The sequence below is a fragment of the Squalius cephalus genome, assembly GCF_949319135.1.
Source record: "Squalius cephalus genome assembly, chromosome: 21".
Classification (NCBI taxonomy): Eukaryota; Metazoa; Chordata; class Actinopteri; order Cypriniformes; family Leuciscidae; genus Squalius; species Squalius cephalus.
In genome coordinates this window covers 26,849,450-26,993,628 of record NC_137142.1, presented here as the reverse complement: position 1 = coordinate 26,993,628, position 144,179 = coordinate 26,849,450, and the positions used below count along the sequence as shown (strand labels likewise).

The window sequence follows — 144,179 nt, the reverse complement described above, 5'->3', positions numbered from 1 at the left end:
GTTTGGGAGGCCTGAGCATAATTAATACCTTCGATGTGGTTACAGAAAGGGCAGAGTCACTGACTATTTTTTGCTAAATTTAATAAAGTAAAAACATGTTTTCATGTGCATGTGTGTGCCCGACTGGCACTGCGCTCTGACCAGACAAGATGTTTACCGTTAGTCTGTGGCGTTGGACGGCGGAGCGGCAACATTTTTCAGCCCCTATTAAAAAGCCACTGCAGACACCAACGCTTATGACGCACAGAGCGAAAACGGGAGAATGGGGAGAGCAGCAAGACGGAAGGTAAAAATGACAAGAAAGTGAGAAGGAGAGGTTGAGAGAGGAGAGACGTCTCAAGCGTCGCGTCGGTTTGGAGACTCCTCTGACAAGGTCAGACTGAAGCTGGCTGAGGTGAGAAGTTACTGACAGAAGTTTACACAGAGCTTCAGGAAATTTGAACGAGTCTTAACGCCAGCACAGTAGAATGTGAACCTTGTTTTCTGAAAGGTAAAAGATGAGTAAGACACCCATGAGGACTGTTCCACAAGCTCATTACCTTTGGCTGATGAGAGAGATGGCAGAAGCATCATGCCCATTTACTTCGGATTTCTGAGTGGATGTAAATGCGACTGCCAATAAATTAAATTAAATGATGTAAAAAGTGAACAACAATTCACTGATTAGACCCAAGGTAGCCTATAATACCTGAAAATTAAAATTCAGCATTTTGCAACTCGGCCTCATTATATTCCAAACCTGTATAACTTTCCAATCAATAATATTAAAGACCATTCATTTTCATTGGACCAAAAACTCACAGAGACATTTCTCAAATACCTTCTTTTGGAACAACATGAGGGTGAGTAAATGATGACAGAATGATTATGACTTTCATTTTAGGTGAACTATTGCTTAAATAACTAATTAAAATAGTAGTTCCATTGATCAAGTTTTATCTCTCCTACAGCACCAAGTGAACATTGACTGCATGATAAGCTCCATGATGTTTCTGTTTGACGGTATGAGGTAATGAATACAGGAGTAAAAGTCAGATTCATAATTATAATTCTTATTTCTGCTCTCTGGCTATGGAGGTTTTGTGGCAGCATATTTGGCACCCTTAATTCCTTCAAATTCCAGATGTTTCCACAGAGAGACGCATTCTGTGTGAAAGCTTTTGGCTCTGCAACACAACGGCAGAATGTTTCAGGAAAGCATGCACTGCGGACACACTCAAAAGAGCTGCTCAAATGTACCTCTTTATGCTTGTCGTCAGAAGAATGTTCTGGCTTAAATACAGCTCAAGCTGTAACGCCAGCATCTGTGGCATGCGGCTGATTACTCCTGAAAATTATTCTGACTCGTCCCTCAGTCTTTTAAAAACCCATGTACAGTAATCCACTTACGATGGAAATCTAAGGGTTTAAAAGCAGAGATGTGAAAACGTTTTTTTCTCTTTAATCACTTACACAAATTATTTAGTCAAAAAAAAGTTTCTTATTTCATCTTGATAGGTGGGATTACTTTTTAAGTGGATGTACTTCTATGAGTGAAGTTTGGTTTCTTTAAAAATGCCTTATGCAGTTTATTTACATGATTATAACATGAGTTGAATGACTGGATTAGCCTAAATCTTTGCACTTAAACGCACCATTCTCATGCTTAAAACAATGTTTAAATGCTTCAATACAATAAAAAGGACAAGAACTGTATATAGTTCCATATTTGTGGTGCTGTACATTTTCTCTATAGATTTCCACTTTAAATGCAGTAAGAACACACATCCTGATGAATGTCAAAATGATTTTCTGGAGTCATGAAGTTGTATTTAAATAGTTTTTAACCCAGCATCTTGTAATTAGTAGCCTATATCAAAATGCTCTTTTTAAGGTTAAAACCTTATTTTCCTTTCTTGCGCACTTGCAAACAGTTTGAACTTTGAAAAGTTCTTTACAAATTAAGTGGATTACAATATTCCCATGTTGTGAAACATGATATTAAATAAAATCAGTTGCTTGAGTCCAAGAGATCAATTATGGACTATTGCATTATCAGTATCTTGGCTTTCATTTGTCAGATCCCCCTGTAAGATATGAGAACTTTTCTTAAAATATTAAGTAAGTATTACGTATAAACATCATTTCGCAAGTGAGTTCACAGCTGTAACACAACGATAAAAGTTCAAAACAGAGACCATGTTCAGAAAAAGGGACATAAAGCCCCCGTAATGACGTGTGAGTGTACGTTCGTGTGTAATTGTGTGTAAGCTGGTGTGTGAGAGCTCTTCTCCTGAAACTGGACCTTGGAATGTTGTCAGAGTAACGCTGCCAAATCAGCGATTAGTGAGGATGTGTGAGAGACAGCCGTAGAGAGGAGTGAGCTTTGGGGACAGGTGTCCTCAAACACACACACATTTCTTGCTCTTCATCTGTTGCGTATTGTGGGACAGTGCAGTTTGCCTTTTGGTGGGTATTTGAGTTATGTGCAGTAGCAGAGAGTCCTGTCACATGCTAGTCTAAAAACGCTCTAAAGCTATTATTTCACCATGATTTTAATGTCAGTCTCCAACTGTGTCAGAAATGTACTTTTTCATTAAGGGAAAATATGTGCCTTCTGTAACTGATTTTTCTGGGGCATTTTGTGGGCATATTTCTTTCTAACCACATAAAAACACTGCGTGCAATCTCTGCCAAAGGTTCAAATATAAATTATTAATAATAATATAAATAAATAAATAGATTCTCTATCATGGCTGTTACTAGAAACCACTAAATCACTCAATATGCTGGATTTTGTATTAAATGCTTTTATCTCACAATTCGGACTTTTTTTCTCGCAATTATCTCAGAACTGCATGGTATAAAGTCGCAATTGTGAGTTATAAAGTCAGAATTGTGTGATATAAAGTCGCAGTTTGAGAAAAGATGTCAGAATTGCGAGATATAAACTCACAATTGCGTGTTATAAAGTAAGAATTGCAAGATATAAACTCGCAGTTGCGTTATAAAGTCAGAATTGTGAGATATAAAGATATAAAGAGAAAAATGTAAATTGCAAGTTTATATCTCACAATTCTGACTTTATAACACACAATTGTGAGTTTATATCATGCAATTCTGACTTTATAACACACAATTGTGAGTTTATATCATGCAATTCTGACTTTATAAAATCCAATTCCGACTTTATATCACACAATTCTGACTTTATAACACGCAATGCTTAGAAATCAAGACGTGATTATCTTTTAAAATGTTTTATTCTGTGGTGCAAACAAGGACATTTCTGCAAAATTATATTATATATAATATTATAATTATATATATAATAATTGCAGTAGATAGAACTAATATATGGTTTCTTTACTGGTACACAACCTGTCAATCCAGCCTCTTATAGCTGTTAGATTACAGTTCGAGATGAAATTGGAGGTTGGAGGTCTCATCCAGGTCTTTAGAAGCCGTTCTGAGGTGGACCCACATTCAGATGATTTTCATCCTCCTGTCAAAACGGCTTACTAGTTTTCTTTGGCCAGCATATCCAGCACATGAGCAATATCCAAAACTGATTGACCAGATTTAGCCATTTTAACAATACCTTCCTTGGTTGCAGATGACAGCTCCTTCCATCTGGCCATTTTCACTAAAACCCACAATATAATATCTAATATAGCTAATACTTGCCACATAGTGATTTTTCTTTTTTTTTAATTATAAGCTGGGAATAATGAGTGCAAGCTTGGTATTGTCACCTTGATGTAATGTATTGTCTGCACCTGTTCTCGTTAGTCCCTGATTAGTTTACCTTCCTCCACCTGTGCCTGTTTAGCTCCCCGTTTTGTTCATCCTTTGTCAGTTATTGTATGTGGTCACACTGTATGTGTTACTCACCAGTAAACTTGAATGTTATTTGGATCCTGCATCATTCGCCTTCCTTCCACAGCAAGTTTGTGACAGAATAACTGACCCTCTAAACGAGTATTTAATTATAAGAAGATGGACTCACCCGCACTACACCTCCTTCTTTGCTCGGAGAACTGACGTGGCTGGGGTATCTAGCCATGATGCTCCAGAATGGTGAACTCTCTCTCGCCACTCAAGAGCCCGGGGCATCCACGGAGAAGATCGAAGCGCCGGAGCTTTGGCTGGCGGATCAGTCCATCGCAGAGCCAGGAGCGGACATTGAACAAATAGACCTCTGGTTGGTGGATCCTATTCCCACCCAAGTCCCCACCCTTGGTCTCTTCACTGGTTCCGTCCAGAGACCTTCTTCTGCCCTCTTCCTACCCCAACATCCTGAGCCCATCTCCATCGCTGGTTTCAGCCAGTCCCTTGGATCTGTTGGCACCACTGATGTCATCAAGCTCCTCGGCTCTGCCACCGCCGCTAGCTCCGTGTGGCTCACCTGCTTGACTCGTGCCTCTCCAACACCAGTGTGGCATAAAGGTCCGGGCCCACATCTCCACCTCAGCCCGTCGACCCATCACCTGCACCTTGCCTCACCACTCCCTTGTCACCGCCACGGGCTGTCTGCCCGGTGACTCCGCTGGGTTCCATCGGGACTCCAGGTCGGCCTTCAGTGGTTGACGCCCAGTTGCTGACACGGACTTCCGGGGTTCCGGCGACACCTACACCCTGCACCCCTACGTCATCATCGCACGTCACTCCTCCCTTCCTCTGGCTTCCCCGTTGCCCTCTCTCACCGCATCATTGCCCCGGTCAGCCGTCAACATCTCAGTCCCGTGAGTCAGCGGCTGGGTTCCAGGCTTCCAGAGCTTCGGAGTCGCCCCGATCCGTCAACCTCTACCACGCCAGTTCCTACCTTCACCACGGTTCCGTCTCCATTGTCCGTACCCTGGATTCTGCCTAAACCGTCACTCAGGTCTCCACCCTGGCTCCTGACACCTTCAGCTCCACCATGGTCCACCATTCCACCGACTCCTCAATGTCAACACCATTGTATGTGGTCACACTGTATGTGTTACTCACCAGAAAACTTTAATGTTATTTGGATCCTGCATCATTCGTCTTTCTTCCACGGCAAGTTTGTGACAGGTATGACCACTTGGCAAAAATGGTTTCATTGCGTTCATTGACAACTGATACAACTGAAACGTGGAATGCATACATTAGTTTTACACTCCAGGCACAACTTCATAACATGCATACAAAATTTTTACAAAGTCGGACATGACTTTTGGCCACAACTTTATGAGACAGCAACAGGTCAGTGTCTGCAACAGGTCAGTGTCTGCAGAGCCGCTAAACCCTAGATAGGCCTACAGTAGAATATTAAAAAACATATACCAAATGCTAGAAAATGAGGAATGAAATATAAGGACATGTTTGCCCCAGCTGAGCACATTTTCACTGTAACGCCTTATAAGAAGAAGGGAGAAAGAGAAATTAAGAGAAAAGGAGCTTCAACCTTTGCTATCTCTCGAGTTGATCGGTGAGAAGCATTATCCAGAATCACGTCCCCACAGTTTGGACATATCCATAACTCAAAGCACAAAAAATGTAGGATAACCGTCAATATGCAGGGGGTTCCAATCAGCCATTTCAAGTGTTTCATCACTGCTTCTAAAATTCATTGCTATATTCCAAACTGACATTTAACACGCTCTCCAAGATAATGCTGATCTAGCGACTATGTTCTTTATTCAGCAGCCAAACGCATGCGAGCGTGAAGGAATGATCTATCTGTTTAGGCCTGCGACTATCTAATGGGGAATGTGTGCAGCAGTGTGTCTGTGATCCATTTCACTTCCAGACGAGAGCAAGTGATAAACTATCACATCCACAGAGCCGCAGAGCCCCTTGCAGAGGTCAGAGATGAAAGGGAGGAAATGTACGAGTGTGATAGGTGAGAAGCACTACCACAGATTTATTATTTATATCTGTAATTTGAATTGCATCGGGCTCATTCTAAGGAAACGGTGCCATTTATTTCTCATTTTTGTCCCTATGATTTGCCACTTACACAATTAACGGGACACTGAACAGACATTATTTAATAGATTATTTAACTCTGTTTGTTTGATGTGCAATGCAAAAGAAGTGTTAAGCGAAAGCTTTTTTTTTTTAATTTTTAAATGTTTTTGGTTCTATAATAAAAAATCGAATTAATCTAGACAGAATTAATATTTCTCATTTTACATTTATTGAAATTAAAATATCATGAGGCTGAGTAACACTGCATCAGTTTTTTTCTCAAAAAATATTTGGCATTTCCCCTATTTAAAAATAATGGTTTGAGCTTTCTGAAATCATATCTGAAGGAATGACATCATAAAAATGTTGGTATTATGTTCATAGCGTTAAAGCACAATATATTTATTTCTGTTTTGTACAAAAAAAACAAAAAAAAACACGATGAGCAGCTTTCTACAGAAAAAAGTCGTTATTTTACAAATCTGTAATCACATATTTAGGATTGGTTTAATAGCTTAACAATTTGTATTGACTATTAGTGTGAATACTGCAGTAATTTAAAATTTTCAGTAAATGCAAGGACAACAGTTGTGCACACCGTGATGTCCATTTTATAACTGAGAAAACGTTAAAGGTCGAATAAAGTTTAGACCTGCTGTTATTCTACGTGTAGGAGTGTTTATGTGCACTCAGAGAGGACCGGTAAGTCTCATTAGTTGAGAATAAAGTAAGGCAGTGTTACATGTGTGTGAGATACAGAAACACACTGTTCAGTTTAGAGGTAAAGACTTTGACTCTACAGTTCAGTGGCAGTTCAATAGATAAGAGGACAGTTCCAGCTTTAGCTCCACTCAGAGGAATGCTCTCTGTGAAATGATGTGTGATTCAAAGGAATCTCTGTTGACTTATTTACTGTGAAATTAGAAGTCATTATGCTGAGCAGAACGCTTCCACATGCTAAACCTTCCTCTCCGTCCTGTGGAAGTAAACACTCGCAAAGAAGAGTGAGTTTACAGAGAGAGCTGTGTGCATCAAGGAGAAAAGATGCCTGTGTATGTAGTTATGTGCGTGGATAGTGAATGATAGATTTCTTGAAAATCTGAAAATGTTTGTGTGAAGGTTAGTTTGGGGTTATGGAATAAAAAATAACATTAGCTCAGTATAAAAATAATAGAGGTCAAATGGAAAGTCCCCACCACGATAGAAAAATAAATGTGTGTGAGCAAATTTTCTCATGCATCAGAGGAAAACATGCTGATGTGCAAACAGGATGAACTCTGAAGATGGAATTCATCTTCAAAAAATGGCACTGTGCTGTTAACTTGCACACATAACATATAAATACTTGACTGATATTTGACTGCTTTCACACATGCAGAAGCCTACAGAGGACATGCATTATTAGTGATGTTGAAAATAATCAGTAATATCGTAGAGAATAAGTTTTCAAACCACAGGGGGAAAAATGCAAAAGGGTTCAAGGGAGCCCGTGAAAAAATGTAGAGACTTTTTTTTTTTAATAAAATTTTATGGATGTCAAAGTTAAACTGTAAAACTGCTCTGCAACAAGATTTATTGCGAAAAGAGCTAAACAAATAAATTTGTATCGATTTTTAATTTTAATTTTTCAGTTTCATATTTAACATTACCCGAGTGGGCAGAAAAAAACACTACAAAGTCAATATTTCCACGGATAATTTAATTGACGGATTTAAATCCAGTCACACAAACCACTTAAGGAAGTGGTCTGAAGCGCATTACAGATGAAACTGGACAAGTGTAAATGCATCTTGTTAAAACCACATAGGCTAAGTAAATGTAAATGTGTGTGTGTATATATATATATATATATATATATATATATATATATATATATATATATATATATATATGGGGATCATCATATCTGTGGGTCCTTGGAATCAAAAAGTTGCAGTCATAGACACTTGGCTGGGCTCATTTGACTTGGGTCAGCAAGTATCCACCTAGCAACCACCCAGAACACCCAAGCATATAACTCAACTCAACTTTTATGTCGAGATCAAGTGCAAAAAATATATAATTTCATGACAAAAAATAAAAAATACTATATTTCAGAATCCTCTTGATGTGTCACATCAAGTTACATTCTACCATCTTCATCAAGTATATCCAATACAGTCACAATCCTCTCAGTGTCACTGAGATCGTATGATCACATGAAATCTTCAGCAATTCCTGAAGTTTGATCAGGCACTTCCTAGATGCCCATCAGCTTCAAAAACAAAGTAAACTTGTGCAGCTGGCCCGTTTGATTGCACACCCATTCGTCCACACCACACAGCTCTGGTCTGGGTTTATTTTGGAGTCGTTTTCCGTTTACACATGATTTGTTCTGGATTGTGTTTAAAACACTTTGGATCACAGCAGGGGTGTCCTAGAGCCCCTCACCCTGACAACTGTTGCCGAGGCAGTGGAGACCAGACCAGTGGCAGTCAATGGATTTCATTCAGTCCGTACTTCCTGAACAACAGAACGAGGGAGGGAGAGAAGAGAGGGAAAAAGAATGAGAGAGAGAGGAAACAGTAAAGTTTTGCGCTGGCATCTTCTTTCTGCGCTGTCGTTGCCAGCTGTCCTTAAAAATCCACCGCACCACACAATGCACTAGCCTCTCTCTTTTTATCCATTTCCCTTCTGCCAAGCAGGCCCAACCGTGATCAATCGGCACATCTGGAACACACACACCACCTGCAGACAAAGAAATCTGGACACCCAACATGCTCATTGTGAATGCATGTAATTTGCACTACTGAGCCTTCCTGTCTGTTTCTGCAGCTCAAGCCAAGTGTTCATACCCAACCGAGGAGACAAGGGCAGGATACAGCAAAAAGGATGCAGAAAAAAAAACATATCCTATAGTATAAGCCCATTCCCTCGCTCCAAACTATCAAATTAGATCCAAGCAGGTGTGTGTGAGCGTGTGTAAGCGTCTGAGGCTGCAGCACAGCCAATATCACACAATGCTGGACAGAGCTGCTGTTCTCCGGAGCTTCAAAACGGCTTTCTCACAGTTTCAAATACCTTACATGCATCCCACACTCACTGAGGAGGTAATAACGAAGAGAATATAAGAAAGATTTACAATATCAAACCTAATCTCGCTCATATGAAATCTCATTGCTGGATGTTTTCAACAGATATTTCTCTGAGAACAATATCTAATTGAAATCATTTGAAGACGAGTAAAAGAGAATATATGTGTGGACTAGGGCTAGACGATATACTGAATATTAAAAATATATTTACGATGGTTTTGCTAATGATGTGAATTATTTTATGTTACTTTTTTTTAATTAAGCATTTAAAAATATTCACACATTTCATGTATTTTAAAATGTTTTCGTAAAAATAGCCTAAATGTTGATAAATATTGCTTGCATTTGTTGTAAAATATTTGCAATATTTGTTGTAAAATCATCATCTATGCTTTAACTATTTATTATATCCCTCCCTGTTCTAGCTCTGAACAATGTTAGAAACTAGAGTAATTGCCTCCTTAAGATAAATTGCTTGTTGTATTCCTCATTTGTAAGTCGCTTTGGATAAAGGCGTCTACTAAATGAATGAATGTAAATGTAAAATGTCTTTTTTTTAATATATATTATTAAAAAATACTGTATAATAAATATACTATGCAGTATTATATTAGTTACATAATAAATGAATCTCCCTTATGTTCATTTATTGGAAAAATTTGAAAAACTTGTTTTTATTCTTTTTAACTGTAGACTTTAGTGTTCTTGGCTATAGTGGTTGTTGAAGTGATTGTTTTTCTAATTGAGATCAAAATACATAAATATTGAGTGTGCGATTTGTATCGTCAACCATAATTTTTATTTTAACAATGTGCCGCTCGCAACACATTGTCGACACAACATTGTCGAGTATGTCTCTCACTTTGCTAAATTTTTTTAACAAAAACAGGCCTTGAGAGTGCACACTTTTACTGCATTGTGTAGCCTGTTAGAATGCAGTTAGAAAATAGTTACAAATAATCATCAGTAGTCATCTTGCTTGAACCTCTGCTTTTGGCACATTTAACCACCAGATCCTCCTGTCAATCCTCATGACGAAGGGCATCTCAGGAACCGCACTCCAATGGTTCAAGTCTTACCTCTCAAGTAGGTCCTTCAGGGTGTTGTGGAGGGGTGAGGTGTCTGAGTCACAACATCTAGCAACTGGGGTGCCTCAGATCTCAGTGCTTGGACCACTTCTCTTCTCCATCTTCATGTCTGTCACACAACTCTACCTCTCATTCCATACAGAAGATCTGACGGTAGCTTCTCGCATCTCAGCCTGACAGACATTTGGAACCTCTGGAAGTAACTTTTGGAGGTAACCTCTGGAAGTAACCTCTGGAAGTAACCTCTGAAACCTCTGGAAGTAGTACCACCACTTTCAACTCAACCTTGCAAAGAAAGAACTGCTTGTGGTCTTAGCCAATACTTCATCACAACTTCTCCTTTCAGTTAGGTTCGTCAACCATAACTCCATCTAGGACAGCCATGAACCTTGAAGTTGTGATTGATGATCAGTTGAACCTCATAGACCACATTGCTAGAACTACCCTGTCCTGGAGGTTTGCCTTATTCAACATTGGGAAGATCAGGCCCTTCCTATATCGGAGCATGCTACACAACTCCTTGTCCAAGCTCTTGTTCTATCCAGACTGGACTATTGTTATGCTCTCTTGGCAGGCCTTCCTGTCAAACCTCTGCAACTGATCCAGAATTCTGCAGCAAGAGTGGTCTTTAACACTCAGAAGAAAGCACACTGGTTGCCAATTGTCGCTCGCATCAAATTCAAGGCATTAAAAACCACTAGCTCTGCACCCCTATACCTAAACTCACTACTTCAGACATATGTGCCCTCCAGAAGCTTGTGTTCTGCAAGTGAATGGCACCTTGTGGTGCCATTCCAAAGAGGCACAAAATTACTTTCACGGACCTTTACCTTGACTGTTCCAGGCTGGTGGAATGACCTGCCTAACTCAACCCGAGCTGCTGAGTCTAGCCATTTTCAAGATTTCTTACAAAACTGAAGAAACAAGAAACAATATATCTTGATATATTAGTTGATATAGGCTATATATCAATATTAGGGGTGTGCAATATGACTTTGTCAGTAACGTTAATTACACAATATTTTCAATTGCAGCTTAGAGGTGGCATGAATGCACTTATACTAATTACAATTGCATAAATAATGTTATGAGATAAATACATATTGGAATATTGGAAGATGAAATGATAGTTTAAATATGAAACTAAACAAGTCAGTCTTAATGAGCCATTGAATCATTCATTCAAAAGGCTGATTCATTCAGAAATGAAGCAAGTGACTTGCTGCATCCCAATTCGCATACTATCCATCCTAAATAGTCTTTCGAAATTAGAATGAGTGTGTCCCAAATCGTAGTATGCTGAAATTTACATTTACATTTAATCATTTAGCAGACACTTTTATCCAAAGCAACTGACAAATGAGGAGAACAATAGCAAAACAATATGTAAGTGTTGTGACCAGACCCAGTAACAGTCTAGCACAGTACACATAGCAAGGTGTTTTTTTATAACGCATTTATAGAATTGTAAGTGTTAGTATTAATGGGTCAAGTGTTGATGAAAAAGATGCACTAGATGTATTGTTTCCAGTTCTAGTATGGATTTGTTACACAAAAGTAGTGCTGCTGTGCCTTATTTAAAGCAGCACAACTCATCCTCCACTGCACCGGCTCTGAAATGACCTTTGAATAATTTCAGGCCTGATCTGCAACGGCTTTTAGTTTTATCCACACTGACTGAACCTGGACCACAACCACCCTGCTAACACAGCATGTCTATGACAACTCATCCACCCAATCAGGTCTGAACAATACAAACACACGAGTGGTGATGCACACATACTTTACACAAACACACTTGGAATCTAAAAGCCTGTGCTAAGCATTATCTCTAGGTTTGCAGTGGAAAGTGTGTAGAGCATCATCAGAGGGATAACAAAAGAGAGAAAAAAAGCTGTTGCCAGGCAACCAGACTTGCTTGGCAGGTTCTCGGATGCATGTTTTTGGGTCTGAACTGAAAGCCTCTAGTTAGCTTTTTGTTTATTGTTTACTCTAGTATTTGCCCTTGTAAAGTAACGTCACTTCAAAAATAGCTGAGAGTACTGTACTCTTACTGATAACTGAAAACATAATCAAATTAGCCAAAATATATAAAAAGGGCTGTGAGATGTTAAGACACTTATGATTGATGTGTTTTCCAGTTTTTCCAGTGTGTTAGGGACCATTTTTCGACAGTTCAACTAAGAACTGAAAACATTGGTTGGTTATTTACATGACAACAGCATTTTGGGGGTCTAAGAAAATGCAAACTTTTGAAAACGGGTTTCAAAGTGCACGTTTTTCAAAACTATACCATTATCGTCAACAACCAAAACAAAAATTTGTGAAAACGGTCTTTCTTTACATAGTGACATCGCCAACTACTGGCCCGGCATGCATAATACAGCGTTTTTAGTCATTTTACAGATTACTGGAAAAGGGGATCGTTTTGATAATGTTGTCGTCAGTACACAAAAAACTCAAAGGAAAATCTTTTCTGTTTTTAGTACATCGTTGGCGTGTAAACATACCCTAAATCTGTTGAGTTTTGTACACACAGATGCCATGTGGTCCTGCTAATGAGCTACTAATTACTCTAATATTCCTGAAAAACATTAAAGTTAAGGTTTTTTTTTTTAAACCTCTACAATGAATTCAGCCCAAACCACTTAACATAGACTACATTCAAACTTTGTTTGGTAGATAATTAAAAGTTTAGCCTTAGGTGTGCTATTTTTTTTCTTTTGGAAACTTGATTAAACCATTCTATGCTTTGACTTACATTATTCATAGCTTAAAATTAGGGCTGCACGATACTGAGAAAACGTCTTCTCTATTGAAGTCAAAATATTGCCATATATTTCACTTTGATCCATTTGATTTTGGTTAAGTAATGACAGAATGGCACAAGGTAGGCCACTGAAAAGACAACTTAGAGTTGTCCACTACACTAGCCTACTAATCTGATAACAGTAATGCGTGACATTTAACACTATCTGAACACTTGTGAGTGTGTTGCAAATTTAGGCCTGATAAATATGTAAGTACAAACAAATCTTTCCACACTGCAATACTAAGATCACTACGCACCATAAAATTTCCATACAGAGGATCGTGATTTCAAAAGCACTGCTTGTGTGTCTGCACGCAGCGTGTACGTGTCACATGGCTAGATTGTCAGCGTGAAATCGTGATGAGTCTCAGCGGTGGAGACAGGTGAGAGGAGTGTTATTGCATCTGCCCACTCAGCCCATACCATCCTCAGTCTAAAAGACCTCTGGGAGAGTCTGCACTAAAAATACAGGCCTAATAGGGGGGTGCAATTACTGTGTGTATGCGTGCATAAGACTTTAAAGGATCGGAGCTATCATCAGTGAAATAAACTACAGTGACCTTGTCTGGAAGTAACTAGACGTACAATGAGGTGATAATTTCATAATAACAAGGTATAAGTGAGTTTTTTGTACGTTGGGTTTTCAGGTAAACGTGATGAAGACCCTGTGGAAGAAGACAAACACAACAAAGAATCCTCGAGAGATGAGTGCCTGCTATAGACTCACCCTTTCATCTAGCGCTCACCTCAGGCCCTCGGTTCGGTGTGTGTGAGGGGGGTTACATTATGAGCATTGAACTCTTTTACAGCTCTTGCCCTGAAACAATAACCTGCTCAGCGAAGAGAAAGGATGTAAAAAGATCAGAAGACCGTGGAGAAATCAAAGAGAATCAGAGTGAACAGAGCCTGACAACTCACAAACACACACACACACACACGGCCATAGAAGACAAACAAAGCAATCGTTCAAAATCATGACGTTCTTTAAAAAACAGTGTCTGTGCCCTCTCTTATGAAACATTTCAGGCCCATGTTTTTTTGTCTTAAAACCATTTCCTGTTAGCCGCTGTGCTCTGCTCTGGGTTTGTGTAAGTGACTGATGTGTTTTGTGGGTCTCTGTGGTGCTGGCTGACCTACTGATCTGATCTCATTATACCAGCCAACCCAGAATATTTCCATACGCAGTAACACAAGCCAAACACATAGAGTGCTGCTATACAAAAGAACACTAGCTAAACACACAAGCGCTGCTCCAAAACCTGATGCAACGCCTCTCAAACGCAAATTCAAAGGCAAAATCGCAGATATCCTTCATGGAGTAAGTAATCATATTTTATTCAAAAAAGGTAAGCATTATTAAGAAATTAGCAGAAATAATAGACCTGAAGACTGTTTTAGCCAGTATTTCGCTGTGCATTGTTTATCCTTAGAGTTTCATGTTGTTAGCTTAGCAACATGCTAACATCAAACTCTGAATCAAGTGGGCAAGCAAATTACATCCACAATGATTAAAATGTTTTAGGTTAGTAAGATTTTTGTTAATAACTACTTTTATTAAGCAAGGATGCATTAAATTCAAAGGTTACAGTAAAGATATTTGTTATGTGTTACAAAAGATTTAGATTTCCAATTAAATGCTGTTCTTTTAAACTTTCTATTCATCAAAGAATCCTGAAAAAAATTATCTAATATAGCAAATCAGCAAATTAGAATGATTTCTGAAGGATCATGTGACTGAAGACTGGAGTAATGATGCTGAAAAATTCAGTTTTCTTTGCATCATATGAATAAATTACATTTTAAAATATATTAAAATTGAAAGCAGTTTTTTTTAATTGCAATAATATTTCATAAGTGTTTACTGTATTTTTTATTACATAAATGCAGCCATGGTGAGAATAAGAGATTTCTTTCAAAAACATTACGGAATAATTGCAATTTTACAATGCCCAAACTTTTCAGTGGTAATGTATATACTGTATACATTTAATAAACAATAGTAACTCAAAGTGCTTTACAAAGGAAAAACGAAAAGTCGCAAATAGTGCTAAAGATACAACTATTAACAACATTTATAGTTTTTCTTTACAGAGAAAAAAAGCATAACGGTCTTTATGAAGGACAGATGAGTTGAGGAATTGTGAGGAAATAAAGACAAGAGCAAAGAAAATGAGATTTTGCCAGTGAAGGGTGTCCATTACGTAACACAATATGAGCACATTAAACCTATAGCAGGACAGCAGAAGTTCTGGGCAGCTGTCGTTCAGATCACGCATGCAGAGCAATCGTCTAATCTGACATAACACTGTTCCAGAAAGACTTCCTCCAAAAAAAGACTTGTACAGATGCACTAAAATGTGTATTACTAACACTCACATGCACACATGCAGATCTGAACAAACAGAGAGTGCTGAATGAGGTACTGAAGCTGGTAAATAGGACAGCCCTGTCAAAACTCTTGCAGGGACAAATATTTACACTTCCTGTGAGTTTATCGGCGGAGGTTCAGAGGGCGGTTTCAGACCTCCATTACACCTCTGCCCATCCCTAGTCTCTCTTCTTAATGAAAGAAGCTTTCACAAAAACTCCTACTGTCCAAACACGCCAAGATGCCTTGCTGTAAATTCCCTATACAGGCAGCTTCCTATCTAGACAGCATCCTAACCACAATGAAACTTAAGTGACTAATTTGAAACGCTGTCCTTTGGAAGCAACTCAACACACACATTGGGGGGACCAATAATGGGGGGGGGGGGGGGGGGCAACTCTATATTAATTTCTATGCATTTAGAATGCGATGACATTACAGTCCCTGTTGGTGTAATGGTCAGGTGTCCCAATGGGTAGCCACTGAAACCGGCTTTGGGCAACAGGCCTCTAGTGAGTGTTTGTGAGAGGCAGTAAGAGTGAGACCATATCCAGCCTGTCTATCACAACAGTCCAGCGATGTGCACATATGACCAGGGCATCCCCTTACCATATCACTGACACTGTCATGCCAACAATTAGACAAGCCCCAGAACAGCTGGATGTGAGAGTCACCATTACAAACTCACAGGGCACAGTATGTGGAGTATATGGAAAGGGCACGGTGGATATGAGATGAGTCTGAAACCGTAGAACATGATGAAAGGGTTGAACGGTTTGGCCTTTGTTTACATTTCATATAAGGCATATCTGAATATGGTAGGAGGTAGATGGAAATGGGGCACTGCTCCAAGTATTTCCCATGAGAAACACAGAGTAGAAAGACAAATAGGAGGGAAAGGAGTGAGAAAGAGAAAAGAGAGCCTCTGTACTCAGCTGTTAGCCTAATGATAAAACTAATGAGACAGCTGACCAGTATCAGCTGTCGCTGCTCTAAATACACATACACACACACAAACACATGCTCGTTCCCATAACCCATGGATCAACACGGTTCAGTTTGTGACTGTTGGTACTAATTGCATATATGTATCAGTGGCAGCATGGAGTGGTATTTCCTGGCATATCATGGGACCTCCACAACAGCAACGCAGAGAGTGAAGACCCTCCAATAAATCCATCAGCCCATCCGCACTGCACTCGACTCAAAACACATCGCTCATTGCATGGTCAAATTACACAATATACTCTTATATACTTAGATACTCTATATAATGCATTAAGGTACTTCGACTCGTGCTGATTAAGCCATTTATTTAGACAAACATTAAGATGTGCACAAAATAAGTATTTTGTGTTTGTGAGTTTCCAACATGCATTACAGCAATACTATGACAGTTAGGCTACTGTTATGCTGGTCTGTGTCTTAAATTTTATTTAAAACAACTCAAATTAAACATCTTTATAAGTTATCTGTCATTTAAAACATGAATGATAAACAAAAGAATGAATAAAAGTTTCATGTATTGCTAACTGAGCATTAGTGTTGAGAGAACTCAAAAACGAAATGTAGCCTTTCTTTTTTTTCTTTTTTCTTTTTTGCTAAGTGCAAAGCTAAATCACTGCAAAAAAAAAAAAACATGTTCAGAGAACATAATGTTGAATTATGTTTTTTATTATGTTTTTTTCCCCACTAGCCTACTAATTTGGATAAAGAACAATAAACTTGAACATAAATTCCCCTGAAGTCTTAAAGTCCCACTGTAGTCAATAATGTGTTTCCTTAAAACTCATCTTTGATCACCAAGATGACATATTTAAACGTTTTTTCCTGTGAAAAAAATTCTTCATAGCCTACCTGTAAATAGCGCGAATGTAACCCACACAAGCTTGCTTCCGTGGAACCATGAATATGCTAGCTAGCCCCGCCTCCACACGATCATGGCAGCTGAGAGATTCACTCGGCCAACTTACTGAGGTAAACGCTGCACAATGATATCGCTCTTTACAACGTAGGACAAATAACTGTAATTAATATGATTAGCCTTTTGCTTGACTATGTTATAAAACAGCTAATGTTGCTATTGGTACACACACCATGTTTTCATTCGCCATGTCAGAGTCAGACAGCTGCCTTTAACAATCATCAGAAATGCTTTGAACTCAGAATGTCAGAGGAGAAAGGTAGGTTGATCATAACATCGAAATATTCATCATACACCCCCTATATTGCTAAATCTACCCGATTTTTCATATCAACAGAAAAATGTACCAGGATAACCTGTCTTCTCTTGATTGACTTCACTGCTTCAGAACGATCATAGTTAATGATATGCTAAAGCCGCATATGTAAGTGATTGGTTACAAGGTAGTTTGTGACGTCAGAAACACCAGCGATTTCAAACCGCGTTTTTGAGACTGTCTTTAGATCACTGCAGTTTTAAAGAGAAAATACTTTGCAATTGTGTCGACCTATGAATTTGCACATGTCTTAAAGCATATTAAAAACACCACATAGACATATAAACAACAAAATATATAGGCCTACATTTGATTCTCCATGATGTTTAGATATGCTTTACTGGGGGGAGGAAAAAAAGTCAAAAACGTTGGCTACGAAAAATATATGTTTGAGAATTTAGTTACTACAGTTCATAAGATTTAAGTCTCTCATGCTCACTGAGACTGCAATAATTTGAATAAAAATACAGTAAAAAGTGATAGTGAAATGTTATTACAATTCAACTGTTTTATATTTTATTATATTTTTTTAAATAAGTAATTTATTCCTGTGGTGGCAAGCTGAATTTTCAGCAGACAGTCTTCAGAGTCACTTGATCCTTCAGAAATCATTCTAATATGCTGATTTGATAATCAAGAAACTTTCTTATTGTTGTTGTGCTGCTTAATAATTTTTGTGGAAACCGTGATACAGCATTTGTTTAAAATAGAGCATCTTTTGTAAAATTATAAATGTATCGATTTTCGCTTTTGATAATTTCATCGCATCCTTTATTAATAATTAATTTCTTTCAAAAACGGTAATGCATGTACTTAGAGAGTTGAGCAAAGTAATAAATTATTTCCATCACATTGTCATGATATTTTTAGAGAGTTGAGCAAAGTAATAAATTATTTCCATCACATCGTCATGATATTTTTCAGTATTCCTGAACTTGTGGTACAGAAACCATTTCCATGGATTTAGATGCCTACTCTAGACTGGGATCTGTCTGTCATAGAAACAAGAGCTGGATGTCAAAACGAAGTTAAATCTATCATTTAATTGACAATCTGATGGCTAACGGTTGTTTTTTCTTTAGTGGCTCCTGTTTAATCTGATGATTGCGATGGAACTGCTGAGGCATCAGCGGGATGCAGGAGCTTTAGAACTGGACGCAGATGCCGGACCCTAACGATGAGCAGGAAGTACCCCCGTCCCGTCCCGTCTCACTGCAGCCAGCAGCTCTTAAACTCCCCCAGGAGTCTCCGCTTCAGATCTCCAGCTCCCCTCCACCCCTCTCTCCCTCTCTATGAAGCTGTCAGTCGCTCTAAGATGGTTTAGAGGATCCCCTGCGATAATTCCACATTCACAAAAGCAGCCTGCAGACAATAGGCCTCTTTATACCAGTGTGTGTGTGGGTAGATTTTATTTAGCTTGCAGTCAAGCGTTTGATGAAGGGTCTGGATATGCGGGTGCAGCCCATGAGGAGGGGCATAACGGTGCTCTTCACGCGTTCAACACTGAAGGCTAGAACATATGCAACACAATAGAGATACTTATGAAAGCGGTGTGAAGAATGGAAGGATGGACAGAAGAGAGGGGTGAGGGAAAGGGGAAGAGGGTCATTTGTACGGCCGGTCTGAAGTACATGGCACATGGTGACCTGTCATTCAAGACTCTGACAGAAGGGACACGCCCCTTCAGGAAGGTGATGGAGACGTCGACAAGAGCTGTCACTCCAAATGACACACATTCTCACACACATAAACACAAGCGAGCACACACATATTGTGGTCCCCCTGCCGCAGACCCCCTGCAAGTGAACCCAAGTAAAAGAAGCTGTTGGCCTTAATATTCATTTAACGTCAGGATGTGTTTTCTGCTCGGTGAAAGGTGACAGGCATGGAGGCCATGGCTGTGTTAGTCTATCTCTCTCTCACGCACACGTTCTCATCACGCTGACACCTCAAAAGCTTAAAGTCACAGCTTGAGAGAGACATTGTGACCTCTAAACACATGAGAATACAAAATCATAATTCTTTAGTGCACTCTCAATATCTCAATATCTTGGTTTGGTTACCTCCTGCAAACTCGCCTTCACACTCAAAGGGATAGTTCACCCAAAAATTCTGTCATCATTTATTAACATTCATGTCATTCCATACCTTTATTAGTTTCTTCTGTGGAACACAACAGGAGATGTTAAGCAGAATGTGCAAGTTTCTCTTTTCCATTTATTTAAAGTGAACGGTGACCAGCTACAAAAAGGACAAAAGAACTTCAATAAAGTATCAGAAAAAAGTTAATATGACTTACGGCTTTAGAAAACTGAATATAGCTCACGTGAGGAATATTCAAATGAGGAACAGACTGAAAATGTTGTTTACTGTACTTCAGAGCCATGGTCACAATTCACTATCACTGCACGTGAAAAAAATGGATCATGGCACAGTTTATTATTAGATTTTTCTTTCATTTTTATTTTATTTAAATAATGTTTTGAAAATTCATTTATTGAAACTGCTTATAAATCTGTTAATTGTATAAAAACAATTAAATATAATCAGAAAAACTATGAACAAGTATTAATAAAATAGTTAAAATAGTTGAGATTGAAACAAATTAAATTTACTTAATAATAAATATAAATATCAATGTGAATAAATAACCCTGTATATATTATAAATATATAAACATGGTATTTAAAATTCAGTTTATTAGTACTGTTACAAAACTATCATACTTGTTTTATTTACATATGGCTGACAAATATCCATCCTATTTTTTACTTGATGTTAAAAGTGGATGTACATTTTACACAGTTAAAATACATTAATCTTAAATTTAGGCCTAAATAAGTTTTGAGTATGTAGGCCTATATAAAAAAGAACAGAATGTACATGAGGGTGAGTAAATGATTAATTTTGGGGTAAACAAACCCTTTAATGAAAATCTGTGTGGCTTTGTGCACCTGAAGACAACCATGTCCTATAGGGCTCTTTTCAAATAAATGAGTGGCTAGACTGCACTGGGTTTTAAAAAAAAAAATCAGACTCATGACTAATGAGAATAAATGGACATGCAGTCTGGTCTCTCTACTCCAGCATGCCCATCTGTCCCAATCAGGGAGTGATTGGACCGGGGACTAGCTAGGAGCACTGACGGCAGCTGGTAAACTACACCAGGTACACAGGGACTTTGGTGGGGCCCACAGTTTTAAAGGGCAGCTATTGATTTTTCAGCTCATCTGGTCTGCGATGGACATCTGCACATTAGAGTGGCACTCTGGGGCACCATGAACTGGTGTGAGCTGCTGCTCTCTCCTGGTCTGCACTGGCAAAAAAAAACAGTTACTCCAGGTGTCCACAGAACCTTAAACAGCGTTAAAATTTAATTTAAAAATAAAAATGGCATAAATAGCATAGAAAAAACGCCTTACATTTTGCTTACGGAGGCCTTGAATTTATTGATGTAAATACACCATTTTATGGTATATACAATAAAGTTCAATATTTGGGGTAAGTAAAGTCACGTGTCATCTTCACGGTCATTATCAGTTCAGCTGTATCTGTGTTTCGTTAATCATTGTGATCTGTGTTTGCATTTAAGTCAGTCTTTGTCTGATCCCTGTTGTATTTAGTGTGTGTTGCTGCTTGTTTTGCTGTCCTGTATATTACTCCCATTAAACCTTTGTGTTGGAAAAGATACCTTCATCTTCTTCTGTTTTCCTGCAACCACCCATGACAGAAGATTGGACCAAAAGCTTAAAGAGTGGAAGAGGAGAACATGGGCGTTCTCCGCACCCTTGTAAATCCTGCAAATCGACTGGTGACCTGTTTCCAGGATGGCCACTAGATCGAAGAATGTCAAAGTTCCTGGAGATTTCTCATGAGGTAAAATGGGCAGTCTTAAAGACTGCGTTCTGGTACGGACTGGACGATCATCTGCACCAGCAAGCTCCAGCAGCTGTGATCCCAGGCACTTTCGCCCAATACCTGGATCATGTGGTGTGGTTGAGTGGCTTAACCTTCACCGTGGGTGAGGCTGATTGATGACATCGCCGCTCAACCACAAACACCAGCCAGCTTCGTCGCCACATTGACTAGACCCGTTCCTGTGCCTTCATCAGTTCCAGTCCGCTCTTCAGAGCCTGCTCCACTCTGTTCTTCAGAGTCCGCTCCACTATGCTCTCTGGAGTCTGCTCCAGGACTTCCCACTGAGCCTAGTTCGGAGCTCGCTCGCACAGAGCCTAGTTCAGAGCCTGAGCATCTTCACGTCATGCCTGCCGAGCCTGAGCTTCACGTCATGCCTGCCGTGCCTGTCTTCAGACAAGATGGCCCCCGCCGTTCCAGAGCCTCGTCCTAAGATGGCCGCCGCCGTTCCAGAGCCTCGTCCCATCATGGCCGCCGCCATTTTAGAGTCTCGTCCCGCCGAGACCACCCTTCCTGAGTCTCATCCTGTCATGGCCAGGCCCGTCGCGACAAGGCAGGCAAACCAAGCAATTGCTTGGGGCCCCGAGCTGGCCTGGGGCCCCAAGACAACGACTGGTTAAGAATAAAATGCAATGACAAACTGTGTGAGCGCCCCTTTGATAGTCAATGCAGTAAAGTGCAATGACACTGTTATCGGGATCCCCCTCAAGGGGGCCCCTCTCAGTAGTCGCTGACAGCAGCCAGCCAACCACGCGATCTCTGCTGCCGGCAAAATACAAAAACTCCTCGGCAGTCATCATGAAGCGGAATTATGCTTCAGGAAGCCAGAAAAGAATGAAGAGAAAGGAAGAGGAGGATAAGAAAAAACAAAATAGTGGTAAGTAGGGGTGTAACGATACACGTATTCGTATTGAACCGTTCGGTACGAGGCTTTCGGTTCGGTGTTCGGTACGCATTTTCAAACCGAACGGTTCGTTGGATCATTTTTCCTGCCGACCAAAATTTCGTCATTTCAAATGTAGGCGCGTTTCGCGTGGCAAGCGCGCTCATAATGTAGAGACGCCGGCGCGACCACAACATTGCATGCCCAACATCAAATGTGCAAACGTAATGCAAGCGGAACGAAACTGGGCTACTCGTTATTGTATGGTTGACGGACCGTTGTTTACCAGTTTGGACCAGTGCAGCGCGAGCCGATCGTGATCATGCGACACTGTTACTACACAGCTCTAATAAGAGATCCAGTAAAGAAAGCATTTGAATTCGCCACAGAAGTAATAACATCGCTGCGAGATCTAGTGAGAAACATTCACATAGTTTGGCAGGAAAGTAACATTACGTCGGTTTTATTTTGACATTATGAATACAATGCCCTCAAATGTTAATCTTAACTAAAATAAACATTTGTTTATAACTACTACAATATTACATTTAATTTTTTCCAAGGAGCTGTTTTGTTTTATATGCTCCTAAGAAGAGTCAATTATAACTCCAGAATTGCTCAAAGTAAAAAGAAATCATATTTTATGATGCTAGTTTTAATTAAAAAAAGAAGAAAAATAAATAAATCAAGGAAATTGGCATTTCTTTATTTTTGCTGTATCGAAAACATACCAAACCGTGTGTATCGTATTGAACCGAACCGTGAATTTTTTTGCACCCCTAGTGGTAAGTGATAAATTACACTGGATAAAATAGCTCCACTTGTCTTGTACAAATGGTGTAATTTTGCAGCAGGTAGGCTAGAAAAAATATGTTTATGTTAGCTACCTGCCTGACGGCAAATGCTGCTTGTAACAAACAGTTAGTGCAACTTTTTTTTCGAACGGACGGAATTATAATTTGTTTTTTATTGGGGGGGCCTCCATGTCCATTTTGCTTGGGGCCCCCAAATTCCTTCAAACGGCCCTGGTCATGGCCACTTGTCCCAAGATGGCCGCCCGAGCCCTCAGCGGAGATGGCCGCTGCTACTCCTGAGTCTGTTCGTGAATTCCCACCCAACCTCCCTCTCCCACCTCCAGCCGGCATCCTCATCTCCTCTGCCTCCTTCAGCCCCGTCACTCACCCTCAAGACGCCAGTGGAATGGTGGGCTCGCTGAGGGGCTTCCAGTCATCATGGACTGTGGATGCCCTGGATCCGACTCCACATCCAGGATTCCTCATCGGCCCATCAGTCCACTGGCTCCTACCTCCTTCATCTCCGCCGTGGCCCATCAGTTCACCAGTTCCGCCAGGCTCCCTCGTCCCCCTGGATCCGCCTGGGTCGCTCCTCGACCTACCCTCACCTCTGGACTGCACTCCTCTGGCCATGCCCCATCCCTTTGTCCCCCCGGCTCCATTGGACTCCTCACTCCCTTCTGCTCCTCCTTGGTCCTCAGTCCCTCTGTCTCCACCGCGCCCTTCTGTGTCCCCGTGTCCCTCTGAACCCTCTGCTCCACCTTGGCCCGTCATCGCCCTAAAACCTCCTGCCCTTCCACCTCCATGGCTCCTCCCTTCATCGGCTCCACCATGGATCATCCTTCCCTTTGGACTTATCACCCCTCTGCCAAGCCCTTCTCCTGATATTCTGCCTGCGTTCTCCAGCCCTTTGCCCACTCCTGTTGCCAGCCCTCCGCCTGTTCCTCTTCCTCCCAAACCCCCACCTTCATCTCTCTCGTTACGGCGCGAGGACGTGCCTTGCGCGGAGGGGCGTTCTGTCACAGTGGTGTTTGGGTTAGTTTTGAAAACAGTTGTGCTGCTTAATATTTTTGTGGAAACTGACAAGTGTTTTTCAGGATTCTTTGAAGAATAGAAAGCTTGAAATGGCATATATTTGAAATAGAAATCTTGTGTAACATTATAAATGCCTGTCACTTTTGATTATTTGAGTGCATTGTTTAATAAGTATTAACTTATTTTAAATAAGCCTCACTGACCCCCAAAATTTTTGAACAGTAGTACACACCCTAGTGAAAAAAAATTACCAAAATGTATTTGAAATACACTTATTTTATGCTAAGTATACAACAAACAGTTTATAAATACCCTGCAATTCTACTTTTGGTATACTAAATTGGTATACTTAAAGTCTGCTAAATTGGAACAACTAATTTTGTACTTAATGCACTTTAGTTATCCGGAAATGGTGCTGAGGTAGAACTAAAGATACTTAAGTATATTTGAATGTGCTAAAGTGGAACTTTATACTTTAGGTAGGCCAACACTTTAAATATCTTGAATTTAAAGATGGATATAATACAGAGATCATACTATCTTTACTAATAGTGATATTAGAACACATTTTAGGCTAAATATTAAGAAATGTGTATTATGAAATAAAGTAGTACCAAATAAAGTTTAATTATAATATCAGTAAGTCTCAAGCAATATGCCAGTAAATGTTAATGGATTTGTAGTATACTTAGTATATTTTAAATATATATATATATTTTTTTTACTTGGTCAGATTCTGCACTGCCTTTTACTGTAAAAACAGCTATAGACTATTTTTCCTAATGGTTTATATGCTAATCGACAAAACACCCTCTGTAAACCATATTGAATATCATCAAAAGGCTTAAACAGAATCAGGATTTTTTTATTTTTTTTTTACTAGTCTTAATCACTATTCATACTGAATGTCAAGTCACCATTATTTATGTGGCACTTTATACAATACAGAATTGTTTCAAATCAGCTTTACTGGGATAAACAGGAAAATATTCAATGATTCAAAAAGAGCTCCATTGAAATAAAGAAAAGACCTTTGGAGAAACCAGGAGACTGTATACATTGGGAGAATGTATTGGTGTAGTTTACATTTTTTATTACTTAAATTATTATATTTTGCATCAAAATGTCAAAAAATGCCTTAAATTGTATTCCCATAAAATGTACAGATGCCTGGAGTATGGGGCTGTGTTGCAGGAGGTTATGAGCCAATTAAATTCTGGTTAGATTTACCACTGTACACTGCAAAGTAAGCCACATCTGAAGCAGCATGTACATTAAGACAAAAGTAAAAGAAAAAATAAAGAAAAAAGAGAAGAGAGAGCTAAATTAGCTCAGATTAACACTGTTTCCATCAGTGGAACTATCCTGAATTGTATTAAACAAACACATATTCTCAGATAAAAAATCGAAATATTATTAATTAGAAAAATGGAGAAAAAGGAGGGAGGCTTGAAAATCACCGCTGGCTTTTCTATGATTTATCCCTCCAACAAGGTTCTGTCTCACACAAAGAAATTACTGCATAAAAAAAAAGCATGCAATGCATCACTGTATCAAAGCTCTAAAAATATCCCGTCCCTATGCTCACGACCAAACTATAGGTACAAAGCAGCCTCCCTCTCACATAACATGCAAGACAGCACGTGTTTGAGTGTGCCTTTGAGCTGTTGACAACAGAAATGGATGAGATGTCTCAGCTGGGCTCTGAACTTATATCGCTTATTACAATGTGATCTCTGAAGATGGCAAAATCTTCTCACACTGATAACGTCAGTTCAGTCTATCACAGTTCCCTAAATAACGACTGTGAGAGTGAGCCGTGTGACTGTCTGGAGATCTATGCATCGTTGCCGTATTATAGTTTTTAACTGTATCATTACCATTTTCACTATGTATCAGAATGTCACATCTGGTCATTAAAGTACCAAATAAGACAGATGACAATAACAGGTCAAAGTCTGCATGAAACAGTATATTGTAACGTATATCCGAGTGAAACAGCTTCTCAAACAAGAAAAATTTTAGGGCGGGACTAGATTTTGTCCATCGGGAATTGATTGGATCGTTAACATTATTGTTTGCTATTGCTGTGATCTCATGTGAGTGACAGGTTGTCCCGCTCTCACGCCAAGAAGATATTTTAAAGGATATTTAAACTGTTTTTGTCAATAAAATGAAAGTCAATGGGGTCCAAAACAACACTGGACCCAAATGACTTTCATTGCATGTACAAAAATATGTATTTTTGTGTTCCACAGAAGAAAGGAAGTCATACAAGCCTGAGGATCAGTAAACAATGACAGCATTTTAATTGTGGGGTGAATTATCCTTTCAAACACAGAAAAATGGAGGTATGTAGAAAGGAAGGGAGCTGTTGGCCAGAAAATTTATTAGCATGGCTTTACATTCATGGCAATCAGAGACCTAGTTTTGCATGTATATGTGGCTGTGTGCGTAACACTGGATTGTCAGAGCTGTAATGAGTCCCATGGGAATGACCAGCTGTCTTCCAGCCAGGAAATCCACTTTACACCAGTTACTTTCCTCTTCCTTAACTCCTCTCTTCCCTCCTTTTCGTTTTCTCTCTCTTTTTCACATCCCTCTGAGCTGTGCCAATGGTTCAGCCTTCTTAAAGAGCTGCTTCACTAACACCTGCTCAACAGTGCCCTGACACACAAACACACTCAATCACACACACGCTGTTTATCAGCACTACACACTGAAGGACAGCACACTCACCATGAACTGACCCAGTCACTCCAGAACCAAATACAGTCTATTCACTTTTAGGCTTTGGTTTATTGGACTTTATTACCACTGTATTTTATCAAGTATGTAGTACAATATGACCAAATGTATGTGGACACCCAAACACTGTAGCCATAAGTAACACAATTTTTACTAATGTGAATTAAAATTTCACCCTGTCTATTTTCTAAATGCATGTATTTTCTGTTTTAATTTTATATATTAATTTGCCCTCATAATCTTTAATTAAAATAACTCCCTCTCTCATGCAGCGACATCTCCTTTCTTCTCTGATGATGAGTTTACTGGCGCAAGGGCGGGACAACCTGTCACTCACATGACAGCAGCAATACCATTCAACAACAATCCAATCAGTTCCCGATGGACAAAATCAAGTCCCGCCCTACATTTTTTCTTGTTTGAGAAAACATTTTGATTGGACAGAGGCCTACTTGACAATAGGCAAGAAAAGTCTATCTCAACTTTTGTTTCATGTCAACTTCAAGCCTGTATCACATGGAAACTAGCCTGAAATAATTACTCATGACTCATTTAGTTAGCTAAAGCTGACAGTTGTTTTGTACGGGCAGTATTTCCTCACTTTCACTTCCACAAACCCAAACTGAACGCTCAAGCTGCACATTAGACCAAACAATCACAATGAAGCAGAGAAGGGATCAGGGCGAGGGAACAGAAAAGGTCAATATTTACTATTCCAGCCATATAGCGATACAGGCCTGATGTTTTTGTGCTTTAGTCAGGCCGGACTGGGCACTGTGGCAGTTTACAGTAGGCTAGAAGTGACGCTGCATGCCAGCAGTTAGAGAATTATACACGGCTGTCAACGGTTCCTCATCAACTCACACATGATACGGGATGTGTTTGCGAGCAGTATGTTTAACCCGCATGAGTTTGCATCACACACACCTGATGGATTGCATGTGTAAAGCAGATCCGGCAGAGGCCCCTGGGCTGGCATATACACAGTAGATCCCACAGACATTTCGCAGTGAGTAAGCGATTTCAAACTCGCGCCAGGGCAAACCTCAGAATATCGAAACTACTGCATGTGGTCTTTTTCCTACGCAGACCATCGCTATTTGTTTTTCTTCAATTCTTCTGGCTTCTCATGACTATTGTGGAGATCATCTTGACTGGCCTATAACTGACCACAATCTTTGGCATGGTAACCACGTTTCCCGGCCTCGTGCCAGGGTTCTGGTGACTGCTGGCGCCATGGCGACGCAGGCTAACTGAGGGGAACGGGGAGTAAAGAGGTGATGTGTTTGTAGAGGAGTTTGAGGAACAATATTATTACAGGCAGACTGGGAACTCATGGAGAGAGAGGAGTTTGCTTGAGTGCAGTGTGTAGTTCACTGTGCCATCCAATAATATCCTGGCTACAGTTGAAAAACATTCATCAGTCGCAACAAGGACATGAGACGAAGAGACTTAGGCGAGAGAGAACAAGAAATTAATCTATTGCAACACACTTCTGGTGACATTTACCCCATCATGAACTGGTTCACACACTGTGTGATGAGACCGTCCCCTGCCATACCAGTTTGATTTCTGCAGGTTTCACCTTACAGATTTAACTGCATGCTTTGCATGAGCCCAGCAAAATGACAAATATGAACGAGACAAATATATAAAAGAACAAAAATTACCCAGTGGAGCAATAAAGAGCTTTAAATGTAGTAGAGCTTGTCATACACTGCTCCCTAGTGGTCAAACACTTATAAGCATTCATATTTAGATATAAGTTTAGCATGTGCAGGATGATGATGCATCAGCTAATGTGTTATTAAGGGAGATAAGAAACATTTGCTGATTTAGTTGTCATCATAGCACAAAATTATTCAAAGATGCCATCATACCACACTAACGGGGCAAGAAACCCCCAGGGAAGTTTTTACAAAATGTATAAATGATGTTTGAAATCATCCTTTGATATCATTCTATTTATATCAACTACTGTATATCAACAATATATATATTTAAAATTTCATTTTGGCAATTTGGTTGAATAACCGGGCAATAATGATGACAGACAAAGCAGAATCCAAGTAAAAGAGATTAATTTGAAAGCTAAATTTATTGACTTACACTTTACACTTTATTTTATGGTGTCTTTGTCACAGTATAATTATATATTTAAGTACTGAATTATATTAATTGACAACATGTACTTACTATATAGGGTTAAATTTAGGAATATGGTTTGGTTTAGTTTAGGGTTAGGTATAGGTTGCATGTAATTAAGCATAATTTACTGTTATTACTGCAGTAATGTAACATATAGACACTGTAAAATAAAGTGCTACCAAAAATAATTAATAGTAATAACATGCCACTCAGGGCATTTTAATTCTGTCTGTTCACTTGAAAATAAAAACAATATTTTTTTTACTCCCCATATCTAAAAAAAAAAAAAACCTCTTTATCCAATAGACACCAATTCTAGATCACCTAACCTCAAAACTTTGTTTCGACTGACTAAATTTCACAAATGTTGATATTTAGATTAACTCCAATGACAAAATTAAGACGAGCAAAGCCAAATAGACCCCATCTTACCTAACACATTGGTCTATAATACCAAAACGATATGTTTTAGTTTATCTACTCACAAAATATGGCTATTTCTAAAAGGCGATCAATGATTATCATTTTTATTTTTAAGTTAAGGTATTTATCAGCAGGTGCCAACAGGGCCATGTTAACCAGTCAAACCTTGAGCCTTTGATACACACCCACCACCCTCAAACCCAAACTGACACGAAAGCTTCTTAAGCGTCTCCTCTAGCATGTCAAATTCTAATTAAACAGAAGTGCAACACAACACGGCTCCACTCGTCATACCCAGCTGAAGTCTCATTGCCCCCATAGTATAGTGTGAGCCAAGCGAGCTGGAGAGAATGAAGTGGAGTGTTCTTTCCTGACGTCAGCAACATCTCAGTGTCGTAAGTCTAGTGTAAATGTTTGCTCCGTGAGCATTCCCCAGCCTCCATGCACTCTTTCCACTGCGTTCTCGAAAAGACAGAACTTTTCCCCACCAAAACACGTCTCTCCAAAGACAAAATTTCAATGTGTATTTATTCAATGTGTAATTCCATCTCAAGTCGACACAAGTGCACACTAAACTTACACACACTGGTATTTTGCATGTCTTTTTGCACAATTCTAAAGCAGTTGACAAACATGAAAAAAAATAAAGCAGTACAATCTACTGAATATGGAAGCCATTTCTACCTCAGAGTTATAAAAAAGGTAACTGTGAATAAGTCACATTTCGAGCCACAATTACACTTTATTTTTTTACTCTGATGTGGAAACAGGCTTCCAATAATGGAAGCATGTACATTTATGTATATGCACAATACAAATTCATTATCTATCAATTTATTAGCAAAAAACTTCTCATCTGTACCCCATCCCAAGAACTTTTCAACAAAATTTCATTGCACCAAAGTACATTCAACATTCATCAATCAGGAAAGTGCTATACTGCCATTCAATACACTGCAAAATGAGTAATAGAGTACAGTGATACAGCATGATGAGAGACCTCTGACTGATGTAAACTCTTCATACATACTCTCAAACATTCTGTGGTCTAAATATATAAACAAAAGAAAAGCAATCAAGCTACATTTTTCTGGAGAAATTTTAGGAGACAAGTCCAATTTAAAGAAATCCCTGCATCAATATGGCATCTAATAGACCGTAACCAGGGTAGCACCATATTTCATTTTTGACAAGCCGCGAAAATGAGGAAATGAGGCTGCGTGGGATAGAAGTACAGTACGTTCAATGAATTATACTGTTGTTTAACAACATGCCAATTGTTCAGCTGACGAAACATCTTTCCAGAAAAAAAAAATTTTTGAATAGACAAAAACTCCATAAAACAGTTTTGAAAGTTATGCAATCTATGACCTTTATACAGTGCTTGCTATTGTAAAGACTGTAAGTCTATCCCTCAAAGCCTTATTTTTATACAGGTTAAATTCAATATAGTGTCTCACCTGGCGAAGGTTTATGGAATTGACAAAATTAATGACTAAGCCCAAACAGGTTTTCCTAAATACTGCCGTCTTTTCCAAGGGTCTCAAATGGTAACCCCGCCTCCTAACGGTTCTGATTTTTTTGTTTATAAGACCTTATTTAAAAATGTGATTTCTGTCAGGTAGTAGACATTGGGTTTAAAAAAAAACAAAAAAAAAAAACATCACTTACAGCAGTTTTAAATTAAGTGCATTACTGTTATAATTTTTTGCGAAAGGTGATCAACAAAAAGCTACAAGTGCTACAATATAAGAATCTGCTTAACACAGAGATTATTATACAGAGAATACATAATTACATAAGCTAATAGTGTGTTGTAGATGAGGGTCTTTAGAGAATTTAAGCATGTTCTCCATGTCTTCTCACATGTTTTAAGTGTACAAAAATAGGGAGATAGAGTCCCTTGCCTATTGAACTTGACATAAAGCATGCACCATTCAATGTTTTTAAATTGTTCTCAGCACTTATGTCTATTAAGTGACTTAAGCAACATACAATATGTATTATTTCACCACGCAACACCTAAAATATAAACTTGGCCGGCCAGAGAAGAGCTGTTGAACTTTAGGTGTCATTACAACCAAGAAGCCCTCTTATATACAGAGCAATGTCCTCTTACCAGCCCACATGATTTACTGTGACTCTCCCTCCAGTTATTCAGCCCACTTCAAGTCCTCACAGGTTATTATTGTAGACGGCATAATTTCACGTCATTTTTTAGTCTGGATGTCAGACTGTTTGAGTTAAAGACACTTATAATATGCTGACTGTTAGTCTCTTTTCTGCAGTGCTTGTTATATCAACCAACACTAATTGTTACACTTGTGATCGTCTCTTGTCAGTTGTCCTATGATCTACTACTCATACGAATGCACATAATAACTGGTGCATAACATCTGCATTCATTTGGGGTTGACTTTATGAATAATATGTCATACATTGCAAACAGCAACATGTTCACATGGCTGTGATTACCTTCATTGTCTAAGACTATAGCACCACCATGTGGTCTGGTAAATATTGCTATTCTTCAAACATAAAATAAATATGAATGGGAAAGGCCTTCACATACTTTAATAACCTCAATACTTTATCATACCCCAATATATGTATCTATAAATTTGGAATTAAAACCTTAGACCAGGTTCATCTTATAAATAACAGTCCAGTTATGAAGTAAACTCTAAAAGTACTGTTGCATTATAAGAGAAGGTCAAGAGTGAGCATTCAAAAAAATAATTATAATCATAAAAAAATCATAATTTCTATTGTAGACCAAAATGACGCTTTGATTTCAAGGCTAAATAAATCAGGATAAAGTCATGCTTTAAATTGTAATCAGGATCTAATTAAAATTTGTAAAGTGCTCCAAATAATTTTCTGCAGCCTCAAATGGAAAAAGGCATCTCAATTTCTTTATCAGAAAGACAGGGAATGTGCAGAATTATTAGAATTCAATTCAATTCAGTTCTTTAAACATATCCTTACTTATAAAAATTTATCCTGGAAAATAGTTATTAACAAAGCACAGGGCAGTCTAACTGGACTTCTATGCCATTTCACCTCAGATATTATTCTAGCTCAATTTACGTGTGACTCTCCTACAGTCTTGTATCGTCTGATGTTCTCATCGGACTAGATGTTTCTGACAGGTTTTTAAATATATATATATATATATATATATATATATATATATATATATATATATATATATATATATATATACACATGTATGCAAATACTTGAATTTACAAGTCAAATGAAATATTTTATTACTGCAGAGATGCTGCCAGTGATAACGGGTGAATAATGCAGCAGGGGAGTGAAAAGGCATCAGACATCAAAGCATATCAAAGCAAAGCATTAAATAATAATAAAAAGACAAAAAAATATATGAAACATGAAATGCATGAGTCAAAAATAAAAAGGGAAAATAGCATTCAATTTAGAGATCAGTTTGATTTTATTTGACTTTGGAACCACTTGTATGTAAATAGTATGTTTACATCGGCAGTATGAACAATAAAATAAAATGTATTATTTTGCGTCATACTGATTTTCAAAAACCTTTTTGCATATATCACTCATTTCCACCCATTGTTCAGTCTACAAATTAACTAGCGTAACAGTATTTAGGTTTTGAACCTTCTAACAAATACAGAATAGTCAAAAAAATAAAATAAAAAAATACTAAGACACAAAGTACAGGTCTTATAATGGGAAAATAAATAATATTTTCAATCCATTTAAATAAGCTTAAGCAGTAAATTAGTTTCCAGGGATAATTACATCATATCTTTAATCCGTTCAGTCTGTGGTCACTTATATGCACATGCACCATCTTCTATAAATTAAATTTAAAAATCGCAAAAAAAAAAAAAAAAAACACAATCTGTAAGGTATCTTTATACCTTTCTAAAAAATTCATCATATATCTACCACTTTAAAAATTCAAGTGTGCAAGTTTCCCCAAAATATCTCTCAATGTGCAAACAGACATTACATGCATCTTCCTGAGTCTAGATCAACACGCCAAATAGGAAAATTAAAGCTCTGAATATAGTGCAATTACACATTAGCATAAAATACTCGCTCAATAAAAACAAAAAACACTTTTTCTATCGTACGGTATGATAATACTAATTCATGAATATAGTTAAAGGCCTAAATGCCGTTACTATAATTAAGGGTCCCCCAGGTAAGTTAGGGATAGTTCACCCAAAAATGAAAATTGTCATCATTTATTCCCTCTCATGTTGTTTTTTTTGTCTTATGGAAAAGAGCAGCGAGAATTTTGTTTTAATATCCTCATAAAGGTTAGGAACGACCAAATTTTCATTTCTGGGTGAACTATCCCTTTAAGGGACACAATGTGAAATAGGCACCTAGACACTCCGTCTGAGACACAGCACAGGAACTGTGCTTTGAGGTTGGACATGCTGGTCCCTCGCCATGACATGTTTAGGGTTAAGATGATGTATTCCCGGCCTTATGTGCCCTGTGAAACTATGCTTCCAGACTCACGCCACCAGTAAGCGTGTGAGGCTCATGCTGATCGACACATTCCAGTTAGTGTAGGTGCTCTGCAATGAGAACATACTGCTGCCGCTCTCTCCATGTAAGGAATAAGCCATCATCCAGGCCACATACTGACTGGATGGCTGAGCTGTACCCTGATTCTGTCTGCACTGACCTCCATCTTTTGCCTTTCAGGTTCCAAGGTACTCTTTCACACATACAAACATTAACAAACACTCTTCATCTATCATTAATCCAAGCCAGCTAACAGAGACGCCCAATGCACAGATATTTACTGTTAGCATACAATGCAAATAACTAGCAATGTTGAACTGTTAAATGTTATCATAGCTGTATCTCAATTTATTCCCTTGATTTGATTTTGAGGGATTTTTGAATGCTAAGGCCACAATGTAAATGTGATGCTGAAATCAACCCGAGATAAAAGCGGAATAAACAACGCACATCAAAAACTAGGAATCTAACTCTGCTACCGTCTTCAAGTCAGTACAAAAACTTCTGCCCTGAATAAATCTCAAGTGCTGAAGATATACGTCCCAATACTATTTCAGACCTTTGGTGTGTGACATAAAGCTGCAGTGCTTGGTGGCTTGAATGTGTATGTACAAGTATTAAATGAAGCATAAAATCTGCAACAAACCTTCTTTGGTTATTGAATAAACATAAGTGAGATATCAATGTCTTCTGAGCAACATTCAACAAGTTCATGAAAATAGATTGTGAACTGAAAAGAAATAAAAATGCAATTAAATCAAACTGAATGAGCAGTGGAATGATGGTGACAGGTGATGTAATGTGCAAAAGAGAGGAAATGACCTCAGATCTCAGGAAATGACATCACTGCCAGGGTGTAAATTTACAGTACAATTAAAGTACTTTTTTTTTTTTTTGCATCTTATAGCTGAAGTGTGCAATTTCTGTGCCACAAAAGTAATGACTGATAATTCCTCACCAAACTCATGCTATTGGTTGTGCTGATGGCATTATGTCCAGCCCAACAAGTCAGCTCAGTGGTGCAGAAATGACTCACTCCACCTTTAAGAGGGGGCCTTTCGAGAACAAATGAACAAACGAACAAACCTTCTTTCCAAATTCATCTCTGAATTTACGGCGCACTGCACATGACATTTGATGGAAAAGTAAGATATCGTAGCCACCACCTATTAAATAGTTCCACTTTGTACTACTTTGTTGCCCCAATTTAACTAAAGCGAGGGAACGAATCAATAAACCATGGGAACAAATTAGTACAACATGGAAATCATTTACCTATAACAAAGGAAGAAATGTTGGGAACTTTTTCTTAATTCATATATATATGAAGGATATAGTGCGGAGGTCCGCACTGTTTTTAGCCTCACTCTGAATCTGAACTATTAGACCTGAAAAAGCTTCAATAGCTTCAGGATCTCTTCCATTCCCCTACACGGTAAGTCTAGTTTTGGAGTTTAGCTGCCTGCTCCTTCTCGACCTTCTCCTTGGCTTTCTCCTTCTCCACCAACTTCTCCTCCTTCTGCAGCATCACCATGATCTCTGCAACCTGACTGGTGGAGATATCGATGTCCTCCTTATCGATCAGCTCCACCACCTAACATACACACACGCCAGATAAACGTCAGTCAAACTAAAATGCTGATTCACCCAAACAGAAAAAGAAGGAAAATCAATGAGTGACCAAAGAAGCCCCATCTTGTTACCTTGAGGACATCGTCAATGTCTATCTTGCCATCCTTGTTTTCGTCGAGTGCGTCTGCGATGCTGAGCAGCTTGTGTTCAGGAATACTCTGGATCTGCTTCATGACTGTAATTAGCTCGTTGATGCTTATTATATTCTCCCTGTAGGACAAGAACACACTGCATACAGGAAACGGTTGCTTGATAACACAGCGGGTAAGATGGTGGAGGATGAGTAAGTTCAATGATCAACCAATCGCATGCCAAGACAGCCGTGCAGGGTTCCCAGGAGAGACGATTGCGAGTGCTTTTGGAGTTGATACTAATCGTAATTAGAAATTGATTCTCGAATCTTTAAGAATTTTTCACTAAATCATTCAAGCCTTTTTTGTAGTTTCACAGAGGACTAAAATAAAGGCCTTAAAATAATTGATCCGTGTTTTACCTGCAGCACTGAGAACAATGAACAAGAGGAAGATTTCAGAGAACAATCGTAATCTCACAGCTGATTAAATCCATAATGACTAGTAAAAGAAATGACAAGCAAACCGATGATGGATTAAAATATTCAATCAAATGAAATCACACTTTAGACCCCCTAAAATATTTAGTATTTGTGTTAAATAGGGATGCTCCGAAATTTCGGCTGCCGAAAATGATCGGCCGATAATGGTATTTTCAGTACTATGTAGTAGTATACTTGTTGTACCTGTGCTGGGCAACCCTGGTAAAATGACGCTACCCTCTTGTTCACTGATGCGCTCCCTGCTATGCTTTGCTCACATGCTCTGATAATATATAATGGATAATATCATGGATAATTGGTCAAAAAATAAATCTGATAAATCTGATTCTGTTGCATAGAACGGAATAAAGAATAATATATTGATATTTATTATTAATATATTTTCTGTCAAATTTTAGTGTTATTTTAAAAAAAAGATGATTTTATTTTATTGGCTTGTATCTTTTACATTTAGTATCATTACAATTATTGACATTTCTTAAAAAGTCTACTATTAATGCAATTATACAAAAAAAACGTTAAAATAATTTTCGGTTTCCATCCAAGTGCATCCAGAATTTTCGGGTTTGGACCAGAATTTTCATTTCGGTGCATCCCTAGTGTTAAATTTTTCAAATTCATTCTTTTGATGAGGAAACGAAACAGAAGGCGAGAGGTCACTCCTGTGCTTACCTTGGCAAGTCACTATGTTTCTCAAAGAACAATCTAAAAAACAACAAAAAATTATTTTTATTTGGACTGGGAACCCTTTTTTTGGTTCGTGTTTACAACCTTTAAGGTCATTCTTCCACCACCATTTTACTGTGTTGATTACAACATCTCATCATGCATTACTGATGATGTAACGTGGATACTCCCATGCACTCACACACAGAAACCAAAATCTCCATTAAAAAATTCCATTCGTTCAGCAAATCAAAGTCTCTTACCCAATTGGTGGTGTGGTGCTGCTGTCCATCTGTCCGTCTAACACCACCTTGTCCTTCTCCAGCTCAGTGATGATCTTATCCACTCTTCCAATCATTCGGTTGACTCGCTTTAACAGACGTTGACTTGCCTTAGACTCCTCCACCACTTTCTCCTGTCCCGTCTTGGATAGCTCTCGCTTTATCTCCTCCAGGTCCTGTAGAGAAACACAGTGGACCACACGTTTAAATGTTTACGACAGAAATGAAAATGAACCGTTTGTTAATGATTGTCTCTCTTGGATGGCACACCTCGCTGTACTCCTGCACATCATCCTTTAGTTCCTCCAGCTCCTCTTTCTCTTTGGTGAGGAGATTCTTCTGCTCCTTCAGTTTGGTGCAGGCGTCATTCAGCATGTCAATCTCCTCCTTAGTGATCTCCTCCCCCTGAAAAATGACACACGCAGTGTCCATCAACACTCACTCCTATGAACACACACATTTACATGCACAGCAGTGTTGGGGAAACTTTGAATCAGTGATAGATTTTTGGTGCAAGTGAGAGTTAGGTGCAAATGCCAGAAATTGTATAAAGTCTATAACAAATACTTTTAGGGATGAAATGTATATAAAATGGATGAAAATTCTTTGTAACTTTTTTATTTAATTAGCTAAAGCTATTTTTCCAAATAAAATAACTAAATAGAATCATTATCCATACCAAAATCTTGCTTAAATCACTGTGGGTTCGGCTCCTTAAAGTCACCAATATTCAAGCTACACGGTAGTTTTACTACAGTTAAGCTACCCTTTAAAAAAGAAGATCGTTTTATTAAATGATTATTTTAACAACTATTTGGCACTAAACCTATGAGGATTTTGATTAGATGGCATAGCACTAAATATAAATTTAAAACAAAATGTATACACAATAATTAATCTAGATATATACAATGAACTGTATAAAAATGTTCTATATAACTGATTTGAATACATGATGATAAACAGCAGCATTTCATTTATGATATGAACTGTGCACAAACTGATGAATATCTAAATGATGAATACTCTCACTATCGCATATATTCTTGCTGGGAACATTTGATTATTGCCTCAGCTTGCTTTGTTGTAAGACAACACAATAACAAAATTGTCAGTCTACACTGCTGCTTCTTGGGAATACACACCACTGTTTGGGGTTGGTAAGATTTTTTTTTTTTTTTTTTTTAAGTCTTTGATGCTCCCAAAGGCTATATTTATTTGGTTTTACAGTAAAACAGTAATATCGTAAAACATTACAATTTAAAATAACTTTTTTATTTTATTATATTTTAAAATTGATTTGATTTATTCCTGTGATGGCAAAGCTGAATTTTCAGCATCATTAGTCCAGTCTTCAGTGTCACATGATCCTTCAGAAATCATTCTGATATGCTGATTTGCTGCTCAAGAAACCTTTCTTATTTTTATCAACACTGAAAACAGTTGTCTAACATTATAAATGTATTTTCCTGTCACTTTAAATGAATCCTTGCTGAATAAAAGTACATACATTTAATATATATATATATATATATATATATATATATAATAATAATAATAATAAAATATAATTATTATAATAATAATTATATAATAAAATAATAATTATTATAAATAATAATTCTTACTGACCCCACACTTTTTAATGGTACTATGGTAGTGTAACTTGTTATTGGAAAAGCAACGCTGGTTTGAAAACATTTAAACTACAGGTCACACTTTTGTGTAGTGTAGTTAAGTTACTCCCCAACACTGATGCAGAGACATAAGAGGATCAGTCAGAGGAAAGGAAGGTCTTCCATTCAGCAAAAGTGATTACAGAAAGGTCACTAAAACCAACTGAAACACATCTTAAGGCTTATGCAGTGGGCCTCTGAGCCACATAAGACAAACAACCATTAGGATTTCTGCATCTTACATACGCACTGTCCTACAGGCTCACACATACTCATAAAGGGACAGAGAATTGGAGTGAAGTGGAAAGGAGGACGCAGGCATAACCACACAAGACTTCTGCTCTTTCAAATCACTGTATTCACGCAACAGTATGTGCATTTGATTCAGTCATTTTTGTGCCTGTAAAGGTCCTTGCACACTGAATCCGAAATTTTGTCAAAAAAATCCGAAAAAACTGTCAAAACACCATTCAAATGCTTGTTACGGATGCGAAAAACGCAGAAAATCGAACCCGATATGATTTTTTTTTTTGACGGACGAAAGTTTCGGAGGCAGTGTGCAAGTGTGATTGACATAACGTGAGGTTGTATTTATTTTTTAACGTGCGAAAATTCCGGACGCGAATTTCGCACTCAGTGTGCAAGGGCCTTTATGCTGTAAATAACAAGCATTACAAGAGTCTAAGCCTAACCCTAAACCAACAGTTCAGATTCTGAAACTGTAAATGAAGGAAAAGCACACAGTAAAGTGACTAGGAGAGCAGAGCGTCAGTGTGGTGGTCTCCAGATGGGGAGCAGTTCAGCATCTAACCTGAATGCGCAGATACCTCTGCCACTGCTCGAACTGGAGAAATAAACACGCAAAATAATACACAACACATAATAACAGAGAAAGAGCCATTCCTGTAACATGACAGCAAACAAACAACAAACACAGTCATAAGTAACACCAGAGAAGGTATGAAGGATGAATGCAGAGCTTAATATCACCGTCAGAATTATTGTCATGTAAACTGCAAAGAACTGCATTAAGTCCTGCTTCATCTTATTGCTCTGGAAAGTTGAAGTGCGTTAGCTGAAATCATTTAATATAAAAGACGTGGTTGGTCCTACTAAACCATTTTTGGTATTGTAGTACAAAAAAGTATATTAGCAGTTTTGGATGTTTCTGTTTTTCCCCATTCAAGCAGAATGGGGCTATGTTTGGTATCTTGGTAATAAATAAGTTTATTTCCAAGATAGAAAATAGCTGACTAAAGGCATGGCCAAAAGGGCCATTGAGTGGACTGATTTGCGTTAAAAGGGTTATAAAAACACTTTATAATAGCTTGCATCACTCATATTAGCAAATATTATTTTATAATGGTTAACAGTGCATTAGTAAAGAACACTTCCCTTCAAATGTTTGGGGTCAGTAAGATTGTTTTAATGTTTTGGAAAGAATTCAAAAATTGATCAAAAATACAGCCAAAAAAGTAATACTGTGATATGTTCCAATTTAAAATAACTGTTTAAATATTTTTTTTATTTTTACATTTTAAATGACTTAACTGTCCCTTTTGAAAAATAAAATGCATCCTTGCTGAATTTGAATATTAATTTCCTTTTTTTTTAAATACTGACCCCCAAATTTTGAACAGTAGTGCACGTTTACAAAGTTCATCATCCCTGTGTTTTCATGTAAATATTTTGGGTTTTGTTTCATGTTAATAATGTTTAATAAAAGCTTTAACAACACATCTCCAAAGTTTAAGCAGATTTAAGAGAAGAAACTATCTTTGTGTCATTTTGTTACCTTAATACCCTCCAGCACTGGTGCAGTATCTCGTAGTGTTTCTGAATGGATGGCCACGTCTACGCTGGAAAGAGCATGTTCTGCATCCACCCGTCGTTTTGCTTCCAACTCCACCATCTCACCCTCCTGGAAACATATATAAACCTTTCATAAACATTTCAACTGTACAACAGGTATCACTGTCAGACTGAAAGTGACTGTAATGACCTGTGCTGCCAGTTCCTTCACTTTCTCTGCAGCATCTGCCAGTCTCTCCAACTCCCGCTCTCTGTTTTCCTCTCGGATGGCTGCCTCTTCCTGTAGCGTGGCCTCCAGCTTAGTCTTGTTATCCACTTTTGAGAAGTCCAGCTCTGCCACCTTCATCTGCGCTTCTTTACCCTGTGAAAGCACACGTGACCAAACACACTCATTTTACCAGAAAAATCTGTATGTATATGACTATATTTTTCATGAACCTAACCTATATTTAATGCAATTTTTGTATATACTGTATTTTCCAGCTGTACTGTGTGCATACCATAATCTCTGGCAGGTTCTGTAGTGTGGTTTTAAGTTGGTCTGCAGGGGACAGTGTGTCTGGCAGGAACATGGCCCGGGACAGCAGCAGCAGAGATGTGGGGATGTGTTGATTGAGATGAAGCTCCAACCACTGATCAGTGATTCATGATCAGAAATGTGAAATACATGATGAGAAGACGTATTACTGGGGAGTAATAATAACAGAGGGATGTGGAGCATGTGTTACCTGTTTAAGCTGCTCTCGAAGTCTCTCCTCCGTCACACCCAGAGCTCTCATCCCTCTCACACGACATGCTGACTGCAGCTCGTTCACATTCAGACTGTCCACTCCCTCATCTGCTATCAGCTGTCAATCACACACATGTGCAAAGAAATCAGCTAGGAATAAACTGATATAGACATTCTAGCCAATACGATTGCTGATAATTGTTTTAATTTGCTTTGAACTCTTATACACCAAATACATAATGACACAAAAACCTAAGTACTTTAATGGTTTGGATTCCTTTTTAAAGTTTCACAAATGTGGCCACTATGAGTTACATTTTTTAAAAATAAATTAATACTTTTAAGCAGCAAGGATGCATTCAATTGATCAAAAGACACAGTTAAGACATTTATAATGTAACAAAAGATTTCTGTTTGAAAAAAATGCTTTACTTGAACTTCCTATTGATCAAACAATCATGAAAAATATTGTATCTCAGTTTCCACAAAAGCAGCACAACTGATTTCAACGTTTATAATAATAAGAACTGTTTCTTGAGCACCAATTCAGCATATTAGAATGATTTCTGAAGGATCATGTGACTCTGAAGACTGGAGCAATAATGCTAAAAATTCAGCTTTGCATCACATAAAATAAATCACATTTTAAAATAATATTAAAATACAAAACAGTAATTTTAAATTGTAATAATATTTCACAATGTTACTGTTTTTACTGTATTTTTTATCAAATAAATGCAGCCTTGCTGACATAGGAGACGTCTTTAAAAAAACTGGTAACACTTTAGTTTAGGGTCCAAATCTCACTATTAACTAGTTGCTTATTATCATGCATATTACTAGGATTTGCAGTTTATTAGTACATATAAAGCACATATTAATGTCTTATTCTGCATGACCACATTCTACATCCCTAATCCTATTCAATCCCTAAACTTAACAACTACCTTACTAACTGTTAATGAACAGTAATTAGGAGTTTATTGAGGCAAAAAGTCATTGTAAAAATAGTTAAAGGAGAAGTTCACTTTTAAAATGAAATTCTGTCATCATATACTCACCCTCATGTTGTTTCAAAGCTGTATAAATTTCTTTCTTCTGCTGAACAGAAAGGAAGATATTTAGAAGAATATCAGTAACCAGACAGTTTTTGGGTCCCAATGACTTCCATAGTATATTTTTTTCCTACTATGGAAGTTATTGGGACCCAAAAACTGTCTGGTTACTGATATTCTTCTAAATATCTTCCTTTCTGTTCAGAAGAAGAAAGAAATTTATACAGCTTTGAAACAACATGAGGGTGAGTATATGATGACAGAATTTTCATTTTAAAAGTGAACTTCTCCTTTAAGCATTAAATATAGTACAGTATAATCTAACACGGGACTGGACAATTATTTCAATTGATTAGATGATAATTTATTTTAATTAAATGATTCAAAACTGACATACTGTAATTGATATAAATAATGATCACAATGAAAAAGTATTTGACCCGTCTTGACACACAACTTTGGCTGAGTCAGGACAGGTTCTAACCTTGTCGTCTGCGCGGATGGCTCGGAGTTTCATGATAAGCTGGAAGCGCAAGAAATTGTTGGTTCCAATGGACTGCAGCTCCAGCAGCTTGCACAAGGCCACCAGCTGCGGCCGTGTCAGATTATCTAAGGTCAGTTCATCCTCAAACAGCTTAGAGAAACGTATGATCTGCTCATTACTGGGTCTCTCTCCAGAGTCTCGTATCTGGGTGGGAATAGGAAAGGGGAAGAGAGAGAGAGTTAGCAGCAAAATAAGTTCTCATTCATAGCACTTATGAGTATAGTCCCATCTAAGAGCACTTTATGAGAATCACCACATGGTGGCAATACAGAGCTGAGTTTTGAATCAGGTGGAGAAGCAACAGAGTTGTTTTTTTAGGATGAGAGCTGAGCATGCGTGACCATCATCTACCTTCTGAAAGAAAGTGGAGAACTCCTCGGTTACATTGCCTTTAGCTGCTTTGTTTCTTAGTGCAATCTCCTCAATTGTATCCTGCAAGAACTTGGCCATCTCTAACTTCACTCTCAGCTCCTTTTTCAGTCTTTCCTCCTGCAAAACACACACACACACAAAGCATGAGAGCGAGATATTATATGATGTCACATAGGTTTGGCGTAAGAGGCATGACTAAGACAGAAATACAATTAAGGTTTTTATGGATTAAAACTCAAAAGGTCAGCATACCTTTATAGACTGTGTCTCAAAGGTGGAAGGCAACATGTTTGGGAAAAGCTTCACTGCAATAGGAAGCAGAAACTCCATAAATGGTACGATGATAAAGACCAAAAAGGGCACAAGCCGGAAGACATCTGCACACGTCCTCAGGAACTGCAATTAATATGAGACAGCATTGATGTTAGCAAATGGCTGCTTAAGTGATGAAACGTAATTATTGATCAGAGATGGTTTGCCTAACGTCTAGACCTAATAGTGAAGTAAAAACCCTAATGGTGCATTCAAAAAATATTATAATATAAATCATTGTGTTAGAATACTTTGTAAAATAAATGTATTTTATTGATGTTATTTCAAAAAAAAAAAAAATGTTTTAACATGACCTGGTTATGTTTAGGTATGATTCACTCCTCCGGCATTTCACAAAAAAGTAAAAAATTGACAGATCTAAAACTTCATATAAAACAAAACAGCAACAAAATAATTATAAAACAAAATAAAGAATCATGGACAGATCATGATGATACCACCAGAGACCAACAAAAGTCAGGCCATCGGTGCATCCACTCCATATGTCAAGAACTGACTTCCTGCATCAAGCCATATCTAATAGTTGATGAAACATGATGAATTTAGAAAATGAGAGGTTAGATAACAAAGGAGCTTCAGCTTTATAAGAGGGGTCCCTGCTCTACTTATTCCACCTGTGTGTCAGCGGCCCTATAGGAAAGAATTTAAACCAGGCAGGCCTGAAAAGAGCCTTTGTGTTTGGCCCATTGACATGTATATCACCACAGACAGAGACAGAGAGCATGTGAGGGGGAAGAGAAGAGGAAATCAGGGAGGCCTGGAGTGTGAAATATTCAGGGAAAGAGTGAGTGAAGATGGAGAAAGAGAGTGAGGGCATTCCAAAGGAAGAGGCAGGGAGAGAGCAGGACAGAGGGCTTGGGAAGGGGGTTGATGACTGACATCAAAAGCTAAAGGAACCCACGCTGTGCGAGGCCAGTTGTGAATAGGCAGGATTAAGGATGAAGCAGGTCAGAAGAATAGCGAGAGTGAGGTGAGACAGATGCTAGCTGAGGCGGAGGCATTAGCATACCTCACAATTCTAATGTTGACAGAGCACAAAATATAAAGAAAACTTCAGTAAGCTCTTGATAACAACTAACCATGACTACCTAAACACGAGTATTACACTAGCTGTGGAAAACACGAGTATTACACTAGCTGTGGATGTTTTAAGATCAAATGCTGTGGGAAAACTATCTACCAATGCTTTAGGAATGTGATAATATGATTTTAGCTTGTTTTAAGTTTTTAAGATTTTTTGAAGAAAATGTGAAAGGTGCTTGCCCGTGCAAAGGCTTGATGGTTTAACATTTATAGGCATTTTATAATAGCATTTTAACTTTACATTTGTAGTGTAAAATAACAATAATAATAATGGTTTCATAAATACACATTTTAAATTTTACATATTAAGTATAAAACAGTTTAACAGCTTGATTAATATTTTAATTTAGTCATATTAGCAGTTGTACTAGTAGTAATAATAATACATTAATTTTACAGTGCAATTATTATTATTATTATAGCCCTACAAACAAGAACAACAAATCTGGAACTTTAAAAACAACAACAAAAACACTTAACTTATACGTTACAAAGTATAAGCAATAATAGTGATACTTTCGTTAAAATGGCCCCTTTTAGCTTGCAGCAAATGATTTCAAAACATTTTCCAGAACACTACAAGTAAGTGGTATTTCTATCTCAGTAGCTTCATATAATCATCACCAGAGTGAAACCAAACATAACTCCTCAATAATATCGCCATGGCTATGGAAAAATGATAGGGGTAATGTAATGGATTAATAATGTTGGGCATTAATATCCTAGCAACCCAAAGATAGACCGTTTGTTCGGAGAGTGAGAGACATTTCCAGTACATAGTGACTTAGAATGCAATAAAGGCTTCATACAGTTATAGATAGTCACTAGAGTGTCAATTTACAACAGGCCGAGTCATGAGACCGTCTGAGAATTTGAGGCTGGGAAGGTATTAGCACTGTGCTAACAGAGACGACGTGTAATAAAACATGTGATAGCTACAATCAGCTGTGTGCTTGAAAACTCAAATACAATACAGAAGAGCAGTAGTGTTCGAGTAGTGCTCGAGAAACATTTCTTATTATTATCAATGTTGAAAACAGGTGTTAGGCTTAATATTTTTGTGGAAACTCTGATAATTTTTGATGAATAGAAGTTTAAAATAACAGCATTTATTTGAAATAGTAATCTTTTGTAACATTATTAACGCCTTTAGGGTCAATTCTGAATAATTTAATCGGTCCTTGCTGAAATAAAATGAATAAATAAATGAAAATGGAACTGGCTCCAAACATTTTAATCGAATTGACCCAGCAATATAGACTATGTTGATTTTTTCTTAAAATGTGAGCTTCTCTGCTTGCCGTGTAAAAACATTATCCATGTTGCCATGACTAATAGGGTGATCTGAGTAGTTTCTCACTGGCCCAAGTCAAAGTCCTTAATAGGTTTATTCTTTCACCTATTTTATTGTTCGCCAGGTTGAAATTTTAAGTTTGATAGCTCAATAATGGTAATAGCACCTAATGAACATAAAGCTAATGCACATGGGCCTCAAATAACCTCACTTTTACTTCTGTCCTAAGGACAACATATCTCAGGGGGGCATCGCTTTACTGGAGTCAGCCTGGGCTAGTGGCCAACTAGGTGCCAAAGTGAGCTGTATTGATCTATCAATCATTAAACTACTCAGAAAGGGAGAGATGAAGAATAGGAAGAACATTAATCAGATTGAAGGAGGGCATGATAAAAAAACCACACCTATCTTATGTAACTATGTAAGTTAAAATAACAAAAGTAGAGCTCTTCTAAATCGGCACCTTACAAGTAACAACTAGAGGGACCGGGACGTCTGCAGGGTTATAAAATGCTGGTTGAATTTTTTTAATGTATGGATGGTTGAATTTTTGGATAAAATATTTTTTTGGATGGATGAATGGTTGAAATTTATGGATAGATGGATGGTTAACATTTTTGGATGGATGGTTGAATTCTTTGGATGAATGGTTGCATTTTTTTAATGAATAGATAGGATTAAATATATCTATAACTAAATCTAAATATTATTTAATTTGTTCAAAAGTGATGCTAAATTGGACCCAAAAGGATCATCTTATAGGGATAGTTCACCCAAAAATAAAAATTCTGTCATCATTTACTCACCCATATGTCGTTCCAAAACCATAAGACTTTCATTCATTTTCGGAACAGAAATTAAGGTATTTGTGATCAAATTTGCTAAAAAAACAACAACAATTCTGTCCCTCCATTGACAGCTACGCAACTACCACTTTGACGCATCAAAAAATTCATAGAGATCGTTAAACTAATCCATATGAACTGAGCGGTTTAGTCCAAATTTTCTAAAGAGACTCAATCGCTTTATATGATGAACAGACTGAAATTAGGTTTTTATTCACATTCAAACATTGATCACTGAACATAAACAGAAGCTCAACCAAACTTGCTGAAGCTCAAACGTGCTGCGTAACATGAGAATGAACCTCAATGGTTCTTGCACGTCAAGTGAACATGCTTGAGCTTCCGTTTAACCACAACTGATGTGTGTGTTGATGTTTATATGTGAATAAAAGCCTAAATTAAATCCGTTCAGAGTATTAAGCGATTATGTCTCTTCAGAAAATTTGGGCAAAACCACTCAAATCATATAAATTAGTTTTACAATCTCTCCATGAACTTTTTGAAATGTCAAAGTGGTAGTTGCGTAGTTGTCAATGGAAGGACAGAAACCAAAGTCTTACAGGTTTGGAAAGACATGAGGGTGAGTAAATGATGACAGAATATTTTTATTTTTGGGTGAACTAACCCTTTAAAGGGTTCAGGAATCCCAGAAGTCATGTGAGCTGGTTAGAATGTATTCAGTTTCCACTTGCCTTCTGACTTACAGAGTAATCTCTAATGACTTTTCCCTGAAGACTCAGCAGGGCACTAATTTAAATCATTCAGCTATAGAAGAGATCCAGGCAGGCTTTATAGGACTGGGATTAAACTACGGAAGAATTCTAATCTTCAACTCCAAATCCTACTATATATGACTTAATTACATTACACTGGGTTAAAACCACAGGGCAATGACAGACAAACAAACCATTTAAATTACACCATTAAAAACTACATAAGCACTGACAGGTCAAAGACAATTATGCGTACAAGCGTTACTCAAGCCCAGGGTGGTACAAGTTTCCTTGTATTTTCTATAAAAAAATTATAGACCCAAATTTGAACCCATTCATATGTGTGGAGGGAGTTTCATCGCAAATACTAGCATTTCGTAAATCAGTACTGCAGTTAAGGACAAAAGTGTCTGATGTCTACTTTATAATTACCAAATCTCAAGCACTTGAACACAATCATGCTGTCATGAACTCTCTCTTAAAGATATTTGAGCAGAGTTCAACTTTGTCTAATGTTCCAATCTGACTGGCTAGCTGCTACGCAACTTCCAGGAGTCAGGGTACAGTTATTATCTAATACGTACTGGCACGGAGGGAGACTGATTGGGAAGGTGCAATCCTATCAACTCAGTCATCCAATGGCTATCTTTCAGACACTCTAGGACAGGGTTTTCCCACACTTTTTGAGGCCAAGGACACCCAAATATAAGGATTCCTTTGTGAAAGAACCCACTCCTAAAATATGAAATGTAACTATAAATACTAGAAATAGCAGATAGAAAAATAGTTTACATGATATAAATTGTTACAAATTGTTACAAAATTTTCTCTTTCTGTTTTGTCAGAATTTTTTTTAACTTTGTTTTTTTTTTATTGAAATTTTATTTCTGTGAATTGATGCTACTAAATTACACACTAGAATCAGTGCCAACCCCTTAAAAAGCCTTATTTAATTTTGTATATACCTGTCTCCTCTCTCGGCGTGACAGAATGTGTCCGTTCAGCACCCTCCAGAGCATCCGCACAGAGATGGTCGTGTCTATCCACAACAAGCGGAACCCGTGATAATAGTGCTTCACTTCGTCAATCACGCGTTGACGTATTGTCCGTCGCACAGGTTCTGCATCCACTGTCGGACTGTACACCGGTCCTCCCTCTTCAAGCTTTTTATTGCGATCTTTCAGTGTACGCAAAGAACGCTCTACCTTTGAATCATCATGGAGACGGCCTGTAGTATGTACCCACCGGACTGGGGTATTCTGTGGCCAGGCTAGCGTCCTGGGATATGTGGAGTGGGTGTGCACAGGTAGGGCATGGTCAGGTACGAAGATGGCGCAGTAAAGGCGAGGTGACCTGGACAAGCGCTGCTGAAGTGCTGATGAATTGTCAAGGTACAGGACAGATGAGGCATGAGGCCACATGCTGCCTCCAAGAACACCATGACTGCTGAAAACAGACATCATTCATCAGTCTACAATCTTTCAATAAAGACCCAATTTGAAAGCAGCAAAATGAAAACGGTACAATATATTTAATATTGATTATATAAAAGAGTTCAATAAACAATAAGTTAACATTTTAAAGTTACATTTTAGACACAATATTTTCTGTTTTGTTTATTGAATGATTCAATGACTAAATGAATCAGCCATTTGAACTAATTGTTTGAATGAATGACTCAATTACTTGACTTGCCGCCACCTCCAAGCGGATTTAGTTTCTTATTTAAAGTAGGCTATTATTTCATTTTTTTTAATCATTACATAATGACATTTTTTTTTATTACATATTTTTTCTTCATTATGACATTATAACTTCATATGATGTTATTGGCCCAATGTTCAGTTCCATTTACCTGTTTGTGGCTAACCGCAGTGCAGTGCAGTTAAAGCATATGCCTTCTGACAACTTTCCTGAAAGAGAGTAAGAGACAAGAAAAAACATCAGATATCATAAATATATCACACAGTAAACATATGAGACTACTATAAATAAGGATGGACCCACAAAGTAATGTTACATAGCTCCAAGAACATCATGCCCAAACATCTAAAGGTACAAACCAGTGTCCTAAGCTTGCTCTTGTAATGTATTTGGGTGTTTATACATGGTAAGATGATATGATAACATAAGAGGGTCATAAAGAGTGCTAGAGGCTACATGCCAGCACAGGATCATGGAAAAGGACAGAGTAAATACTTGGTCTCATGCCACTTCTGCAAGCAGAGCCAGGGAAAAAAATTCACCTCTGCCAATCAAAAGGACACACAAAAGAAGGTGTGTAAGGTCCCAGGTGTGATTGTATCAGAAAAAGAGCAATGGAGGAACTTATGCAAAATACTTTACATCAACAAACCGCAATTCAGGGGTTTTCAAACTTTCTAATTCCAGGAACCAATAAACTTGAGATTTCAATATATTTTCTTAATAATTAAGAAAATGTTATAAAGACAACAAAATTGCATTTAGGCCTAAGTGTTTCTGAAATGTAATAACAGGCATTGTACTAAAGCAAATTATCGTTGGAAAACATTAACTTTTTTATAAAGTTAAGAGTGTAGCAGCCTATCTATGAACACATTTTTTGTTTACAAAACTATATGCATATTTGTTGTTTACCCTCACTGTTAAAAACTACATCTTTAGAAAGATAAAAAAAAACTACAATGATCAATTAATCAGTTTTTCGGCCGTAAAATACATTTTGTAAAAAAAAATAAATAAATAAAAATCTTTCACATTTTTGCCGACCCCCTGAAACCCCCTTGCTTTATTAATTCCTAAATAGCTAATGGTTTTACTCTTCAATCTTCATTGATCTAATGTTGTTATGTTATGGAATGTGCAGCATCAAAATATATTACTTGGTCTTGCTGTTAAGTTGTAAGAGAACCAGCCTATGCTTGAATATTACTCATTTAAAATGATTTTATCCAGCTATTGAAAACACCATCTCAATACAGGTTACATCAGGATACAGACCTCACACAAAAACACTACCGTGAAGAGTTTACATAGCTCACTTTTTTTTTTCCTTGGATGGATGCTTGTTATACTACAGTACAGTTAAATAAGACCACACAATCAGCTGTTCAAGAGTAGCATTTCACAGGTTATGACCTTCACAAGCACGCTCGACATCTATGACAAGCTCAGATACCCGAGGATGACCGAGCAGATTTAAGTCTGTCTAACTCAAGATAAAGTTAGTAACAGCTCTTCAGCAGGAGAAAAGAGGGTAAAGTCTGAATATGAGGAAACCACCGAACTTGAAGTGAAGGGAATTGCATTGTGGAAGTGGATTGCTAGAAACTAGTACCAAATCCATATGCAAAAGTGCTATATTTTTGTTTATAGTTAAATCTATAATAATCAAATATCTCATTATTTAACCCACTGCTCCTTTTTAACAAACCCATTTTCTGTTGAAAGCATGTGTTCACCTGAGAAACAAAGTAGAATATGACTCTCCTAAATCAAAACTTGGATGTGCCAAGATGAGCCATCAGATCAAGATCACATTTCAACCTAATCAAATTTTACTAAACCAAGAAATCAGAATTAAATATGTCTATTCAAAGACCTAAACCAGATAAACCTCCTGCTTATTGTGTCATTATCATAAAACACTTTATCCTATCCCAGTTTTAAAAGCAGAGATATTGGGTTGAGTTTTTCGAACCGTTTCAGCCAGGTGTGTTGCGCTAGGTTTGATGTGAGTGATGCAAAACGGCATTAGTTCTTGCATGTCTCCAAGAGTCATGTTTAAAGTTCAAATATGTTGAAGTTCAAATGATATTTGATAGATTTAACATTCTTGGATGAACCTCTTTAAAAAGGAAAAGTGAAGGAGTGGACTATAACTGCAGGATGTCCTTCTACTTACAGTAAATATAGCTTCAGGAAACTCCCTTATCTGGAGTAAGCCAGTAAAGCTATTCTCACCCATTCTGTCTGTATCCCACACATGCACATAAGCATACTATTTCCCTTTCCCTGAAATACAGCAATTTATCAAATCTGACTTCCTCCTGAACCATTTCCCTCATGCAATCTCTACTACATATACTTAACAGTCTCATGATTCTCTGACTTATCCAATCAGAGACAAAGGAGGAGGCCAGACTCCATAATTAATCCATTCTCATCCCACTTACCTTTAGTACTATGGCATAGGACCTTTGTTCCAATGCCCCGGTGAAGCCTAATCTCTGTCTTGCTTGCCACAATGTTTGTTGCACATGTAAGACCCTTGGCCAAGTTCCCCCGGTGCAACCTAATCCTATTGAAGCCAGGATGTTCACATTGAAGAATAAATGCTTTCGGTCTACTTTCTCTCTCTATATTTAGCTCTATAAGATTTCTGGCCTCACATCTCAAGGTCAGTCAACTTCTGACTGAAGGCCTGAGATCTCTATCCGCTGGTTAGTCTTCTTGTATTTGCATGTAGACAACAAAGTTCTCTGAATAGTATGCTCTTAAAGATTCTTCTTGTATTTGCATGTAGACAACAAAGTTCTCTGAATAGTATGCTCTTAAAGATTCTTCTTGTATTTGCATGTAGACAACAAAGTTCTCTGAATAGTATGCTCTTAAAGATGAAGGTTTCAAAACAGAGATTTCACAGTGAGGCCATAAAAGAACAGTTCTTAAAATATTTTTTTTTCTTAAAGTGAAGAACATTTTAATAATCTAAAGAACACTTTTTCCACTATAAAGAACCTTTATTTATAAGAGTGTAGAATAGAATAGAACAGAATAGAATAAGTCAAAGAATCAAGGGACTGTAAATTTAAATTCAAACACGGCCTGCATATAATGATGACGTTGAAGGAACCTGAACTTGGAGAGCTGTAAAGGATCATGGGTGTTGACTAAGTTCCTTTAAGGGTGGAGAAAAAAAATGACCAACTTTGTGGTCACAAATCTTCCTTTCTGTTATAGGTATTAGAAACTACACAAGCGCAACAGATCCAGGGTGTGTCTAGGATTGAGTTGAAGAAAGAGTCGTCATATAAGGGTAGGTCTACAAAATGATTTTATTCCGAATACTGCTTCAAATATTCAGATATGTCTTTTAAGTAACAGATTGGCTGATCTTATGGATAGGAGTAGTTGGTATTAAATGTACAGGGTGTAGTTTTTTTATGTCAAAATGCTTTCCACTATCCTAGCTTAATGTGTAAAGTCAGCTACAATAAGCAATTCATATAGACTGACTTTCCTAAAGAATGTAAACAATGTTCAAGCAATCCAACCAAGGTGTTTCATAATGCTATCCGTTAACATTCCCATTCATTTCAACAGCAGAAAACACATCCTGCATGCTGACATCGCTTGGCACATGGGCAATTAATTCTGGGCACAACATCTGAGCTGTAAATGCCATGATGTGACTAATCACTCTGGAGCCACAGAAAAATGACATCTTCACATGCTCAACAAGAACACGCTACAGCGCATAAAAATATTTATGTTAATATAATGAAATACTTCTTTTTGCAGGGCTCAGGGGGCTGTCTATCCCTTATGAAACCATCTCACTGATAGAGTCTGACTCCGCCAGAATTCAGGGCTGTAGTTTTGTGAGAAGGTCTTATCAGAAGCAGCAGTCCCTTTAAGAGTGTGATAAAACAGCTAGAGTGGAGGGTACCAAGTCCTACAGATATACTTCATTTATGTCTGGAAACAAGTGCACAATCATAATCTCTATTCAAATGAACAAACTTACAGTGATGGTTGTTTCAGTCCATTGATTCCCTGAACCTATATGTAATAGGACAGTCAACTCATTCAACAGAAGCGCACAAACTCTGCAGACTGCTTCTCACTCGTGTTTGTTGTGTGTGACAAGTCACAGTCTGTGCTGGTACATTTAACCAGCTTGGTAGAAGCCTGTGGATTGAGCTAGTGTCCTAATAAGAAAACCCCATCTCTGGCAAGAGACAATGTAGGTTAAGACTTCATTGCAAATGTATCTCTGAGTTAACTCTTCTTTGACTGTTAACATTGATGCAAGTTGCAACATGAACAAAACATTCAAACTTTTCTGCCAATTTTAACATTTTTTTTAATTTTGGTCCTAATCAGTGTTGTCATGCTTATTGGCAGGTTGAGGTTTTTTCCAAACAAAAGGCTCAATGTTATGAAAGCTATTCAGCATTCGTTCACCTAACAATGCACATCCAGATCAGACCGCTACTTTATAGGCTGTCATGCAAAGCTAGTAGTTAATCATTTGTCAGACCACACTGCTGCAGGCTAGCTGATACAAAAAGTCCACACATGGGAGTTACTGAGGTTTCTAAGGAAGCACTTCAAGTATATTTCGAAATCAATTACAGATTGTGGCAGCAACGCTGTGGTTGGGAAAATAAGCAAAAGAGCATGGGCTTTATTTCATTTAGACAAGGTATAACGCTGAAGCCACTTGCTTCCGCTGCAAGGTTTAGAGATTTGTGGTTTTATTGCCATTTAATTGTACTGTATAATGTCCATCATTTATTTAAAGAAAACTGAATTTTTAAATTAAATCTAAATTAGATGCATACATTTATCAAGGTTGCATTAAACATTTTTTGATATGCTTTGATTTGTCATTTGTAATGATTAAAAATATTATTATTGGTTATATTGGTTATATAATCAGGGAAATTACAAATGATGGATTATGAAACCTGAAGTGTTACTAAACAAGTTTTGAAATTTGGTTCAACCACATAAAAAAAAAGAGTGTTTAGGTCTCTGTGGAAAGAAAAACAGCATTATTTCCCTGAAACTAGTGATGGTTTCTTTATGTGTGTGTGTGTGTGTGTGTGTGTGTGTGTGTGTGTGTGTGTGTGTGTGTGTGTGTCTGTCTGTTTTTAACCAAATTGTTACCATTTATTTCTTATGGACTGACTTATATTCTTCGTTCACTGACACCTCTCCATTTTGAAGCGTGTCTTTAAAACATAAGAACCTGTCACCAAGTAGATATAATGCAGGCCAGAGAGCTCCAAAAAGGGAGGAGAACTCTAAAAAGTGCAGAGGAACTACAAAAGGAGGTGGGACAGTAAATAATAGGGGTAGGGCAACACAGTCTAATGGCAGTTCATATTTATTTTACGGTTTGCCAAATTGGTGGTGAATTTGCACAATCTCATTTGTATGCTTTCATATGATTTGCTAACGCCCCACTGACAGCTAGGTTTAGGAGTGGACCTTTTTTTTCTAAACAATTTTAGTTTTAATTCTCAAATCAAAACTTGAGTTTCCGATGAACAGATATCATTCGAAATCACATAGTACAAATTCATATATATATAATTTTTTTTTTTTTTTACCACGTTGGGTAGGGTGACTCTATAGCCCCTTTCACACATACAGTCTTTACAGCTACATTACTAGTAAATTATAATTTAGAAATCATGAGTGAACAGGACCTTTTCAAAAATGCAGGTAAACCTGTTCTGGCCATTTTCCTGAAAGAAAGAGAAGTTGTAACATTACCAGTTAATTACCCGTGTAATGCTGTGTGTGAACAAAGAATAGAATCACAGGTATGAGCATGTACGAGGTCAGAACGCGCTAACATAAGAAGTTTGCTTTGGGCCAATCATAAAGCTCCGTCTGAGCTATTTACAGTAAGCTTCACTGCTATTAATTGTTTACTTTGTCTTGCATCCGAGACCCTGCCTTCTTTTCAATTCATCAGCACAGTTCTGCAGTTATTATTGCGTACTACAGAAACTGCAGTACTATAACTATTATGTGTCTCGTGTGCTACGAGAAAAATACATTCTGTATGATCATCCTCTTCCGCCTGTCATCAAAAAGTAAAAAAAAACAATGTTGTCAAATTGAACAAATAATGAAACCAAAGCACTTCTCATCCAAGTGGATGAAGAAAACAACACAGCATTTAAAGGTAATTTCAAAGATTTGACATCTGAGTCTACCGGTATTTTGGATCCATTTAGAATGGTATCTTACCCGTATAAGATAAGTGTGTATTTATTGGTAAAAGTCAATATGGTAGTTCTATAGTAATTTACCATGTTTAATGTGTGAAAGGGGCTTATGACTCACTAATATGATATTATCACATTGTTATGCCTGGACCACTGAATGAATCTTTCATGTGAACAGAATGAATTCAAAAGATTGAATCAAAATATTCCCACCAATTTTAGCAACCAGTGCAATCAATGTATAGGCCAAAGACAGTATTGTCAAGCTAACGGACAGATGTCATTATATGAAAGATGCTTTACTATGGCAGGTCTATAATAAGGAAGCAGACATTGCAGTCTGCGCCAAACGGAAAAAGCAGTATGTCCTCAAATAACCTCCAGGAGCACACAAGGCTACAAGCTCCTGTTCTCCAGTAACCTGATCAAAATATATGGCTCTAAAATGATATACAGCCGCATTATACACATACATGACGACGATATAAAGCACGTTTATGAGCATTAAATGATATTTCTTCTTTCTGTTGATCGCACTGACGTTCTCAGACAGGAGCGCCCGACTGGCTACACCTGCAAAACAACATACTGATGTTCATAACTATAATTCAGTGTCTGATTTAATAAAAGGCGCTCCATAATAAAAGTGTGGAAACGACTCGCGTGTAGACCACAACAATGAGCAGACAAACCAACCACCGGTCAACAACGGTTTCAGCACTGTTATTTTCCAGAAATGACTTACAGTAACAGAGCATGAACACACAAAGCGCAAGCACGTGTGACACCGACACATACGCACTAGGTTACAGTGAGCCTCCATTATCTGTGCCAGTACAACCAGTGTACTGGACGCATCCCATGAAACCGTTTAAGTTGGAGGGTTCTCGGTGATTATGACTGCCTCAATCTGTGAAGCTAGTTTAGCTGGTTAGCTAATCACTTAAGCCTCTCACACTTCACCAGTCGTTCAATAATCGTATGTGCCAGGTTTGAAAGCTAAGTGGCTAGGTCATGAACTTTCTGACTTCAGTGTTAGGATGGAAATCTTTTCATACATGATATTTGCAGTGTACATGAAATGGCTGGAAATATACGGAATGAATAACAGTAAATAAATTAGGAGAATGTTAGTCACGAGGCCTATATAAATAAAACAAAACCGGTTACTGTCTGTACGCCTGTAAGTTATCAGTTCTGCGTGACGCACATTTGACAGTTCATAAGGCTCATTGCGTTTTTCTAAATAAAAAGGCAGATAGAATTACAATTATCCATTCAAATCGTGTTCAAAACAATACAATTAACCACATACTGATCGATCTCCTGTATAAAAACAAAAAAAAACTGTATTACCTTTTCTGAATTCGTTCTTTAATGACCTAGATGTTTTCATCAACGGAGTCCGAGATCTGGTGAGCAAAATCGATGCCATTCTGTTCCCGTCTGTATGGATGAAAAGGCGCTGAGTGGACGTGCAGAGATAATACGATGACGGTTTATGAACTATCCACAGAAGTCATAGTCCCAAGCTCTTGGCTCATGTCCTTGTGCCCTCCTCGGTGATTCAAGCGATGAGTTTGCAAGCGCTCGGCATTTGCTTCCGTGTTCCTGTGGCTCGAGCTCGGCCAGCAGGGGGCGCGTTGCAGTTGCTGTCTATGAAGGTGAGGTGACAGGACTGACCGAGAAGAAACGATGAAGCGAGCGGGGACATCACGACAAATCATACGCCTGGAAGAAACAGACTCATAAAACTCTAAATGAAATGACCAACAATGCACGTTGTTTAGAGTTCAGAAATCTGTAAAAAGCTACGTTTGGGAAAATTATGTAGCTTTATATTAATCCTAACTGTTAAGCACTGCCAATGAGCCTGTGTACAAGCAATGCGGCTTGTTTACTATACAGATTTTTTTTTTTTTTTACAAACAAAAACCCTTGCTAAATATGAATTAACAGAAATGGGTATATACTGCTTTTTGAAGCGGCAATCATTTTAATGGTTTGTGAACCCTGGCCAATGAGGTCTATATGATACGGGCCTTGGCGCCACTGTTGCCAGATCTCACTAGAAAAATAAAATACAAACTGGTCTGATAGAATACGCTCCAGATACATGACTAACCTAATTAAAATGAGTATATTGAGTATATGTTATACTCAATATATTGAGTATAATTAAAAATGGAGTCATTGTGTGCTTCATTGTTTTATTGTAGCATAAATGTACATAAAACATTGCATTTGCTTTAATGGAAGTGTCTTGTCAATAATTCTAGCTTTTAAAAATCAATTCAATGTTTCAAATACAACACAAGAATACAATTTTACGTGCTGTTACTTTACGTGCTACAGGGGACAAGCACTAGCACCAACTCCCAAACCCGCGAATGTCTAGATTTGACAAATCAGCAAGCAGAAAAAAATAGCTTATAATAAGCGCACATGGCAACAAAGTCTGGCGCGCTTATTTCCAGGTTGCCATGTCCTCTTTCTAATGTACAAATCGACTATGCGCTCACCTCTTATTAACTGAATAAATTACAATATATTTAATGCGGAAATTACACATTCCACCAATATTTTATCTTCTACCAACTATCACAAATAACAAAGGCAAAAATATGATCGTTATTTTTAATACAACGACGTAAAACTCAGCACGCGCCATCTTTTCTAAGTGCAACTGGCAACAAGATGAACTCCCTCCCTCTTGCATCTGACGTCACATGGTGAGAATTGCCTACCGTCCTCAATTCCTCGAGCAGTGATCTGTGTACCTTTGCCATTTTTCGAAATAAAAACAAAAACAGATGATCTCAGACTCCCATGGCTTTATCTTAAACTACGAACCTGCGATGAAGTTTGGAGTACGCCGGGGATAAGTGAAGATGTTCAACGGAAAGTCAGCCGCGAAGAGAGTGATATTTGAAAAGGCCGGTTGAATTGTGCCGTCGCGTGTCAGCCAATCGGATGTGAGTATTTTTGGCGCTGATTGGGATGAGAGAGTTTCCCCGCAAGCTCCTCAATACATGTCGGGAGTAATGGAGATGCTGCAAACAGGTTAATTTTCCCACATAAATAAGTCATGGCACATCATAGTTTGGGGGAATTGTTGTCTATTACACGCTGCAGTGTGATATTAGAGATTTCCTCTTATAGATAAACGAGTCGTTTTGTAGTATGTCACTGACTGAGGCAGCTGCAGCTGTACCTCACTTGCTAGCTGGCTAAGCTGTAGTTCGCGAGGTTTGTCAGCTTCAGTTTGAAGAGTAAATTATTCCAGTTAGTTAATAAAACGTGCCATGTGGGTATAATGTGTAGCACAGCCCCAGACACCTCCTCAGAGATTACACATTTAATAGCGTTGCAATGTTTGGGTCAGCTCAAGTTTTTTGTGCTCTGTCGAGCCATTTCTTTGCTAACATCTTCTTAGCTCTATCCAGTTACTTTCACGAGCATACGGCTTGATATATTTTACTCCACTGTGTATATGCATTTCCTGGTATCTGTCTGGAATCTGAAGCATTTTAGCATTTCAACAGAGAGCGCAATTCCCACGAAGGTGTTTTATTTTTATTTTGGTGTAAAAGTCTATTATCTGTATTCTCTTCGGTTATTTTCTTTCAGTTTTGCTGTGGTCTATTAGGACGGTTAAACGAGTCCATCAGTGACTCATCCATAATCTCCCTTCATTGATGTTAACGAGGCATCCTGACCGTTCAGCCTGAATAACAATAGCTTGATAACTGCCTCTTGTTTAGGACCGAACGGACATTTGCATTTGAGCAGTCACTGTTTTACATAAAGCTTTTCGGTTTTAAAAATCTGATTTGTCTATTGACGTTGTGCATGTTACGAATCAAAAGCGATACGTTTGATATTTAATTGATGGAAGTGCTCATTTTGTATCGAATTGTATTTTTGCATTTGGTTTCAGGATTCATTTGAGGGAGGTTGCGTCAGGGTTTGTGCATTGAACTGAATTAAAGCGGCTGGCCACCCACTCGCGCACTGGCAAACCTTTCCACGGAAGCCATTTTAATGTGGGACCAAACCATTCCAGTTCTCAAACTCCATCCTCGGCATAACCCACTCACATTTTTCACTTAACCAGTGTCCCACACGAACTGTAACTTCTTTATTTGTGGCTATTTAGAATCTGCAATACGCGTCATTCGCCACATGTGCAGTGGACAGAAAACTTGTTATATTTATTATATAAACGCGATTTTTTTTTTATTCTAGTCTTTGTTTATTTTGCGACAAATATATATATATATATATATATATATATATATACACACACACATACACACACATACACACACACTCTTAATATTATTATTATCATTATTTATTTGTTTTATTTTAAATAAATTTTAATTCATTGACAAAAATGGGCCTGGGGTTCAAAGGTGTGTCCTATTGATGTAGTTGTGTTTGCATTAGAATTTAACACTATTGTTCTTACAATACTGAAGTGCTTTATAAATTTTAAAGCATGAGTTGTAAAACTTTTCTAACCAAGGGTCACTCTAATATTAATACGCTTGACCTAGTTTGTTCATTAACTACCTTTGCAATGCTCTATTTGCATGCATGTACATTTTTTTTATATCAGTCAGTGTAGTACCTTAGGTGAGGACTTATCTAAATTTCACATTTGGTGTTCTTATTTTGTGTTTTGCAGGCCCCTGGTTTGTAATGACAGATAGTAAGGGGAGATCACTGCCTGCAATGCCAGAGCCCGGGAGTCCTACCACCATGAAACAGCCGTCTGATTCACCTGGTGGATGTAAGAGTCGGGGTGATGGGAGCACTGACCCTACTATGCTCATGGATAAAGCTGCTACCCAGCTGGCGGCTACACCTCAAGAAAATGTTCTGCAGATAATTGGCAGTCATGGTCACAACCACACCCACGAGCGGCTAAAGGACCTGACTTCCCGCTTGTTAAATGGCGATCAAGACAAAATTACAAAGCTCTGTGCTGCCACAGCTCCACAGCCTCTTCTCAAAGGGGTGGAGCCTCTTCCTCAACACGCCAGCCCTCCGAGGAAGTCCAGCATTTCTCCTGAACTCACTTTCAAAATAACCAAATGTGTGGTAAATCTAGGTGGGAAGACAAGCCGATACGGATCAGATTATGAAGCGGAGAGAGAAGAGGAGACGGATGCACCTTTGAGACTATCAGAAGGTGTTCTGTCCTCTCCAACTGGCAGGAGAGAAAGACGAAAGAAAAAGAGGGGGCTTGTGAGGAAGAGAACTCCACCAAATCGGAGACGTCCGATTTTAAACCCTACTGCGAATTCTGTTCGATCCCCTCTTCTGCAAACCACCATAAATTCGAATGACCTCACCATTGAACCATGCATTCTTCCCACTAATGAGCAGACTGATGGCGAAATACCTGCTAGTGTAAATCCCATACCTATCCAGGTATGGCACACATTTACCTGCATGTTTCCCTCCTTCAATTCTCTTTAATAGTAAATTAGTTTGTTTTCTAATTTGTTGATTGTCTTCAGGAAAATGTATTAACCCCTTGTAGACTAGATTCTATTCTTGAGACTTAGTTCATTTCTCTTTTGCAGCAGCCTGTGTATGCCTGTGAAGTGAGTGATGTTGCACAGGACGTGGATGATGTGAAAGTGAGCGGTACAGAGACCCAAAAGCATGTGCAGTACTCAGTGGGAGATGTCATCTGGACCAAAGTGTCTGGATACCCGTGGTGGCCATGCATGATCACTACAGACCCACAGTTCAACATGCACTTTAAGTCGAAAGGTAAGGTGTGCTAGATCAGTTGACTTGTTGTTTTTCCGTGCTTTTAGCACCATTTCCTCAACCAACAACAGATTTGCATCATAACTCTCTTACTCAATTACTGTCAGTTTGTGGCAGTGGATGCCAGGATGATGCTTTTGTAACATTGGTTCCACCTTTACATAATGATCTGTATTTAGACATGTAAAAGCCTGAATCAGATAGCTCAATCAATAACATTACTAGAACAGTAATGCTAACTGATAGATACTGACTAAAACATACCAGTCAGATGTAGAAAAATAGTAGTGACTAGAGAACTTTTAATTTAGTTCAACTGATTGCAAAGGCTACATGAGAGTGAGTTCAAGAGTTTAGGTGACATGGCACACTGCATATTTTACCACCTATGGAGGAGAATCAGAATCAGAGCCCCTTTCATACAGAGATTCCGGAAAACACACGGAAAATGTGTCCTGGGATCGTTTGATTATGGTTCATTCACACTGCCAGTGATTTTCTGGAATCTGTGAGTGTGTTCACACACTCATCCCAAAAAACTCATCACCCACGTGACGTCAGGATGTGATAACTCCTGTCAGATATCAGTTCTTCCTAAGTGACAACAATTTGCTATGTCTATTAAACCTTTGACAAGGACGCTCACTGCAAAACATATGTGTGTATATGTATATATTATATACACACACACACAGCAGATTTCACACAAACATACACACACATATATTATTTATATATATATATATATATATATATATATATATATATATATATATATATGTGTGTGTGTGTGTGTGTGTATATATATATATATATATATATATATATATATATATATATGTATATGTGTGTGTGTGTGTGTGTGTGTTTGCGTGAAATCTGCTGTGTTGTGACCGAAGGAGCACCTGCGCAAAACTTTTTTTTTTCTTCTTCTTTTTTTTTTTTGGGCAAAACACGACATGGAAGATGAGCGGGATCTCTAGGGTTGGTGGAAAACGACAGAGATGTTTTTCCTGTTACTGTCAACACTGTGCAAACTTGTTTTTGAAGTTGAAGTTCCAGAGGAATTTGTGTGACTGTTAAACCTGTTCACCCAGAAAAGTTTCATAATTGGTTATTACGTGCTTTATCTCTTTTGCTCCAGTGTGCTGACTGCTGAGGGGGCTGCTGTGTTTACATGTATTTGTTTCCTAAAATTCAGCACATTGCAAAAAGGTATTTTCTGTGAGAAACGGACTTTGAGTTCGGGCTTAAAATGTAACCGTTCCGGTCGGGTTGTGTTGAGTTAAATGATCTCGGGTACGGGCCGGGTTCAGGCTTCAATTTAAAGCCTGTTCAGACATTATAAATGCTGAGAGAAGAGTTGTGACCCTATCAAAAACAAAACTCGCATTTGGTCCAAAAAGATGGCTTGAAAGCTCTGATAGGGGAGAGCACAGATCCTGTGGAAATTGTTTGTGAAAGTGTGACCCTGAGCTAACATAAGCAGAGAGAATGACTTGCTTCCAACTGTCAACAGGGCAGTATGAGAAATGTAGCACCTGTAGAAGTGAATTTCTTAATTTTTCATAGATATTTTTGCATTTTGGCAGTGAATAGCCGCACAGGATTGTTGTACCATGTGCAGTACTTCGGAGATGCCCCAGAGAGTGGATATGTCTTTGAGACGAGCATAGTCACCTTCTCAGGAAGACACCAGTACCAGTCACTTAGCCGCAGCAACAAACTACCCATTGATATCAGTGGAAGGAAGGTACAGTAAATATTGTGTATATATCTTTCACTTCATGGGGGAAGTTTTTCCATACATTTGCTGGAATTTCATGAAACTACTTGGTCTCACACTTCTTTGATGTGCTCTCTACAGCGGGCAGTTCCTCGTAAGTTCCGGGAACAGTGGGAGACAGGTGTGTCACAGGCAACCGAAGCATTGGGTCAACTAATAGAGGAGCGACTGGCCAAATTCAGCTTTGTTTATGAAAAGGGGAAACCCCAGTTCAATCCTCGCATGCTACAAGAGCTTCAAGCACAACGCAGTCTGGAACCACAGCAAGACCAAGCTCAGAGGGAGTCTCAAGAGCTTGTCAGCCTCACTCCCCCCGACTCCACTCATTCCAGCCCCAACTCCACAATACCTACCACCATCCCAGGCCTCTTTTCCCACCCCACAGACAACAGCACTTCATCAGGGAAAACCACCCTACCCAGAAAAGCACCTAAAACGTCAGTGAAGAAGAATCACTGCAGACAGCGTGGCACAACACTGAAGTATAAGACGACAAAAGCTTCCTCTGCAAAACGGATCCCTCTGACTGAATCTACTGTTCAGGTAGCAGACAGCGATGTGGTTGGCATTGTTTAGCTCTGTGTAGGATAAGGATGTTATTGTGAGGCTAGATATGTAATGTTTCTAATCTTGGCATTGTAGGATTCCTGCATTTCATCAGAGACACCTGAGCACCAGAGGAAAAGAAATACAAATGCTGGGAAACGGACTTACCGGAAAAAAGTGTGTTTGGTCTCATTATATCATGATCAGTGGTTCTGTGGTATTTTTGTGGTAATCACCTTTTCTTTATTTAATTTATCTTTCCATATTTGAAGGACCTGCTCTGTATTGATCTAGACCTTCAGCTAAAAGCTCCTCAGAAGAAACAGAGACAGATCAGACAGAAGTTTCCTGCAGCACCAAATTCAGTGAAGAAGAGGAAAATAAAAGCAGGTGTCAGTATCTGTGACACTTTAAGTGCAGTTTCCACTAATCCTGGACTTTCAGGTGAGACATTTATCTTAAAACGTAAAAACTGTAAAGGGCAAACAATTACCTAACCAGTGAAATTAGTTTTTTCTAAATGATAAAAATATGTAATTTACTTCTTTAACCAACTATAAATATTAGCAAATATTTATGGTATAATTTTAAAACGTAGACATTTGAAATGTATGTTATAATGGTGTGTGATTATCACGATTTTAGATTGTGAATAATTAACATGTCTCCACGATCTGCCTTTGAAGAGATATCTTAGTTTTGTGCTACAGCGCGCATTCTATCAGTCCCAATGTAATGTGCAACCACATCACATTTAGCAACACAGCGGTAGGGTTACGCTCAAGTGACATTGCAGTGACGTGCGAGCACTGAACTGTTCTCTTTCGTGTCTAATACGCACAATTTTACATAAACAGTCATTTATATCTTGACTTGAATGTAAATCGTTTGGATGCATGTCAGGATATTAGATCCGTGGTCTTAAAGTGACAGCATTTGTTATTTTTTTAATAACATAGATAAAATAAATCTAATCCACCCTTAGTTCGGCCTAAATGGTTTGTCTTTTTTGTTTTTTATCTCGTAAGGCTAAATTATTACAAAAATTTGGCTGTACTGCTCAGTGACGTGCAAAATGGTCTTTAAAACCAACATGAAAAAGAATTCTGAAAAAAAATTGTGATATGATATTTTTGCCACATCACCCTCCCCTAATTAAACAATCTCTTTATGCCTTCATGTTTCAAGGCTGCCGTTGCATGTATTTTTGTTCCTGTAGTAATTTTCTGTTTTTCTGTTATCAGATATAAAGGTATCAGTTCTAAGCCCAAATCTTTTGGAGAAGGAGGATGGCTCTTCTAAAGGTGTGTGGGTGGTTTCATTATTAGTTGCAACACTAGTTGTTTATAGAAAAGGTATACTGAATGGAAAAACCTAAAAAAATTGTTATAAAAGGCTTCAAACGATAAGCATGCATTCTGACTGCTTCATACAGGAAAGAAAAAAGGCTACAAACGTTTACGAGAGTCAAAGGAGGATGTGGCACTGCAGCCTAAAATGAAAATCAAGCTTGAAAAGGAGTTGAAAAAGCAGAAAGGCCAAAAGGTGATATGAGAGAAAATGCCATGCATTAGTTCGAGCTGAGACTTTTTAGCATTCATTTTTAAATAATTAATGCAAAATTAAAATAAAAGAATAATTAAAAGAATTCAAATAAAACAATAAAATATTTTTTCTCTTCATTTCTATCAGAATGCACCATCAGCTGAGGCCTCTGTCACTAAACCGAGGGGAAGAAGGCGGAAACCCGACAGGGATGAAAAAAGGAAACAAATGAAAAAAGCCCCAAGTAAATCTGCAAACTAATATGAACTACAGAAATGGCTCAGTCTAAATACTGTTCATCTTTGTGTCCTTTTTATATTTGTTTCTAAATTTCAGTTTTTCTTTGTTCCTCAGGTGAGGAGGAGTCTCCTGCTAAAGTCAAACGTGTCAGGAAGCGGAAACAGGATTTAGGGAGACAATCGTTACCTGTCGCATCCAAAAAGCGGCGTGGATCATCTTACCCTGAGCCAGAGGTGTGTGTATTTTTTGTTTGTTTTCTAATATGTGAAATATCATTCTTAGAACCTGACAATTTGTAATTCCGTTTGAAAATGTGATTTGCATCATGTGTTTCTTGGTTTGAATAATCAACTTTATTTGGAACCGTAAATGAATGGTTTCTGTCACTTTTGCCTGCCAGATGTCCTTTAAGTAAATATAATTTTAATGCATATTTTAGAGTTTGCTGTGTGAGCAGAGACCCGATTCTCCCAGTGACAGTACAGACGAATCACATCCCTCAAAAAAGACGGAACGCACTGCCGGTGCCAAAAAAGAGAGCGTGTGTCTGGTGAGTGACCGGTCCGTGTAGAGAGGTGTTGAACTCTAGCATTAATGCAGGGCTGGGCAATAAAAAGATAACGATAAAGGCATTATATAGGTAAATTTGACCTGCTGGCACTTATAGCTATAAATGCCCCATTTTTAATCTGCTTTTATCTAAACAATTTTTAACAACAGGGGATTGTAAATAACACAATTTTAGTGAAAGTCATTGACTGGGAGACATGGATATTTTATTGAAAATCTGTTATGTGTTAATTAATGCAGACATGTATTAAAGGGGTAATGCAATATAATTACAGTATTTTTGTTATTAAGCTTTAGCATTTGCGCATTTGTATTTACTAAATGCATTCGGGTTACTGTTTTTCATAACAAATACCATTTAAACCATATAGTAACATTTCACCATGGCAGTGAGGGGCTATGCGTGGTTTTACCTTTGGCTGTCATGATCTAAATGTATGATACTATGAATGACCATTGGTTCATTTTAATAAAAGGAGAGTCCTTACTCAAACACTCTGAATATTTAAATATACAAAAATGAAGATTTTTCCATATGTTACTGTTTTTGTTTTCAAGCTACAGCTACTGTCAAATGAGCATTTCTAAGAGACAGAACGTAATATTGTTAATATTGCAGCCTGCACTGCAAACTTTGCTGAAGATACGTGCCATCAAAGTCAGGCAACACAAACCTGTTGTATGACTTGAAACAATATCACCCATCAGATAATGCAAAAACTAAGATTTTTTTTTTTTTTTTCTTATTGAGATATTCATTTTGTTTAGAACAAAAGACAAAGTATTTTACTTCAGTTTACTCATTCATGTTTAGATGTAGAAAAAATATTTTATCATTATAGACCTAAATGTTTAGAATATTCAGATTTGTGAAATGTTCACCTGTTTGGAAAGTTTTTGTCATGTTCTGACAATAAAGAGTAGTTTCTTCAACATTCACTCCGGAGGAAAATCTTCCTTTAAACTTGAAAGAAATAATAAGATTTGGCATTTATCATGATAATTATCTATATCGGCCGATATGAAAAATTATATTGTGATAATTGTTTTGGCCATATCGCCCAGCCCTACATGAATGTGTTTGTGTTGTTGTTTTCCAGGTGTGTGAGCAGACCGGGGAAGATCTAGTGATGTGTGAGGGACAGTGCTGTGGCTCTTATCACCTGCATTGTATTGGACTTGAGCGATCAGCAGAAAAGGTGCTCTGCACTGCCTGCATCTCAGGTGAGATACACTGATGTCATGTTACTGATGTTGTGTTTAGAAAAATCAGCTTTTTCACTATTGTGAGCTATAATTTTCTTTCACTTTTTCAGGTGTGCATGTGTGTTTCACCTGTAAGAAGTCTGAAGGAGAGGTGCGGCGTTGCTGTGTTCTTCACTGTGGCCGCTTCTACCATGAGGCCTGTGTACGGTTGAGCGCTCTGACTGTGTTTGAGAACCGAGGCTTCCGCTGCCCTCTGCACACATGCCTCAGCTGCCACTACAGTGGCCGTGGCACCGGCAAGGCCACCAAAGGTACAAAAAAAAGATATGAATGTTTACGCACTGTCAGCAAAGACGATGCAATATAAAGTGGGTCCAAATAAAAAGACATTTATGTTGTGTTTAACTACTATGTACTAACATTTAAATTGAATAATTTGATACAATGCACTTATTGTGTACATGTAATGCTGCACTTATAATTCAATACCTGGAGTAATTATTTCTGTAATTCCTTGTATAATTACACCGTTGACTCTTCCTACCCATTAACTCACCCTTAAACCTAACCATAACATGATGAAACCTGTCCTTACCTTTACCCGTATCCCACCTCAATAGCAGCAAGAGTTTTGGAATGCAACATGAACACAATAAGTAGATTATACCAAACTATTGTTGTCTTTTTTTTTTCATAAGTACAGTTTGAAAACAGAAAATATTATGTGGGACCTTTTCTTTCATCTAATTTAATTCAAACTGCAAACAAACATCAACTACACGCTTCTAATAGGTGAAATGATATGAAAACGCTAAATGAATCTCCAACAAAAGGACTTATTTAGTTGGTGTTGGTTTAATCACCGAATACATTTCCTGTTGTCCCCTTGCAGGAAAGATGATGCGTTGTTTGCGCTGTCCCGTGGCCTATCATGTTGGAGACCTGTGTGTTGCTGCGGGCAGTGAGATGCTGTCATCTTCTGCCATTGTGTGCACAAACCACTTCAGGGCTAAGAAAGGCTACAGTCACCACTCTCACGTCAACGTCAGCTGGTGCTTTATCTGCTCAAAGGGTGCGTTTTCCACTGTCATTATAAAGCTCTGTTTTATTCCTTTTTTAATGTATGGCATTTGAAGTTAAACATGACGGCAATATATAAATGGATGCATTTGTGTGTTGAAGGTGGCCGTCTGCTGTGCTGTGAGTCATGTCCAGCTGCATTTCACCCTGACTGTCTGAACATCGCTATGCCTGATGGCAGCTGGTTCTGTAATGATTGTCGCTCAGGGAAGAAACCCAAATACAGAGATGTTATCTGGGTCAAACTGGGGAACTACAGGTCAGTCACCACACCAGGGTTTCCGTTGTCCGGTAATTGCCGGACATTGGCCGGAAAAAATATGAAATTTTTCGACAAAATTAAATCTCTCCGGTCAAATTGTCCGATTAAAATTGCCTTATAATCCCGCCCCCCTAACACAATCTGAATTTGAGAATAAGCCTAAAATGTATAAAGCAAAAATACACCGACCTTTGGCTGTTATAAAGGAACAGGCTCTACCGTTTGAAAGTTATTAAACATTATTACATGACTTGGTTGAATTCCAATGTGGAATGCGGTCTGTTATTTCTTGATATCAGACCGCTGCGAAGCACTAGCGGCGCCAGGATTTTGAGGTGCACCTCCAGAAAACTGGATGGGCCAGTTAAAATAAGCCAAAAAATAAATAAAAACGGGTTCCCCTTCATCTCCGTTTCAGCGCTTTTCTGGGCACTGAGGGCAGTGACTCAGTAGCCTACCTGAATTTAATGCGTATAGGTAAAAAAAAAAAAAAAAAAACTTAAACAGGATTTTTTTTGTTGCTTTTTTAATACAATTACAATTTCATTTAATTTATTGTTTAATAAAATTATAGGCCTATTATTTTTAGTTTATTAACAGCAACAACAGCTGTAAAGATGAAGTTGACGATCGCCATCTCCATTAGTGAACGCGCCTAGAGAGAAATGCACATCATGGATTACATAATCAGAGAGTAGCCTATTTCTTTTCGTTTTAAATAGTTAAAAAGACATTTCAAGCTTTAAGATATATTTCATGTCTGTGAGGCCTACGCTGAGTTTCGTTAAATTAGGATGAGATGCGCTCCTGTTCACGAGCAATGCAAGTGACCGCGCGGTCGCCTCCATGATTAGGCCTATCGTCTGCTATATTTTGCTGCTTATTTATTAAATACAGGCAATTGGTTGATAAAAAAATTATTAAAATTAAGATACAATTTATACAAAACGAAATTCACTTCAAAAAAGTCATTCTACAAAACCAAACTTAATTAAGTGGTCAAAATCATGTCTGACCCGCTCCATGTCTCTCGATATTGCGCATCCTATCTTACTCGTGCGGTTCACTTTTCATAATCAACATAAATAAATAACATTATAATATTTTAACAAATATTAAACTAAATCAGCTCATTTAATGGCTACAACACGTATAGTAGACCTAGACTCTCTATTTGTACAAATTGCTGCACATTCATTTTATTCTGAATTTTGCACACATAAGTTGAAAGGCATTTGTTTGTGCATGCATAGCAAAACATATCTGCAACATTTATCAAGTTCACTGATAATTATGCGCGCATTTATTAATTATTATCTTAATGAATAATGAAACAAGGACGAAGCATTTAAACTGCGTTGTTTGTTTAGAATGGAATGGATCGCAAATAGATCCGAATGAAGAAACGTACATAACCATAGTAGAAAATGGGTCTCGAGTGTTCCTGCAGAGAGGGGGTTCTCGCTGCAGAATCGGATCAAGACGAAGCAGCAAAGTCGCCTTGCGGAGAACAAGGTTACGCGGCTTATGCGCATTGCAAGTTGTGGAGAGACACTGGGAAGTTCGCTTGAGTAAAAACAATAGGCTTCAGATATTTTATGTGGGGAAGGGTGATTGGTTTGTTAAACTATGAATGTGAAACCATAAAAAACAATTGGCGTTGATTGACGCCAATCGGACGTTCATGTTTTTTTCCGTTTTTTTTATTTGAAAGTTAGGCTAATAAACATGTTGCGTTCGGCCTGATCATTTTTTAAGTTACATAGCCTGCCTCCAGTTTTCCTCAACTTGACTAATTAAGAGGCGATATTTGACCGGCATATCTTCAAAATGTCCGGAAAACGAAACCTCTGCCGGTCACTTTGACCGGCACCATTTTTTTCTAGCGGAAACTCTGCACCACACACCTTTAGCTTAAACGTACAGATTTGTATTTGTTTTATTTAAGGGTTTGGCGGTTTCTAGGGCTAGAGAGCACTATTGAAAATGATAAAAATTACTAAGCTACATTTTAGCGAGGTAATTGTCCTGTCCTAACGTTTGACTTCATTTAAAATTCTAGATGGTGGCCTGCAGAGATCCGTCACCCTAAGAACATCCCAACGAACATCCAGCACCTGCGTCATGAGATTGGAGAGTTCCCTGTGTTCTTCTTTGGCTCTAAAGACTATTTCTGGACACACCAGGGCAGAGTCTTTCCTTACATGGAGGGGGACAGGGGAAGCAAATACCAACATACTGGCATTGGGAAGGTCTTTAAGAATGGTAAAATATTCTTTGTTTTAATATCTTATTTGTAATCACAGTATTGTCAGTGCTGTTGTGAAATGGTTCCTCTGTATCCATTTGTGCAGCCCTGCTGGAGGCTGAAACTCGCTTTAAGGAGATCGAGATGGAGAGAGAGGCCAAAGAGGCTCAAGAGAACAACAAGAAACCTCCTCCATACAAATACATCAAGGTATTGCCATTCAATATATGACCTTTATAAGACTGCCATGGTCTTGGAAAACCTGAACATGTCGGTTTGATTTCCAGGCCATGACCATTTCTGTAGTCATTTTAATGTTATGAATGTAGTGAGTCTGTTTAAAGAGATTTTAAAAGCTTTATTTTTTTATTATTAGGTGAATAAGCCTTGTGGACGAGTGCAGGTCTACACCGCAGACATTTCTGAGATCCCCAAGTGTAACTGTAAGCCGTCAGACGAGCGTCCCTGCAGCTTTGAGTCCGAGTGTCTGAACCGCATGCTGTTGTACGAGTGCCATCCTCAAGTGTGTCCCGCTGGAGAGCGCTGCCAAAACCAGGACTTCACCAAACGCCACTATCCCGAGACCAAGATCATCCGCACCGCTGGCAAAGGCTGGGGTCTGCTGTCACTGCGAGACATTAAGAAAGTAAGTCCACTAGCTTTTGAAAACATTTAGCAAAGGAGATTTGCTGTATGTGATTGCTGATTGGCTGTTTCTGTGTCCTTCAGGGGGAATTTGTGAATGAATATGTGGGTGAACTGATAGACGAGGAGGAGTGCAGAGCCAGAATCAAATACGCTCAAGAGAACGACATCACACATTTCTATATGCTCACTATTGACAAGGTAAATAAAGGCGCCATGTGCTTGCTCTGCTTGTTACGGTACGGGGCTCATGCCTGATTTTGGCATGTTTGGACACCCTATACAGCAGAGCCAGAGAAACAGGGTTGCATTTGGGAGTGTCACTGAACAGCTTTGTGTGGTACTACAGGTCACAGTACTAGGGGTGGGCGATATGACCAAAATCTTATATCATGATATGAGTCATTTTATTTCACAATAACGGTATATATCACAATATAGTTATTTTTGCTTTAAAAAAATGTATACCATTGAAATATCATCATTCTTATCACCATTTTCATTTATCCATTTCCATTTATCACCAATATTTAAAAAACTAATACTAGCCTAAAAGTAAACTGATAAAGAAAGAGCAAAGAAAACAAACTACAATAGAACAAAGACACAAATGAAATAGACCTATCTGAAAAACTTCAAGCATTAGAAATACTACATAAAATGTATAAAGTAATCAAATGTATAAAAAAAACCCAATGCATAGTCTTTACTACTAAATACATATTTATTCTTATTTGTTACAAAAGCGATTTAGTCAAGAGCAATGAGATGTTCAGGGGTTTTTTTTCTTTTCTTTTTTGAATAGTAATGACAGCAGGTAAATTTGAATGCTGTCACTTTAAGACCGACTGCATGGATCCAATATATTAGTGTTTTCTCTCTCAACTGTTAGTTAATTTGAGGCATAAATGACTTTGCTTGCAAATACACGATCACTTGTTTATTTATAGGTGTCTATTTAACTGTTCAAGCCCAATTAGGTGGCAAAGTTCAGTTATCACGCGCTCTGAGCAGTGGTTTCATGTAACGTGTACCTTTATTGTGCTATACACTGTTTGTGTGCAGGATCGGATTATAGATGCGGGACCCAAAGGGAACTACTCTCGCTTCATGAACCACAGCTGCCAGCCCAACTGCGAGACTCAGAAATGGACGGTTAACGGAGACACTCGCGTTGGCCTGTTTGCCGTGTGTGACATTCCTTCTGGTGAGCTCACATTCTAAACATAAGAGATTTGATGGATTTTTGTGGAAGGCTGGGTGATAAATTGAAATTTGAACATTTCTCCCACCTCTAATTTTAGCTACAGTGTTGCTAAAATATATATTTGGTGTTTCCCACTGGATTTTGTGAACAACCCATTTTCAGTGTTCACATTGAAGAAAAAAGTCTTTGCATTGACTTGTACCTGGACTTTAAAGTGGATTCAAACCTCTTAAGTTTCTCAGTCCACATTACAATCATACTGGTGTTTTTAGGAAGTCATAACAATTTGAACAAGTTATTAATAAAACTGTTATTATTGTCCTTAAGACAGTTATGCATTGATGTTGTAATACAACTGCACTGTAAAATAAATGCAAATGAATATTAAACTGCAGTTTCTATGAAAACAGGTTTACAAACTTGACTGCTAAGAGCTGCTTGCGTGAACGTGAATTGATTTTTGTTTGATTGATTTATAAAATGGAATCTTGTTATAAGTAGTTTAAAAATATTTTTGGTTCATTATGAAACTGGCGGGACAGATTAGACTATGGCAGGCCCTCTGCATATTATTATAAAAATTATATATTAAATTTACTACATTTTCTAGCTATCTTTTGTTGCCAAATCTTGTTGTTTTTTTTCTCAGAATTAATTGGCCATTTGTGTGTCAATGTTTTCAGGCACTGAGTTGACATTTAACTATAACCTGGACTGTCTTGGGAATGAAAAGACTGTATGTCGCTGTGGAGCTCCTAACTGCAGTGGTTTTCTAGGTGACAGACCCAAGGTGAGTGACTGTTACTGCCTCTGTCATTATTGATGTCTTGCTGGTGTGGTGTAGTTAGTGGTTAAAGCTCAGGCCTGGTATTTAGAAGGTTTGAGCCTTGTAAAGTATGAGCTATCACCTTTGTGACCTTCAAAACATTTTGTCCCTATAATATTTGTACTACAAGTAAGGGTTAATGCCCGACGAGGTGTCCATTTTCAGGTATTAATGGACGACGCGCGTCGGATCCATTAAAGTCCATTAATACCTGACAATGGACACCTCGAAGGGCATTAACCCGCTTATACCATGATCACTTGCCAAATAACACATTTTTAAAACATTAGTTTATATTTTAATTAGTTTTACAATCGAAATCTAAAGTTTTTACAAACAATAACTTGGTTTCCCTGGTTACGCCTGATGGTTTATTTACTAGGTGTCCTCTATCACTTTTTAATGGACACCCTGCAGCCAATCAGAATCGAGTATTCACCCAGACCATGGTATAAGTTTGGATAACAACATCTGCTGCATAACTACTTTATTACTTTCCACTCCTTGAACTGGATGTCAATGTATATGCAAATGGAAGTCTTGACACTTGCTTTTCACCCACCAACTTCAGAACGGTCATCCTTCTGAGCCCAAAAACAAGCATCAGAAGAAAAAGCCCAAGCGGAAAAGGGCCCGGAACGAAGGCAAGAAGTCTGAGGACGAGTGTTTCCGCTGTGGTGATGGAGGAGAGCTGGTTCTGTGTGACAAGAAGGGCTGCACTAAAGCCTATCACCTTTCCTGCCTAGACCGCACCAAGAGACCATTTGGTAACCTTTACTCTATAATGCGGACAGTAAATTAAAAAACAAACAAGTAATTAATCATGATTAAAGGGGCATTCCACCCATTGGAACATTGTTTTTTATTTAAAGTGGGTCATATATGTAGTCGAAATGTAAAATAAATTTTAAATTTGGTGCCTTCGTGACCGAGGAAAGACAAAAAATAACTTCAGGACGCATTTGTATGAAAGACAACAACTCCCACAATGCACCACATTGCACAGCTCCGTAAGCCACTCCCACTAATCCAGAAAGCGCATATCTGCCTATAAGAGAAATCACTCTTCCGTCTACAAGGCTAGCTACCACCAGAGCTTGAAATTCATTTCACATTCACACAAAATGTCTAGTTAGTTGGCGAACTCATTAGTGCATTACTCCTCGTTTGTATTTCTTTCGAAAAGGTGAATTATTGCATGGTACCTGGATGTTCAGTCAGAACATATGCGGTGCGAAACTAGGATAGTTCTCAACACAAACGTCCGTGTCCTCGTCTGATTCAGAGATTTCATCCAGGAGAAATTGTCATCGTTGAAATTCTTTGCCGCAGACGGACTCTATCTCTGTGTTCGTAGTTGCATCTTACAGTCTATGAGTTGCATAGTGAGATCACCGGCGCCACCAGTCCGCCCTAACTCGAGCCAGTCCGGGCTCCTCGTCCGCGGCAGGCAGGTCTTCTGCCTCGGCTGCTCTTCGCTATAATGCGGCTTGTAAAGGTAGCCACAAACACCTGATTCAAGCATCAGACTTCCGAAATCCTCTTCTTCTATATCATATTGAGCACTCTCCTCCGGTATTGTCATAACTTTACATCTGTCTCCACAGCGCCTGTTAGCTTAGCTTCAGACAAGATGGAGGATATTGCTTTCAGTTTCAGAGAGTAAAGTCCCACCCACTGATCTGTAATAGGTCTGTAGCGTGAGCGGGTCCCGCCCCCTGGGAAAGATGAGGAACGAGTGTTGTAGTCTCAACAGAAATCCCCCCCTCTTACACTTCCTCCTACAATGACGCAAAATGACGATTTTTGCGTCATTGTAGGAGGAAGTGTAAAAGGTAAATAACGGATTTCTCCCGTCTCAGGGGAAAATGAGAGAGTGTTGCACGACCATTCAATAGTATGACTGGGTTTCTAACAATGCAAAGCTTAATGCAAATGGGTGGAGTGTCCCTTTAAGGTTAACGTTAAGGTTTTTTAAAATTATAATAATTTTACATTCAATGTCCAAATGATGGGGAAACGACAAAGACAATAGGCTTTAATTGTCTTCTGTCCCTTTTTTAATTTTTCCATTGACGACGTTTACATTTGTGATCCGTGTTTTCTTCCAGGTCGCTGGGACTGTCCCTGGCATCACTGTGACGTGTGTGGAAAGAACTCCGATGCTTTCTGCCAGCTGTGCCCTAACTCTTTTTGCAAGGCTCACCAGGAGGGGGCGCTGCGGTCTCACCCGCTCTTGGGCCAGCTCTGCTGCCAGGAACATGAAGACTCCGACATCCGCCCTCAGGCAGAGTCCCCGCTGGAGCACAGCGCTGAAGTACCCTCATCCACCAAACCACGCAAGTACAGGCGCAGAACAGAGGCCAAAACCAGCAGCAAAGCACCTCTCAAGAAGAGGTCCAGAAAGTCTGCTGACGTGTAGTGGGATATCGAACTATGGGACCTGCCTTTCCTCCCAGTAATCCCGACGACCTCCTCCTCAGCTCCTGCCCCAAATGATTCAGTGATCTTGACGTCGTGTGACTGTTCTGCCAAGCTGAAAGCACTGTATGTGTCTGATCAGGGAAGCGTGTTAACACTGTAGAGCTCCTCAGAGCTGCCGAATCAGGTCTCCCTCCACTCACACTGCCTCCTCATGTTCCACTTGTGTATGTGTGTGTTTGTGTGTGTGTGTGTGTGTGTGTGTGTGTGTGTGTGTGTGTATGCATGCACTGCCAAATAGACGACAGAGCCGACAGACCGAACACCTCAAATAAACAGCATTACGGACGCCAAACTTGAAACCTTTTTTACGCCGTTATGAATCTTGGCATAGTTTTTTTTTTTTAAACAGTAGATATGTATATGGAAATGTATATGAAAGACCAAAATTATAATTCTGGATTTATTGTTAGTAAAAGATGCCAGAAGTTTTTGTTTTTAACAAGTGGTATCTTTAAATAAGACACTATGGGTAGCCCTTGAATTACATTTTTAGAGTCAGTTCATATAACTATAGAGCAGCACAATTTTTTTGTTTATTATATATAGCTTGGTTAATTTTTGTAGCTCATTTTTGAGTTTGAGTAACCAGGACGTTAGGATGTTAAATCTACCTATTCAGAGTTTTAAAACGGCAAATCATGACGGGCTTCTTGTGATACGAGAAATAAAGCTATTTCAAGCAGTTGTGGTGTGATTTTTATTAATTTTCATTTACATTTATTTATTTGTTTAAAATTGTCAGTTTCAAACTTCAATTCACATTTCTGTTTGTGATTTGTTAAAGTTGCAGCATGCTGTTGTTATTTTTTTATATATAAAGAACAAAAACTGAGCAAGAACACATTGCATTACCCTTCACAACGGCAAATTAGGCTATTTTATAATTTGAATTGTCAGGTCAATTTAATGTCCATAATAATAAAAAAAGAAAAATATGGATATTTTTGGTTATGGAGTGGCAGTTTTGGTGTTAGTGATAAAATGATTGTCCGTTATCACGTAATTACAACAACAATATTCATCAGTGAGTAACTTGCAGTCTCCAACCATTTGAGACAAATCTTCCCCACTGCAGCTACACTTTAACAAAAATCTGGATTTGTGAAACCATTACATTTAAAAGTGCATACAAATGGAGAGGCTGATCAGCGTGTAAATTAACCCCACATTATTTCTGAGAGGTCTATCATCATCCATTTAAGTGCTGAACCTAAACTATTGAACATGAAGTGCGCCATTATGTGTGGAATTGTAATGTGATAGTACATTGTTGCTTAGGCCCAGTTATGAATGAAATTGTAGCATATTGTATGTATTCTGCTCACTTTTCTCCCCCCTTTTATCATTATTATTTTTTTAACAAAAACCGTTGGCATTAGGCAATAAACATTTCGAACAGTAGTATGCTACATTATCACTGTATGTGTCATCATTCAACGTTGTCTAGATCTTTGTCTTAACAAACGAGTCAAACATGTTTTTTTAAATCAGCTGCAATTGTATTAATCAATTACTGGAAATAAAAGTATTATTTATATATGACGTTTATATTAATATTTTGAATTCATTTTTAATTTAGCTTTGTTTTTCAGTGCCTAAACTTGATTTCAGTTAGTTGCCAAGGCAACATCGATAAATTATTTAATTTTTTAAAAATCTAAATCTATTTCAGCTTTATTTTAATTAACAAAAACTATTTTAATAGCTTAAGTTAACACTGCAACTAGAGCATATTGCACTATTGGATACAGCATTCTGTTTAGTGTGCTCATCCAGGTATTGTACGCATACAGTGCACAATGTACATAGATACTGCAAAAACAGCAACTTATATGCTATTCTGAACATAGTCTATTTCCTCAGTATGTATAGAGTGAAGATTGTACATTTTCTGTATGCATGGAGCATCAAAATAAACCATTACATCTGTGTAGTACAATGTAGTTCCCTAAGGCAACCTTCCAATACCACTGCAACAAATGAACAAAACTCATCTTAGTTTACAAATCAGTAAAGTATAATGTGGAAGGAAAAAAAGGTCACTTACAAGTATCATTCATTTTAGTAGTAATGATTTTATTCAGTTAAGAAATCAGCACATTGAACATATTTACCTCTGTACATACAATGGTCTATTGCACTTATGAAAAAAAAAAAAAAAGGAAAAACACTATCACCACAGGCCTAACATGGGTAACAGCTTATGCATTTAAGATATTTACATTTTGTTTGTCTATTTAAGTTAGAGCCTTGCTTTATAGGCCAGTTCACATTACACAGCACAATCTGAGGTTCTGATGTATTCACAGGAATATCTGAGGCATCTCCACTATATCATCCCTCAAAATGTGTTAATGAGGCATAAAATTTGGTCACTCTCAAAGGAATAATTAGGCATAGGGATGTTCACGCTTCCTCTGCTGGCTGAAAGAACACTTTACCACCCGGTCAGCGGTTACCTGTATTGTTTGCTCTTAAAATGTTAAATAAAACTACTTAAAAAGTCTGATTGGCAATATTCAGCAGTATATTCACCTCAAGAGAAAGAACACAGGATGCTTCTCGCTCCTCTGAACTCATGTAAACTGATTTCAAGAGCACACTCGTATACTGTAGCTTAAGATCACTGACTGTTAGTGTCAGCAACGTGTAAGTGCGTTTAATCCATGTTAAAAGTCCAAATGGCATTCAGCAGCAGCTATCCAATCTTTACTTGTTCTGAAAATTCAAATGTACAAAAAAAACACTTTCAGTCACCCAAGAGCTATAGCCATATGAACCAGGGCAAACATTAATGTTCACACAGTATAGCAATGGCTGTGATGCGTTTGTGAGTGCTGTACAGTAGTTTGCAATAAATCCAGTGGTTTCAGACAAGGTAAAAAAAAAAAGAAATAAATTCACACAGATGGCTCCAGATAGCGGTAATGTATTAATACATTGAAGTGTCTGAGTTAATGCTCATCTTTGTCTCTTTGACCTTTCTTCTCTTTCTCATCCTGCAATGCCGTGCCAAGTTTCTTAATGAGAACGGACAGAACTTTATCCAGAGGGTCCATCACTCCTCTCTGCAGCCACTTGGGAATCGTAGTCCTGGCATGGTGGAATCCCAGCTTCTGCAAAATGTAGTCCACCCCCACCGGATCGATCTTACGGCCCGTCCACGAGATCAACCTGAAACATTACACACGTCAAACGACTTCACTGCAGACAATAATGTATGAAAAGTGTCACCTGTGCTAATGATGGTGAAATATGTACTTGTACGGAGTAAGCAAGTATGCCACATTTAACCACCTACGTACACATTAAAACACATGATGTAACCGCCAGCCAATGCCCTAGCAATAACCCAGAACTCCCTAACAACTTCCTAGCATCCAATCAGGAAAACTCTCTCACAATGATTCAGCAACAACCTAGTTAAGTGCTAGCACCTACTCAGAGCACCCTAACAACACCCTAGAAACCAGAACTCCCTAAAAACAGCATAGCAACCATCTAGCAACTACTTATGGTTGGTTGGTACAAGTTCTAACACCCTAGCAGCTCCCTACCATCTATTCTGGTAGGGAAAATGTTAACTACCACCTAGCAACACCCGAACAGCCACCCAGATTCCCACAGCAACCAGCCAGAACACTTGCGCAACTCCCTACCATCCAGTCAGAAAACCTTAACTACCACCTAGCAGGGCCGGAGTGGGGCCACTTTTCAGCCCGGGAGTTTCAGGCCCAAGACCGGCCCACTTTTTCCATGGTGGAATTCCAAATTAGCACTTTTTCCAAATTGGATAAATGAAGCAACAGTTCAGCTCTTACTATTGTGTAGTTTCATGTATTAATACCATGGTTCAACAAATAATGTAAAGGTTAAATAATAATTCACTTAGACTTTATAAGACGCAATTGCGACTTTATTTCACACAATTCTGACTTTATATCTTGCAATTCTGACTTTATAACACGCAATTGCGACTTTATTTCACGCAATTGCGACTTTATTTCACGCAATTCTGACTTTACATCTCGCAATTCTGAGAAATAAAGTCAGAATTGCGAGATAAAATGTCGCAATTATCTTTTAAAATGTTTTATTCGGTACTACAAGCTTCCATACCTCCTGGCCTCTAACTTCCATCCATCCTTCCTGACGCGTACCATTACGGTAAGGCCGGCCCAGCTATCGGTAGGCGCCGGCGGTGCCGCGGCCGTGGTAGCCTACCTGAGAAAACGTTTTGGAAAAGACGGGCTATGGACCCAACCAACTCTATAGGAGGGGAGGGGAGAACTCCCTCACATGGTACAACCCATGCAGAGGCTGCGCGCTGCGGTGTCAGAATGCGGAACGTGTGTAGCCTTATGCAACTAACGTGACAAATGTGAAAGAAAAAAATAATCCTCGACTGGCCCAAAAGTGAAGCGGCCCACCGGGAATTCTCCCGATTACCCACCCCGGGCCTACCACCTAGCAACACCCGAGCAACCACCCAGATACCCACAGCAACTGTCTATTAACATAAGTCTATTTGCTTTGAGACATCAGAAAGGTCTGTGTGGAACCATGTGATGTGACCACAGTGTTACCGTAGTGTGGGCTCCAGATGCCATGTGTTGCAAAGGAACTCTCTCCAGTCCACTGTAGTGTAGTTCACCACCTCTTCATTTTCCTTCTTCTCTGATGACGCTTCATCCTGCTGCGCGGTGGGGCTCTTCTGACCAGGTCGAGATGCGAAGATGCGCGGGGCGAAGAGAGCTGCAACACAAGCACATGTTCAGTGACAAAGGACATTTATGAAGAAAGGAACCCGAGTCTGGATTTCGTGATAGTCTCACCTTTCTCCTTTTCTTTCAAGTATGCTGACACCAGGTCATGCAGGAACATGATGAGCTCTGCATCCATGGTGACACAGATGTGGTCGGTGAACTCGGTGACCACACTGCACTCCACTTTAGGCTTACTGCCTGCATCTGCAACACAGCTCAGAGTCAGCGAGGTTTCATACTATACAAGCTTCACAAGCGTCTTGCAAACCTTAGGAATAAACAATAGCAATGTAGCTGCCAGAGGCTACCAGAATATAAAAATCTGGCAGGTTATTAGTCTGTACCACTGAGAGAAGGTTCCTCTGGGTCTTGTACATGAATGGATTTGAACTCGAGTTGCATTTTGGGAAGGGCGAAGATGGTCTCGGTTTCGTGGTTGTAGCTGGAGGAGCCCCTGAAGCCGCTCAGAAGGCTGGAGCTCTTTGCTGCCGCGCCGCTTTCTGAGTTGTTTGCATCCACGTTACGCAACAAGTTCAGCTCTGACACAAGAAAAGAGAGAATTTTTTCAAGGAAAATAAAAATATTCCATTTCAAGAACAGCAAATATGGTAATCATAAACATGTGTCTGCTGCTCAGCAAACAATATGGCTTTACACTAGCTCTGTTCTAAAAGCTTAGTTAGCTGCCTATATAGACAGCGTTTTTTCTCTTTTCACACCATTGACGGAATTTTCTGTGATTTATGACAATGCTTCCCCAACATTGATGTAATTGATGTGTTTTCACTGTTATATGGTAGGGGGCGCTATTACCCAACTTCTGAAAGAGTACTGAATCTCCTGATCAAAACAGCAAAAAAAACATGCCTTGTAGGGAGGTGAGAGAGACTGTTAGTAATCAGTGTAGAGAGAGTTGGTTGCCAGATTGCAAAGATTAAGTTAAACTTCAGGCAGAAAATGTATACTTTTAACAGAAAAGCTCTGATTAGGGGATTCAAACTATCAACAACTGCGAACATGAAAGCTTGTAGTAGACACCATAGGTGAACATAAAGTACGCACTGTTGATCTCCACTTCCTGCAAACTGGGGTGTATTTAATTAATTATTTATTTTTTAATAAATGGGGGTTTTTTTGGAAGCAGGAATAGTGTCTCCATTTCGTCGATATGATTTTGTGTGGCAGTAGTAGCTACACACTGCATCACCGTCTTGTTTTTTTTGTTTTTTTTAAATACCACCACCAGAATATTTACGATATTACAATATAGGCAAAAGACAGCAAGGCAGCTCACTAGGTTTGGAACAGAGCCATTGAGTGTGCAACATTTACCTTCATTCCTCATGGCAGTGACATAGTTAAACCACTCTTTGACTGTAGCCACCCCATGCGGGGGGTTTTCATGACGACGGCGGGTAACCTTAGTGATGGTTGCCATTGGGCTCTCCAGAGCACCACAAGGCTTGGTTACCATGGTATTATGCCCAAGGTGAAAGTCAAGAGTTTGAACTATATATGTAGAATCATCACTGGAGCCTAGACAAAAAAAAAAAACCTGTTAGTTGCAATTTATGAAAAGGCAACTAACGGATGAATGGATGGACGGAAAACTAGCACTGTGTCTGTACCATCCTCCCAGATCTTTTGTGCCTCAGTCCAGAAGGCAATGTTGGGCTCTTCCAGGTGGAACAGCACCCAGGACTTGGAACGGAAGTTGGGCCCATGGAAACAAGCCAGAGTCATGTGGTTGCCATGGAGACTCATCGAGCCGCCCAGCTGCACAGCATCCTCTGGGAGAGGCATCTGGAAGAGGGAAATGTGACATCCAGCCACCATCTTCAACACACTGGGCCAATGTCTGTGATGAGCTGCATCCATATCTGAGAGAAAAAGACATTTATGTTGGTCTTTAAAGTCATTTCATGAACAACAAAATTGTATTTCAAAAGTAAAACGGTCACAAGCACACTAACAGATTTCAGCTGTTCCTTTGTCCATGTTGATGACCGGGGTTTTGGGAGGATTGTAGGGCACAGGGCCCCAGGTGGACAGGGCTCGCTTGCTGGTGTCAAACTGCTGTGTGAAAAACTCCTGCAACTTCATGCCGATCTTTATCAGGTCAGGGGTGGTGGAGCGGGAGATGATCACCTGGAATATGTCCCACTGCAGGTCTCCATGTACAAAGATCTCACTGGAGGAGATGCACATCAGAGAATGTTTGGTATGGTTGAGGTATTAGTTGATAAGCTAGTATGATTGGCAGTTATTATACCTTTTCTCAGATAGACTGGCCTGAGTCGTGCAGAGGTTCACCTTCCACTCATCTTGTAGTTGCAGGTCAGCGTTACTGAAGATGCCCATTAATATGCTGGAGCCCATATAGTCCAGCCGGGCCTCTGTGGAGCCCATGGTGATCTGAATCTTATGACTGGGCTGCTGATTTGGATGTTCTGAAATATGGGCTAGAAGAACAATCGGTTATCAGTTACTGAAGAGGATGACCAGACAGCAGAGTTCAGTGCCATACAGAAATGAATTTAAAAAGCCTTTTCGTTTGGTGTTTTGTTTCGGAAACACCATTTAACAGAACGTACTAATTTTGATATATTGTGTTTTGATAGCTGTTGTATCTGGTTATTATAACACTATTAGAAATATGTCTGATAATTAGAGAAAATAAGTATTCAGGAAAAACTGAGTATATAATCTCGAAATAAATAAATTATTAAAAGTATACTTACAGACCATCTCCAGTGTGTTAACGTCAATGTTGCCACCCACCACTCCTCCTTTGGAATCCAGCTTGGAGCGACCCAGTCCGATAGACATGCTGATCTCACGATCTCTGTTACTGCCCACTGACAGACGGCCCTGACTCTTCAGCCCACTTGTTGTCCAACTGTTTAAACACACACATACATAAATAGACATCAAACAGAGATATTAAGCATGTTAACAGCTGCACTAATCAAATAGTTTCTGTAGGTCTCTCGTACGTATTGTTGCCCATGACATTGCTCATGTTCATCTGGACATTAAGCTGTTTAAGGTTGATGGCGAACACCACCAGAGTCTCCCATGGCGAACCCTGCTGTGCTGCTGCTGCTTTTCCGTTCCGAAACGACGGGATGGCGGTCTTTGTGACAGAGTCTGTAGAGACCCACACACAGACAATGGGTTAAATAGATAATGGTAGAGCCACAAAGCTGCACATCATCAACAGACCTCTAGCAGTATGTATGTGTACCTCTGCGCGGTGCTGAAGAGTCAGACACGCTGCGGGAACGTCCGGTGGCGGGTGATTTGAGGTGCGCGTGGTTTGGTGTGGCATCAGTAAAGACGGAGGGGTGTTGAGTGGATTGGCCGTCCCACGTCCTCCAGTACGCTTTTCGGCTGGACTCAGGAGACAGGTGCTGTGCGATGCTCTCCACAGAATCTGGAGTGGCAGGACCTGAGGCTACAGCACATTTTACAGCAGTTATCATCAATGCTTTCCAGCATTCACCTGAAGATGCAAGATGACTTGGACAGGCGAGTAGGTATACATTACTGTTCAAAAGTTTGGAGTTTTATTAAGACATTCAGGTGAAGTTTAATGAAGTTTAAAGATGAAAATTCTGTCATTTACTCACCTGTATGTTGTTGCAAACTCATAAGACTTTAAAAATATCTTTGTGTTTTGAAGATTAACCAAAGGTTTTTGAGAGGTTTCTGTCTCTCCATTAAAAGTATGGATGATCCAAAAAGGTCATAAGACGAAATTCATATGAATGGAGTGGTTTAATCAAAGTCTTGTGAAGAGATACGATTGCTTTATATGCTGAACAGATATAATTTAGGCTTTTATCATACCCACATTAAAACACATACATAGAACGCACCACATATAGTAAACACGAAAGCTTGTGTGCGCGAGAAGGCGAGAACAAACCTCATTGTTCTTTCAGGATGAACTATCCTTTTAAACAGCTCAATACCTCAAACTTAGGTTTCATCCAATCCTTTTGCCTTTTCCACTCTTTTTCTCTTATTTTCTAGTTTCAGATTTAGTTTTATCTATTAAATTCTGCCTAAAAGGCATCTCTTCACTGTTGCAGATTGTGCACTGCTGTTTGACAGGTACGGTTCAATGAAGCTGCCAGCTGAGCACCAGTGAGGGGTCGCTTTCTTAAACTGCTTGTTGTTGTCCACCAGGCATCCGTCATTGTTAAATCCTGTTTGCTTTCTTCTTTCTAGACAGCAGTGCATGAAATAGCCTTCATCTCTCAAAAGAACAATAGACTGATAAAATGCGTGATACCAAAAATGGATTTCAGAAATGGAAGTGTACTTAATACTCCAGCAACTGAAAAACATTTGATTGTAATTGCCACACTTCAGTAGCACAACTTTTTCAATTGATACGAATATATATAAAAAAATATATAAAAAGGATTTAACACACTATTCAACATCTCAATAATAATTTACTATGTTGCTGTTTTTGGTACTGAATTGTTGGTGACAGAAGCATCAATTTCTTCCAAAAACTTCATGGTAAATCCAAACTTTTGAACAGTTGTGTAATGTTGAGAGTATATACAGTGTGTATAACCTGGTAAGTTAATGGTCTGGTCTCCTAGAAATAATCTCCTGGCAATGCTTCTGCGGTACCAAGCTCGTGGGAATGCAAGAATCTCACTCAAACGCCTCATGTCGTACTTGAAGGATGCAGAACCGATATCACACACCGCTAGAAGAAAGACACAAACACACAGTGTCACAAATTAGTTACTGAGGCAACTGAAGGATTCCCTTTTATTGCATTTTATTGTTAAACACACTACATGTCAAAAGTTAGGGGTTGGTAAGACTTTTTTTTGTGAAAGAAGTCTCTTATGCACAAAAATACAGTAAAAACAGTAATATTGTCAGTTACTATAAAGTGTAATAATATTTATTTTCTATTTGAATATATTTTAAAATGTAATTTTCAGCATCATTACCCCTGTCTTCAGTGTCACAATCTTTTAGAAATTATTCTAATATGCTGATTTGGGAATATATGAAGAGTTCAGATGCAAAAGTAATTTCAGTTTAAATGGCAATGAAAATAACCTTTTAATTGTCATTTAAGTGAAATTACTGAACTTAAATATACAAGCTTGATAAAATATACGAGCTTGACAAAAATTAGAAGAGATTTTCAGATAGCACTTAGGGGCTTTTGCATCTGAACTCTTCATATCATAACAAATAATGCAAGAAACACTTCCTATTATTAATTGATTTTGAACAGTTGTGCTGCTTGATATTTTTGTTTTCAGGATTCAAAAGAACAGTATTTATTTGAAATGGAAATCTTTTTAACATTATAAATGTATTTAATGTCACTTTTGAACTTTTGAACAGTCATTAGTCATACAGTAGTGTCATACAGCTGGAAAAGGCTTTAGTAAGGTGATACAATCAGACATCCTGAAGGATATCCCAGTAAGTCATTTTGAATTACTCACCTGAGATGTTGATAAGAGTGGTGTCCATCTTCCCACCCTTGCTAGCAACAGAAGTATCAATAAACGCTGGGCATCCTGTACGTCTCATCCTGGAAAGACTGACTTTCACAAACTCCAAGTTGATGGAGAGAGAATCTTTCCTGCCCGTCACTGAAGAGGCCTCTTCGTCCACTGCTCCTGAAAGAACCAAAGTCATCTCCAGAATCTTATAATTATCTTTAGTATATACTTTTCTTTGACTTATAAACCATCGCAATATTTCTGAGTAATATCTTTGCAATGGGTTCTCACCCAGTGGTCCTGGTCCAGGCGGAAGGCCAGTAACTGCAGACTTCTGTTTGCCGGCTCCATAAGGATGAAACACATACAGTGAGAAATCGGACATACAGGCAGTGAAACTCAGACCTGATGAGTTAATCGGTTGGCCTGTTAGATCTGATTGGCTGCTGTGGTGGCGACTCCGCCCCAGAGGACTGCCTAACCCTGTAGATGGACCTGAGGGATGGAAGAAGTTACAATGATTACCATTAGTCAACACACCCTTTGAAGGGTCTACATGTAAGAATTTTCATATCGCTTTTTTTATTGCCGATGTGTGAACAGCTTGTACAACGTTCCTAGGTTGTCAATGAAAGCCTATAGACTTATTTTAATGTGAAGGACTCGGGATGTTTTTGCCGGGAAAATCAAAAGGATGCGTTTAAGTGAGCTCCCGGGGGCCTCTCAGTGTTGGGTGTAATGCATTACTAAGTAATTAATTTAAGTAATACATTTAACGTCTAATGTTTATTTATTTGAAGGAAATAAAAGAGCAGTTTCATATCTCTCCTTGTACTGTTCAACTGGTCGAGGTTGATTTGGGATTTAGAAAGTTATTAGATTAATGTACTAATAACGCTCTCTAAAAAGTATTGCATTACTTGTTACGCTGTTGAAGATGTAATTCGTAGTAATTACTTTTTTAGAGTAACTTACCTAACACAGGTTTTATGACAAATGAAACGAATGCTTATACAAACCATGATAATGCCGAACGAACTAATCTGTACTACAGTCATGCAAAGAAAATTGATAACTTCTAGGTAGGGTTAGGTTTAGGGGTAGGGCTACATTTTTAGACAGGAATGTTGTTCCAGGATCAACAAAATATGTTGATCGAGGAACATGTCTTACTTTGCAAGATAACGCGGACCGTACATTCATACCTTTGCTTCCAGGCACTCTGTTGGCATTGTGTACCGATGGAGGTGTGGAGGAAGGTGTGTGTTGGCCCTCTGACGGATGGGTGGCGCTGGTGGGCTCAAGTTCACCCCTATTGGATGAGAAAACCAGGTCCAGAGAGGGAAGTTTCAGCATGCACTCCACTCGAGACATGGGGAGACAACTGAACCGGATCTGAGATGGCTGAGGAACAAACACAATGAAATTAACAGACCGCTTTGAGATGGTCACTAATGAGTACAAATGGAGGAACGCTAGTATACCTGCACCCTGACATAAACTACCACATCCACAGGGAAGGAGGAGTATGAATTTCCAGCAGAAGACACAAGAGACACCTGAGACTCCTCCAAAGGATCCACAGAATCAAAGTGACCAACATCCTCCTCAGGAACATTGAGGGCTACACGAACACACACACACACACATATATATTAATATCCGCATAAAGTATACACACAAAAACCTCACAGAATTGTGATTTTATCATATGTTATTCAAGTGACAAATGATAAATCTGAAACCACACTTACTGTAGTTCCTGTCGACTGGTGTGATGGGAATTGTCTCTAGCGCTTTCTCCAGGAAGTCCAGCAGACATGGGCTGATGACCATTTCCTCTGGCAATGTCTGTAGGGCTACCCATGCATACAGCTTAGCCATCTTCACCCCTACACTCGGCTTACCTTTAGCTGCTCACACACACACACACACACACACAAAGTTGAGAACAATCTTTCTTTGCTGCTAACTTATCATGCAATGAAAACAAAAGATTCAGAGCAGAATGCAACCATTTGGCACCTAATTCACCTCCAGCAAGCAAGTAATATGCATGAAGCACAACAGAGCAGCCAAAAAAAAATAAAACTGTTTAACACAAGCATAAAATGCAATTACTGTAATAGAAAATGATTTAAAATCAAAGGCAATCAATAGCTAGCAATCAATGGATAGTTAGTGTCTAGATATCACCTGCTTTCATTATATGGAAAAGAGAAGCTTGAACATCAACCTAAACTCCATTTTTTGTTGAGCCTTGAGCAACATGAGGCTGAGTAATGGCAACATATTTGTAATTTTTCTGTGAATGTGTGGTAGTGAGTAATGCTTGTTTACTTGATATTTATGTACATTTATTCATCTAGAAGATGCTCTTATCCAAAGTGACTATTGAGGTTTTTTGATCAAATAAATGCAGCCTTGGTGAGCATAAGAGGCTTCTTTAAAAATAAAATAAAAATCTGACGGATTTCAAAATTTTGAACGGTAGTGTATATACTATGATTTATTTTTCTAGTTTTAGTTGCTGTCAGCAAAAAAATAAATAAAAAATTTGTAAAATTGTTGCCAATAATATTATAATAACAACTAATAATGGAAGCTTGTCTCAAACCAAGCAATGTCACATCGGCATTAAAAACAACACAGCGGAAAAAAAGATCCTGCCGAGTGGCAACTGTGAACACTGTTCCTAGATAGTCATGCGCTACAGTTGAGCTCAGAGCTGTGGGCTCCAGTGCAGAGATGAGGCTAAGCGCATGCAGGAAGCCATCGGCAGAGGACGACAGATGAACAGAGTGTGTACCTGAAGGGAGAGGAGGGGGTGGGGGAGGGGGAGGGAGGAGTGTGTTAGTCTTTCCAGGGCCTGAGGCTGGTGGTGCAGGAGAGTCTCTCATACCATACAGTTTGGACTCTTTGGAAAGGGTTCTGGGAAGGGAAGATCCACGCGAGGCAATGGGCGACTCCGTCTTCAGCATTTTAGAGTTGTAATGTAGCTGTAAACAGACAGAGAGGGGAAAATGAGTGCTACAGTTAACCAATCATAAAAAGTGTACATTACTGCATTCATTTAGGTTTACTGCTGTTTTACATTTGTAAGATGTTTTATTGCAGCGGTTGAGCATTGTAACCCATCAGACACTTTGGTTTCATAAATCCAAGTGCAAATCAGATGCATTGAAATAGATCTATAGGGCTATGAGTGTATTTGAGCGGGTTTTATGTGGTGGCACACCCAAAACTTAAGTCTCAGGTTGAAAAACTGTAGCTGAAATCCTTCTGTGTGCAATCGGCTTTACTTAAACCATATCATTAGATCCACTGCAGACCTTAACATCCACTCCAGGGATGTAGAAGACAGTGGTCTCAATGTCACTGGTCTTGCTCTGCAGAGAGGTAGGTACTCGCTTAGCATTCAGCAGATGAGAACTGGAGCCTAAACTGTGCTGCAGCTTTCGCTTCTTAGGAGGAGAGTCCTGATCCAGACTCCTCGAGCTCCGCTCACAACTCCTAAACAACAGAGAGACATTTCAGACACACAGAAAGGCTTTGCAGCTCTGATCGAGATTAAAGCCAGAAGAATAGAGCTCTGAATGGATGATGTTTTCTTGTAGGCAAAAACCTGGAAACGTGTTAGCATTTAAGCACTTACAGTTCCTAAAGTCAATGGGTTTTTTGGTTAAATGCGTGAAATAAGGTCTGTGGTTAACACAAGCTCAAGATATTTTCAAGCTTTATTCTACGACATTAAAATTCACAAGGGGGTATTACTGGTGTATTTTAAGCTTTTACTCATCTTGAAAAAGGCAATTGCTGACAAATGGCTAAATGAGGTTGTTAGGAACATAAAATCATCATGACTATCGTGATTATCGCATTTTCGTGGTTTGAAAAGTCATCATGCCGAACAGGTAAACTCATCTACACACCAGTCCGCTTTCACATCCTCGTTGCTTTCACAACCACACTATTGCAAACTATTCTAACTCAAAATCAATCTGAAAATGGCTTTTAAATAAACTTGTCGGAGGCTTTGCGATGGTAATGTTGATGTGGTGTAGTTTGTTTATATTTTTACTTCTGGCAATTGTATTTAAGCTTCAAAATTCATAAATGTAGTGTTTACTTGTAAAGATTATCATGATGAACAAAAAATGTCAATCTTTTGTGGGTCAAAAAGTTATCATCTGCAATAATCCAAAAGCCACTGAAAAAAAATCCTATTGGGTTTTTGTTGAGGGAACCAGGGTGACACTAACTTCCATGTTGTCCTACAAGAATGTCATTACTGCAGCGCTGCACTTCATTTTATTTTCAAAATGTGTGATGTGTGGGCATTTTGGGTTGTCTCTTTACCGCCTCACTGCGAGATCTTCATGCTCAGGTGGCTGGGTGCTGGGGTGCAGCACACACTTGCCGCTGTCAATCTCGACACGCACGTCCAGCTCAAAGTCAATGTTCCGTTCAGTGGGCGGAGCTAATCCTCCACGCTGAGGAGGTGTGTTGGGCCAGCGCTCGCTGAATAATGCAGAAAGAGCAGATGATTTCCTCTGAGAGCCCCTGAGAAACACAAATATATAGACCATCAGTTTAGGGAGCGTGTAATTGAGTTTGTCGAGTGTTTGCATGCGCTGTGTTTAACGCACCCTGGTCTGCGATAATAGCTGTGCGGCCTTTCCCTATCAAACTCGTCATCTTTGTCCGAGTCCTCTGATGAAGTCGAGGAGAGGTCGTCCCGCCGACTGTCATCATGCTGGAAGGTAATGGTTGGTGAAAAGACTGCTGGTGTGCCAGGGGCACTGAACACTGAGCAAGATGGGTAATGGGCAGGATCATCAATGGTGACAGACAACAGGTCCACCTCTGTCTCCTCCGGGAACTTCAACAATCAGTGAAAGCCAACAGTCAGGAGATCTGTCTATGCATCTATGCATCTATCCATCTATTCATTCATTTCTCTTCTAAAGGATTTACGTCTCTTCAACTAAGCGAGTGTTGACATATCCAGGTCACATTTCAATAAAAAATAAACGGAGAAAAAATAAGAAAAGTTTTATGCTTTAAATTTGTTTAATTAAAATTATTAAATTAGGCTAAAGTTCTTTCCATGAGTATGGAAAGAAAATACTACGGAAGTAAAAGAGTCTCATCAACTGTTTGGTTACTGACATTCTTTAAAATATCTGAAAATATTTGAAAGAAATTCATACAGGTTTGGAAAAACCTGAGGGTGAGTAAATGATGACAGAATTTTCATTTTTGGTTGAACTCTCTCTTCAAGTAAAGCGTTACATTTTGTACACAAAATAGTATAGAATTTTAATTATCAGCCAATTTTCGGTCATCAAAATAATTACTGGATATTGGTATCGGACAGAATTTTAAGATCAGGGCATCTCGACATTTTACTTTTGAATTTGTAATTATCATTATACTCAATGGCGATTCTAATTGCTGCAATACAGAAATATGACTTTTACATACTATAACACAATAACACTTAACTGACTGTTGTGGAAATACTGTACCGATGCAAAAATGGTCCTAAAACTAGGCTTCATGTTACAATTTCTATTACTTTTCATGTGACTTTGTGGTGAAATATAACCCTGACATGTCTAAAAGCTCAATGGGCACTAAGCTATTCTATCGGGTCAATATATTAGATTAATGCTAATTTAAGTTTGCAAATTGATCTACCCTACAAAATAGAAATCCCTTTATCCAACTGCCTAACATTTACAAATCATCTGAATTAATCTATCTATCTATCTATCCATCTATCCATCCATTCATTATTCTGTCCCTGTATCTGTTAATGTGCTCAAAACCTAAACTGGTCTGATTCTGACTCATATTCAAACTGAATCTGTTGGCTGATAGCTCACAACCAGTGAGCACTTTGGAGAAAGCTTTTCCTTTTCCCAATTCATGCTTTCCACTAAGACCCAGCGGAGGAGAGAGGGATGAGACATAAGAAGATGAAAAGATGGACAGATGACAAGACATCATGAGCAATGCAATGAACTAAGATCAAGTTCTAGACATGCTGAGGAAACAAGAGCTGATTAGTTAATACAAACACAGCACAAGAGCAGCTTCAACATGTGGAGCGAGGGAGTGTGTGAATCAATGTGTGAGTAGAGAGATCCAGAGAAAATAAGAACACTTTCCAAACTAAGATCCAAAAAGGCTAACACCATTTGATTGAGAAAGATGATTTTTGATCGAGTTTTGAAAAGCAGTTTTGATTTAGCACAAGAAGATTTTCATGCAGAGATTCAGAGGTGATTTTAAGAATTTGATTTGATTTGATCGTTTTTCTCTGGTACCTTAAACACAGAGCCAGCTGGACTGGGGATTAGGTTTGGGGTTTCCATCTTAAACACAAACAAACTTATGAAAAACCCATCCATAAATAAAAACCGGTATACTGAGCTATACAGTGCATGATCATACGCGTTCAGCATATTATGTGTATACTATACATGTGGCTTTTATAAAGTCAAGAGTGAAGTAATTGCAGGTGAAACTATAAAACCACTGAGTGTGAAGTGTGTCTGTCCAATTTCACAACCGTTACATTTTTTAAAAAATGTTTATGCTCACCAAATTGGTGATCAAAAAATGTATCATCAGAAATTCTGAGTGAAAACTGTTTTGTATGCAAATTTGGTCCTCAAGAAACATTTCTTATTATTATCAAAAGATGAAAACAGTTGAGCTTAATATTTTTGTGGAAACCATAATAAATGTTTTCAGGACTTGAATAGGATGAATAGAAAGTAAAAAAAAAACAGCATTTATTTGAAATAGAACTGTTTTCTAACATTATAAATGTTTTTTTACTTCAATTTAATGCATCCTTGCTGAATAAAAGTATAATTTTTTAATGGTAGTGTATATCAAAAGCAAAGCTTTATTCAACTTTACAGCTTCGTTGACATGTAAACAATGAACATGAAGATGGAACATTAAGGTGCGTTCACGCCATGTCATAATTACCACAACGATTCTGACCTCTAAAAAGCCTTCATGTGCTTGTAGAATTAGCAATTTTCTGAGAGCTACGACTCGTACCATGTGGCCGCTGTACCACCTGACTGCGAGAGCGATTCAAAAACAAACAAGCGCTTTTTTTACGGTAATTACGACATGGTGTGAATGCAGCATTAGAATGACGACAAAAAGATGAATAAAGCATTTCAAATGAACAAAGTCAGACATTTCAGAGTCAGACACACAGATGTATGCATGCACACTACCGTGTCGATGTTGAAGGTAACCCTTGGTGCTGGAGATGATGCATCCACTTTGATATCGGGCAGGTCATCCCTTTAGAGAGACAAAATGACAGAAAGTAAGGATTTGTAACTGAAAGACATTAACCCATCTGCAAATAACTGAGTGTTTGCATGTGTGAGTGTGAGTGAGTGTGTACCTGGGTCTATCCGACCTCTTCATTGCTGGTCTGCCTGTTGTTGAGATGCTCTTTGACCTGCTGTTGCTATAGCTGGGCTTGTACCCTAAACCCCATTTATCTTTCAAAGATGCAGCCTAAACAAAGCATAACCATTTCATCTCTACCAGATTTACAGTGTATAATTAATAAGCAGTAATAAAGCTGAATCGAAGCGATTCTTACCCGCATGCTGGAGCGCCGCAGCTTCTTGCGCACATCTCGGCGGATATCATTGACAGCGACAGATTCCAACTGTTGGTAGCGCTGGATTTCCTGGTTAATAGTGCTTTCACTTGCACCCAGTTTTCTTAGAGAAAAAAAAAAACAAGAATAATAGGGATTTATTTTAGGCAGAAGCCAATTAATTGAGGTATTTTGGTTCTTGATGTTAGGCTGACATTACTTGAGATCGTCAATGACTTTGGCCTGCTCATTGAGTTCTCTAATGTCCACCAGGCGCTTGGAGAACTTTCGTCCACGAGCGTCGATTATCTGATTGCTCATAACTGCCTGCCTCCGCAGGTCAACAGACTCCTGTAAGAGGGAAACTACTGTCAATACAACACATTTAGATGCAAGACATACTTAGGGGTGGGCGGTATGACAAAATCACGGTATGAGCGATTCAGAAATGTTATACACCACTTTATATATTTTTTTGACAAATATTTAAAGCATACATTTACACTTCTGTTCAAATCTTTGTTGTCTGTATGATTTTTAAAGTCTCTTATTCGCACTAAGGCTGCATTTTTTTGATCCAAAAAATGCAGTAAATACAGTAATATTGTGATATATTACTACAGTTAGACATATTAGATTTCTATTTTGAAAAAATGCTGGTCTTTTTAACTTTTTATTCATCAAAGAATCCTGGAAAAAGTATCACAGGTTCCAAAACTTTCCAGCATTGATAATAAATCAGCATATTAGAATGATTTCTGAAGGATCATGTGACACTGAAGATTGGAGTAATGGCTGATGAAAAATCATCTTTGCATCACAGAAATAAATTATATTTTAAAGTATATTAAAATAGAATTTTAAATTGTACTAATATTTTTACAATATTACAGTTTTTCTGTATTTTTGATCAAATAAATGCAGGCTTGATGAGCATAAGAAACTTCTTTAAAAAATAATAAATAAATAAATAGTAATGTTTCCAAACTTTTGATCGGTTCTGTACATTTACATATTTACATGAATGGTATATCATGACCTTCTGGCATATTTCAACAGTCGCACAGTTTTTTACCATCATTCTGCCCAGCCCTAGGCACAGTCATGCATAAAAATCTATTCCAAAATCACACAGAATATTAAACACTGTCAAAACAAGTGTGGATCATTGCAGACAAACAAAATCAAAACACCACCCCAAAAAAAAACTGATTACTAAAGCAAAGACAATTCATGAGAAATGCATCCTTTGGAAATGCGAAATGAGAAGATGTGACTGGCCACTCATTTCTCATGGAAAGGAATCAGATGAGACTAAAAAGCAGCAGGATATATTTCTCGCTCAACATATTTCAGTTGCTCAAAACCAAGAGTTCTAGGCACAATTCAACAAGGTTTTGAGCAATTTGACTAATCTTAAAAGAAACTTCCACCCTGAGAGTAGGAACAATATGGAGAGAAAGGATGTGACAGAGAAACAGAGAGGATTGAAAAGCAAACTAGAGCTCTAATGTACATACACAGCCCCAGGACAGGGGTCTGGGATTTCTAGTTTGTTCTGCATTGGCTGAGGACGGCAGGCGAACACTTCTCGACTTTAGCCGAGTGATTGTGGATGATGGAGAAATATTACGACACTCAGAAGGTGAGAGGGGAGGGGGGCTGGGGCTAATGCCCAGAATGCTGTTCACCAGCCGCTTCCTGAACGAAAGTCTGGGGCTGAGATCACCTTCAGGACACTGCAAACATGGGCCGGTTTAAAACAAACACAGACACACACACTACTACACAGACATTGAGAACAAATACTAAGAAGAAACTTCACATAGCGTGTTTTGAACACAAAAATGACATTAATATCCAAACAATAAAAGAAAAGAAACAGACAATGTCAATTCAAAATAGAAAAACAGCCCCAAACACTTTACAATGACAATAAAGGTGAGCCAACAAATGTTAGTGACATAAAAAATGTGAGCTCTGACCATGTGTATGGGGGGAGACATGCCATCACTCTCGTCCTCGTCTGACAGGTCAGCCATGTTGACTGAGTTGAGGTCTGTGATGTCATCGGTGTCCTCTTCACCGGTCAGAGATGTGAGTGTGTTACCCAGAGCATTCAGACGCTTGCCGATGTTGGGATCCATGTGCACATCGATACCACACATCTTCCACAAGACATTAAGGGTCCACGTCCCTGCGCTGCTGCTCTCTGGAGAATTGAATGGTTTTGTTATTGGATACAGACAAAAAGTCAAATATGAAGTCAGCATTAAATCAACATTGACAATGTTTACTTTCTTAATGCATGGCCTTTATCAGTGTACACTCCCTTTCAAGAGATTGGGGTCAGTCAGTTTTTTAAAGTATGTACGTAATTTTCCATCAGGTCTAAAATATAAACGCTTATAATAGGCATTTAAAACCCCGCTTTGGAAGAAATGATGATGTAGTGACTCATTTAAATTGATCAATAAAAGTGACAGAATTTGCTTTGTAACATTATAAATGCTTATATTACATTATAGATTTTTTTGCAATTTCTATTCATCAAAGAATTCTGAAATTGGTTTCACAAAAATATAAGGCAGCATTGTTTAACTGTTTTCAACATTGAAAAAAATATTACGAAATGTTTCTTGAGCACCAAATCAACATATTACAAGGATCATGTGACACTGAAGACTGGGGTAATTCTGCTGAAAATTCAGCTTTCCATCTCAAGAATATATATATATTTTTAAATATATTAAACTGTTATTTTAAATTGTAATAATATTTCATAATATTACTGTTTTACTGTATTTTTATCAAATAAATATAGCATTGGAGAGCATTTGAGAGTTCTTTCAAAAACATTAAACAATTTTACCAACCCCAAACTTTTGAACAGCAGTGTATGCAAAAGTGTCCTCTAATCATTTTTATTGTTGATTTTTGTTGTTGTTGAATAGGTCAAATTAATTCAGAAGATCATTTCACACAAACCTGCAGAGGCCTGGCCTGTTGTTCTGGAACAAACTTCATAAGTACCATCAGGCACAACACCTGAAAAGCCACATTGAGTCTTTGAAGAATCAGGGAAGCGTTATAGGGCCAAAAATAGATACAACACATTTACATTGAGTGTTACTCACAGGCATTCATGACCAGTTCTCCTCTGATCTCAGGTTTCCAGTCATCCCAAGTTGTCTCAAAACCCTCAGCAAATCGAATGCAAAAGTTTTTAAAATGTCCTTTGCTGACCAGAGACTCGGAGGAACAGGCTGTTATTAGCGTACTCTCGATGGTTAACACCAGTGCTGAGCCAGTGTCAAAATCAATACTGTGATTGGCCTAATGTACAATAGGAAACAGTAACAAACATTTAACTTCAATCATGCAAACAATTCATGTGCAAGAGTGTAATACAAGACAGGCAGTGCTTTATACAGTTAAAGGACAATCAAAATTGGTTCACACCAATCTGGGTTGCGTATCTCAAAAGCATCGTAAGCTAAGTTGATCGTAGAGAACACTGGTGGCAATGGTTCTACGATCTACTTAGGCCTACAATGCTTTTGAGAAACACGGCCCTGAAGAGTTTAAACATAAAAAGAATGAAAAATAGATGCATCAGTGAGGATCCACCTGTGTAGAGTTGGTGATAGGTAGGCAGATGCCCAGGTCATTGACAGTGAGCTGTAGAAAGAGAGTGCTGAAGGCCTGGGCGCTGGTCTGCTGAATTGCTGGCAGTTTGTCTACCACTTCTTTTGTGGCCATATGAATGTCCGAGTTGAGAGCCAAGCGTTGTTCCTTCCAGTTATCATAGGCAGCCTTATAGTTCAGCCAGAACAGCACAGCTAAAAAAAAAGACATACAAATACGCAATTACAAACCCAAAAAAGTTCCCCAATGGATACACATGAAAAAAAACCAAGCTAAGTGTGGACTGACCTCTGTCAAATGCCACTGGTTGAGCAAAAACAATAGGACGGTTGAGGGTGATCAGGACGGCCTCTTTGTTAGAGCTGCCACTGATCTCCTCCTGCAGAGCATTGCGCAAACCGATTCGAGTGCGGAAGTACGCCACTTGGTGGAAATCTGACCCCGCCTCCTCATACACCTGCAAGAGAAAGTGTTATAACACTCTCATGCATCCACAAGAAAACTTTATATGACAATAATGAATAACAGAGTATGAAGAAACGCTCATTTCTGTAACAGTGGCTACCTGATGTTTGACGATTTGCCCCAAAGCCAAGTTGAGATCCACTTGACATTTCCCAAAAAGCTTCAGGTAGTTACTTCCTGTGGGAGTAGTCTTGCACTGAACCCGATTGGACAGTTCAAGCTCAATCCAGCCCGTTTCAAAGCGTACCGCCCTCATTGAAGGAGTGGTGGCCGTCATTTGAATCCCCTGCAAAAGAGAAAAATATTCAAAAAGTCTGCAGAATTAACCTTAACAAATAAATACATAATTTAAGGAAGTCCAAACCTTAAACGTCAGATTTAGAGAGTAAAGCAGGATTTTAGGTTTGTCGCCATCTGTTGACACATCGTGTTCATTCCACAGTGGGATTGGTTGTTCCCCTCCTACAGAAACACATGCATTTCACACAGCTGGTCAAGTAAAAGAATCAACAACAGCAAAAAATGCATAACAAAAACTAAAATAAATAATAAAAATTATATAAAACAAATTAAATAGATGGAAAAAGTTCTCCATTTATGCTACTTGTTCTTCAACACACATACCTGACACTTTCTGGATGACCTCATTGACCTCCTTCATGAAGACCTTTTGTAAGAAGACTAGGTGGTTGAGCAAATCTGTGGTCAAGTTGTGTTCGAAAGATCCAATCTAAAAATGAAGAAAAAAATTCTAAAATGCTCTATTTCAACCATATGCATCCATCTGTAATACTGGAACAAACTGATAAGCAAGCACAGCATTTAGAACAATTTCTCATTGAAAGGTCAACGACTCACCTCAGCTACACAGCGCAAGTAATTTCCCTGCAGATAGTTGCTGTATTCTGGGGCCCAGGCTGTGTCGCTGTGGCCCTCGTGCTCCTGTATAATGTACTGTCCTGACATGGTGACGGGAGGCAGATTTAGGCTGGCAGTGGGGGGCATGGCCGACACGTCCACAGGGGAAACCTTTGACTGGAAACACAGCTTATGATTGGGCAGTTCGAAAGTAAAACGCGTCTGAGCACCTGCGAGAGGGAGACAGCAAAACGTTAATCATTTTTAATTGTTGCATCTGTGTTTTCCAGTGCTTTATGGAATAAATTAGCAATTCGCTTGTGGAATTGTGGGTACCAGTCATGCCATGGCTTTTCATGCGGCCCATCTTGTATTCTGCTTTAAGAGAGGGCAATAGGGCTGCGCCAATAGTGATCCCATCGAGCATAGCGCTGAATTTCAACACGATTGGCTTCTTCTCCAGTCCTTCGGGCAGCTGAGGAAACTCACTGGCCTCCACTGGAGTTTGATTGACACTCACTTCAGAGGGCTGCGGAGTTGGCGTCTCTTCTCGGTTGGGAGGAGGGCTGATGAAAACAGGAAACCGATTTAAATTTAATATCGGCGACAAACAAAAGCCGCATTTAATATCGGCGACAACAGGAGTTGTGAAAAGAAAGTGCCAGAGGTTTGCCTCACATGTTGGAGGGCTGACGGATGAGGTCTGAAATCTGTTTTGAGAGCTGATGGGAGCTGCGGACCATCATGCTGTGCAGCGTTGCAGGATGTTGCGGGATGTTGATGAAGATAGCACCCACTTTAAATACTGCAGCATTATTGGTCTTCAGCCCACGCTGCGCACTATATAAAGCCTGGGACTTTGCGATGTTACACTTCACCACAGTCCTAATATACAAATACACACAAACAAAAGGAACTTACTCCAAATGCTCACTTTGAAATCACAGCCTGCATGTTACACCGAGCAGTCACATAAAACAATGTCTGTGAAATGTATAGACAGACTTTGGCAAAATGTACAAGTGAAATGTTCATGTGGCTGGAAACGAGGCCTTGTGGATATGGGAACTGCAACGAGAGAGATCTAGATGCATTAATAGAAAAGAGGAATGGGAGAGTTTCAGCTCCTGATAGCTTGACCATGGACTGTCCATCTTATTCATACTGCACAGAAAAATCACAAAATTGGCAAACACTTGCCAAAATGACAAGCTCCAATCAGATTGCCTGACAAATATGCAATTACATCCACCGGGCTGATGCAATGAGCGCATTTGAGGAGGAACTAATCACTGGATTTGACAGCTTTTCCCAGGTTTGAAGCATCAAGTATTAAAAGATATTAAAAGACTTTTGTATGAGGCACGTAGCAGCACATGAACTCAATATCCACGAGCAAAACTTTATAATCGGTTTTCTGTTCTGAGTTATGAGTTTGTGAAATACTCTGTACTTATTACATTTGGAAGAACAGGGTAAAACAATTCACATATTTTTTGGTAAAACTGTTCTCAAAGACCTCCAAGCCAATCTATTATTATTGCATCACTGATTTCAGATAAAACTGCACTTAAACATCAAAAGTGTCAAATGTCAATAATGTAGCGATGTAGCAAAGATAAAGTCAAGCCAAGCAGCTTTCTGTTGCAAATTCGCTTGACCAACTAGGAACCGTTGCGAAATCCGAGTGGGGAAATCTTTCACCCTAACGTGAAATTTCCAGTCAAGTGAAGTCCTATTGAAATTACTGGATTCTTCCCCAAAAATGTACCAATCAATGGGATTATGAGCGCATTAAGTGGGCAGATCTTGGTCAGATAACCTGTGAAGTGGTCCAGACTTCATGCTGATAGTCAAAAGCCTTTCTCGGTGACACTAGGTAGTAGAAAACCATTAATATAACACACTGACAGCATTAATAAATATGATTTGAAAAATAGTGTTATGAGGATGTTAAGATTTCACTGACCACTGTCTGAACAGATACTATATCTGTGAAGCCTTTATATGAGAGAGCCATGGCGGGTTAGAGAGGATATGAAATGTTATGATAGTAAGAGTGAACACCATGTGTCATATGATTGACATATGGAAGGACTGTGATATCCAAATATTATGGAGATGTTATGAATGGTAATGGAGAAAAGGACAAGGTTACTGAGGAAACTTAGACATACAGGAACTCCTGCTTGGTTGTGCTGGTAGGTGAGGTTGGAAAATCCTCTAGTCTGCCAGCGAGAGAGGCAGAAAAAACAAAACAAAAATGACAGATAGAGAGAACAGAGGAGAGTAGAGAGGAGGAAGATAGAAGAGGGGAAGTTATCCACAGAAAACATTTCAAAACTGTCACATATGCTGTGATAAATCTGTACTCTTAGAAATACATTTGAAAGAGAGACCATCAGAACAAAAACAGATCCAAGGAATAAATGAAAATCCAGATTCAGACATTGCATTACAAAGGCTGCATGGCTGAAACTGGAAATGTATTTTACATTTCATGAAGCTAAGGTGTTGTGGGTCGTTCCCAGGGTGCAGTTTCGAAATTCTTTAGTTTTTGATCGTTTATAGTTTGCTGTCATGTGGTTGCTAGAAACATGGTCAACTCTCTATGACAATCTGGTCTCTAAATACACTATTATTCAAGCTTTGGAATTAATAAAATAAATTAATATTTTACAGTATATAGCAAGCATCCATTTCTATTTTAAATGAATGCTTGATGCATGACAATAAATGAATCAAAATAAACAAAAAATTCAGCTTTGCCATCATAGGGATAAATAACATTTTTAAATATTACTGTGTCACTGTATTTTGATCAACTAAATGCAGCCTTGGTGAGCATTAGAGATTTTTCATTCAAATCATAAAAACAATCTTACCGAACTCAAACTTTTTAACCGTAGTAACTTTGTTCCCTCATTCAGCAAAAGTATATGAGGTCCTGAATTTTGTACAATTTAGTATTTAGTCCGTAAGTTGATTTGTCAGACCGATCAAATAAACAGAACAAATATTAAGGCTCCACAGAGATACGTTTACATTCTTCAGGAAAGTCAACCTGCCAACAGCTTAAAGTGTATTGCATGTGAAACTGGAATTCTCATTAGGGTATTAATAGACTGTTATCAAAATAAAGTGTTAGCAGATATTAAGCAGACAGTCAACCAATATTTTAATGACTGGTAATTGAAATGTAGTTGCAAAGTTACTTGTAGTTAGAAAAATGTCTAAAGTTGACCATCAAAATAAAGTGTAACCGAAAAATTACACACTTCAAGGTAAATGGATTTATATAAAGGTGAACAATGATAATTGATAGAGCATTCAATAGGTCTTCAAGCCTGGTGTTAAGGGAACTACTGACTGTATATCTGGTGAGATTCCTTCCAGAAGCACAATGTTCACACATCCGATATGGGCCGAGGCACAGGTCTCAGTCATCTTCTGATGGAGAATGTCTACAGCAAGAGAACAGGAATTACAGGATATTTCATCTGCAAGGTTTTAGTTGGTGAAATATTTTAAAGTGTGTGAATGCTGTTTGCATTACCCTTCATTTTCTCCTTTAAAGTAAAACTGCCATGTATTTTCTTAAGCTCTGCCTCCATGGTTAGTCCTCCAATGTCTGCTTCCAGATGTGTGCGGTTCACCATGCCAACGCCAAACACGATCAGCGTCACATGCTGGGGCTCAGAGCTTACCAAACTCCGCCGACGACCCAGCCGACTGGGCGGCGTCTCGCCCTCCGATTCAAACACCAATCGACATGGAGGATCCGCAGGGCTCCTCCCACCCTCTGAATAGCAAAAATAAACAGTTGAATAGGCAAATTTGGGCAAAAGCAAAGATTATTATGCTGGCAGATATGTTTATACCAGTCAGATACAACGTAAGATGCTAAAATATTTTTCTTTGCAACATGACATTATTTTTACAGCAATGTATGAGACAGTGTTTCCTCTCTCTAAATATCGTTACCACAAAATCTTTTTACCATAATGTATAATCAAATAATGACATATTTAAACTGTAAAGTATTTATACATCATGGTGCAATAATCTGCTGTAGTGTCTTTTAATATACATTTATTGTATTCACCAAGAATATACTCATTATTGTATCACAGAACTGAACATTTTATAAGAATTATATTTGAGAATATTGTAAACTTAAAATAAAAATGAATGAATTCATCTTTACTCATATTAAATAATAAATATAATTATCACTGATTTTCTTGAAAATAATAGCCAAAAATATATTATTTCATATTTTTTCTTTAAGAAAATAAAAGCAATTGAAATCAACAGAGCAGGAAGTCCTACCTGAGAGGGCATTGTCTTGGTTCTTCTCCAGGATGCCTGTGGGGTCTGATATGAGCGAGTAGAAATTAAGAAGTTTGTACATGTTCTGCCAGCATTCGGCCGACGGCTCGCTCTGTTCTGACACTGTGATGGAGTCCGAGTCATCCATCTGAATGGTCATGTGATCCGCCACATCGCGTGAACCTTTCCGCGATACTTTTGACGTTCTTCGCTCTGAACGTCCCAGCGTCCCCCTTCCACGAGGCTCTCGATTCCTGGTCAGTGTGTCCAGGCCTGGCCCGACCACGGTGCGTTTGTTCTTCTGAGTGCCCAGTCGAGCAGCTCCGTTCAGGCTCCCACGAGAACTACGGCTGAAATCAGATGAGCGGAATTCTCGATAAGGCCGTGCCTTGGTGGGCGTGGGGGAAGAGGAGCCGGCGGTGTAGCGGTTGAGTTTGATGTCAGTCTGTGTGGCTTTTATGTCATCAATCATTGTGCTGAACTGGTGAATGAGGCGAACCAGGGCCATATCCACATGCTGGCGAATCGCCTGACAAGCGAGGGTAAAATGGCAGTGCACGCTAGCCTGGGGTCTCCGGCTCAGCTCGTGGAAAGACAGCGCACTGGCAGAGGGAGGGGTTGACATGCACTTCTCTAGCACGACTGCATTCAAACTGAAAGTCTCAATCATCAGGGCAGGCTTGAAATCAAGAGGGGGGAGATTTACCATGCCCTGCCTGAAACACAAAAACACACCATACTAAAATTAGAGATATGCAACATTATGACTGCTTGAATACTCAGTAGTTAAAGTAGACAAATGTTCATTGTGGGACGGCAAGGGAAAAACAGACCTGAAGTTCTACTTCACCATGGTAAAATTAATGAATAATGATAAATATAGGATAAAATAAATGGCCGCCAATACGTTTGAGAGAAAAACAATATCTAATAAATGTAAATATTTATGTAATAATTTTAAAATAATTATTTCACATAGCTATTCATAACCACATATTTTACAGAAAGTGTTTAAAGAATGACATTTTAGTGCAAAAATATTGGTAATTCTTGCTTTGCGCTCATAGTTTCAATTAGAACACATCACATCCGGTCAGGCGGTCGCATTCATTCTACCCCCAAAAGATAAAATATTCCAACACACCGAAAGTTCACATCGGATCCAAAACTTTGCATATGGTCAGAACTCCACAAAGCTCCCTCACTACTCTACATGTGAAATAAATGACTTCAGATCATTTGTTTGTAGTACACAAGTTAGTCATAGTTACTGTCATGGTCAACTCAAAATGAAGAACTTTTTTGTTTTGTGCGCTTATTGACTGGTTATTCATTTTGACAATGTGTTGATAAAGATATACATTTGCAGTTTTTGAAATATTTTAATATTCATTTAATTATTTTTATTAATTTAATTTTAAAAAACGACAAAATAAAGTTACCCAAAAGAAACTCTGAAAAGGGGGGGATTACTCTTTCTAGGATATCTCTAGAAAGATAAAAGCTGGCATGTGACATCCGTGTTACCTGTGTGCTCGTTTGTTCTTCCTTTCTTTGCTGGTGTCAGAGTCGACAATGTCAGCTCTCAAACACTCAAGAGTGCCGCTGAAGGATAGGTGCTCCCCAAAATACATCTTGTAACTGAGTGGAGGAGCATCCTGGGGCTGGATACCAATGTGACTCAACAAAGGCTTGAAAACAACCTGTATGGATAATCCCAAGAGAGACACATACACACAAACAGAATGAGAAAGGCAATAACATGTGCATGGTCATAAATAAACAATAACAAATTAATAAGTATTCCTGGTGCACACACCTGTGCGTCAGCTAGCTGTACAGCTGCAGGGCAGAGATTCGTCTCATCTTGTTCAAGCAGGTCCTCCTGACTTGTGCTGTGCTGGGAGTGTGTGTGCTGAGAGTGTGTGTCCAGTGTATTCTGATCACTGGACAATACAGTGTTAAAATCTGATGCAGAAGGAATGGTGGGGAGCACTCCTGTATGTAAAGAGTTAAAGACATTCAGTGCAAAATGAACATACTTCAATAAATGAGTCACTAATCACAGCATCATGGACAGATATAGATGCATGGTCACATACAGTCAACAGACTTCATACTCGTATACTTCTGTCAGTACACTAATCGCTCACCTCCGGTCTGCAGGCTGTTGTGTTGAGAGCGGTTGAGGGGAGAGTCCTGGACATTGCCGCCTGTTCGGTTGCCAACAGCGTTTGACATCCAGTTGTAGAAGCTGACGGAAAACGGCTCCGAAAGAAGAGGGTGTTCCGTTAACACGTCTGCACCCACAAAGTTGCCTACCCAAAAACAAGAGACATTTAGCGTTAACTAGATTTTGAATAGTAGGTGGTTTCAACGGCACAGTGACGTGTTTGATAAGGTGTTCTGAGGGGTTGTTAGCACACTGCTCAAGTCTTTGTCATATACAAGTCAGTAGAAGTCATTTTTTTAGGGATGCACATACATATATACACACATACATATATACATATATATATATATATATATATATATATATATATATATATATATATATATTCAATGTGTGTATATGTGCATCCCTAAAAAAATTACTAAAAATGAAAAAAAGAAAGAAAAAAACAAACGAAAGAAAAATGGAAAATGGAAAAAAGCTAAATAGAATTTTTTTTTTTAAATAACAAATGCACAAAAAGTTATTAAAAAAATTTAATGAAAATACAAAAATAACAGTTAATTCAAAAGTGTAACTATTACCGAGTGACAGATTTTCTCTATCATTAACTGGTATCAGATATTGGAAATTTAATTCTGCATGCTTATTTTCCCTATTTTAACATCTGGATTACCATCATCTAACACTCAAAGTTATTCTTTAATAACACTAATAATTTATAAAATTTTATTTCAATTTATTACAATAACACTGTTAATTTTAATCTTTAGAAAATCTCTAAATTAATACCTATTTTTCATAATGTACATTAAAATAGTGTTAAGCCTAAATTCACTTGTAACAATTATAACGGTTGAATTTTAGTTTGTATTTTATGTTAATTTTAGTCTCCAACCCAGTTTGGTTTCTCTGTACTTTTATGGTTTTTGACATGCAGACACTCTCTGGGTAGAAAAATAATACTAAAAAAGAAGAAGAAAAAAATCAAAGACAATTAGGTTATAGAAATCCGCTCTCACAGGAAACACCATATATCAAGAAAATGCATTCGTCTTCCTAGTTCACATTTTAACCCGTCTAATATTAGATTGCAAAAAGCAATAAACTCTGAATGAAGAAAATCATGTACTTGTACGTGTCAGGGAGCTGCTCTTGGCTGCGGTTTGTTCGTTTGCTCGAAGGGGCGTTGCTTCTAGCAGGTTGTGCAGACTGTGGATGCTTCCTGTCAAGTAGCTTAGCAACGATTCCTTCCTAGGGCTATGATTGGACTGCAGCCCTGCCCGACTGACATGAGCGGGAGAATCAGCTGCTGTATCTCCACTCGTGTAGCTCAGGGACTGGTAAGGATGGGAACCCTAAAAAAATAAAAGAAAAAAGGCATTTCGTTTCCAGACCTATCATAAACTTATACACAGTGTCAACAAAACAGACCCACACAAACCTTGATCCTGAGTGCTGACTCATTGTGTGTGTGAGATTTGGACAGTTTTCTCATGATCTCGACTCCAGTCACAGGGGCAGAGTTACCGGTAGGAGCAGGACGACTACATACTCCCTCTAACAGCATTGTGTGTTCACTTACAGTGCCTAAAATGCACATAAATAACACAAAATATAGATAAGATATAATGTTCAAAAAAAGCTCTATAAGATTTCAGATTTAATATAATTACCCGCATCAAACTCAAACTCGGCTCCATCAGCGCTGGTGTCACTCTGCAGGGCAGCACCACTATCCGGCGCCTGTGTCTGATCAGGCTCGATGGGGTCTGGCTCTTTGGGCTTAGGAAGCTGATTGGGACGTGGCAAACCAACCGCCTTAAAGCCCTGAGTGACAACAATGAATTTCATCCACTGACGCGCAAGTGCCACCATACCTTTCCTCAGGGTGACCAGAGCAGGCAGTCCATCATTCTAAAAAGATAAAGATGCATCCGTAATAAAAGATTAGCAAGGAATAATTAACAACAGACAGTTCAAAATAATATCAGTAAAATAAATGATTATTCTGCTTAAGCTGCAGTTACCAGTTTAATTTATTGCAATGCATTTTTCATGTTATCTAGCTCAAAAACAAGCCAGGACACCACTGCTAATACAATCTGGAAGAACATGGGTGAAGTAATTTCAGACTTTACAGCAGTCAATGAACCTGGAAGCCTTGGAATGAGCATCAACCAATCAGAATCAAGAATTCAACAATGTGGTAGTTTAAGAACATTTAATTCATATGCAAATAATGTGCTCTGCAAGCATAAAGACTTACCATGGTGGCCTCTTCTATAATGCTGTAATCGGCCTGCTGCAGGTAGCGATGTAGAATATTGCACAGTAAGCAGGACGGGTTCTCGTGAAGATATCGGGCTCGCTTTGTAACACGGTTATACTTGCTGCGAAATGGAATGTGAATACTCTTTTTCTGTTGGATTGAAGCACACATAAACATGCACGTAAAATTAGGTTGGTCCAAACCCTCAAGTCCATGGGTTTCTAACAGTGGAAGTATTAACAAGTCTGACCTCCAGGGCCTCAGTCATAATGCAGCCCATGACCGCGCACACACGTAGTGTGGCTTCCATGTCTAGTTTCTGTAGTGAGGATTTCAGCTGGTCAATGGGAACCAACCACGCACCGACCGCAGGGGTCGCAGTACTCAAGAGATTCAGCTGTCTGCAGACACATTCAACAACATAGAGCTCGTTAGCCATACAAATATCCATGATTTCCTTTGAACCAAATCAAAGACTCTGCAGCCAAATATACACTTAGGGCTGAAAATGGGGGGGGGGGGGACTCAGGGGGGACAGAGTTCCAGTTCAAAATGGAGAGAATTTCCATCTTTTATCAACATAATAGCCCCAAAGCCCTATGCAAATTACATACATAAATTAAATATAGTGGGATTTTCTGCTAGCCTGGTAATACCAAACTCTGCTACTTCGCTTTGCTTCGTAGACAGAGTCTGGAAGGGCATAATAGAAAAGCGTTTTCTTTCTCGCGGGGGGGCGCTTGTCTGAAGTTTAAAATCATTGGTTACCCGTAAGCCAATCACATAATGTTTGGTTATGGCGTGTGTTATGCGCATGCTCAGCCGCATCTAACTTCCACTGTAAACACATGTATGATGCGAAAAAAAAAACATCGAGCGAAATACCGGGGTGAACATGGCTGTGAACGACTTTTGCAGATTATGTGAAGTAAATCTACGCATCCACGGTACACGGTATGTCGTCACGGCTCTCAGCCCGCCCTCTGTTCGTTGATTGGCCGGCTGTTTTCAGGCCGGAGGAAAACGGAAAGCTATTACGCTATCTCAGACTGAGTACAGAAGTGAAATGAAATTGAGCGGAAGTACGAAGTCTGACGTAGTCAGGCTAATTTTCTGCATCTATGGTTTAAAAACATAAAATATGTCCCCAACTAGGGCCCCCAGTAAATCTTAGCCATTTTGTCCACTGTATACACATATATTCAATATGCATTCTCTCTCAAAACAACTACTAATACGTCAATATAATCAGCCCTTTTGAGATTAAATTGGCAAATACCCCTGCCCAACTGGTCATTTTACAAAAAGAGGAAATTCTATCTAATGTCAGCCTTGTTAATGAATTGTGCATGTTTTCTTTTTTCCAATATTCTCTCTCTGTGTGTGTGTGTATGTGTTTGATCATTGTAAAGTAAACAATGTAAAGTAAACAAAGTGTAAAAACAATTAAAATTGCGTGTACATCTTATTTAAGATTATTACATTTTATTACTTATATATCTGACATCAGTGGCTTCTGGATAAAACATATTTTTTATATTTTAATATATTTTATAATATTTAATTAATTGTTATTATTAATATTATTATATATTTTTGGCACGTTCTGATATCCAGAAAGCATATGCCATCAGTCACTCTGCTTTCTGGATATCAGAACAATCTGGATATCAGAACTAATATAAATATATAGTATATTATATAATAATATTATATATAATATATATTCAAATTTGTTTTATTTTATAAAAATATTCTTTATTTTTACGTGTGTACCTGGACATGGCTGGAGCTTGAGATCGAATGTTGGTTGGCGCAGCAAAGCTGAACCAGATCTCCTTTATAGTCAGCTTCATACTGCTGGAGTCAGGAGGCGGAGGCAAGAGGGGCAGGTCCTTTTTCAGATCATCTGACTCCACTCCCTCATCCTGCACACACAAACATGAGTGAGAAATAATGTGAGAAACAAAGACCTAAGGAAAGATCTCAAATGGACATTAACTATAAGTGAACAACATATGAGAACCTGTTCGTCAGAGTCTGAATTGTTGTTGGGTTCAGAGGCAGGGCTCTGTCCATCATTGGGCAGGTTATCATCAGATACATCAGTGCTGTAGCCACTTCCTGTCTGAGAACCACTAGAACCGTTTGATTTCGAGACTCCAATCCTGACGCCGTTGTCGGCCTCGCCCATCACGCCAAAAGCACTGTAGAGCACGGCCCCTGACTGCCGCCCACCTGAGGAAGATCCAGACATGTATTTCTTACTCCTGAAATACAATTTTTTATTGCTATCTGAAATTCACATGTGTATAATACCTTTGACAGTGAGGTTCTCAATCCCACACTCAAACATAATCCAACCCCATTTCTCAGGACTGGCCCCAGAGCGAGCATGGTCAGGGGTGTGTTCTGGGACGTGCTCAGTAGAGATGGAGGGCTCAGTCTCATCCACTAAAACAAAGTCATCAGTTTCTTCCAAACTGAAGAGAACCTTAGACTTCTTGAAAGGAATGGCAGTGATGGCACAAGCCCCAAGGTCTGTTAAAAACATAAATATGGAAAGAACTTAATTACAATTCCAAAAGGCATTCAATAAACAAAACGCACACAAATTGCTGTCATAAATTATTATTTAAAATATTGAGTAATCTGTTAAATTATTTATTACCGATTAGAGTAACTTCTAATAAAACGGAAAATCCATGCGATAGACAATGTCATTTATAATGTTATGATACAAAATTATTTGACTGCAGAATGCAGCAACTGGCCAATCAGAGTATTCTCAAGAGACGTGTAATAAATATAGCATACATACGGATATAAATGTGAGTGTGTGTGTGTACCTGATGAGTCCAGGCCGCGGAGTTGGCTGTGTATGCGATGTATGTTGAGTCTGGCTGCGATCTCCTTGCCTTTCTCAATCCCAGCATTAGAGCGGAGAGAACCGCTGGACTGAGGTGCCATCTTAGATGCAGACGAGTACTTCTCCATCATAGCAGAGGGCTTTTCGGTGTCCTCCACTATGCCCCTACACATCACACATTAACAGTCAGAGCAGTACAAACTGTCAAATACATACACACACACACATATACATATATACATATATGTATATATGTATATATATATATAAATTATACATTTGCAGTTACCTATTCATGCGCAGCTGAGTAGCAATCCGGTCAAAACACAAGGCCACGAGAGAGACATGTGTGACACTCTTATTGGAGGGTGAACCTTCTTCTACGGATGCCTGGAGTACACAAAGATTCACCTGCAAAAAACATGCACACATATTTACATCTACCATTTTTACATAACAAGCTTTCTCCCTTTCATACACACACACAAACAGGTACCTTTGGGACAGTGACATTAGCCTGCAAACCCTTTATCTTCACATTGTCAGGCTTGATTGACAGATCGGTTTGTCCATGCGGCGTGCTCAGAGACCCAGGGGTGGTTCCCTCTGTCTTAGATATTTTGTGCTCTGCTTTCGCTGTGCTCTGGAAAACGCAACATTCATCATGATCACGTTAAAGACTGAGTGTGCTGTCACGTCTCTATGTTGGTATTGATCACTTACAGACTCAGAGACAGTGGATTTACTGATCTGATACACTTCATTAAGCACTTTCCCATGCAGGTCATCCAGGATTGATGCAGGGTGGCGAATACTGGCAAAGTGAACCATGGACTCAATGTACCTGGACAGAACAACAAAGATGATTTCACAAACACTGTGGCATTTAGTAAAGACCCCATTAAATCACTTGACGAGAACATTTTTCTTTCCTGCGAGTTATTTCCTATGTTAGCAAAACATACTGAAGGGCTTGTTTGTTCCTTTTCTAAACAGCCAATAGGCTTTAGGCATATCACAGCCATGATTTGGATGCAAGTCAGATGCAGTTGGTATTAGGAAAAGAGACATTCTCATTCCAGAGAGCATTTGTTTGGACAAAAACTGTGTAGTGCATGATTAGTCATTCATTTTCAACCAAAGGCATTCAAGAAACAAACCAAAAAACAACACAGAAATGTATTTCAGCCACATTATTCATGATAATATTGACTCTTTTTTTGTTCGTAAAAATGCAGTCTATCTCTTTGGTTATTTAATATTATCATAATATCAGACAGAATGAAAAAACATAATTTTGGAGTCATGGGGTTTTTAAGCACAAGGTGGGCAATGTGAGAGCTGCTGTGATGTCTGACCTGTCTAATGCTTCAGCTACTAAAGGAGTAAGGACCACATTGACCGCCCCTTTGACCTCTACGATGGCTGTGGTTCTCGTCTGGGCAAGAGGCTGATCAAGGGTCCAGTCCTCTGTCACTGTGTCCTCGTCAGTGTTGTCCATCGCCCGCTTGTCAAGGGGTGTGTAAGGTGTGCTGCAGATACATGCACACAAAATGCATGCTTGTAATTATGCTGCATGATACTGAAACAACCACTGTTGATTTGATATGTCTCGTATTACCTATTTATATCGCCCATGAGCTGAACTCCTCTGTCCAATAGAGAACTGGCAGACAAACCGGCCTTCACCATCTATAAAAGGACACAAATACAATTATTGACAACATATAATGAAAGAACAAACAACATGCTTACACATGGGTGACTTTTACAAAGAACTTAAACAGGTCATTTTACCCCAAAGTTACTCTTTGCATGAAGAAAATTAAATGTAATATGTAATTATCATATTACATACTGTTAATTTAGTAAATGAACATTCAGTAATGTCTTTATTTAAATAATTATATTTAAATAATTAGAATCAATATTAATTACTAATTACTTTTAAAATTAATTAATTACAGGTTAAATTAATTAATTATTATTATTATTATATTTCATATTATTAATAATTATTATTCATGACAATAACATTATTTCACATTATTATATAAAAAGTACTTTACAATTTATATAATAAAATAATAATGTTATATAATTTACAATTTATTTACACAGGACAATAAATAAATGTATACATTTATATATTAATTTAAGGACAGGGCTTCTTTTTTTAAAACATTTATATTTATAAAATGTTTAATATATAGTTAAATATATTCATAAATTACTATTCATTTGGGAAGGGTTGCTAATTTTTTCAGGAAATACAAATATAATTAATTTTATTTATGCAAATATTTGTTCCCGATATTGGTGGTGAAATATGACCTGGACATTTCTTCATTAAATTCACCACTGCATAAATAATATTTTACAATGAAGGAAAAACTTGGAAAAAATATTTACCTTAAAAGACGGGATGGACAACTGGTCAAAGGAGGCGGAGCTCTCCTCACTTGTAGGCGTGTCAAGGTCAAGTGGGCGATGCAGTGATGACTTAGATGTTCTCTTATTGGTTGGCTGCTTAACAGTCCAGTTTGACACATGATAATGTGCAAGGTAAGTTTGGTAACAAGCCATTAAATGTGGCTGTGTTGTCAGAAGGCCAGTCTCCGCCTTCTCGGTTTCAACAGATCCCTCCTCCTCCAATCCAAGTGCAGAGACAAATGAGGCTTGGGAGGTATGGCTAGGTATCGGAGGTGGGCGGCTCTCAGCGATTGACAGAGGTCCTTCCACACTGTGGTATATGGAGGTGCGGCTGTGTTCTGTGTGGGGCTGACCCTGTTGTCTTCGTCTGCGTTTCCTCCCTGGATAGGTACCTGGACCTTCATCGCTACTGATTGGCTCAAACTCCTCATTGGCGCTAAAGTACGCTTCACTGTCAGCCACAGACATGGAGGAGTCAACAGAGCGGTACTGATGGAATGTGCTAGAATCAGCTGATGGAGTGAAAGGAAATGCTCCGTAGCTTCTTCTCTGCCTTGGCGAGTCTAGAACGTTCTCGTCGCTACGGGAAACCTCGCTACTAAACTGCACACCGGTAGGAGGCGTGGCTTTCTCTGCGAAGACAGCAGCCGATAGGCTCTTGGTGCTCCCAAGGCGAGCTGATTGGACAGAGGACTGGCGTTTTAAAGGAGAGCGGAGCGGAGAGCGTAAGGGTGGAACCTCAGGGATTGGACCATCAGTGGTTACATTCATTAACCTGAAAACATACACACTGTAAAATACACATACAAACAAAAATGTAGTGGGAATCGAGAACCTGTTTTTATTCAGAACCAGTTTATAGTTTTTTGGAGCTTACGCTTTAAGATTGAGTTTTGCGCTAGCTGTCTGATTTGTAGGAGTTGTGAAAGGCAATAAACAACCTATTCTTATGATTGGTTATTTTTAGTGAGTCAGTCTACAAGACTTATTAATCAGAAATTAACTAATTAATCATCGGTTATTACCGCCAAGACATCAAGCTGTTAGCATAATTTGTGAGACTTAAATTAGTGTACACTACCATTCAAAAGGTGAGTAAGCTGAATAATTTGGTTCGGCAAAGCAACATTAAATTGATCTCAAGTGGCAGTAAAATTATTTTTCATATGACAAAGGTGCTTACTGGAGCCCAATTCCACCTCATATTAAAAAGGTGAGAAAGTTTAAAATAAGGAATAAAAGTCTAATTGTGAAATACAAAGTTTCCATTGCAAGACTAACTCACAATTGAGATATTAAGACGTTATGGAACTAGAATTGTTTTATACGATACAGAAGCACGAGTCCGACTCACTCAATAGAAGGGGAGGGACTCTCTCGTTCTCCAGCTAACAGAGGCAGGGCAGCACTGGAGGAAGAGTTTTCCTCAGAGGAAGAGGCAGAGCTGTGAGAGCGCAGAGGTACGTGAAGACTAAGGTGCTGGCCACGTTTCTCCAAGTCCACCATCGGAGCAGGAGAACACACATCTCTTCGCATAGCGACACCTTTGGCTGCAAGTAAACCAATAAAGTAAGCATAATTTACATGAAACCCAATCGGCATCATCAAAGCCACACAAAAAAGAATATACCATCAGGAAGTTTAGGAGTTTCCTTAGTGACGATCCATTCCCCTGGATGTAATAATGACTGTCCATAGGACAAGTCACTCTCTGCACTGACGCTGGAGAAAGCGGAGCTTGATGAGGGTGTGATTTCCTCCAAACGGAAGAAGTCCAGGCCACCAACCGAGCCGCCAAAAAAACGGCATCCACCAAGACAACCACAGCGATTCCGGCTTCGCTTATATTTCTCCTCCGGCCAAAGGAACCAAAGTCTAAAACACACATAACAATATGGTATATATGTTTGCCTGCACATTAAGCAATATACAAAATACAATAAAAGAAATGCTTGAACCTTTTTGTTTTCATGTCATGAAGCTCCAGGAACTGCCTCTGGACCTCATATTTGGCTGGATGGTCAGCGGCTAAAGCCACATCAGCCGTCATGAGGTTAAAGTTCACCGAACCGGCTTCAAGCCAATGAGAGCGCCGAAGGAGGGGCGGAGGGAGGCCAAGCCGTGCAACTTCCTGTTGCTCGATGAACTGAGCGATCACTACGTCTTGCAGAACGGCACTGATGCCTTCGCCGACAGCAGCTGTGTGCAGGTTACACGTGGCCAACCGCAAGGCTCCGGTCTGATGGGCATACAGACAAAACAGTTCTTTTAAAATCGCAATGTTAATTTACAATAACATTTTACAATATTTACAATCTAAGTTTGTACTGTATTTTTGATTAAATAAATGCAGCCTTGTTGAGCATAAGAGGATTCTTTCAAAAACATACGAAAAAATTTTAATTACTCCAAACTTTTGACTGGTAGTGTACATAATCATCTCTGATAGTCACGAACCTTAATATTGGCTGCACATCCGTGTTCAACAATGAAAACCTGGGCTCCATCAACTGTCAGTCGAGTCATGGTGTACTTCAGATCCTCTGATGTGCGACAGGGACCAGGCAAGGCTGCATTCTACACATACAGACAAAGACTCAGTAGTGCAGTCATTTTGAAAACGATGTGAATATGACAACTCGGGGATGTGTGTGAGCGTTTCTGTAATACCTTGGCATCACAGACTCTACGATCAACTCCATGTTGGCAGGTGACAGATGGTTTTGGCTGTTCAAGCTGGAACTCTCGGGACAGTACATGAAACACAAAACTCTCGCCCCATTCAAGAAGAGAAGCACACTGAAACAAACACAACCAGTGATTAACACTAAACTGTGATTAATGCGGTCACTAGAGTAAAATAATAATTCTTGTATAATCTCTCTTTTAGTGTCACACTTAGTAGCTTTTTAAGGGGAAAAATATGTGAAGGTTCACAATTTGTTTGGATTACCTTTATATATAAATACATAATATTAATGACAATGACCAATTTATTTTTATTGCTATATCAGCCTCAAATTCCAGATGCATGGCAAATAAAAAATAAAAAACATTGTACTTTTTACAACATTATAATAACTATAAAAGATCTTTTGGTTTGATATTTCATACAAATGTTAAACTGATATAAAAGGAACATTTCAGATTTCATTTAGTGCACAAGTAACATTTCTTATTACGGTATTATCAATGCTGAAAAAGTATCAATGTTGTGTTGATTAATATTTTTGTGGAAACTGTGATGCTTTTTTTTCAGGATTCTTTGATTCTTAGAGAAATTTCAAAAGAACAGCATTTATTTAAAATGCAGATCTTTTGTAACATTATAAATGTCTTTACTGTCACTTTTGATCAATATAATGTTTCCTTTCTGATCTTACTTTTGATTGGTAGAGTATAAGGTATAAATAAGATGAAATTAATAATAAGCACAAAAAAAATAAAATAAATGTCTTTGTGTGGCATTCTGTTGATTACCTATGACAATTTTGACGTGTCCCTCAGTGTGTACAAACGAACAGGAAGTAAGCAGCAATACAATTAAATGTTCGAACATTCTTTTCTGTGGATTTTCACATACTGTTGGTGCTTTAACAAAACTCCAGCCTTCACATTCTTGCTTTTAAATTCTCTGGCCCACATGCCTGTTATAAGTGTAACTTCTGTAAACATTTTCATTCAATCAATCACAAAGAGGGACGTGTCGAAATAATCTTTGTACGAGGTCATTATGCCACAGATATTGCTAGAAATATTCCTTTACAAATGTCAAGCATCCCTTTTGTAGTGTCAAAATTAATGACTGAGTCACCTGTGGCACACTAACTCTTCCTGTAAGAGCTCCAGCCTGAACGTCGATGAGCCAAGCATATTCCAGTGTGTCACTGCCCGCCGGTAAGCCCTCCACTGAGAACATGGCGTGGGCTCTCATCTGCAACCCTGAGAGGCTCAGATGCCCATCTCGCAGCACAGCATCAACCGTAGGCCGCTAAACACACAGAAGGGAATAAATTACACAATACAGAAACATGACAACTTTAAATAACAGCACCTGAGAGAATATGAATGGGGTCACTTCCTCCCACTCCCACCTGATAGTTATCGCTGACAAACACATGTAGAGGCGAGAGAACAAGCTGTAACATGGTCTCCTTATAACCCTTCTTCATCTCAAAGCAAAGACGCTCCAGGAAGCCTGTAGGACCCTCTGGGCCGTCACTGCTACAGTGCTGCAGACAAGAGCACAAACAAGACTTACAACCACACTTGCGATTCCTAAAGGAAATATCAGTGCCTGCAAGGCATCAAAACAATAGTCACACTATCACAAATATGCCATCACTGATGTCTAGGACACTGGCTTCTATGAATGAAATCGCTGGTCTCCTCTGAAGCGGTACTGACCGTTGGAAGGCGTCCATGGACCTTGTGCAGATTGACGAGTACGGTGATGTCCCAGGGCCGTAAGGAGAGAGGATGTGGTGCGTCTTTAGAGCGGTTCTCCTCCAGGCCAACTCTGGTCCAACCAGATGACGAAGAGCAGGAGCTCAGCACAGGGCTGGACAGAGACTCCTCAAAGTCTGTGTACATGTCATCCTCTCCGAAATAGTTTTCCTGCACATTACATTCAACAACAATCGTTGGGATATTGCAGACAAAAAAAGTCATTATTTACTCGCCCTCATTTCTCTGTTATTTGTATCTGTCATTATGAATTGTCACTATATGGAAAAAGACGAAGAGAATTACCATTTTGTGTTTCACAGAGGAAAATAACGGGTTTTGTAGGACACGAGTTTGAATAAATACGAGTCAGTGGTTTTAGTGATTAGACACATCTGCACAGTTTAAAGTCAAAGTGAAATCAAAATTGACAATTCTTATTTTTAATGGAATATTATAAATAATTTATCTATGCACATCCTTATTTAAAAAAAAAAAAATCATGTGCCCTCATAATCTTTAATCAAAATAACTTCCCCTCCCTCTTGCAGTGACATCTCTTCTTTTCTCTAATGACGTGTTTAATGGCGAGAGGCCGGGACAACCTGTCTCTCACATGGCATCACAGCAAAAGCAAACCACAACCATCCAATCAATTCCAGATGGACAAAATCAAGTCCCAACCTACATTCTTTCTTGTTCATGCGCACCGATTCAGCTGATTCACTGGGATTAACGTCACAATATGGAAGAAAAGTCTCTCGCAATTTCTGTTTCATGGCGACTTAAAGTTGAGTACATATGTATGTATACATGTGTACCTTGATGGACACCAGCGCTCTGAGGAGAGGACCATAAAGGGTGATGTGGGAGTCTGGGCTCAGCTCCATCTCCACATGTAACCGGTCAGGTGGCAGCAAGCTGGGGTCAGAGGAGATTCGAGGTGGAGGAGGCACAGGTGGAGCGAGCTCTGGCGGGCGCAGTGCTGACAGCATGGACTCCTCTATTTCTGACACTGTAAAAAACACGTAATGTAAGGTGAAGTGTAAACAGGTCAGATTCTTGAATAGCAACAGAGATAATATAAGTAAACGTATTCCCTACACTGCAAATCAAAAGTTGACACTTAACTGAACTGATTCATTTAATCGATCATTTGAAATGAGACTAAGTATTTTGCTTAAATGCTTGAATTTTTTTTTACAAAGTTTACAAAAATAACATTTTAATTAGTGCTGTGAACTTTTATTTATTTATTGTGTATTAACAATTACAGAACTTTAAAAAATATAACAACTAATTTAAGTAAACTGATTCACATTATATATAATACAATATTGACAAACCATTTATAAAAAAAATGCCACATTTATTTGTGCTTTTATATGGTGTATAACTGTATATAAATAAGTAATAGTTACAAGTTAAAACATTTGGTATAATTATTCTATGTAAGAATCTTATGTTTTATGTAAGGATCTTCTATTTACTTCCGCAGTTACACATGCATCTCACATATTGGCCAATGGGCCCCAAATTAAATGTCCAGCATAAATAGTTTAAAAATCACCCCACTATGCACTTTATGATGTTGGTTAAAAAAAAAATTAAGTTTTTATTTGTTTTACCATATTTTGGTCACTAGATACTTATCTATACAGTAAGTTTTTGCAAGATTTATTGGTATTATTCAAACACCTACGTGATTGTTTGAGCTGCTGGTCAGATTTCTGAGGGTAGATGGGATGCCAAGTATAGTCTATAATCAGCAGGAAGTTCGGCACACTCCAGCAGTCCACCCAACCAGCCCTGGAAACAAACACACACACACAACAGAAGAGTCAAAGGGCAGCGCAAGCAAGAAGCAGCAGAAAAGAATAGGGACCGAAATAGAGCACTGATGCTCTTTTACTCACGCTTGAGTCATGTTCCTCCAGCGAGGTTTGCTGTTTTTGGGAGGTGCTCCTTGCCCCTCTGTTGGCATATTATTTTCTGGAGGGGTCTTGTAATGCTGGTAATCCTTAGTAAGGGTGAGTAGCGGGTACCGGCTTGGGTTACAGTCAGGCAGACACAAGCGCATGTCTGTGTCCTCAGCCTGTATGGGAGTTCAGTGTCATTAGGAGTGGATTTAGGTGAACTCTGATGTTTTAATGTCAGGCTGTAATGCTTGATCACACATCATTCAGCACAGCAGACAAGTGCGTGTAAATGTTTGCGAGGGTGTACACTCACTCTCAAACAGAAACGTGTGTTACAGGTGGCCGGGACAAACTCGTGAAAGGGCAAAGTGAAGTCAATATTCAGCGTTTCCCCACAGGCAGCGATATAAACTACAGACAAAGAGCATGAGCAGGTTGTGAGTTTTTCAGAAATCAAGGAAAATTCTAAATAAAACCAAACTCTAGAGTTTAAACTAATGTTCAGCAGTGAGCTTGATGGCGTTTTAAAATTCCTTTTGTTCAGCACTACTACAGGAAAGCATGGGAATTACTATCCTTAGTCCTTACTACTAATCTGTTTAGATCTCAAATAGTCTGAAAATAATAAAAAAAATTAAAAAAATATTTTGAAAAAATGCTAAAACATTTTTACTTTGGCTTTTAACTAAATGACTTTTCAGAAGCATTCTATGCATTATGCTTATCAATCAGCAAGTAATCAATAAATAAATACAACAAAAGTCCTTCTTTTGGACGAAGAAACAATAGAACGGTAGATCTTTAAAAAAAAGTTGATAGACCAACTTTTGGATGATAGAAAAAATATATTTTAATATAATCCAACAAATACAATTCAAACCACCATCATATATAAACATCATGCACAATTAGAAATGGGTTGACTAATTTTCCAACAACCAGCTAGTTGATTAGTGACTAGTTTATAGAATTATATAGTTTCAGAATTGCGTGCCATGCGTTTTCAAAGCCGTATTAATTTGTTAGATTTCCTTATAGTGTTTTCATTTCTCAAACTCTATATTATTTTTCAGTCTTGCATCCATTATTAAAGTCTTGCTTACCATTCTCCTGCTGTTTGGTGGAGCAGTCGATCCAGTTGTGCTGATTGGCAGCCCAAATCATCTCAAACTGGTGAAAAAGTATCTTAAACTTCCATGAATATGGAACGAATGAGTAAATGTCCGGTTCACTGTCGCTGGCCCAGTCCTGGATCAGATCTACGGATCACAACAGGAGGAGGTCAGCCGGAGGACAGATATCAGCTCATGGTAACTTACAGGTAAAAGAGAAACATTACCTGTGAAGAAGTTTTTCTGTGCATAGATGAAGTGGTACGTGGCTTTGTAAACCTCGATTTCACACTGCCAGGACTGGGGCATATTCCACACTCGCGGATAACTGGCTATGACATGAAACTGAGGAGTTCAAAGACAGTTGTTTATATGCAGGATAGTTCACTAGTTGTTTTATTTAGCTTTTTAAATTTAGTTTATTATAGCTTTAGGATTTTAAGGTACTGTAAGTGTTTTTGTGGGAATATGATGCAAAATATGTCCCATGCATTTTTAAGCTGAACATTTAAGACATGTACAAGGACATTAAGAGAATGTGTAGATTTAATTGTTTTTATCATAGGTACTATTACAGTTATCCCTCATAAAACTCAGAGTTTATAATCATCACTTGTTTCAAAAGCCCAAAACACATCTATGCCCTCCCCAAAGATTTTACAAAAACAAGTGTTGAGTGGGCAAATGTCAGCAAATTGGAAATTGGCCTCATAACATGCAATATCTGAAATATTACAAAGATTACTTCTCTAAATTCAACTTTTGTAACAAATTTCCCATCTTCGACAATAAATACCAAGACAATTACTGTCAGATCTCAAATCGCCTGCAGCAAGCAATGTTCCCTTTACCTGTTTTAGTGAAGAATAGCATAGTTTTCTGCATTAAAAGTTTAGTTACTCAGTTTATTTGAAGGGCTATGCTTGGAGTCTATATGAATAGGTCAGACCAGACAAGTCAATTTTGAAAATGTGTAGTTTTGCATATCTCTAACAAACACACAAAATCATGTGCCGTACTCACAGCAAGCATCTCAGCCTCTAGCAGTGTCCTGTACTGCATACTGCTGGTTGTATCAACATGTAATAACTGGCCTTTAACAGTGGGAGAATAACCTAAACAGAGGTTTAAGACAAAAACAGTATTAGCAAGATATGAAACAGGAGGGGAAAATTGCCATTCATAATATAATGTGTCAAGTGAAATTTACATTAAATGTACATTATGTAATTTTTTTTGTTTAAAATTAACAAAATTTAAATAATGAGTCAATAAATCATCAATCCTTCTTCCACAAGGTGTTTTTCTCTAACCCTGATTCACTACGGTAAGTCTATTATAAGTCTTTATATGTTATACCTGACAGGATGGTTTTGGCGGGAAATTGTGTACATACGTCGCTACTTTGTTTATTTGCTCCGGCTACTTTGACGCGTATATGGTGTGGTAGTGGCATAGGTAAGCACGCTAAATTTCTAACCTCTGGGAACAGAGGAGAGTCTGCCGGCAAAAAGTGAACGCGACAGAGCTCGTAATAAAACAAGAATCAACATTGGCTTTGCTTTTCGTAGATGGCGAGAACTGAGGAATTTTAAATGCTGTAAAAGTGACGCGGAGATGGCGTTTACTACTCAACAGGTGAGTAAGGTATTTTATTGAACAGATAAACTGCCATATGTAGCTCTCTAACAGAGTTCATTGTAAAGCATTATCAATTGTGAAGGGTCGTATTCATTCGCAGTCACGCAGAGCCGAAGCACAACCAAAATAACGTTCTTCCGTGAAATGCCTGCAGTTTTGTTTTTTAACCCAAAGTTATATAGTGTACATTTAAACAAACAAAACGGTCAAATATCACCCTTAAAAGCTACTTGAGTAATTTTTCCGTAAGCTTTGACAGTTACCATTCTCCCCAACAGTCATGGGTATGTTGACCTCGAGGTAAGAACCTGCTCCTACATTCACATGGACCGCATTAGTCTCCTGTGAAGCCAAATGGATTATGGGTTAGTGAATGAACAAAGACAGAGGTCCACATTCTTGCTCAGGATTTTATATTCTTATGATTGCAAGCCTACATTGCCCTAGAAAACGTTTACACATAGGAGTGTGAGACTCAGAAATGAATCATTAGGAGTGTGTGCGTGTAAATACCCTATTTTTGGTGAATAGCAAGTCTATTGTTGCATCAGCTATGATGTTCATGCGCAGCTCAAAGGCGAGGATTTGTCGGGGTTTGCCTGGTGTGGCAACATCGCTCACTTTCATTGGCTGATAGTCTGCAGGCAGGAAGAACTTCCACAGGCTGTCTCTGTAGGGGTCAAATCACAAAAGTCAAGAATGGACTATAAAAGTACAGTATCATTCAAATGTTTGGGGTTATTAAGAAATTAAATTGATCAAAAGTGATAGCAAAGATTTATAATGATCTCTATTGCAATCTATAATGGTTTCCACAAATATATTAAGCAGCACAACTGTTTTCAACATTGATAATAATAAAAAACATTTCTTGAGAAGCATAATATGATCATATTAGAATGATTTCTGAAGGATCATGTGACCCGGAGACTGGAGTGTTGGCTGCTGAAAATTCAGCCTTGCCATCAGAGGAATAAATTACATTTTAAAATATATTAAAATAGAAAATATTTATACTACACTGTGAATTTAGCCTTGGTGATCCTAAGAAACTAATTTAAAAAACAGCTACAAAATCTTACAGACATCAAACTTTGAACAGTGGTGTACCAGTACTTCAGTACCAAGTCAATGGTAAATTACGAAAATGTGTTTCGAAATATCAGATCTGCTCTTTAGATGCTGCAGTCTTTTGCATTAGTATTAATAATCAAACAGCAATATTGACAAGAAAAACAGAACTCCACATAAATTTAGTAGCTTTAATAAGCCTTGTATAACAAAAACAAGGCCAACTACAACCATATTAGTGTGATTGTGTGCAGGTACCTCTGTCTGTCAGCCCATGGGCCGTAATTAAAGTCTGTTCCTTTGCCACATACAATGTCCAAACCCCAGCATGGAGGCAAGTCCTGTAGTTTGGCATCTTCAGAGCAGGCTTCTGTATCTCCATTCTCCACTTCCTCGGGGACCAAACCTAAAAAATCATTCATACACAGGAAACATTTATGTGAAGACACTTAATCTACACCAAAATACCCACTTTTTAAGTGATTATATCCAACAACCCAGCCTTATACTTTCTAAATGAATGAAAGACAAAGCATATGTTCACCTGGTTCATCCTGGTAGTAATAGATGTCCACATCATTGGACTGCATGACCACAAATCCCTCCCCCATGAGCCTGGGAGGTCTAGAGACAAGAAATCACTTTTTAGACAACTGCTACATCACTCTAACAGATCACTAATCATTACTGATCAAGTGGTTGACAACCAACACTAATCTTCTAGCACAGCAGTTCATTCATCAATGAAAATTAACCTGCATTTACTTTCAGCTAATCCATAATTGGCATTGGGAAAAACCTGATCTATATGAGAAGCAATTAATGCTCAGGTCATTATGTTAATATTATTTTCAATCTAAATTAAATTACACAGATCAGTGAATCTAATTGTAACTAATGAAAAATGAACAGCTCTGATTAATTAAATTAGCCTTGTGTTTAAAACAGCACATTAATAACCCTTGATAATAATATTTAAATAACAATAGTGCAGTGAAAGACTATGGTACTCTTACTCTGGCTGCTTCACCTAAAGAAGTGTCCAACTTCACATCTGTAGCTGAACAATCTATACTGTATTTCTGCCATTTTGCAGATTTGCACTATTTTAACAATACTTGACCTCATTATCTGAAGCATTATTTTCACCCCGTGTCACTCAGTGCTCTATTCTAACCATGTGCTTTGTACTGCAATAGTCACTTGTCATTACCAGGTATAACTGTGTAAAAAAAGCTGTACAAAAGTGTTGCTTGTGTAACTAAGAAATGTCCTTCCTCTTCTTAACTTATCTCTATTTGTATATCATATCATTTGAACTGCAGTGGTCATTTGTCATATATTATACCCTGTTATTCTGCATCAATCCAGTCATATTGCCATAGTCTTCCATATTCTATTTATACACAATGCCATGTGCATCGGTATGGTCACTGGCCACATATACCTCATTATCAGTTGTACATAGCATCTTCTCTATTTATACTACACATCATTTGCACTGAAGTGGTCACATATATACACATATATACACATAAATATATATGCCACCCTGTTCTCTAAGACATCGGCAATCAGAAAAACATTATTGGTCGACCACTAGCCATACTTCATACCATCTGCATTTGCAACATAACGTTATTTAAATACCCCATGAAATCTGCTTTGCAGCCTTTAGTCCATGTGTTATATATGCAAAATTCCTCTTAATGTTAAAATGAGTCGAAGAACAGAAAATGACCAAAGATATTGATGACACATCTTGCACTCAAAAACCTATAAAAACTTTGTCAAATAATATGCTTAGAATGATAATGCCCATCCTTTTACTACAATTTGCCATTAGCAAACAAATCATGGTTCATCACTGAGGATATATACTAGATATAGAACAATTTTAATAATATTTCACAATATTACAGTTTTACTGTGTTTTAGATTAAATAAATGCATCCTCGGTAAGCCACACATACTCCATACTTTTGAGAGGAAGTGTAAACTTAAAGCTATTTACAAAGGACTCAAAGGACTGATTCAATATTTAACATGTCACAAAACCAAAATCTCTGCTTAAATGATTTAATGCAGTCTTAAAATAATATATCAGGTTAGATAGATAGCAATTACATTGGCTCTCTACTTGCACAATGACAATAAAGTAGAATCTAAACCACAGGTGTCAAACTCAGTTCCTGGAGGGCCACAGCCCTACTGAGTTTTGTTCCAACCCTGCTTCAACACACACTCACCTGCAGTTTTCAAATAAGCCTGAAAGACTTGATTAGCTGATCAGGTGTGTTTAATTAGAGTTGAAGCTAAACTCTGCAGGGCTGTAGCCCTCCAGGAACTGAGTTTGACATCCCTGATCTAAACTAATCTAATCTAATCTAATCTGATAGACTAGAGATTATTAGACTCACTCATCATTCTGAAGTCCCAGGTATCGAGGGCTGGGCACCAGCATGACGCGGACGTTCTCCAGAGAACCCTTTACAATGTGCATGAACTGATCCAAGTGGCTGCTGGGTGGTTTGGTGGCATATGTCAGGAAGGCGTCATCAAAATTCATACAGAGGGTTTGAGGAAGATGGTGATTTCCAAATGCTACGCGACCCTGAGGGCAAGACCAGCAAGAGTTATGCAAGTTGAAGAATGGCCAATATCAAGAGTGTTTATTTCAGTCCCTTGTGATGTTTCAGAAGATTGTACTGCTCTAAATATAGGCTATGAATGACGCAGGTAGCAGCATGCAGATGTCAGACAGGTGAATGGGAGAAACTGTGACTGCAGTACTCACTGTACTGATGTTGACTTTGATGACAGGGATGAGAGACCTCCAGGAAGACGACGGTTCCTGAGTCTCAGCTTTGATATGAACACTTTAAAAATAACGAAAACACATCTTCATTCACGAGCACCGATAAAGCGAATGCTTCCAAGCAAATATTTAGACAGAAAATTCAATGAACAATCAATCAATGGATTTGTAGCCATCACAAACACAGTCTGCACTTCATGTTGGCAAATTAAACAAACCCATTTGATTTTGCTACATTAAAGGTAAAAAGAGTACGTAATATCTGCACCATTAACATCAACAAACAAAAGAATAATTGACTTTTTCAAACAGGTGTCACAAACACTTTCCATCATCCTTTGTTCAGCAGACAGATTTTTTTATGTTGGGCTGGTCTGTCTACAAACTGAAGACATCAGTCTATAAATAGCTTATTTATTGTTATTTCTGCATAATAAAAGCTGAGCCAGGAAAAAAAGTATTTGAATATTTCAAAAATTACCTCGCCTTTGATCTTATGTACCAGAATCTAAGTAGTTTTTGCTCTATTAGTGCAGTGTTTACCTCTCTAAGGATTTATCCCTTTGCTCTCGCCCTTTCTCCTCATCCCGATGGGGTGGGATAAGGGTGGGCTCTAGGCCAAATGTTTCCTGGAGCCGAGCGTACAGATCCGTGCGATTATACACATGGAACTCAAAGCCGTTAACAGTGACATAGAGCCGTGTCTCAGCCTTTGGGTCTGGAAACACAGTAGAACCATTAAAATATCATTATACATGCGTTTCTCCCACAATTTGTGGAGAATTGTCATTAAACCAACATGTAAGTACAGATCAATCCAATCAAAGAGCAACAAAACATTTACAAAAATGTTGGGATTAATGTTATGATTAAACATGTCAGTTGAACAAATGGAACAAAATAAAGTTGTCACAATTTTTGCGAGTTGTTTGTTATGTGTTTGCACTGACCATGTTGTTTCTGTTTGGGGTTGTACATCTGCCACCAACGAAATATGAGTAACCCATCTTGAATTCTGAAACATAAGTTTACAATAGAGTAAAAAAAAGATGGGATATAATAACCCATAAACAATGTGATAATGGTCAACAAACAGACAACAGTAATAAGACGAGTGTCAACTGAGCATAAATAGGAATAAAATAGGATAGGATTTAAATAAAGGACAAAGAGTTGTAATGTGTCTGTGTACCTGATAGACATATCTTCATTGATGAAATAGACATCTCGGAACATAACCTTGCCGGATAGCACAGAGAATGAAAATGAGCCTGTAAAATAAATAAATAAATAAATAAATAAATAAATAAATGGAAGGAAAAGAAAAATCAATCATGAAAAATGAGCAAATAAAACCAGAATTGAGACTCACCGATGTGTATGTATCCATTCTTATAGAGTCGGTTAATGATGAGGGTGAGGACAAGTCCGATATTGCGGGAATTGTAGTATGTCAGGTATATGATCCATCCGCATGACATAATAGTGGCTGTGGAAAACATGTTTAAACCCCTGCCCTCAATAACTGAATATTACCCTTACAGAGCGAATAACACGGTCTAAACTAATCTGGCAAGAGACATACACTACCGTTTAAAAGTTTGGGGTTGGTAGTATTTTTGTAAATGTTTTTTTTTGTTTTTTTTTTAAGAAGTCTCTTATGCTTACTAAGACTGCATTTATTTGATTAAAAAAAAACAGTAATATTGTAAAATTTTAAATAACATTTAATTATATTTTAAAATGTAATTTACTCCTATGACAATAAAGCTGAATTTTCAGCATCATTACTCCAGTCTTCAGTGTCACATGATCCTTCAGAAATTATTCTTATATGCTGATTTTTGTTGGAATTTTCTTTTCAAAAGAACAGCATTTATTTGAAACAGAAATCTTTAGTAGAATTTTAAATGTATTTACTGACACTATTGATCAATTTAATCACTAGTCTAGACTTGATCACTATTGATCGTTTTTCCTGACAAAAAGTATTAATTTCGTATTAATAAAAAAAGTAATTATTCACTCCAAACTTTTGAAAGGTAGTGTATATAATACTTATGTCAGCACCGAACATTGTGTCGTGTCAACTTGAGTCTGTCTACATTGGAAATGCTGAAACTGTGCGTAATCGTAGAATATCCACTATACATATCAACGAATCAATCAACTGCATGCTTAACAATAAATTGAGCGAATAACTCTAACTTGGCACTTCCAGTGTAGACAGCTTAGCTGATTATGATGTGTAGACCAAACAAAATTTATAAATCACATCAGATGCCCACTTACCAACGAGAAGCCACACAAAGTTAGAGTTGCGACTGGTAAGGTAGTCATCTAATTCACCAAAACTGGGGAAACTGTTGTTTTTGATATCCATGGTTACACCCCACTGCAGATAAAAAGAACAGCCATCACTATCAAATTACACATAAACCTCTGACTTATCAAGTACACTGCCAATGCACAATCAGCAGACTATTCACAAACACAGTGTGCAAAAAAGGAGGTTCTTAGGTTAAAGACAGAATTAGCTCATTAACTGTCCCAAAGTTATCAATTTATGAAGACATCCACATAATTAGCACTCCGTGTTATGTACAGCACATTTTAATGTTTTGGTAATGTAATAAGTGCATGTTTCCAGTCATGTGAGCTTATTTGAGCCTCATGAAGTACAACGCTTTTGCTGAAGAGGAAGTCTATATACACTGAACAAAATTATAAACGCACTTTTGTTTTTGCCCCCATTTTTCATGAGCTGAACTCAAAGACCTAAGACTTTTTCTATGTACACAAAAGGCATATTTCTCTCAAATATATTGTTCACAAATCTGTGTTAGTGAGCACTTCTCCTTTGGCGAGATAATCCATTTACCTCACAGTTGTGGCACATCAAGATACTGATTAGACAGCATGATTATTGCACAGGTGTGCCTTAGGCTGGCCACAATAAAAGGCCACTCTAAAATGTGCAGTTTTATCACACAGCACAATGCCACAGATGTCGCAAGTTTTGAGGGAGCGTGCAATTGGTATGCTGACTACAGGACTGTCCACCAGAGCTGTTGCCCATGAATTGGATGTTCATTTCTCTACCATAAGCCGTCTCCAAAGCCGTTTCAGAGAATTTGGCAGTACATTCAACCGGCCTCACAACCGCAGACCACGTGTAACCACACCAGCCCAGGACCTCCACATCCAGCATCTTCTCCTCCAAGATCATCTGAGACCAGCCACCCGGACAGCTGCTGCAACAATCGGTTTGCATAACCAAAGAATTTCTGCACAAACTGTCAGAAACCGTCTCAGGGAAGCTCATCTGCATGCTCATCGTCCTCATCGGGGTCTCAACCTGACTGCCGTTTGTCGTCGTAACCAACTTGAGTGGGCAAATGCTCACATTCGATGGCGTCTGGCACTTTGGAGAGGGGTTCTCTTCATGGATGAATCCAGGTTTTCACTGTACAGGGCAGATGGCAGACAGCGTGTATGGCGTCGTGTGGGTGAGCGGTTTGCTGATGTCAACGTTGTGGATCGAGTGGCCCATGGTGGCGGTGGGGTTATGGTATGGGCAGGCGTATGTTATGGACAACGAACACAGGTGCCTTTTATTGATGGCATTTTGAATGCACAGAGATACCGTGACGAGACCCTGAGGCCCATTGTTGTGCCATTCATCCACGACCATCACCTCATGTTGCAGCATGATAATGCACGGCCCCATGTTGCAAGGATCTGTACACAATTACTGGAAGCTGAAAACATCCCAGTTCTTGCATGGCCAGCATACTCACCGGACACGTCACCCATTGAGCATGTTTGGGATGCTCTGAATCGGCGTATACGACAGCGTGTTCCAGGTGCTGCCAATCTCCAGCAACTTCGCACAGCCATTGAAGAGGAGTCGACCAACATTCCACAGGCCACAATCAACAACCTGATCAACTATGCGAAGGAGGTGTGTTGCACTGCGTGAGGCAAATGGTGGCCACACCAGATACTAACTGGTTTTCAAAGTTTTGTTTTTTTGCGCGTTTGAAAAAGGAGACGCAAACCCACTTGTAATCCACCTTGAATTCAAAATAACCCAAATGCACCATAAATCTGTAATTGGAAGACATCCGAAAAAAGAACTACTTAAACCAGGGGTGTCAAACTCAGTTCCTGGAGGGCCACAGCCCTGCAGAGTTTAGCTTCAACCCTGATTAAACACACCTGATCAGCTAATCAGGTCCTTCAGGCTTATTTGAAAACTGCAGGTGTGTGTGTGTTGAAGCAGGGTTGGAACAAAACTCTGTAGGGCTGTGGCCCTCCAGGAACTGAGTTTGACACCCCTGACTTAAACAGTACAAGCTGTTTCCAGTCAGCTGCAAACGCTCATTCACACACTAGGCTATTACTTTTGCACATACGTACAGACTTATCCAACACACCGTTTAGATAATTTATCATGTAAAACATTTAAGAAATAATAATAATTCCAACACATTAAATATTGCACAAAATCAGTCTGACAAAATGCATGAATGTAAAACAGCTCACTCAGGCAAGTAAAGAAGCAGTTGCAGGCACAATGCTCACCTTAATTGTACCCTATTATTTGCATGCAACACTCTAGGCATGAACACATAGTGACCGTGAAACCAGAGGCTGCTATTTGTAAAGAATATATTGCTTTTGAACCAAGAGAACCATCTGTTTGAATTAGTGCTGAGGTTGATTAGTTGATTAGTGCTCTAGTCTAACCTCTGGTAAAGTCAAAGTTTTAAAGCTAGAAGAAGTCTGCTATTGAACAAGAGGAGCAGTCTTCCATAGTTAAGAGTACAAAATCTAAAGCAGAAATGGCCGCTTCCCTTTCTCGTCAGGAAAAGTTGTGCAAGTACTTGAGCAACAATTGAAGTAACTTCAACATTAAAGGTGCCATTTGAGACATCTTGATTATTAAATGTTTCTTTCTGATGTCCATATATGAAGCTTTTGAACTATATGGTCACCAACCCGCCATTTAGTTTTATATGACATTTTCCATCCTTTATTAAGCAGCCGTTTCTTGTTGTTTCTCCGTATGCACTTTGAAAAATACAACTTCCATTTTGTCAGACACGCTATTTTGTGCTATTTTGCACAAAATTTTGTTACATTTTAAACGCTATTTTGTTTACATTTTAAAATTTTAAATTGAAGTTCCTTGAACTTCTCAACTATCAATTGCTAAGCAGCTTTGAGTCACTGGACTATAGTGCAACAGTTGTGGAAACTATTTTCTTAAAGTTAGACTAGGTTCAATCAAACTCCTGTTTAACTTTCAACAAACTCTTAATAGACTTCATTCAGATGTTCTTGCTGGGGAAGCTTAATTTTACCTTAAAATGGTAATTGTAGTTAACAACTAGTCTAATTTTCTAAAAATTGATTGGAAAATCTAAACATTCGGAAGTTGAGAAAAGCGGGTTGCATTTTTTTTTTTTTTTAAGTTGAGTTAACTTTGTTTTATAGTGTGTAAAATGAGCCACAGTGCTTTGCTATAAGCTGCAGCTTTGCTTTTGAGCCCATCCTTTATTTTAAAAAGCCTTTTTACCAAGAAGTTACATTGTGACAGAATAATCAAACCTTATAAACTTCCTTCTGAAGGATATGCAGAACTGTGGGAGCTACACACAGTCAGTAAAAGGTCTGGTGGACATTTTTACTCTCATTTTCACCAGCAGATTTGTCATGGCTAATGGCTATAATTGTCTCCATCAAACTAATGTTTTAGCTAAATAGCATTAGCTCAAGCTTGCATTGGTTTAGTTTGATGCAAATTCCTGATACAGACTAATAGTGCAAATGTTCAGTAGAATTCCTCAGATCTGTTATGACATGTTCTGCTCTCAACTAATAACAAGCAGAGCACTTCAGAAGAAGTTACAGAAACACAGCGTTCAAATCAAAAAGTATTTTGGTCCCACTTTATATTAAGTGGCTGTAAGTACTATGTACTTACATCGAAAATAAGTACAATGTACTTATTGTGTTCATGTTGTATTGTAAAAGCACTTTTTCTGCTATAGAGGTGTGATACGGGTAAGCTCAGGGACAGGTATGGTGGTATGGGTAGGTTTAAGAGTGGGTTAAAGTGTAAGGGAAGGGTCAACAGTGTAATTACATAAATTAATTACAGCTGTAATTACATGCAGGTATTTTCAAAACAGTAAAACCATGTACACAATAAAGCCATTGTATCAAATTATTAATTTCGATGTTAGTACATAGTAGTTAAAGCCACTTAATATAAAGTGGGACCAGTATTTCTTTTTCATCTGATCCATTTATGACTCTTACTGTTGTTTGTTTTTTATTATTGTTATTATAAAAAAGGCAGAACAGATAGAACCTCTAGTCTACATCAAATCTTCATGTGAAGTTTCACAAACAAAATAAGAGAAATGAAGAAAAAAAGAAAGAAAAAAGAGATAACATTATAAACAGGAAACCATTATGCACCAGCGGTATTATCAAAAAAAAAAATCATAATATTTCAAGAATCTGTCACTTCTCTTGTTTTTAATCAACCTAAAAGATTTAAGAAATGCTTCAGTTTCAAATGAGAAATGTGAAAAAGTAGGCTGCGAGTTAGAGAATTAATGCTTATGAATAAAATATTTCCACACACAAAAAAAAAAAATTTAAAAAAAAAAAATTAAATGATCAACGTAATTCATTGAAGTAATAGTTTATAGTATACATTTATAGTAACATATCTCTGAAAGGATTTGGAAGAATCAAGGTTCTTACCTATATGAAGATATAAACTATTGTGAAATAATACGTCAAGTATTGCATTGTATTCTCTTACACCGTCAATCACAGCATAGCTACTCGTGTTTGTCTGTCCCCGTGTTTCAATATTAAGTAACATTATGTTTCAATATTAAATGTATAATAGTTATATGTACAACAATATTAAATGTAAAACGGTTAGCTGGTCATTATTGCAAAATAAACTAATCAGAACCCTGCTACTCAACAAACAATCTGACTGTACATAATCCTTAAAATGTGCTTTATGAGAAAATTAAGCATGAGCAAAGACTGTACCCCGTATTTATTTACACGGGTGTATCGTATACCAAGTCAACAATTTAAAATAATTGGCAGAAGATTAACTATTAATGTGACAGCCAAAATGAAAATGAAACAGAGATGTCAACACCAGTGCAACTCTAGAATGTAGTGTCAAGTGAGTCTAATTACCCGGTTAGCTCACTGTGACATCTGACAGTTATCGCTACTCTTTCAAACAGATTTAAAGGCGGAACTGTTGTGCTTTAATACAGCCGGGGGGGATTCTAAACAAGGATATCTAATGTTACATCTCTCATACAAAACATTCGGTACCATGAACTGCTTCGGCAAAAGGTGAGGCATGTTACACAATAATGGAGCTCATTATTTCTGTGTGACAACTGGACCATTGTATGTGTACGTCCAACGTAAACTGTACAATAATGCAACTCGATGTGGATAAACCACACAGATTATATCAGCAGATCAGAACAGGATAAACCTTATAAAATAACCGACACGATGATTATGATGGATAGTATTAATTAACGTTACGCGTTCGCTCCTGGCATGTCAAGTACAACCTTATGATGATTCTGAAGAGCAAGACCAGATATCAGTCAACTTTATTAGTCGGGTTATGATCATATTTAATGCAAGGAACAGATGGCTGTGTGTATGACAGCAGCGCTTGAGCTCAGCAGGTGATCTAGGATCAAATCCAGACAATCTCTACTGTATCGTAGGCCGCAGCCCGTGATCACATACACACACACACACGCGACCTGTTTGGGAACACGCAGAGTACCTACCTCGCCTTGTAGAGTGTGGAATTACATTTCACGTTGCCATGATCTTTAGAGCTGTTCTCTTGTACTGCTCTCAGCCGACAGCACCCATTTCTCAAACTAATGATTTCTTTTCCGGAGTATTTACATGGAGAACGCTTGTGTTTCCTGTTTTGTGGTCATGTGCCAGGTTTAACCAATCATATTTCTGTTGTGGACGACAGGGCCAATCAGAGGGCGAGGTCATAGATCCTAAGCGTGAGTGACATGGAGTGTAGCCAATAAAAATCAAGATAATTGTATCAGGTTGAGTGCAAGACTGAAGTCAGTAGATCAATGAACTGTCAACGAGGGGGGAAAGAAAACACGAAAAGCGATCCCTTAATTTACGATTTTAACAAATTAATGAATAAAACAAATTGTTTAAAGTGGTCTTCATTGAAAATAATGTTAAAACCGTTTTTTTTTCAGCCAATAATTGTCTGTAGAACGTAGCATTATGTGCAAATAATATGGGATTATTAAATATATGCTTAATATAACACTGAGCACTGCTTTATGTCAGTGCTGTAAAATATTTTACACAATATTAAATGTGTGAATATGTATTTTTTTTTTTTCAAAAATATTTTCAAAATATGACAACTGATTACAAGTATCATATTAGGGTTCTACAATAGCTTGTCCCACAGGTTTTTTTTTTTTTTACCCCCTCATGAGTTTGGCTATTTGCTGTTCCTGTTCCAACCCTCCATGACTACAGTAATGAAGTGTGCTGTTATCTCATCAAATATAAGCCAAATATTTTTCTTTTCGAAAAATAAAAAGTTCAGGAAAGGATGTTAACGGGTATAATAAAATAAGTCATGTTTCACAAACAAAAGGCACAATTTATTAAGCCAACACATTTACAACTTGAAATGTATCAATGTAGATGTCTACCATTAATGCAGTGTATGTTTGATAACATACATAGCAGTGAAGTAATGTAATATTTTGTGGAAGAACACTCCAAAATAAAAGCAAGATGTCTATGGGGTCCTTCCTGTTATTTGCTGACTTCCTTGCACATTGTACACCAGAGATTTGACTGTATTTAGATATAGTGAGTCAAGTTGCACTTTGCTTTTCCCACCAGGTTTCCTATATTAATGCCCCAAACCAAATGCAAAAGTTTGAGCCATTTAATTAACCATAAGTTTAGTTTTTTTTAAAAATTCAAGTTAAGGAACAAAGAAAAGTCTCCCAGCCACAAATGCAGTTCTGCGAAATAACAGATCTGTCATCTGAATTCTGTAAAGTCTACAGACAATCATAGATAAAAGGCCAGGGAATGTTATTACAGAGCAAAGGCTACTTTAATTAAAGCTTTAATTTAAACAAGACGAAAGTCATTCAATTACTTCAATTTTGTTCCTTGCCATGTTACACCTCACCAATGTATGTGTTATGTTAGCATTTGTACGTCACAGAAGTGTCTCATAGGACCATCAAGAAGTTTTTTCACACAAATATTGGAATTTACCAGCATCACTAAGCAGATTATCATTACTTCAAAGCGAAATTGCACCAAATGACATTTAAGCAGCAGATTTTGTTCAGAATGCTGTCAACAAAAAGCACATATAAATATATTTTAAATGAACCTAAAGATGCAAGAGAGCCCAAATTGTCCTGTGGTGTGATGAGCACAGGGTTCAGAGGTCAGAAGCTCATGAGGAGGTCACGCTCCTGCATGCTGGTGAGGAAAGACTTCCCAAAAACGAAGGAGTGAAGGCCTGCCCGCAGCTTCTCCGCCATCGCCATGATGATATTCAAGTCCCCTTCCACCGTTAAGTCTAAATCAGTCTTCAGATTGCGCAGAGATCTGAAAGGTTTCTTCCCCTTCTGCCTGTAATCATCAATAATAATCAATATTACCTGGATATCTACCTGGTGAACAACATAATCATGACCTACACTCCCCGCTCCCCTTAGTTACTGTTTCTAATGATGCCAAACTATTTTTTACCAGTGCATACTCTGCTGCTGACAAACATGGACATGCAATCGTACTTTAGGAATTATTATACACTCCTGAATCAAACTTGAATTTAAAATACAGACAGCAGAAAGGTTTCAGGTATGCCAGTGAAGGGGTATTGTAATGTATGGAAGCTTGCATAATGAATTTTATCATGTTTAACTAAAAAAAGAGTGCACATTTTTTTCGTTTGAATTGAAATAAGCAACACAGATCAGAAATTTTTTCTAAATATTATATTAAATAATTTGTTTCTTATTGATAAAATTCCATCACAATATTTATTATTGCGACTGCTTAAATAAAACTGACCAAAAATGTTAAATTATGCTATAAATCAAAAATTTGTGGACAGTACGATTTTTTTTAAGGAATGAAACTTTTATCCAGCAAGGAGCATTACATTGATTAAATGTTTTTTTAGAAGCAAATATAAAATGTATTCAAATTGAAAGACATTATTACAATTTTAATTATTTTAAACTGTAATAATATTTCACAATATTACTGTTTTTACTGTATTTTTGATCAAATATATGCAGCCAACCCAAAACTTTTAAATGGTAGTGTATATCACTCTAAGCCAATCAGAAGACAACTTCGAACCTCCCGAAGCGTTTCCCATATTTTGTGCCATATGCATCAGACGTTCAGCCAACTGTCCGTGGGCAAAACATTTAAGGCTGAGACTAAAGTGGTTGGTGAGGTTGTGAGCTCAAAGCTGCTGTACTTACGTCTCATCCTCAATATATCGGAGCAGTGTCAGGGCCTTCCTGTGCAGCAGGAGAAGGAAGTGGGACAAATACACACTCCGCAGAGACAGACCTGGTTTCAACAGAAACACCTAAAAACCAACAAAGATGCATTCACACACATGTTATCAAGGCCAAAGTGGAGGAAGAAAGGGAGTCAAAAAGGAGTCACAGCAGGCTTACCTCATCTATGAAGGACTTCACAAGCATGTCTTTGTGCATCACATCCTGAAATATATTCCTAAGAAAAGCCATAAAGATTAGTTAGCGATTCAGAGGGTTCAAGAAGCCTCTTATATCCTCTTAAGAAACTATAAGAGCTGCTTTTAATTCTCTAAAATAAGGTTCAGAAGCTGACTACTTGACGTGATTATATCATATCGAGCGAATGATATGGTGAGTGCCCTCAAATATTACAACAATTTAAAATAACTGCTTTCAAATTTAACGTATTTTAAAATGTAATTTATTCCTGTGATGGCAAAGCTAAATTTTTAGCTTTTTAAATTTTTACTTAGTTGCTAAATTTTTTCAGCATTGTTACTTCAGTCTTCAGTATTACATGATCCTCCAGAAATCATTCTAATATGCTGATTTGAGGGTCAAGTTATTATTATTATCAATGTTGAAAATAGTTGTGCTGCATAATATTTTTGTGGAAATCTTTCTGGATTCTTTGCTGAATAGAAAGTTCCAAATAAATATAAATATTGTATACTCAATTTAATACATTGCTACATCGCTGAATAAAATAATTTATTTATTAAAATTTTGCTGAGCTCAAACTTTTAAACTGTAGTATATACAGTATTAAGTATGAACATTAATGAACAATAGTACATTTATAAATTAAGATTTAACCTAGATTAATAAATGCTGTAAAAATGCTGTTTGTTCGTTGTTAGTTCATGATACCTAATGCATTAGCTAATTTGTAAACCTTATTGTTAAGCGTTACCAAATATTTTAACAGGTCCACTGTGATTTAATGACATTTATTATGGTGGATCTCTGGAATACCTGATTCTGATTGGTCATTCGCTACATTCTGAGGATTCTCAAATATTTTGTGTACACTGACCGCTAAACTATGTAATTGACTTTTGTCCCTGCCATCCAACACTGTGCAAGTTGATGTATCTCTCTGTGATCTCTATCCTCTCACATTTAATATCTTTATTAATTTAAGTAGTGGTATAATAAGCAGAAAAAAAACACACAAAACATTATTTACTTTGCAATAATAACCAACTGACTGATTATCCCTTACATATATATATATATATTTAAATTCTGTGTATTTTAATAGAAGACCACGAGAACTTGTTATCCTGACAGTAAGAAACAGCCAATCATAATACAGCTTCCAGACTAAGAAGGTATGTAGGGCTCATACAAATCTGGGGTGTAGGAGTCCTGGGCATTGATGAGGTTGTCTGAACTGATGTCATCCTCGCTGGCGGCCCTCCAAAGGGCACTGAGCTCAGAGCGCATGTAGCGCCGCTGATGATACGTGTGCTCGTGGCAGGGTGGCATCTGTTTCACCGTGTTAATGTCCACGTCGATGTGGGTGGTGGGGTACGGGGAGTACAGAACCTGCCGGTAGGGTAACACAAAGCTGCCAGTGGAGTCCTGGGAAAGAGAAGAGTCCTTAATGATTATGGGTAGTAATGGGCAGCAGTTATAAGTTTCCCATGGAGGGATGCTGTGGATACCTTAAGAAGGCCCTGAACAAAGAGACCGGTGTCATATTTAAACGAGCCATCGGGGTGACAGAGTCGAGAGCACTTTCTCTCCGCAGGAGTGAGGAAGAGGCACAGCGTGAGCACTATCTACAAAAGGAAACATCATTATTTGGCTTACATACTAAGGTGTGAATGTAGAGAAATATCTATGCAGGAATGTGTACCTTATTGACTTTCTCAGGATTGCTGCCAACCACCATGGAGCAGCCACAGGTCTGAAGATGAGAGCTGATAGCCCTATGATAGAGAAAGATGACAAACCTTACTAGACTCAATTCAGATCATTGACTTCTACTAAAGATGTAATATGTCTTACTTGTGCAAAAAGTCTTCATGACAGCTGTCTCCAATATCATCATCGTTGAGCACAGTGTCCTTTAGCTGTAACAAGGAAAATTATTTCTTTTTATGGTTCAGTGAGAGTGAGAGAGAAAAACATTCAATTTTTCAAAACTGTCATAAAAAGATCAAATGTATTTGCTACTGAGTGAGGATGGTTATGCATCTTTCACCCTTAGAAACCAATCAGTGTTTTTGTTTGCTCGTACGATGGCATTTTTAAATGATAAATAATACAGTATATATTTAATAAACAAAATATATTTATAACTATTTACAATGTTCATTAATTGATTAATGACATGACACTAATGCTTTTATTCAGGATTTATATCAGTATTCAAAACACAATTCACACATACAATGACTTGAATACACTCTTCTATGATGAGCATGTTCATATTTTTTTGGGCGGGGGGCACAAAGTCAAAAATATCAGGGTAATACAACTGTCTTGATATTTTAATGAAGAAAAAAGCCTCATTAATACTGATAATACTCAATTATTTTATTGCACTAGTAATTAATTTTTATTAACATTTTATTTTATTTGCATTATTCTATTTTTTAAATATGGGAGAAGCAATCTGAGTTTGCCTCACACCCCAATCTCCTTCAGTTCTCATCACTTTCTGTCTAAACTAAATTCTCACTGTGAACAAAAAACTTACAAAAGCCTCAAAATGTCAAAATACTCACATCCACCTCCTCTGGTACACTGTGTTTCTTCATGGAAGTGAGAAGCTCCATTATGGGAACAATCTCAGATGACAACATTGAGATTATGTTGTAACCCTACAAGATAAAACACACACACACACAAATAAGCATTACAAAAACAAACAATCAACAGCTGGATTCAAGTACAAAACTCGAAGCAAAAACCTTCTGCATGCAGATGCGTCCCTTGCGGATAATGTGTTTGAGTCTCTCCACACACACGCTGTGCAGTGGCAGGTAGAAACTGAGCTCTGACTGCGGCAAGATGATTGACAGAGCGCAAGTGTTCTTATCACCCTTGAGTTCTCCGTCAAAAATCAGTGAGACGATGATGACTCCCTTTTCCGCCAAGACGAAGAATTTCACATCCACTGCGCCGCTCTCCGCATTTCGCAAAATCTCGCCGTTCAGCGTGTGATTGGCCAGAAACGTGACCTCTCCATCACTGAGCAGCGACAACCCCTGACCTTTGGGGGCCCAGATGTGGCGTACACGAGGTCCCAGGATGTTGTCCCAGTAAGCGAAGGTCGCAGCCAACATGGGACACCAGTCCTCAACCACCACTTCAGTCTTAGCCACAGCTGGAGACTGCGGGGGACAGGCTGCAGACATGACGGCCACTCAAGCTGACCTTTACAGTCACACTACTGTCAGTCTCACAATGCAGAAGTCAGTGGTGACAAACAGACTGTAACATCCCTCTGCTGTTGCATTGCCCTCATGCAATCTGTTTGAGAGGAAGAGAAAATACAGTGGACTAGAAAGTGAAAACAGTGGCATGACAAGTAAACCAGGCCAGACACATTTTTAAATTGCATTGTTGACTTCTAACCTAGACACATTATGGCTGAAAAATATAATTTTCTTTTAAAGAAAAAAAAGCACACACACAAGCTTTTTGACCTTAGAGTATGTCAAAATATCAAAATAATTTAGAGCTGCCATAGAGCTTAATGTAACGTTACTGTATGTCAACACCGCAGTCTGTTGTCAACACACATCAAGCTAATGTTAATCACTACACCGCGACTTCCATCTATCAAATTCATCTGCGTTAGCTTGAATTATCGTGATGAATATATATATATATTGTCGCCAATATCTTACACATACAGAATCTTACCCGTTTTAGCTCAAAACAACAACACATTCGTCCTCCCTTTCCCGGTTCTCTGCTGTCATTGGCAGAAGGCTACGAAGAAGCGCGTTGCTGAAGCGCTGGGCACAACAGCGCCCTCTGGCGGGTCAACGAGTAATTTGATTACCCGAGACCGGGGGGGGAATTTAATTACCTTGTGAGTTGTTTTGTCAAACCATCACTTTAGGCTGTGATCTGTATTGAGGAAGATACCGCTGTTGTATTATAGTATCGAACTGCGTTGTACATTATATTGCTATTATATTAAATTATTGTTGTTTTTTGTCTACCATGCCCTGACACCACAGCTAAATCGGGGTTGTATTGCTTTACACTTCAGATTTAATATACACTATTGTAGGGGCGTCGCTGGAAAATAGACATTTTTTTAGCTGTGTCCTATTTAATTGTTATTGATAAATCCTTGTCTGACGTGGAAGAACGTATTATTAACGAACGAGGATCATTTGACATCATGTGTCCGTACTTTCTGTCGGCTGTCAGAACCAACCAACCCAATTTGCAAATGAATCTTTCGGTTCCATTCAAGTGTTAGTAAATCGGTTCGCCATTTAGTCTGAATCAATCTTCACCAACGGACTGAATCGTTGGATCACTTTCTCATTCCCTGACAAAGTAACGTTACGATAATAAAACAACACGGAGAACAAATAGAGCGCCAGATGAAGTGGATTTTCACCTATAGCCACAGATCGTTTTTATCACTGCAGGTAAATACATGATTTTCCCAACCAAAAGGGTATTAAAACGCTATCCCCCCTGGTTTCACAGACAAGGCTTAAGTCTAGTCCAAAATGCATGTTTGAGTTTTAACTGAAAGCAACTTGCATTGGCATATTTAAAATATGTCACTGCCATTGTTTTGTGTCAAGAGTCACACCGGTAATGTTTTTTTCTAAGGCACATTTATAAAAGCTACTTAAATGTCCTAATTAAACTAAGGCCTAGTCCTGGCTTAATCTAAGCCCTAGCTGTCTGTGAAATCGGGCATATGTACGAGTGCAAGAAAACTAATCTACATAAGCATTTTTTTAAAGATATATCAAGGCACATTGATGTAACTATCAAAGTTATATGATATCATTTACAATGGTAGGCCACTAGCACAGCAGGCTACGTTTTTAAAGGCATAATCTGAGGCAAAATATTGCTAAAAACAAATATAGATAGATAGTATCCATTTTTCATGGGTCAAATAGAAGTTGATGTGAATGTTAGGTTGTCAAATAGTTATGCAGATTAAAAATTGAATGGGAAAAAAATCATCTGTAGCCTAGCCCATATTTCAATTCTCAAAATTAGAGATGAAACGTCCCTTGTGGTCACTCTACACTGAATCGCCCAAATCGCATAGACTGTCTGAGTAGGTGGTACCTACTAGGTACAACTTTTGAATTTGAACTTCCGACCATTAAAAAAAAGTATGTTCTATAAAGTATGAATGAAATTCAATGGGTGCTTCTCAATACTCAAATTGATGTTTCCTCACTTCTCCCGCATGTGATCCAGAGACCGATCAAATTCACCCATCTTGAAGGACATCTCAAATATCTAATTGCACCACGAGGAGTTAGGAAGCTTCCTGAGGAGTCATGAGCAAGGATACACAGTTGTATCCTTCCCTCGCATCCTAAGGGGTGGAGCTAAGACGTGAGGAAAAGAAACTAGGATGCACAAATAAAAAAATTGAGAAGCACCCAATTCTGTGTCACATTTGTCAGTCGCATACATCATCAAGGATGTCTTATTTCAGAAAAGTAACCATTATAAAATTGACCCGTTATTAGCTGTAAAGCATAAATTGTTGTAATTTCCTTATGACTTTGGAATGATGGAATAATGGTTACTTTACTGAAATGAGGCAGCATCTATTATGTATGCAGCCGACAAATGCGACGCATCCTTCGAAATGATACACATCTTCAGACTATATCCGCCATGTACTGTCACCTGACCTACCAGCTTCACTGCCATTCATAAATCCTCTCCAGTGGCCTCATAGGATAGTAAAGTGTCCTGCAAATGCGCACTTTAGAATCTCGTCGGAAGTATTAGGTCATCCGGAGACTCTTCGCCTACTGTTTTTCGAATACTATGCATTCGGACGCACTACTCTGTTGGCGTACTGTTTTTTGCATGCTATATAGTAGGGAGGTATTCGATTTCGGACATCGCTTTAGTCATCTGCAGTATTGTCCTCACTCTTAACCTTCTGATTGGCACCTCATCCTTCCACCTCTTGGTGTGTAATACACATTGACCACATCCAACCTTGCTGAACTGTTCCACTGATCTCAATTTGGTGGTTAAATACACCACTTGACCCTCACCACCTCAAACCACTGTTGTTAGGTGATATATATTGTGCTCTCAGTTTTCCATTACAATGCCACAAACCTCGTTGACTTATTGTGATGGCATAGAGAGAGAGAGAGAGAGAAAGAGAGACAGAGGCATTTCAAGTTGCCATGGCAACAATAGTGCGAAGCAGCGTTAGCAACACTTTTAGGCGGCGCCTAGCAACCGTATCCATGCATCCAAAGGCCAGGTTACAAGACGGCATGGGAAGGAAATTATTTGTGCAGGCTTTTGTTAGAGCTGTTGCCTTCTGCTTGATTTGCTTGACTACAGAATGTGCTAGAAATATAACAACAGATTATTTGCAGTTCAGTACGGATGTGTGTGCGGCTTTGGTATTAGCATGATGAGAAACTGATTATGAGTGAGTCTTGTGTGTGTGTGTGTGTGTGTGTGTGTGTGTATCTGTTTCTATATGAAACCTTAATGCTCACGCTCTTCACTGATTAGGGCTCACTGTGCTGATTAGCAGTTGTCATGTCTGCTCTTTACAGAGTCATTACATCTGCCAGAGTGATTTCCTTCCACCCCGTTCCTCATCCCATCATTCTGTGGTGTGGAAGAGTGGAGATGCATGGCTTCTGCTCGCCCCAGCCCCTCGCGGATGGTAATGGGTTATTTTTTTCTAGAACGATCTTGCTAATGCCATGGGTAATAAAAAAATCTCAAATGCAACATATCGTGTCAGCATGCCAATGCTCAAATCGAGCATGCCTTCAGTGGCAAAAACAAAAAGTCTGAACTGAAGACCAAACCTGGCAAACAAACACACAGGGATGGTTGTGTTTTGTGATGGTGCAACTGAAGCCACTTTAAAATGAGCGAAGCTCAAAGATTTATGACTTGGGTTCAGTCGGTGACGTTGTTCCCCTTTATTTCTTATTTTGCTTATTTGGCAGGCAGATAGGCAGCACTGGCAAACCTTTAGTCTAAACTCATCCTCTTTCACCATCAGTCAGAGTGAAATATGTGGGGGAGATGAACCCCATCTTGGTAATCATTAGCCAACATCAATTTTCCACTGACGCTAATCCACAGGGTAAAGACTTTAAAGTGTTTTGGGTGGAGCTTTTTCCCCTCAAAATTAGGACCTTGTGGAAATATTGATTACCTGTCATTTAGCAGATGCTTTTTATCTGAAGTGATTTACTGTACACTAACAGCAGTGTACAGCCTCCCTGGAGCTTTGTCTAGGAACAGAGTGGGTAAAATAAAATCTTGTTGAAATAACTGCTGATCATGGACTGTTCACACCACGGCAGGGGTTCCCAAACCTTTTCGAGCTAAGACCCACCTAGAGAG

At 38.5% G+C, this 144,179-nt stretch overlaps 4 protein-coding genes across 20 annotated transcripts; 1 reads left to right on the top strand and 3 right to left on the bottom strand.

Annotated features, from left to right (window-relative positions):
- Positions 1-32,879: 32,879 nt before the first annotated feature.
- Positions 32,880-57,172, bottom strand: letm1 (leucine zipper-EF-hand containing transmembrane protein 1). Of its 9 annotated transcripts, none has more exons than XM_079854917.1 (16): positions 56,896-57,172; positions 49,443-49,500; positions 48,553-49,033; positions 43,572-43,715; positions 43,299-43,436; positions 42,888-43,091; positions 41,347-41,466; positions 41,119-41,250; positions 40,809-40,979; positions 40,602-40,727; positions 39,618-39,650; positions 37,401-37,535; positions 37,113-37,306; positions 36,856-36,888; positions 35,681-35,819; positions 32,886-35,571 (listed from the first exon to the last, which is right to left on the bottom strand). In XM_079854917.1, exons 1-16 carry the CDS (start codon positions 56,972-56,974, stop codon positions 35,419-35,421), a joined length of 2,340 nt encoding a protein of 779 aa, XP_079711043.1. In that variant the 5' UTR covers positions 56,975-57,172; the 3' UTR covers positions 32,886-35,418. The 9 variants fall into 9 exon arrangements, with proteins under 9 accessions (XP_079711045.1, XP_079711047.1, XP_079711048.1 ...); XM_079854916.1 differs by having other exon boundaries at positions 35,681-35,837; positions 48,553-49,030; XM_079854919.1 differs by lacking the exon at positions 36,856-36,888 and having other exon boundaries at positions 32,880-35,571.
- Positions 57,173-58,260: 1,088 nt separating this feature from the next.
- Positions 58,261-77,381, top strand: nsd2 (nuclear receptor binding SET domain protein 2). Of its 4 annotated transcripts, none has more exons than XM_079854468.1 (24): positions 58,261-58,514; positions 60,233-60,981; positions 61,137-61,329; positions 62,922-63,082; positions 63,197-63,658; positions 63,758-63,838; positions 63,934-64,105; positions 64,906-64,965; positions 65,097-65,206; positions 65,354-65,450; positions 65,561-65,679; positions 65,886-65,996; positions 67,117-67,240; positions 67,333-67,533; positions 68,115-68,294; positions 68,405-68,561; positions 70,627-70,829; positions 70,919-71,022; positions 71,189-71,458; positions 71,542-71,658; positions 72,523-72,664; positions 73,348-73,454; positions 74,062-74,257; positions 75,602-77,381. In XM_079854468.1, exons 2-24 carry the CDS (start codon positions 60,247-60,249, stop codon positions 75,910-75,912), a joined length of 4,413 nt encoding a protein of 1,470 aa, XP_079710594.1. In that variant the 5' UTR covers positions 58,261-58,514; positions 60,233-60,246; the 3' UTR covers positions 75,913-77,381. The 4 variants fall into 4 exon arrangements, with proteins under 4 accessions (XP_079710594.1, XP_079710595.1, XP_079710592.1 ...); XM_079854469.1 differs by having other exon boundaries at positions 58,264-58,271; XM_079854466.1 differs by lacking the exon at positions 58,261-58,514 and adding an exon at positions 58,523-58,602.
- A 593-nt stretch (positions 77,382-77,974) lies between these two features.
- Positions 77,975-133,938, bottom strand: kiaa1109 (KIAA1109). Of its 6 annotated transcripts, XM_079854460.1 has the most exons (87): positions 133,806-133,938; positions 128,233-128,335; positions 127,313-127,429; positions 127,133-127,211; positions 126,891-126,955; positions 126,484-126,658; positions 125,920-126,001; positions 125,543-125,736; positions 123,667-123,746; positions 123,381-123,528; positions 122,565-122,721; positions 122,315-122,393; positions 121,434-121,525; positions 120,638-120,755; positions 120,402-120,557; positions 119,612-119,709; positions 119,296-119,474; positions 119,082-119,188; positions 118,201-118,394; positions 117,341-117,550; positions 117,028-117,165; positions 116,748-116,924; positions 115,604-115,732; positions 115,391-115,510; positions 114,892-115,172; positions 114,564-114,808; positions 114,288-114,483; positions 112,913-113,708; positions 112,122-112,192; positions 111,859-112,032; positions 111,224-111,344; positions 110,997-111,143; positions 110,790-110,911; positions 110,481-110,665; positions 109,951-110,172; positions 109,658-109,869; positions 109,408-109,559; positions 107,882-108,032; positions 107,629-107,781; positions 107,036-107,276; positions 106,804-106,949; positions 106,492-106,717; positions 105,340-105,504; positions 105,006-105,184; positions 104,714-104,889; positions 103,187-103,902; positions 102,411-102,656; positions 102,225-102,318; positions 101,032-101,082; positions 99,533-99,739; positions 99,191-99,420; positions 98,855-99,084; positions 98,621-98,726; positions 98,361-98,458; positions 98,097-98,282; positions 97,820-97,988; positions 97,514-97,725; positions 97,021-97,219; positions 96,872-96,931; positions 95,869-96,095; positions 95,404-95,622; positions 94,104-94,234; positions 93,884-94,007; positions 93,680-93,795; positions 93,504-93,573; positions 92,571-92,618; positions 90,885-91,117; positions 90,595-90,798; positions 89,568-89,748; positions 89,045-89,234; positions 87,990-88,148; positions 87,720-87,859; positions 87,441-87,639; positions 86,527-86,730; positions 86,236-86,412; positions 85,335-85,472; positions 83,988-84,197; positions 83,737-83,890; positions 83,482-83,639; positions 83,013-83,202; positions 82,714-82,931; positions 82,369-82,620; positions 82,073-82,276; positions 81,085-81,279; positions 80,810-80,944; positions 80,561-80,729; positions 77,975-79,148 (listed from the first exon to the last, which is right to left on the bottom strand). In XM_079854460.1, exons 2-87 carry the CDS (start codon positions 128,321-128,323, stop codon positions 78,929-78,931), a joined length of 15,015 nt encoding a protein of 5,004 aa, XP_079710586.1. In that variant the 5' UTR covers positions 128,324-128,335; positions 133,806-133,938; the 3' UTR covers positions 77,975-78,928. The 6 variants fall into 6 exon arrangements, with proteins under 6 accessions (XP_079710586.1, XP_079710589.1, XP_079710591.1 ...); XM_079854463.1 differs by lacking the exon at positions 95,404-95,622 and having other exon boundaries at positions 89,138-89,234; positions 90,885-90,991; XM_079854465.1 differs by lacking the exon at positions 101,032-101,082.
- A 715-nt stretch (positions 133,939-134,653) lies between these two features.
- Positions 134,654-140,581, bottom strand: c9orf72 (C9orf72-SMCR8 complex subunit). The gene is made up of 10 exons (XM_079856149.1): positions 140,484-140,581; positions 139,526-140,087; positions 139,340-139,435; positions 138,618-138,682; positions 138,466-138,538; positions 138,272-138,388; positions 137,953-138,188; positions 136,740-136,797; positions 136,539-136,648; positions 134,654-135,672 (listed from the first exon to the last, which is right to left on the bottom strand). Exons 2-10 carry the CDS (start codon positions 139,970-139,972, stop codon positions 135,486-135,488), a joined length of 1,389 nt encoding a protein of 462 aa, XP_079712275.1. The 5' UTR covers positions 139,973-140,087; positions 140,484-140,581; the 3' UTR covers positions 134,654-135,485.
- Positions 140,582-144,179: the final 3,598 nt, after the last annotated feature.

What these genes read in the sequence shown, in the direction of transcription:
- letm1 (XM_079854916.1), bottom strand. Translation starts at nt 56,974, where the DNA reads ATGGCATCGATTTTGCTCACCAGATCTCGGACTCCGTTGATGAAAACA. An exon ending in AAAGAACGAATTCAGAAAAG is followed by an intron (nt 49,501 to 56,895) that starts GTAATACAGTTT and finishes ACTCTCTTTCAG; the next exon opens with GAAAGTTGTCAGAAGGCATA. An exon ending in CCATCCGCGCAGACGACAAG is followed by an intron (nt 41,467 to 42,887) that starts GTTAGAACCTGT and finishes TGTGATTGACAG; the next exon opens with CTGATAGCAGATGAGGGAGT.
- nsd2 (XM_079854466.1), top strand. Translation starts at nt 58,572, where the DNA reads ATGTCGGGAGTAATGGAGATGCTGCAAACAG. An exon ending in CATGCACTTTAAGTCGAAAG is followed by an intron (nt 61,330 to 62,921) that starts GTAAGGTGTGCT and finishes GCATTTTGGCAG; the next exon opens with TGAATAGCCGCACAGGATTG. An exon ending in GGAGGATGGCTCTTCTAAAG is followed by an intron (nt 64,966 to 65,096) that starts GTGTGTGGGTGG and finishes TGCTTCATACAG; the next exon opens with GAAAGAAAAAAGGCTACAAA.
- kiaa1109 (XM_079854460.1), bottom strand. Translation starts at nt 128,323, where the DNA reads ATGGATATCAAAAACAACAGTTTCCCCAGTTTTGGTGAATTAGATGAC. An exon ending in CAGCTCCCTGACACGTACAA is followed by an intron (nt 105,505 to 106,491) that starts GTACATGATTTT and finishes GTTTTTGGGTAG; the next exon opens with GCAACTTTGTGGGTGCAGAC. An exon ending in CATCTGGAGCCCACACTACG is followed by an intron (nt 79,149 to 80,560) that starts GTAACACTGTGG and finishes GTAATGTTTCAG; the next exon opens with GTTGATCTCGTGGACGGGCC.
- c9orf72 (XM_079856149.1), bottom strand. Translation starts at nt 139,972, where the DNA reads ATGTCTGCAGCCTGTCCCCCGCAGTCTCCAGCTGTGGCTAAGACTGAA. An exon ending in GACGCATCTGCATGCAGAAG is followed by an intron (nt 139,436 to 139,525) that starts GTTTTTGCTTCG and finishes TTTATCTTGTAG; the next exon opens with GGTTACAACATAATCTCAAT. An exon ending in TGAAGTCCTTCATAGATGAG is followed by an intron (nt 136,649 to 136,739) that starts GTAAGCCTGCTG and finishes GTTGGTTTTTAG; the next exon opens with GTGTTTCTGTTGAAACCAGG.